Below are 144,179 nucleotides of genomic sequence, written 5' to 3' on the forward strand. Positions count from 1 at the left end.
TCCTCATTAAAAAGCACAGCAGGGGCACCGGAGGAGGACCAGCCTGTTCTGTGCGACTCAATCCGGAGGAGGAGGTCATCTCTCAGAGTCTAGCGCTGGAGCAGGTGGAGGGACTGCCAGGCTATGACTCCACTGTTGGGGACTGGTAAGTTTTTTGTTTCTCATATCTGCTGTGTATCATGGGAGGGGGTAGAAGTGAACATATGAGGGGGTAGAAGGGAACATGTAACAAGTTTTTGTTTCTCATATCTGCTGTGTATCATGGGAGGGGGTAGAAGTGAACATATGAGGGGGTAGAAGGGAACATGTAACAAGTTTTTGTTTCTCATATCTGCTGTGTATCATGGGAGGGGGTAGAAGTGAACATATGAGGGGGTAGAAGGGAACATGTAACAAGTTTTTGTTTCTCATATCTGCTGTGTATCATGGGAGGGGGTAGAAGTGAACATATGAGGGGGTAGAAGGGAACATGTAACAAGTTTTTATTTCTCATATTCGCTGTGTATCATGGGAGGGGGTAGAAGTGAACATATGATAAGTGTGTTGCTCCAGCAACATTTTTGTTTTGTGTCATCCACAGATGTTGATGATGAGGCTGGGCCGTCGTCGGCTGTAGGGCGACCCACGCCATCCCCAGAACATCATGGGGTGCAGTCAGGCCCTCTGCAGATCCTGGGCATGTTGGTGGAGGAGGATTTCGGCCAGAGTCCATCTAGGGAGGAGGAAGTGGTGGAGGAGGCCGTTATCCTCAATCTGGAGGAAGCAGTGTCCCTCCAGGAGGATCCCACCATCCCTGACCGACCCACCACCCCCCCGACCATAACATCATCCCCCTCCAGGGCAAGCCCCTCCAGTGTCCCTCCCTCCAGTGTCCCTCCCTCCAGTGTCCCCCCCTCCAGTGTCACTCCCTCCTGTGTGACCCCCTCCCCTTCTGCTCCCTCAGTTCGTGCCCCAGCCTCTCCTCCAAGGAAGGCTCTTTCTAAAACTAGGGGTGTACCCTCCAGCCTCCGTGAGGGTCTGCAGGAGGAGCAGGTAGGGTTGCCACCTCATCCCTTTAAAACAGAACACATATGAATTACACAGGTTCTGTGGCTGATTTAATTTAGATAAGGCTCCACTTGAGTTCAATTACCACCTTAATCAGCCACAGAACCTGTGTAATTCATATGTGTTCTGTTTTAAAGGGATGAGGTGGCAACCCTAGGAGCAGGCCCGGCAGACCCACCATATAGGGGAGATGGTGGGAGACCTGAGGCGGGTGGCGGACAGCCTGCATCCTCCTTCTCCTCTGTCCAGTAGGCCCTCACCCACCATGCTGACCGGGGGGACCGACAGAATGAGACCCTGGAGGATGTTAGTGGCAACTGCGCAGCCATTGTGACCTGTCTGGTTGAACAGCAGGATGCCACTGCATTATTAACTTCGGAGGTGAGCAGGTTGGCAGGTGCGGTGGAGGCCAACACTGCTGCTGTGCGGGAGGAGGGGAGACTTACCCGACGGCAGTTGAGGATCACCACCACATGGCAGATGAGGATGTTGGGACAGACCAACACCGTCCTCAACCGCCTGGCCAATGCCATGGAGGGCTTGCAGGCACCACCTGCCAGGAGAGATGAAGTAGGGGTTGATGCTCCCCCCCCTCCATCCCCACCCCATGCTCCACCGCGGCGTCTGAGGAGCCAGAGCCGGGGCACCCTTGGCCAAAAGAAAAAAAAAAATTATGACCATTTTTTTTTTGTGGCTCAGATTATGAGCTTGTTTTTTGGTTATGCTCAGATTTTGAGTTTTTTTTTATATTGATGCTCAGATTATGAGCTTTTTTTTTATTTTGTAGCTGCCCCTGGCATGTTGGCACACAGATGTGAGATCCAGAAAGTGTGGGTGCTCTGCATGTTTAGCTCGTCCGTCTTGGTGCTGCTGTAGTTGCTCTCCAGCTGACCTGTGGCCATCTGTTGCTAACTTGCCCCTGCTTTTATAAAGTGCAAATTTGCCCCGGCCAAACAGCTTGCGCGCTTTGGGAGCAAAATGCTCCTCACACGCGCAAATTTATGAATCAGTGGCAGTTCCTCATTTGCATATTTGCTGAGGGAAAACCATGAGAGCGCAAGTTGCTCCCTGAGCAAAATTGCCCCTTAATTGCGCCGGGGCAGAGAAACTGCCTCCGTGCAAAAATGGCACATTTCAGGCTTAGCTTGCTTTCTGGGTCACCCGCAAATTTGCCTAGGAGCAAATCCGTACTTGCGCGGCGCAAATCACACTTGCTCCCGCGCAAGTCGTACCTGAATCTGGGCCAATGTGAACCAAAAATCAATATAAATGGTTACAAGTGATAACATAGCTGTAAGATACCAAACACATATGGTGCAAAAATCAAACGTATATAGAAACTAATAAATGAATAAAATAAAACAAAATCACATGAAAATTATAAAGTCTTATATACAACGTTGCTCCCAAAAAAATCCAAACATCCGTGCTGAGGAAACAACTTCAATGCAAACACCTCTTGTGGTTCCTAAATGCTCACCTCACAGCTATAGCACGGACAGCCAAAAGTTTTTTGTCTCATGAAAGAAAACAAAGTTTTTCAAACTTCATTTTAAAAAATGACGTTGCCTACAGACCATCGTTTTTTCAAAATGCTCTAGCAAAACGCGGTTACGTACAACACTTACGACGGCACTCTGTTCCATTCAAGCTCGCGTCATAACTTGCTTCTGAGCATGCGCGGGTTTAAAAACATTGTTTTAAATGTCGTTTTAGCCCACACACGATCATTTTTTATGACACAAAAAACAATGTTTTGAAAAACGACATAAAAAATTGAAGCATGTTCGATTTTTTTTTTGTCATTTTTCAGAAGACATAAAATGGAGTTTGGCCCACACACAATCATTTTAAATGACGTTTTTAAAAATGTTGTTTTTTTTCATCACAAAAAACGACCGTGTGTACGCGGCATAAGACTTTAAAATTTTAATGTGATTTTGTTTTATTTTATTCATTTATTAGTTTCTATATACTTTTGATTTTTGCACCATATGTGTTTGGTATGTCACGGCTATGTGTTATCAATTGTAACCATTTATATTGATTTTTGGTTCACATTGTGTTTATTTGATTATTTGCTTGTTCGATCATCTTCCAAGTTTGCACCAATAGTTTATGCTGTTCTGTTGTTTATTTGTTCACCATTCACCTTATTATAGGATATACACCATACCTTGTGGTCAACTCACCCACTTAGTGAGTTCTTGCACCACATCCCCCTTTTTGGTTAATTTCCACAGCGCAGACACCACCCCCCTTTTACATTTTTCACTTTTTTCTGGCAAGGACAGACTACCAGGTGTTTTCAGCAGTGCCCCCTAGCTGTAGTCCCCGATAGCGCAGGAGCTTTCTCTATACTATTTATAAAAGTACTGCACAGGACTCCCTCCCCTCGACTGAGCCGAATCCTCCTTGATTTGAATCTTGCGCGCTGTCTCTGAGCACCGCCGCCAACATATACCTAGCGCAGTACACTCAGGTACACTTGGCTAGGCTCGGCTCCTCTCGCATAAAGGCTAGGAGGCGGCACAGGGTGTGACCGCGAGTGTGGTCGAGCCTAGCCGACTGTACCCGAGTGTACTGCGCTCGGTATATGTCAGCGGCAGCGCTCAAACAGCGTGGATTGGCGTATAACGCGCACCCACGATTTTCCCCTGATTTTAATGGGAAAAAAGTGCGCGTTATATGCCGATAAATACGGTAGTTAAAATTCTGTTTTATGCTTTAAAAATAATAGCTTAATTTAGTTCAGCCAGTTGTATGGTAATTAAAAGTTGTACATCCTTTTATCTATATGAATGGATAGTGTATTTAAAAAAGGCTACATTTACGTTTATATATTGTAAAAACAAATGATTTGATTAAAACTTGTATCCATATATTTGTAACCATGTTAGATGTCTTACAATTACTACAATAACATTCCATAAATTAATATCTAGTAACCAGTTAAATATGAGGGCCTACAGAAAGCTGACAAAGGTTCTAACCTTTCTTACTTGTAGACAGTGGTGTATTTAGGTTTTGTGTTGCCCTAAGCCTGACTAAACTAGTGCACCCCCTAATTTAAATATGAACCACCCCTTCCTGCCAATGCCACACCTCTTACTGTTTAAGACCCACCATGAAATTTTCCAGTGGGGACACTAGTTCTAAGGGCCTTGGGGGAGGGGGGCCAACATCATCCCTTCATTTGTAAAGATTTCCTCTCACTGTTTGGTCATGGGGCAAGAAATGAGGAGAAATCTCCACAATAGGTGTAATCAGGGCTTGGCGCCGTACTGGAACGCAGCACGGCGACCGCGCGATGACTTCATCGCCCGGCACCGCGTACGTTCCAGCCTGGAACGTGGAAGTGCCGAATGCAATTACCTCTGCATTCGGCACACATGCCGCTCAACTATAAACAGAATGGCGTGTATTACACACGCCATTCTATTATTGTCAGCCGTAGCTCGGCCACGCTACAAAGACCGGTGCCATGGCTCTCCATGCTGCATATCAACCCAGGCTGGAATTCTATGGCTATCTAGCCACTACCTTAATCACATCCGGGCTATCTTTGCTGGGGACACCCTTAGGATATCTCCCACCCTGAGTCCCTATATTGCGGAATCCCATTGCTGCTAAACTACAAGACTGATCCTCTACAAACAGATAAGTAGCCATTGTTTCACTTGTAGTGCATAAGAATCATCTGCTACATAAATTGCATCTAATCAGCTGCTGTAATAATCTCTGGCTTACTAAGTATTAATATACTACTTGAGATTGTCTGTTGTGTTCTTGGCTGCTTACTGTGGAGTATCTTAAAAGGACATACACTCTCAAATTACCTGAGCTATATTTGCCTCTCTTACACAACTATCCGTTGTTTACGTTTCCCTCAACTACTATATGCTTGACATAAGTTGTTACTTGTTTAGGGCCTATGCCCTAAAGTTACTGAACATGTTCACCTCAACTTTTCTATGCTAAGGGTTGAAGATATATTATACCTACTTCCTAAGTGGCCTAATGCACATCTTTATGTTAAAGTGATATGATGTAGAGAACCTCCAAACTCCTTGTTATCTGATTGGAGTGACGCCTGGGGTCCGGTACTGATAATCACTTGCATACAGAAGTACATTGGAATCTTCACGAGTATCGTATTCTTTTAATGCTAGGGTTTGATCGCATGTTGTAATACGTCCTCCCCTAGTAGCTCAACACATTCCTTTATGTGAGAGAGAGATGATGTAGAGAACCCCCAAACTCATGTTGTGTTTGGAGTGACACCTGGGGTCCAATACTGAATTTTCACATAGAGAAGTGCATTGAAATCCTTGCTAACCGCAGTTGTGGTTCACTCCCATTCACCAGAGCTGTTACAGAATAATAGAACCTTATCATGAACTTGCAAACCATATTGTCACCCTTACTCAAAAGGTAGACGCTCTTGCTCAAACTGTACAAAATCTACAAACAGAAAATCAGGCTCTGCAAGATTTAGTTGCTCAGGCTCCAAATGTGCCTTGTTTCCCCCCTGAACCTAAGGTCAATCCACCTGCTCCTTTTTCTGGTGACCGAAAGACATATAGAGAATTCATTAATGCATGTAAATTAATGTTTGAACTTCGACCTCACACCTTCCCCAATGATAGAATTAAGGTGCTTACCCTTATATCCTATTTAACTGGAGAACCTCATGCTTGGGCAAATACTTACCTAGAAAAAGAAGATCCAATCCTAAATTCTTGCCCACAATTTTTAGCAACTATGTCTTTGATATATGATGACTTCAATAAGCAACTCACTGCTGAAAATGCCATTTTGGAATCTCAAACAAGGTAGACGACCAGTTGAGGACTTCATAGCGGAATTCTAGAGGTGGGCCATGGAGAGTGGAATGATGTCACACTGCGTAACCAATTTCGCCTCGGCCTTTCTGAACCACTCAAGGATGAGTTGGCTAGAGCAGATCTCCCTCGTACTCTTAATGACATCATACAATGTTCTATCACTATAGATCGTAGGTTAAAGCGGAGGTTCACCGCTAAAATGCTGTTTTTACCCTTAGAGTGATGCTTGTTGTGTCTAGGGGAATCGGCTAGTTGTTTTAAAATCGAACCTGTACTTACCTTTTTAGAGAGCGATCTTCTCCGCCACTTCCGGGTATGGGCTGCGGGACTGGGCGTTCCTTCTTGATTGACAGTCTTCCGACAGGCTTCCGACGGTCGCATCCATCGCGTCGCGATTTTCCGAAAGTAGCCGAACGTCGGTGCGCAGGCGCAGTATAGAGCCGCACCAATGTTCGGCTTCTTTCGGCTACTCGTGACGCGATGGATGCGACCGTAGGAAGCCTGTCGGAAGACTGTCAATCAAGAAGGAACGCCCAGTCCCGAAGACCCATACCCGGAAGTGGCGGAGAAGATCACCCTCTACAACAGTAAGTACTGCTCGGGTTTTAAAACAACTAGCCGATTCCCCTAGACACAATGAGCATCAATCTAAGGGAATCGAAGTTAAAAAAAAACATTTATGGGAGAACTCCCGCTTTAAGAGACAGAAGAGCTCAACGTCAATCAAGTCCAACAACACTTGTCCTTATACCTCAAAAATTGAATTTGATTCCTTTTGATGAAAAAATGGACATTGGGAATATGCATGCTCCACTTAGCTCATCCGAGAGGGTTCGTCGCTCATTAAATCTTTGCCTTTACTGTGCCTCATCGGACCATGCCATCTCGTCTTGTCCTCTTGTAAAAAAGAAAAAGGACGAATGTAAGCCGATCCACCTTTGCAAATTATCTTGTTTTGTTTCCAAACATACCCCTTATATTTTTTTACTTCTTATTTTACAGTGGGATCAAGTTAGAATTCCTGTTAAGGCTATGTTGGATACAGGCGCATGTGGTAATTTCATTGATTCAGGCCTTGTTACCTCAGAAAAAAATTCCACACCTGAAAAAATCATCTCCCCTTTCTGTGAGTTTTATCAATGGAACAACTTCTGCATCTGGGCCTATCTTATATCAAACTCAGCCTCTATTGACAACTTGTGGAGATAACCACAGTGAATTTTTGTCCTATGATGTTATTTTGTCTCCACTCTTCCCTGTTGTATTGGGGCTACCATGGCTTAAGCTGCATATGCCTACCTTTCTTTGGGATCAGGGAACTGTACTTCTGCATTCATCTTACTGTAAAAAGACTTGTTATCAAGTTGCTTCACTGCTTCATCTTGCTCCGCAAGAGATACCATCCCAGTATCTTGAATTTACTGATGTATTCAGTGAAAAGAATGCACAGACATTGCCTCCTCATAGGATATATGACTGTCCCATTGAACTATTGCCAGGTACCCCTATACCTACGGGTAGGATTTACTCTCTTTCCCAACCTGAACTTCAACATTTAAAGAAATATTTACAGGACAACCTAAAAAAGGGTTTTATTAAACCCTCCACTTCTCCTGCCAGTGCTGGTATGTTTTTTGTTACGAGTAAAGGGCTAGATTCAACATTGAAATTCAAAGCTGTGCCGGCGTATCTTCTTTCTGTATTCAGAAAGCAAGATACGCCGACATTAGCCTAAGATGCGACTGGCGTAAGTCTCTTACACCGTCGTATCTTAGGGTGCATATTTACGCTGGCCGCTAGGTGGCGCTTCCGTCGTTTTTGACGTAGAATATGCAAATGACCTAGATACGCCGATTCACAAATTTACGTACGCCGGCGCTATTTTTTTACGGCGTTTACGTTAGGCTTTTTTGGCGTAAGGTTGCTCCTGCTAATATGAGGCATACGCAATGTTAAGTATGGACGTCGTTCCCGCGTCGAATTTTGAATTTTTTCATCGTTTGCATAAGTCCTTCGCGAATAGGGCTGGACACAATTTACGTTCACGTCGAAACCAATGACGTCCTTGCGGCGTACTTTGGAGCAATGCACACTGGGAAATTCCACGGACAGCGCATGCGCCGTTCGGGAAAAACGTCAATCACGTCGGGTCACCACCCATTTACATAAAACACGCCCCCCCTCATACTCATTTTAATTAGGCGCGCTTACGCCGGCCCCATTTACGCTATGCTGCCGCAACTTACGGAGCAAGTGCTTTGTGAATACTGCACTTGCCCCTGTAAGTTGCGGCAGCGTAGCGTAAATAACATACGCTACGCCCGCACAATTGTACGTCCCCCTATCTGAATCTAGCCCAAAGATGGTAGTCTTATGCCGCGTACACACAGTCGTTTTTTTAATCATGAAAAAAAATGACGTTTTTCCAACTAACAGCGTGATGAATGTGCTTACTCCATTATGAATGGTAGTTTTACCAGAACGAGCGCTCCCATCTCATTGTACGTTGTTTTTGCCCACACACGATCATTTTTTACATCACGAAAAATGACATTTTGAAAAACGACATTAAAAAATGCAGCATGCTCGAATTTTTTTTTTTTGTCGTATTTCAGAAGATGGAAAACGATGTGGAGTCCACACACGATCATTTTAAATGACGTTTTTAAAAACATCGTTTTTTTCATGACGAAAAATGATCGTGTGTACGTGGCATTAGACCTATAATAGACTATCATGCCTTGAATAAAGTCACAGTGAAGAATCGCTATCCTCTTCCACTCATTCCCGAATTGATTGAAAGATTGTAGGCTTCTACCATATTTACTAAACTCAATCTCAGAGGTGCTTACAATTTGATTCGTATTAAGTCAGGTAATGAATGGAAGACCACCTTCTGCACCCGTTATGGACTCTTCGAATATACTGTTATGCCCTTTGGCTTGTGTAACGCTCTAGCAACCTTCCAAAGCTTTGTGAATGATATTTTCAGAGATATTTTCGATATATGCATTGTTGTGTATCTGGATGACATACTTATTTACTCAGATGACTTCATGCAACATCGGAAACATGTCAGATGGGTGCTTGCAAGACTCAGAGCTCATTCATTATACGCCAAACTCAAGAAATGTGTCTTTGAACAAACTACTATTTCCTTCCTCGGCTTTGTTATCTCTCCAAAAGGTATACAGATGGATCAGTCCAAAGTGACTTGCATTTTGAATTGGCCTACACCTACTTGCAGAAAGGCCATACAGAGCTTATTGGGCTTCGCTAACTTCTATAGAAAGTTTATGAAAAAAAAAATCCTTACTAGTGAAGCCCCTTACCCAACTTACCAGCTCCTTGGTAAAATGTACCTGGTCAAAAGCTGCCCAGATGGCCTTTCAACAATTAAAACCTTGTTTTAGTACTGCTCCAATCCTGCAACTTCCCAATTCAAATTATCATTTTGTATTGGAAGTTGATGCTTCACAAAGTGCTCTAGGCGCAATACTTTCTCAGCGTTCTGCTCCTGATTCACCACTTCATCCTATTGCATTTTTCTCAAAGACTTTAAATCCTGTTGAATGTAAAAGAATTGCTTGCAATTAAATGTGCCTTAGAGAACTGGTGTCACTTACTAGAAGGATCAACACATCCCATAATGATTTGTTTTTCCTTTTTTTTTTTTTTTTTTTTTTTACCATAAATAATTTTATTGAAAAGATTTGCATATAACATAAAATGGAACGGCTCCATGAGCCCAAACAAAAAGTCGTACAGGTAGATTTCGGCAAAACATAGATACAATATGTCTGAACAAGTCTACACAATAAATAGCTTCCTGGGTGAAATGATTTGTTTGGGTGAGCATATCTTAGAAGAGTTGAGACATAGAGAGAAAGAAAGAGAGGAAGGTAAGGGGAGAGAAAGAGGGAAGAGAGAGAGAAAAAAAAAAAGGGGTAGGACGGACAATGGGGGGGAGGTACGTAAGGGAGATGAGAGTGGTAGGTGGAGAGGGAGGGGATGGATGGGTAGGAAGGGGGGAGAAGATGAGGGGGAATGAGGCTTAATGAGGAGAGGGGGTACAAAAGTCACCAACTACCCTCTCCAGCATCCAGTGATCAGAGTGCTACTGTGCGTCAGGCCAGTAGTGTGCGTCTGAATCTGCGTCCTAGATCAAGGGCAGTAATGTCACAGTGCGATACTAATCTGCATAATTAAGGAGATCTTTGTATGATTGAGAGTTTTTAAAGGTTGTCCATGTTTCCCATATAGCAGTAAATTTAGAGATATTATCTGAGGCCGTGTTCCGTGTTCCTCCATCTCAGCGACACGGTTTATTCGAGATGCCCATTCAGCCATGGAGGGCGGGGATGGCGACCGCTACTGTACTGGTATACACATCCTAGCAGCATTAATCATGTGCATTGCCACCGACTTAAAGTACCCCCCCCTTGGAGCTTTTAGAGAAATGTAAAAGGTATTGTGCTGGGCAAAATTACAGAGGGAGTAAAGACACCATTTTTGTCACATTATGTACTTTGTGCCAGAAGGGTTGGAGCGTTGGGCACTCCCACCAGATGTGGGGAAATGTGCCGCGCTCCTTGCCACATTGCCAGCATTGGTCAGAGACTGATGGGGAGAACTTATGGAGCAGGTCTGGGGTTTTATACCAGCAGGTTTTCAACTTGAACCCATTTTCCTGGATAGAGACGTTCAGGGATCCTTTGTGAATGTACAAGTGTATACGGTCCCAGCTCTCCTTGTCTATCCCTGAGCCCAAGGCAGAATTCCAATAGGAGCGTTCTGAGTTTAAGAGTGTGGAGGACTCCCCAAATAAAGAGGTGTAAAGCATGGATATGATATGATTTTGGGGTGCCGAACGAGAACATAGAGACTCTAGAACTGTAGGGGTCCTTGGGAAGTCCTTTCTTCGGGACGGGTCATCTAAAAAGTGTTTAAGCTGGAGGTAGGACCAGAATGGAAATGAGCGAGTGTCAGAGCATTTAGCAAGTTCAGTTTGCCGCAAAAAGCGACCCCTTTGAAATAAGTGTTTGGCCAACATTTCAGCTTGCGACCATTCAGATCGCAAAAAAGTACCGGAAAGGCCTGGGGGAAAGTCTGGGTTGTTTCTTACCAGAGTGATTGGGCAAAATTTAGCCAAGACTGCGTGAACAGCACAAGCTCTATCAAATTCCTGAAGGGTAGTACCAACTAGAGGGTGGGTTAAGGCAACTGGAGATATGTGTGACTTAGGGAGCCAAGGGGCATATCGTAAGTCCGAGTTCATTGTCATATATTCAACAGTCACCCAGTCCTTATATCGACTATGTACCTTCCAGTCCACAATTCGCGCTAAATGTACTGCCTGGTAATAGCATTGTAGGTCAGGTAAGCCTATTCCTCCGCGCACCTTCGAAAGCACCAGCTTCTTCCAACTAATCCGAGGGGATTTGTTGGACCACAGGAAGGTTCTACATATGGACCTATAAAGTTCAAAAAAGGAAGGTGGCAGACAAATAGGTAGTGTTTTTGTAAAGCAGCCTGGGGAGGATTGTCCCATGTCCCAGGAAATGGTGGATTTATCCTATTTTTGGAGATCACAACGTATGCTCTGTAATTCCATTTGGAAGTTCCTGCTGTAAAGCTCTGCTAAGTCGGCAGGCAGTTAGATGCCCAGATAGGGTATGGCATCCGTTTTCCATTGGAAAGGGAAATTAAGCTGGCATTGCTTCGCCAGTGCAGCGGGTAGAGACACATTTAACGCAAACGATTTAGAGAAATTGACTTTTAAATTTGAAAGCAATTTGAAATGTTCCAGGATTTGCTAGAGATTTGGTAGGGACGTGAGTGGCGAGGAAAGAAACAGTAGGACGTCATCTGCGAATGCCGCAATCTTAAATTCAAGCTCTTTTGTTTCTTTATGCCTTTCACGTCTGGATTGGCTCGGATGCAACGGAGAAGGGGTTCTAGCGTAAGTATATAAAGCAGGGGGGAAAGGGGGCATCCCGGTCTAGTTCCATTGTGGATGGAGAAGACGTCCGACAGATGGCCATTGACTTTTACCTAGGCCGTTGGGTTAGCGTATAACGAGAAAATTAATCACTGCATACGGGTCCCCAGTCCCAGCATGGTTAGGACTTCTGCTGTGTAGTCCCAGGCCACCCTGTCGAACGCCTTCTCCGCGTCCATTGCCAGGAAAAAAAACCTTTGTCCAGAGGTAGTTAGCCAGTTGTGAAGGTTCAGGGCCTTAATGGTGTTGTCCCTGGCTTCTCTTCCATGGATGAACCCCACCTGGTCCAGGCCCACCCAGGCTGGTACGTGGTGAGACAGGCGAGTCGCCAAGATTTTGGCAAAGAGCTTGACGTCCACGTTGAGCAGGGATATTGGACGATAATTGGCGACATTAGTAGGATCCTTCCCTTCTTTGGGAATAACAGAAATATAGGCTTCAAGCAATCTGTCTGATCTGTAAGAGGAGTCAGTAGGGAGAGAATTAAATGCTTTAAGGAAGTTTGGTGCTATGACGTCAGCAAAGGTTTTGTAGTATATGGCCGTAAAGCCATCTGGGCCTGGACTCTTACCAGGTTTTGTGGCTTTAAGTGCCGCTAAAAATTCGCCTAGGGTCAAGGGGCTTCTAAAGCCAGGGAATCCTATGTTGACAGAGCTACTGGGCTGTGTTTACTTAGGAAGTTCCTAATTAACTTCCGGCATTTCTCCAGCGTCGCAGGATTTGCATCTCCTGGGCGTAGATTGTAAAGGTTATTGTAAAAGCAGTGGAACTGTTGTGCTATGTCCTCGGTTTTGGAGTGTGTCCTACCCATAGCATCTACGATATGATGGATTATAGAGGCCAATTTACGCTGCTGGGTGGCTCTGGCCAGTAACCTGCCTGGTTTGTTACCTTGTTCGAAGAAAAGTTTCTGGGATAATACATTACGTTGGCGTGCTTTTTTAAATAGTTCCTCCCGTAATAGCGTTCGTGTTTCTGCCAATTCTTGTGATGTTTTAAGGGCTAATGTATGTTTGTGTTGAGCTTCTAAAGTGCGTATTTTGGTGGACAGCGCTAGCACCAGGGCTTGTCGTTCCTTTTTTTTCCGGGCCAAGATCGAGAGCAACTGGCCTCTAATGACACATTTGTGGGTCTCCCATTGTGTCATGGAAGATGTATCTGGTGTGTCGTTTTGGATAACGAGCGCTTCTATTTCATGTGTGAGCGTCGCTAGGTCTCCAGGGTCCGCAAGAAGGGACGCATTTAGTTTCCAGAACTTGGTGGAAGGGACCATGTCAGGGAATTGCAGGGTGATCGTTATAGGGTGATAGTCAGATAGCGTCATAGGTTCGATCGATGCAGAGTGTAGGAAGGATAAGTCTGATTGTGTTACACATAGGTAATCCAATCTTGAATATCGGTTGTGCGGGGCTGAAAAAAGGTATAGTCTTTGTCTTTAGGGTAGAGAGTCCTCCATGTGTCGTGTAACGTCAGGGACGCAAGCTGAAGTTTGATTTGGCGAAGGGCAGAGTAGGGGAGGGAGGAAGTACTGGTAGAGGTGTCCAGTAGGGGGTCAAGAGGGACATTAAGGTCACCTCCCATAATCAAAAGCCCTGTTTGAAAGAGTGTGAGTTTTGCGAGAGCTTCCCGCATAAATGTGACCTGTCCAGAGTTGGGGCAGTATACATTAGCTAGCGTTACTGGTCTATTTTTCCATGAGCCCTTCAAAAAAACGTATCTACCCTCCAGGTCTAGTAGTTGGTCTTCAATGTCTAAAGATAGCCCCTTAAAGAGCAAAATGGACACTCCTTTAGTCTTAGGCCTCGTACACACGGACGGACTGTCCGCTGAAAACGGTCCGCTCGGAGATTTCTGTCTGATGGTTGTACACACCATCAGACAGAAATCCGCGTGGACACGATACGCGGTGACGTGGCCGCGCCGTCGCTGCGACAATGACGCAGCGACGTGTGCGGCCCTGGAAGGTAAATGCTTCCACGCATGCGTCGAATCACTTTGACGCATGCGAGGGCTTTCGGCCGAGCGGACATGTACGGTGAGTCTGTACAGACGACCGAACATGTCCGACAGACAGGCTTCCAGCGGACATGTTTCTTAGCATGCTAAGAAACATGTGTCCGCTGGAAACCTGTCCGATCCGCCGAAAAATTGTCCGGTTGGATGTACAGACGACCGAACATGTCCGCTGAAACTGGTCTGTGGACCAGTTTCAGCAGACATGTTCGGTCGTGTGTATGGGGCTTTAGAGTTAGGGAAGGTGGCATGATAGACCGTGGGGTAGTAATCGTTGCAGAAGCGCGGGACCGAGCCCGATTTAAAGTGCGTTTCTTCAATAAAAAGGATTTGTGCTCCAAGTCGGTGTGCTTCTGCTAAGACACTGCTGCGTTTTTCAGGGACATTTAGTCCCTTGGCGTTCAGCGAATATACTTTGAGAGAGAGGGGAACTGAGCGTGTCGGATTGGACGGCATGGTATATTTTGAGGCGTGCACACACGGGGGTGAGCTTATAAATGGACAACCAGGGCCGTAATGTGCTGGAGAGGGTAGAGGGGGTTGGGATAGGGAGGGGCGAGGGAGGGGGGAGGGAGGGGGGAGAAAGGAGAAGAAGAAAATAAGAAATAAAAAGAAAGGAAGAGAAGAAAAAGAAAAAGGAAAACAAAGGAAAAAAAAAACAAAAAAAACAAAGGGAGAAAGAGAAAGGGGGGTGAAAGAGATGGGGAGGAGTCCCCTAGTAAGGCGAGGAGTGGAACCTCACAGAATAACTACCAGAGGTGGAGACATGCCTGCTCTTCCACCTAAAAAGGTCAGGGAAGGGTTATAGTAGGTGTAACAGAAGTGACTTTTGGGCACAGATTTAGCCCAGGAGATGGGGTACACATGTTGGGTGTTTTGGCGTGGACAGTGATTTACAGTATATTCCTTAATGCCTGCAAAGAATATTCTATGACTCATTTCTATGCTTAGCCCTGCCAAGTGACATGCTAATTGAGTCAGGGTCTGGAAGACACCCCATTGTTCTTGTGTAAAGGTGTTAATTGCATAGACTCCTAAGAGATTCCATTAACCAATGTGTGATAACACTGTCTACAGCCTAGTGATGCTCAGAGGTGTGAATAGGTGTCAAGCTGTATGCGGAGACGAAACGTCTGCCTAGGGAACTCATTGTGTGATGGGGTTTTGTTGTTATGCTATTAATTAAGGAATGTTTAGTAATTAGCCTTAGTGTGTGATTAGGGGGGTGGAGATCTCATTGTTGCTTTAATGCCTGTTACTGTATATAAGACTGAGAAGAAACCATTAAAATTGTCTTCATTTGGAACAAGCACAGAGCTGTGTCTCGTCTTGATTCTGGGCAAATGAAATGGGATCAGTTCCTGTCGGTTGGAGTGTCAATAAGCTGTGATGGATGTGATGGAAGGTCGTAAACGGTGTTGACCGTTACAGTAGGGTAAAGGAAGAAGAAGCCGGTTATTTTCAGAGAGGAACTAGCCACTCTAAAGCGGGGTAGTAGTCTAACACCGGGTAATAGGTAGTGTCGACAAACCAGGGCTAACACACTTTGAGAAAAAACATAACATATAGAACAGCCACAATAGGCAGGAGCAGTGCGGGCCGGGAGGAGCCCCCTCAAGGAAGCATATATTTCTTTTCCAGGTCCCCTTGAGCCCAGTCAAGAAATATAAAGTCTGTGCCGCATTATCGAAAGTTCGGAGGTCAATACTGTACACATATAAAGCGCTGTATAAACTGCTGGCGCCAAACAAATCCTGTATAACAATAAGAATATCAATATAAGTACTGCTAACAAACAGTGCATATAACTTAACAGTCTAAGCTGGTCTACCCATCCGCCCGCCTCTATATTGGGGTCATAAAACAGGGATGCCAATGCCCATCAGAATGTGGAAGTTCGTTTACCCCTCTGGCCATCCTACTCCTCTGGAAGTCAAGCCTTGGGCAGGGCAGCTACATCCCCACCACCAACATATGTTGTATCCTCTGTTAGTCCTGAGAGCCTCTCAGCTATTATCTCACACGGCCCACTGTTTGCCCTGGACCATACTAAACAGGCTAAGCTATCTAAGTTATCTAACCGACACATGTGCATTGTTACCTCGCTTTGTGCTATCAGACCGAACTGAAGCTAACATTATGCAAGGTTTCAAATGGCAGTCATTCTGTGGAAGTAATGGTGTAGCTTAGGCGTAAAGCAGGGCCACAGCCAAAGAAATCCCAAATTCCCCTTTGGGAGAACCCGCAATCTCTTCGGGCATGGCCCAACTGAGGCAGGAATTTTGAAAAGGCAGTTAGTTACCTGAGTCCGGTCCATTGAGCTCTAGAGCATGAGAGTGGTGTTACCCCATAAGGGGGGAAAAAATAGTAAAGAAATAAATTAAAAAGGGTAATGAAGGTGGAAAAATTATTAAATGCAACTTCTGAACCAAAAATGCAAAAATAAGCTATGGCAGTAGAGTCTCTCGAGTGTGTAGAAGTTCTGGTCTCTGACACGAAGGGGATGATCTTCAAGAGGCATCAGCAGGTTGAGGACCAATCTGGATTATGTTAGAAAGTCTGACTTACATCAGTCGCTTATTTAGTGCCAGCGAGGAAGACGTCATTAACATTCAAGTGTCTGCAGCAGTTTCAGTCCGGATAGGTGCCAGAACATTGGCTGGTGAGTGGGAGTCAAACCTGGCGGCAAACATGCCAACAAGAATGCGGGAGTTGGGGAGCGTATCATCACTTACTCAGCCCGCTGACTCTGGTTCAGTGATCTGTTTTTCGGCGAGCCGATGAGGGTGAGGATCTCGGGTCACGGTCAGTGATGTCATCAGGGCCTCTTCTCGGTGAAATGGAGGCAGATCTGCGGCGCCTTTGGCGGTTGCGTTGCGAGCGTGGGGTCATTTCCTGCTGTGTGTTGATCCAGGGATCAGGTTGCATGAAGGCGCTATACCACTCCGGAACAGCAATCACAGGGATGCCCAGGGTGTCGCAGAATGTCTGCAAATCTGCTGGCGTACGTAGAAAGGCTGTGCAGTTTCCAGCGGTCACGGATAAGCAAAATGGAAATTTCCAGCGGTACACAATACGTCTGTCCCGCAAGGCATTGAGAAGGGGACGGAGCTCCCTTCTATGCTGGAGCGTAATGTCAGAGAGATCCTGGTAGATTTGTATAGGAGAGCCTTCATGTTGTAATTGCCCCTGATTGCGTGCTAATCTCAGTATTTCTTCCTTTTGTGTGAAGCTCACTAAGCAGCAGACTGCGTCTCTAGGTGGCTCACCTTCTCGGCCCCTCAGTCTCAGAGCTCTGTGGCATCTTTCCATTTCTATGGGAGCATCTGGAGGTCTGCCCAGGAGCGTGTTGCATATTGCCCATACTGCTGGTTGTAACTGGGGGCCTTCTATGTTTTCAGGGATCTCCCTAATCCGTAGGTTCCGTCTCCTGCCTCTATTATAGAAGTCCTCCATGTGTCGGTGGATCTCAATGAGGTGCCTGGCATGTGTGTCAGTGACTCGCTGTACCTGCTGTATGAAAGCTCCATGCGTCATGGCCGCCGACTCCACTATCTCCACACGTGCTGCCACGGCCCTGATGTCAGTTTTCAGGTCCGATATTGCTGCGGACAGCGTGGTCTTAATGTCCATTGCCGCCAGCTGCAGATCTGCCATGCTGAGGAAGGAGGGTGTCGGCAGAGCGTGTCTGGCGGTGTTAGGGTGTACCCCATGTTCCGATGCGCTGGGCAGGCTGATCTGGCTGGCGGCATCATGGCTGGAGGCGTGTGTAGAGGCCCGTGCGTCTGCCTGCTGAGAGAGGAATAGCGCCAGGATGGTCAGGCTGAGCTGCGTCGGAGGATCTGTCTGGGAGCGGGTGACTGAGCTGCTACTCCCGGCCATCTCTGCGTGATCGCGGCACGGCTGTCTGGCTTATGAAGGCTTGTGTGTCAGTTATGGGTGCCGGAGCTCGGAGTTCAAGCGGCCATCTCAGTCTAGTGCCAGGCCACGCCCCTCCATCCCATAATGATTTATACTGATCATCGTCAATACTTAAAGTCTAACAAAACTCTTTCCTCTAGACAGGTACGTTGAAGCCTCTTTTTTGATAGGTTTGATTTTTTGATCACCTACAGGCCAGGTGCAAAAAATGGCGGATTCTCTTTCTAGACTGTCAGAACCAGTTGAAGAACTTCCCCCTCCATCGCTTCTTATTCCTTCTCATAAATTTATGCTTGCTAATCTCAATCTAAAACAGTTACTTAAACAAAGTTTAAAAACGCAAGTTACTACCATTCCTCAAGGCTTAACGCAAGATGAAGACGTTTTTTTTACAAGCATACTCAACTTTATATTCCTCCTTCTATGGTTATCCATATATTAAAAGTTCTACATGATGCTCCCCTAGCTGGCCATCCTGGAATAGAAAAAAAACACTGATCTCATCCAACGTCATTTTTGGTGGCCTAATATGATTGGCTCCATAAAAGATTATGTTTCGACCTGTGAGGTCTATATAAGATCCAAGCGTAAGAGAAGACCACCTTATAGGTTGCTGATGTCTTTACCTATTTCTACAAAACCTTGGGAAGCATTGTCTTTGGATTTCATTGTTGAACTACCTCCTTCCAATGGATATAATAACACCATCATGGTAACAGTTGATATGCTTACAAAAATGGCTCACTTTGTTCCACTTAAGAAATTACCTTCTTCTAAAGAAACAGCGCAAACCTTACTTGATCATGTTATTAAATTACACAGTGTTCCTTCACATCTGGTTTCTGATAGAGGTTCCCAATTTGTTTCGAAATTCTGGAAGGCTCTATGTCATATTCTTAAAATAGACCATAGATACTTTGGTGCATATCATCCACAAACAAATGGACAAACAGAATGTGTAAACCAATGTCTTGAACAATATCTCAGTTGTTACTGTACTCATCTTCAGGATAACTGGACTAGCCGTCTGCCACTCGCTGAATTCTCTTACAATAATTCAACTAGTTCTTCGACTCGTTATTCTCCTTTTTATGCCAATTATGGGTTTCATCCTAATATACTACCCCATTACTTATGAATGTACCCTCATCAACAAATGATTATTGGTCTACCCTTTCTTCTGTCTTGCAAGTTTTGAAACAAAATCTCAGACGTGCACAAGATCGTCAAAAAACCTATTATGATCTTAGACATAGACCTTCACCATCTTATAAAGTTGGGGATCAAGTATGGCTCTCCAAAAAAAACATATGTTTACAATTACCTGCTAGGAAACTAGCCAAGCAATTTTGTGGTCCATTTCCTATTTACAAGATTATTAATCAAAATACTATGCAGCTTTCCCTCCCTCCGGAACTGAGGATTCATCCATCATTTCATGTTTCTCTTCTCAAACCCTACCTACCTAATCAATTTTCTGGTAGAAATCCTCCGCCCGCACCCCCTATCTCGGTTCAGGGTGAAGAACATTATGAGGTTGAACGTATTCTAGACTCTAAAAGAAGAAGAAGAGGACGTCTACAATACTTGATTGGATGGAAAGATTATGGTATACAAGATGACTCTTGGGAAGATTCAACTGAAGTACAGGCACCCAAGTTGTGTAATCAATTCCATTCTAGATACCCTCATAATCCTTCACCTATTGAGATCCCCAGGAGGGTACTGTAATCGGCGCCTGGTGCGGTAATGCGTTCCACGCTGAAACGCAGCACGGCGATCGATGACATCATCGCCCGGTGCCGCGTGCGTTCCAGCCTGGAACGCGGAAGTGCCGAATGCAATCACCTCTGCATTCGGCACACATGCCTCTCAACTATAAACAGAACGGCGTGTATTACACACGCCATTCTATTATTGTCAGCCGTAGCTCGGACACGCTACAAAGACCGGTGCCATGGCTCCCCACGCTGCACAGGCTGGAATTCTATGGCTATCTAGCCACTACCTTAACCACATCCAGGCTGCCTTTGCTGGCGACACCCTTAGGATATCTCCCACCCTGAGTCCCTATATTGCGGAATCCCATTGCTGCTAAACTACAACAAGACTGATCCTCTACAAACGGATACAGTAAGTAGTCATTGTTCCACTTGTAGTGCATGAGAATCATCTGCTACATAAATTGCATCTAAACAGCTGCTGTAATCATCTCTGGCTTACTAAGTATTAATATACTACTTGAGATTGTCTGTTGTGTTCTTGGCTGCTTACTGTGAAATATCTTAAAGGGACATTCACTCTCAAATTACCTAAGCTATATTTGCCTCTCCTACGCAACTATCGGTTGATTACGTTTCCCTCAACTACTGTGTGCTTGACATAAGTTGTTACTTGTTTAAGGGCTTATGCCCTAAAGTTACTGAACATGTTCGCCTCAACTTTTCTATGCTAAGGGTTGAAGGTATATTATACCTACTCCCTTAGTGGCATAATGCACACCTTTATGTTAAAGTGATATGATGTAGAGAACCCCCAAACTCCTGTTCTCTGATTGGAGTGATGCCTGGGGTCCGGTACTGATAATCACTTGCATACAGAAGTACATTGGAGTCTTCACGAGTATCGTATTCTTTTAACGCTAGGGTTTGGTCGTATGTTGTAATACATCCTCCCCTAGCAGCTCAATGCATTCCTTTATGTGAGAGATAGATGATGTAGAGAACCCCCAAACTCCTGTTGTGTTTGGAGTGACGCCTGGGGTCCAATACTGAATTCTCACATAGAGACGTGCATTGAAATCCTTGCTAACCGCTGTTCTGGTTCACTCCCGTTTACCAGAGCTGTTACAATAGGACAGGGAAGGCAAAAAAAGTAACTGACAGGAGCTATAAACCTCCCTTACTCTTAAAAAAAAATGTTATGTGTAAAATAATTAGCAAGCTTCGAGTAGTGGCTGCTGGTTAAATAGTAAAGGTGCCTGGCCATTAAAGGGTTAACTGATCCTCCCAATCAGCTGCCTCTCCAGCAGTTGTGGGGTTAAATCTGCATCTGTCTGACACATCCACTGCTCTACTGACACCCTCCACTGCTCTACTGACACCGTCCACTCCCCTACTGACACCATCCTCTGCTCTACTGACACCGTCCTCTGCTCTAGTGACACCATCCACTGCTCTACTGACACCATCCACTGCTCCACTGACACCGTCTACTGCTCTACTGAAACCAATCCCTGCTCTACTGATACCGTCTTCTGCTCTACTGACACCGTCTACTGCTCTACTGACACCAATCTCTGCTCTACTGACACTGTCCACTGCTCTACTGACACCATCCACTGCCCTACTGACACCAACCTCTGCCCCACTGACACGTCCACTGCCCTACTGACACCGTCCACTGCCCTACTGACACCAATCTCTGCTCTACTGACACCGTCCCCTGCTCTACTGTAACCATCAACTGTCTTACTGACACCATCCTCTGCCCTACTGACACCAATCTCTGCCCTACTGACACCATCCTCTGCCCTTCTGACACCATCCACTGCCCTCCTGACACCATTCACTGCTCTACTGACACATACACTGCTCTACTGACACATACACTGCTCTACTGACACCGTTCTCTTCCCTACTGACACCATCCTCTGCTCTACTGACACCGTCCTCTGCTCTACTGACACATCCACTGCTCTACTGACACCGTCCTCTGCAATACTGACACTGTCCACTGCCCTACTGAAACCGTCCACTGCCCTACTGACAGCATCATCTTCTCTACTGACACCGTCCGCTGCTCTACTGACACCGTCCACTGCCCTACTGACACCAATCTCTGCTCTACTGACACCGTCCCCTGCTCTACTGACACCATCAACTGCCTTACTGACACCATCCTCTGCCCTACTGACACCAATCTCTGCCCTTCTGACACCATCCACTGCCCTCCTGACACCCTCCACTGCTCTACTGACACATCCACTGCTCTACTGACACATCCACTGCTCTACTGACACCGTCCTCTGCTCTACTGACACATCCACTGCTCTACTGACACCGTCCTCTGCAATACTGACACTGTCCACTGCCCTACTGAAACCGTCCACTACCCTACTGACAGCGTCATCTTCTCTACTGACACCGTCCTCTGCTCTACTGACACCGTCCATTGCCTCCAAGTCAACCTTTGCATCGGGACCCACAAGCTTCAAGCAACACCTCTGCTGCTGGCCGGACACATATATGTAAATTAAATTACTGTGCTCCCTGTACACACCCGACACAGTAACCAGTGGGTATCGGAAAGCTCTCTATGCATACTTGCGATCAGAAGCCTTGCGATCGTGTGACGTCCATGACTGTCAGGCCGGGTACACACGAACAAACATGTATGGTGAAAGCGGTCCGTCGGACCGTTTTCACCATACATGTCTGCCAGAGGGCTTCTGTACGATGGTTGTACACACCATCGTACAGAAGTCCGCGCGTAAACAATACGCGGGGCGTGTCCGCGGTGTCGCCGCGTCGATGACGCGGTGTCGCCGCGACAATGACGCAGCGACGTGGGCGGCCCGCCTTTAAAATGCTTCCACGCATGCGTCGAAGTCATTCGACGCATGCGAGGGACGGCGGGCGCCTGGACATGTACGGTAGGTCTGTACTGACGACCGTACATGTCCGAGCGGGCAGGATTCCAGCGGACTGTTTTAAAACAAGTCCAGGAATATTTGTCTGCTGGGAAAAGGCCCGGCGGGCAAATGTTTGCTGGAATTCGGCCCGCTCGCGCCCACACACGACCGAACATGTCTGCTGAAACTGGCCCGCGGACCAGTTTCAGCAGACATGTTTGGTCGTGAGTATGGGGCCTCAATCACAGCAGTCATATGATCGGTGTAACGGTCACCACCGTTTACGACCTTCCATCAACTACGACAGCTCATCTGACACACAGACAAACCAGCAGGCATCCCATTTCCCAGAATAACGAGACTTGCTCCGTGTTCTCTGGTTTCAAATGTAAGACAACTTTAATGGTTCACTCTCAGATATTATACAGTTTTCAAGGCACAGGAACAATCAAACTCTCCACCCACACCCTGGGAGGGCTTCAATACACCTTCAGATGGATAATTGCTAAACAATCTAGACATGTCGGTGCCGGCCTATAATTATCATGATCTAATCACTGCACATTCCTTCATTAACAGAACTCAAACAAAACACCATCACACAATGATCTCTTCTTAATCCACATCCCTAGACAGACGTTCTGTCTCCGCATACAGCTTGGCAAGTTCCATTCCACATCTTATATCAATAGAATTCACACAAAGCAGCATCACACAATGAGAGGTCTTTCAGAAGCAGACTTTCCTTTAGCCCTGTCACTAGCCAGGGCTAATCATAGAAATGAGTCACTATTGACTGGTTGGGTCACAATTAACCAACAACTTGCAATATCTCAAGATCCTGCAATATGAACTATCAGTGATGTCCCCTGTCCTGTAATTTAGGATATAATTTCTCAGTCACCCTATGGCCCTATCGGACATAAGGTGACCCTAGACATAAGACTCCTTGGTGACGCCGGTACAGGAGTACCCCTCATCCTTACAAAGTCTCTGTTTGTCCCGGGTCATTCCGTTACAATCGGAATGCCCGACACTGCCTCTCGGTATTTAGAACCCCTTAAAGGTCTTGGAGGCGGCAGTGGGAATGATAGCCAGGCGACTAGTATTTTCAGAAGGAGATCAGCAATAGAAGCCACTATATTTCTTTTATGGTGTAACACCAACATGTCAGAAAAAATGTTCGACTCCAACATCGTATGTTCACTCGTTCGTCAAATTACGAACGTTATGGGCCGTTCGCGCCAAATTCAAGTGGTGTGTCACGGCCCATAATTCACTGCGGCATCGCAGAGCATTGCTGGCTGATGATTGGCCAAGCATGCACTATGACCCGCATGCTTTAACCAATCACAGCACGCAAAAAACGGAGAGCCATAATTGGCCAAAGCCAGGGTGGCTTTGGCCAATTATGGCTCAGGGGGTTTAGTACATGCCCCACACTATATAAGGCTATATAAGGCTGCCTGGAAGTCGGCCTTGTGTAGTGTGTTGCGGTGGTTAAGACAGAGAGAGAGTTTTTTTTAGTTAGATAGAGCAGGCAGGCAGGCAGGCAGGCAGGCTAGTCAGTTACAGTTACTGGGCCGGATTCAGATACATTGGCGCATATTTATGCCGGCGTAGCGTATCTTATTTACACTACGCCGGCCCAGCGCGGAGAGGCATGTACTGTATTCAGAAAGATATTACTCACCAAGATGTGCCAGCGTAACATATTTTCAACGGCGTAAGTCGGCGTAAGTGTAAGTGGCCGTCACCCCATGCAAATGATGGTCCGACGTGTTGCAGAGAGATACGTCGGGCGTATCTTAAACGGCGCATGCGCTGTGATGAGGATGGATTTTCTGCCCCCATCTGCGCATGCGCACAACTACGCCCGGCGTAACCCACTGCCTAAGTCCAGTGCATAAATACGCCCAGAGATGCGCCCGTCAAGTGCAAAAGTACACAAGCATTTTTTACTACTGCTAGTACTTTTGCATTTTGTTGGAGGCATGTCTGCACCAGGTGCTAAGAGAAGGAGGAAGCTAAATTTCTCCCCTGCTGAGAAGAGTGTGATTATTGAGGGCCTCGATAAATATGGGGCATGCCTCTATGGGGCACAGGCTGGCACTACCAGCAAGGTGGAGAGGAATCGTATTGTACTGGAAATAACAACCCAGGTGAATGCCCTTAGCGTTACGGCTCGGAGCACCAGGGATATCAGCAAAAAAATAAACGATCTGCGGCGTCTTGTCAAAGACAAGCTGGGCAACATCCGCAGGCATGCCAGTGGCACAGGAGGAGGACCAGCCACCAACCTAACCCTCACTGCTGATGAGATGATCATTGCCAGGTGCCTGGATAGGGAGCTGGTGGAGGGCCTGGAGGGCTTTGATTCTGTTAATCAGCCCTTAAGGACAGGTAAGTGTGTTTTATCTTCTCTCTGGTGTGTAACATGTGTGGGGGGGCAAGGGATCATGTGACAAGTGTGTGGGTCCACCAACATGTGAATGTTTTGTGTTATCCACAAATGTCCAGAAAGTAGCTGGGCCGTCGTCGGCTGCTGGGTGACCCACCCCATCCCTGGAGGAGAGTGACCCCTCCTCACCTGTTGAGGAAGTGGAGGAGGAGCAGGTCAATATTGAGGATGGGTTTTTTATCGTGGAGGAGACCCCCATACCTGTTCCCTCCCCAACCTCCTCCCCCATCAGGGATAGCCCATCAAGGGCCACCATCCCCATCAGGGATAGCCCTCAAGGGCCACCATCCCCATCAGGGATAGCCCCTCAAGGGCCATCCCCTCCATCAGGGATAGCCCCTCAAGGGCCACCCCATCCAGCCTGCCCCAAGCCTCCTCTGCCCCAAGGAAGGCTACCCGGAAAACAAGGGGTGTTCCAGAGGCATTGGAGGAGAATTTGGCTAGGGACCAGGCCCGCCAAACCCACCACATGTCAGCATTAGTGGGGGACCTGCACAAGATGGCAGAGAGCCTGGCCTCCTCGGCTCAGACCCAGGCTGCCTGTGCGCTATCAGTGCAGCAGGCCCTCACCCAGCAGGAGGGACATAATGTGGCATTCCTTGAGAGCCTGCAGGACGTGAGTGCCAATTGCACTGGCATTCTGACATGTATGGGGGATCTTCAGGCCAAAACATCAGGCCTAGTGACAGAGGTGCAGAGCCTGGCAGAGGCAGTCCAGGCCAATACGGCTGCCATGCAGGTGGAGGGGAGGAGCCTGGCAGCTGCTGTACATGAGGAGGGGAGGCAGGCACGGCGCCACCAGCGCAATAACACCACCCGCCAGCTGCGGATGCAGGTGGTGACTAACACCTACCTCCGCCGCATTGCCCTGGCATTGGAGGGCAGCCAGGCAGCCAGGGACAGACCGGGGGATGTCCCTCCACCAGATAACCCCCCCACCTGAGGCTCCCCCCAGGCGACTGCAGACCAGGAGCCTAGGCACTAGGCACAGCCCACGCCAGGGCAGATGATTTTTTTTGTTGTTTTTCTGTTCGGCTCAAATGTTGAGTTTTTGTTTTGATTTTGTATACTCAGGTGATGAGTTTTGTTATTATTTGCACTCAGGTTATGAGTTTTATTTTAGTTATAACCCCTGCACACGGTCAGTAGTGCAGGCTACAGTGTGACTGGTGTGTGAATGTGGGGGGTGAAACTCCTGCCAGTAAGGGGTGTCACCCTGGCTCGTTGGGGAGATTTTATCCCCACGGCCGTGTGAATGTGGTATGAATGGTCAGCAACATAAATGGAGACTTGCCGTGGCGTTGCTGCTCCCAAGTCCTACTTGGTGGACTTGGGCTAATCCAATGTGATGAGGATGTGGGGTGTGTGAGCTAGGGACCACAGTGGTGTGCATGCGTGCATTCTCCTTGTGCCATGATGAATGTGTGTATTTAACGTGCAAAGAAGCCTACTACAAGGCATCTCCTGACTGCTGATCCCTCAGCAGACGGGGTACCCTCGGGCAGGGGGGACTGTGTGGTTGGGGGGTCAGGTCATCACGTAGGTCAATCTCCAGGCCCTTTCTCATGGCGTAGCATACAAAGTTTGGGGAATACAACAGGGTACCCCTGGACTTATCCAGGCATCGGAAACAGGACTTCAGGAGGCCAAAGGTGCGTTCCACCACTGCACGGGTACGTGTGTGTGCATCATTGTATCTTCTCTCTCCTGTGGTTTGGGGATTCCGGAATGGAGTCATAAAATGGGGCCCAAGTGCATATGCCGCGTCACCTGGAAGGGAAAAGACAGGAGGATGTTAGCCGTGCATGTGCCCCTCGTGATGTCTGCATCATGGAGGCGGACAGTCATGCCACTCCCATGTCACTCACCAACCAGCCAGCTGTCTCCATACATGTTCTGTTCAAATTCTATTGGGATGGTGCTTTGACGGTATATGTAGCTGTTGTGGCTGGCCCCTGGGTGTTTGGCACGAACGTGCCATATGAGGCATTGGGCATCGGCTATCACCTGTACGTTGATGGAATGCCAATGCTTATGATTGCAGTATATGTGCTCTGTGTCACGGGGGGGGGGGGCCGTAGTGCCACATGTGTGCAATCAATGGCCCTCACGGTGCGTGGGAATCCTGCAATTCTGAAGAAATCCGCCATTGCCTTCTGCCGCAGGTGCTCCTGGGTGGGTCTGATGAAGTGGTGGGACATGCATCTAAGGATTGCGGGGACAACCTGGTGCACACATCTGCTCATGGTGGATTGTGCCATCCCAGCCACTACTCTACTTGTTCTTTGAAAAGATCCACTTGCAAGGAAATGCAGTGTTCCCAGTACCTTGACCAGTGGCTGCACTGCATGTACGTGGTGTGTCTTGCTGGTGATGTCATCATGCAGGGTTCTGGCTAATTCCAGGATGGCATCAGGGCTGAATCTGAAGATGCGATACACCTCTGATTGACCCATGCCAAAGACGTCTATGCGCGTTCAGTATATCCTCTCCCGTGCCCTCCTACGTGCCCGTAGACGCAGTAGTGCTATGTCCACGGCTGCCCCTGGCATGTTGGCATACAGATGTGTTGTCCTGCAAGTGTGGTTGCTCAGCTCGTCTGAAATGGTGCTGCTGTAGCTGCTCTCCAGCTGCCTTGAGCAAGTCTGGTGCAAAGTTACCCCTGCTTTATGAGGGGTAACTTTACACCAGATATTCCACTTACGCGCACCGCGCGCAGCCTGCGCCGGCCAAACGTTCGTTTCTGAATCGGCGGATCTCCCTAATTTGCATATTTGAATACGAAAACAATGGGAGCGGCAGATGCGCCCAGCGTAAATATGCACCTACGATATGACGGCGTAAAAAAAGGTACGTCGGTCGGAGGAAGCCTATTTTGCGGCGTATCTAGTTTTCTGGGTACGGCGCATAGATACGACGGCGCAAAGTTACACTTACACCGTGCATCTCGAGATACGCCGGCGTAAGTGCTATCTGAATCCAGGCCACTGTGTAGAGGACATATATACGCATCACAGGTGTTGTATATATATTTATACACTGTATTGAGTTTAGCTAGATCCGATCTTCCTAATATTCTGACAGGCAGGCAGGTGATTGTGCTAGCTTCAGTATTTTCACTTGATGTACTGTGTCCTCTGCACAGTGTGCACCTAAAGCTACGTCAATACATTTGCTGGTGTTCTCATATTAATACCATAGGCAGTGACTGATCAGCAAGTATTTTAACTTGTTGTACTGTGTCCTCTGCACATTGTGCACCTAAAGCTATATGAATACAATTGCTGTTATTCTCATATTAATACCACAGGCAGTGGCTGATCAGCAAGTATTTTCACTTGGTGTACTGTGTCCTCTGCACAGTGTGCACCTAAATCCACGTGAATACAATTGCTGTTGTTGTCATACTGATCAGTAAGTATTTTCACTTGGTGTACTGTGTCCTCTGCACAGTGTGCACCTAAAGCTATGTGAATACATTTGCTGGTGTTCTCATATTAATACCACAGGCAGTGACTGATCAGAAAGTATTTTCACTTGTTGTACCGTGTCCTCTGCAAAGTGTGCACCTAAAGCTATGTCAATACATTTGCTGGTATTCTTATATTAATACCACAGGCAGGGATCTGCAAGTATTTTCACTTGGTGTACTGTGTCCTCTGCACAGTGTGCACCTAAAGCTATGTCAATACCTTTGCTGGTATTCTTATATTAATACCACAGGCAGGGATCTGCAAGTATTTTCACTTGATGTACTGTGTCCTCTGCACATTGTGCACCTAAAGCCATGTGAATACAATTGCTGTTGTTGTCATATTAATATCACAGGCAGTGACTGATCAGCAAGTATTTTGAATTGTTGTACTGTGTCCTCTGCACAGTGTGCACCTAAAGCTATGTCAATACATTTGCTGGTGTTCTCATATTAATACCACAGGCAGAGATCTGCGAGTATTTTCACTTGGTGTACTGTGTCCTCTGCACAGTGTGCACCTAAAGCTATGTGAATACAATTGCTGTTATTCTCATATTAATAACACAGGCAGTGGCTGATCAGCAAGTATTTTCACTAGGTGTACTGTGTCCTCTGCACATTGTGCACCTAAAGCCATGTGAATACAATTGCTGTTGTTGTCATATTAATACCACAGGCAGTGACTGATCAGCAAGTATTTTGAATTGTTGTACTGTGTCCTCTGCACAGTGTGCACCTAAAGCTACGTCAATACATTTGCTGGTGTTCTCATATTAATACCACAGGCAGAGATCTGCGAGTATTTTCACTTGGTGTACTGTGTCCTCTGCACAGTGTGCACCTAAAGCTATGTGAATACAATTGCTGTTATTCTCATATTAATAACACAGGCAGTGGCTGATCAGCAAGTATTTTCACTAGGTGTACTGTGTCCTCTGCACAGTGTGCAACTAAAGCCACGTGAATACAATTCCTGTTGTTGTCATATTAATACCACAGGCAGTGACTGATCAGTAAGTATTTTCACTTGTTGTACTGTGTCCTCTGCATAGTGTGCACCTAAAGCTATGTCAATACATTTGCTGGTGTTCTCATATTAATACCACAGGCAGGCATCTGCAAGTATTTTCACTTCGTGTACTGTGTCCTCTGCACAGTGTGCACCTAAAGCCACATAAATACAATTGCTGTTGTTGTCATATTAATACCACAGGCAGTGACTGATCAGCAAGTATGTTCAACTGTTGTACTGTGTCCTCTGCACAGTGTGCACCTAAAGCTATGTCAATACATTTTCTGGTGTTCTCATATTAATACCACAGGCAGAGATCTGCAAGTATTTTCACTTGGTGTACTGTGTCCTCTGCACAGTGTGCACCTAAAGCCACATGAATACAATTGCTGTTGTTCTCATATAAATACCACAGGCAGTGACTGATCAGCAAGTCTTGTCAGGATTTGTGCAGCTACATCTCCCTGCAAGCCATTAGTATGTCTGGAAGACAACAAGGAGAGGCAGAGAGTCACGAGCCGATAAAAGAGGGCAAGCAGGCTCTGCGTCTAGAGGCAACAGTGCTGCTGGTCATGGACACAGTGCATCCTCATCAGCACGTGGCCGTGGGACATGCTCCACACTTTTTTCGGCAGCTGGCCACGTTGAGCCATAACATGCCGAACACTTGGTAGAGTGGATGACCAAGCCGTCCTCATCCTCCTCATCCTCTCTCACCCAGGCTCAGGGTACTTTGTCTGGCAAAGCAGCTGCCAACGCGGCCTCCTCCCTCTGCTCAATGGCATCAGTCACTCCTTCCCTAGCCCCACCATGTCCTCCTGAGGAGTCCCCCGAACTGTTTGACCACAGTGTTGGGTACATGCTGCATGAGGATGCACAGCGTTTTGAAGGCTCCGATGATGGTACACAGCTAGAGAAAGGCAGTAACGTGAGCCCAGAGAGAGGGAGTGCCCAAAAAGGACAGCAATCTGGCAGTCATGTTCCCCCAGCTGCAGCATAATGCCAGGTTTTCTACAGTGATGAGGAGGAAGGGGATGATGAGATCACTGACTCCACGTGGGTGCCTGATTGGAGAGAGGAGGAGGAGGAGGCACATCTCCAACGAGGCAGGATGCCCTCTAGGGGCCAGCTTAAGGGCAGCACACTGACTGCATCACAACGCAGAGTTCCGCATGTGCAGGGCGCTGCTGTCTCTCCACGTTATTCCAAAAGTTCTTTGGTGTGGGCCTTTTTTGAGACGAGTGCATCAGATCACACTGCTGCTATTTGCAACAAATATTGCAAGCGTATCTCGCGTGGCCAAAACATCACCCGCTTGGGCACCACATGCTTGACCAGACATATGTCGACCTGCCATGCAGTTCGTTGGCAAGCTTACCTCAAAGACCCACACCAAAGAACAAAGCGGACCTCTCCTTGCTCCTCATCTGCTGGGATCTCCAACCCCACTATACCTTCAGTCCTCTCTGAAGCCTGCACTGATAGGACTGAAGGTGTAGAATTAGGTGTGTCACAGCCAAGTACTTGCCGGCAATCTACTATCGGTACACCAACGTCAGATTGTATCAGGCAAATTTCCCTGCCCCAGCTGCTGCAGCGCTGAAAGAAGTTCTCTCCCAGCCATCCACATGCCCAGCGGTTGAATGCTAGCTTAGCTAAATTGCTAGCACTTCAACTGCTGCCTTTTCAGTCGGTAGATTCTGCCCCCTTCCATGAGTTTGTGGAATGTGAGGTACCTCAGTGGCGGGTTCCCAAACACCACTTTTTCTCACGGAAGGCGATTCCGGCTCTCTACCGGTATTTGGAAGGCAATGTCCATGCCTCGCTGGACAGGGCAGTCAGTGGTAAGGTGCATATTACCGCTGACTCATGGTCCAGCAGGCATGGACAGGGACGTTACCTATCTTTCACGGCGCATTGGGTGACTCTGCTGGCAGCTGGGAAGGATGCAGGACAAGGTACAAGGTAGTGTTGGAGGTTGTTCCACCACCACGCCTTCAAAATGCTACTACTGGTAATTGTGACACACCTCTCTTCTCCACCCTATCCTCTTCTTCTTCCTCTGTGGCCTCTTCCTGTGATTATGTGTCCTCGGAACCAGCGGTGCTCCGTAGGCGTTCAGGGGGCGGCAAAAAGGCAAAGAGATGCCATGCGGTGCTTGAGCTGGTGTTCTTGGGGGACAGGAGCCACACTGGGGCAGAGGTTCTGTCAGCTCTGCAGGGGCAGGCTCAGAGGAAGTTGACGCCACGCCAGCTTAAGCCAGGAATGTTGGTTTGCGACAATGGCACCATCCTCCCTGTCCGCCCGGTGATAGGGACAACTGACCCATGTGCCCTGTTTTGCTCATGTCTTTAACTTGGTGTTGCAGCGGTTCTTGGGCAGGTACCTGGGCTCACAGGATGTTCTGAAGCAGGCCAGGAAACTCTGTGTGCATTTTCGACAGTCATATAATGCCGTAGCAATAGGAGGAAGGAGATGGACAGCCGCACTCCAAAGTAACTTTTCAAAAAAGTTGTCTTTTATTTTTCAAGCAGGAACATGCATAATCACCACAACCATAAACCAGGACAGCCGACTAGTTTTGCACTCTTGCTAGTGCTTAATCATGGCTTAAGCAGGAACCCACCTATCACACAGGAAGAGGACAAGGAGGAGGAGGAGGATTGTGTCAGCATGGAGATGGAGCCTAGCACTCAGCATCAGCAGCAGTCTTCAAGGGATCAATTACAGTCCCAAGAAACCCATGGACTGGTACATGGCTGGAACGAGGTGGCTGCGGATCATATCGTCCTCAGTGACCCAGAGGACTCTGCACCGAGTGCCTCAGCAAACCTACGCTGTATGGCCTCCCTGATCCTGCAAAGCCTGCAGAAGGATCCTCGTATTTGTGCTATCAAGGAGAGGGGTCATTACTGGCTGGCAACCCTCCTTAATCCACTATACAAGGGGAAGGTTGTGGACCTTATCTTGCTGGCGCAGAGGGAGCAGAAGATGAAACATCTTCGGGAAGCCTTGCAGAAAGGTCTGTGCAACACGTTCCCTGAGACTGGGAGGTTACATAATCCTGGTCCTGGACAACGTGTTGCTGAGGCTTCGGTCAGTCACAGAAGGAGCGGTGGAGAAGGTGGCTGTCTGACCGATGCGTTCAGACAATTTTTTAGTCCGCAGCCCCATGGTATGATCGGTTCCTGCAACCATCGCCAGCGTCTGTTTTACATGGTGCGGAAATACCTAGGGGCAAGATCAGACTTGGACACCTTACCCACCATAAATCCTCTGGCTTACTGGGTCTTGAGGATGGATCACTGGCCAGAGCTTGCACAGTATGCAATTGAGGTACTGACCTGTCCTGCATCCAGCATTCTTTTGGAACGCACTGTCAGGGAAGACAGGCTTTCCATGTAAGCGCCCGGCATGCACCCATGCGTACTAGCACTTTAAGACACACACCTGTCACTAATACTGAAGTCAGGCAGGCTATTTAAGCAAGGCTCCTGCAGAGGTTCCTTGCTGTTTGTTCTGCAGCTTCTGTGTCATTTCCTGTTCCTGTGTGACCTCTGATCCTGATCCAGCTTGTTGTTACCTGTGAGTACTTGCTGCCTGTTCTGATGCCGGCTTCCCTTAGACTCTGATCCTGCCTGCTGATTTTGTCTGATGATCTTCCAGTACTACTCGGCTTGTGACCTGACCTCTCTTCTGCCTAACGTCTATGCCTGATCTGCCTCATTATTACTGACCCGGCCCCGTCTGACCCTGCACCTCGCTCATCCAGCCTGCTACAGCTCCCAGCCCTGCAAGCCTGCATCTGGTTCTTCTCCGTGGTTCATCTCAGCCTGCCACCAGTCAAGCATCGTGTCCGCTCATCTACTATCTGCCTGCTGACCACAGCTACAACAGGGACTATTAAACTGTTTACAGGTACTCATACCCCACCGTGCTACTGTGGCTGCTGTATCACTGCCAGTAGTCCGCGAGCTGTAGTTGTATGAGAGGCCTTCCTCTGCACGTCAGGCTCACATCCCAGGTACGTAACAGTACCAAACAGCCATGTCTGAGCCTGCAAGAGGACCCTCTCCAGTGGATAAAATATGTCAGCACCTTGCTGCTCTTACAAAGGCAGTTAAGTCGCTGAAGGAAGGATATGTGCATCTGGAAGAGCGGGTACAGTCCCTGTCCACTCCAGCAACCACAGATCCTGCATTTGATCCTGCCTCCTCCACCACCAAAACTGGGGCTTCAGCCAACCATACAGTAATGATGTTACCCCCTGAGCCCCGAGTACCTACGTCTGAGAGGTTTTCCGGTGATCGGAGTAAATTTAGAGCCTTCCGCAATACCTGTCAGCTCTACTTTGCTCTTCAGTCACGGACATTTTCCCTGGAAGCCACCAAGGTGGGATTTATTATTTCTCTCCTTCAAGAGGAACCGCAGTCCTGAGCCCACTGGCTGTTAGAATATAACAGCGCACAACTAAACACCATGCAAATGTTCTTTGGCACCATGGCACTGATTTATAATGACCCACTTTGAACCACCACTGCTGAAGCTGCTCTTCATGCACTCCAGCAAGGCCATAGAGCGGCCGAGCACTATGTCACTGACTTCAGACGCTGGAGTGCAGACACCAGTTGGAATGACGCAGCCCTGCGTCATCCATTTCGTTTGGGTCTCTCTGAAAGTCTGAAAGATAAGCTCGCTCGGGTCGGAGTGCCAAGCTCTCTGGAAGCCCTAATCACTCTGTCCATTCAGATTCACCGCGGCCTACGAGAACGCAGGTCTGGATGTTACCCAAGATCCCTGCTCCTCCTAACCCTGCTCATGGAAACTCTGCTTTCCCTACTCCAGAGACGCCTGAACCTATGCAATTGGGCCTGATTCATTCTTCATTGACTCCAGAAGAACGCCAACGAGTAAATAGCCTATGCCTGTACTGTGGAGGTGCCGGTCACTTTGTACGTACCTGTCCTGCCAAGCTGCGTAAGTGTCTTTCCCTTTCTTCACTCAACCGGTCACCCCGGCCTGCCTTGTCTGCCAGCTCAGCACATATCACTCTGCCTGTTTCCTTCCAGCTGCCGGGAAGAACTGTATCAGTGACTGCTATTATCGATTATGGAGCGTGCAGCTGTTTCATTGACCAGTCCTTTGCAGCTCAGCAACACATTCCTCTACAAACCAGGGAATAGGGACTCACTGTACTCTTGGCCGACAAGTCTCACATTAAATCTGGACTGGTAACCAAGGAGACCCCACCAATGTTGACCATCTCCTCCACCAACCACCGAGAGCTGCTGCGTTTAGACACAATCTCTTCGCCCTTATTTCCCGTCATCCTGGGCCTACCCTGGCTTCAGGCCCACAACCCACAGATAGACTGGGAATCTGGAAGTGTCAAGTTCCAGTCACCATATTGCCAGAGACACTGTTTGGAAACTTCACCACCCTCACCTGCTACCCTGCTGTGTATGGACACAGACCCTAAATTATGTCAAGTAGTTCCAGATTCTTACCACGAATACCTGGATGTTTTCAGCAAACGAGAGACAAACACCCTTTCTCCACACAGACCTTATGACTGCCCCATTGAGCTCCTTCCCAGGGCCGAGATTCCATTTGGGCGCATCTTTCCTTTATCTAAATGGGAATCAGGGGTTTTGAAGGATTATATTGATGAGAACCTGCAGAAAGGATTCATCCGTCCCTCTACCTTACCGGCCGGAGCTGGTATATTTTTTGTAGGAAAAGAAGGATCATTCCCTAAGACCATGTGTGGACTATCATGACCTAAATAAAATAACAGTGAAGAATCGCTATCCCCTTCCTCTAGTCCCTGAACTGTTCCAAAGACTCAAATCAGCAAGCATCTTTACCAAGCTGGATTTAAAAAGGGGCCTATAACCTGGTTCGCATACGAGAAGGGGATGAATGGAAAACTGCCTTCCTTACCTGATTTGGGCACTTTGAATATCTGGTTATGCCCTTTGGCCTTTGTAACGCCCCTGCCACCTTCCAGTACTTTATTAACAACATTTTCAAAGACTTTCTGGATATTTTCGTGGTTGTCTACCTTGATGACATCTTGATATTCTCTGTTTCATTAGAGGTGCACGAGGGCATGTTAAAAGCGTATTGTGCCAGCTCCGCAAATATGGACTTTATGCTAAAGCCGAAAAATGCGTCTTTGAGCAACAGAGCATTCAGTTCTTAGGTCTGATCATTTCAACCGAAGGGATCGAGATGGACCCACAGAAAGTCTCAGCGATACTAGATTGGCCAGCCCCCACAGACAAGAAACAAATACAACGCTTTTTAGGCTTTGACAATTTTTATCGCAAATTTATCAATAACTTTTCCGCTATCATTCACCCTATTACACAGCTGACCAAACAAGGTATCCGTTTCTGTTGGACTTCTGAGGCTCAAGCCGCTTTTGAAACGTTGAAGAGATGGTTTACCATTGCTCCTGTCCTAAGTCACCCAGACTCTAACTTGCCCTATATTGTGGAGGTGGATGCTTCAGAAAGTTCGGTTGGGGCCATTCTATCACAACGTCAAGGCCACAAGGAAGTGACCCATCCAGTGGCATTCTTTTCACACAAACTCACATCAGCTGAAAGAAACTATGATGTAGGGGATCGGGAACTTTTGGCGATCAAAGGCACATTTGAGGAATGGAGATACTTGCTGGAGGGAGAGGCCCATCCAATTCTGATCTACACGGATCATAAGAATCTTGAGTATCTGCGATCCACTAAAGGCCTCAAACCACGCCAAGCTCGCTGGGCTCTCTTTTTCTCAAGATTCTCATTCCATATTACATACAGGCCCGGATCAAAGAACACTAAGCCTGATGCATTGTCGCGCATGTTCGAAGATCCAAAAGACATCCTAATACCAGATAACATTTTCTACACACTGACCTTTTGTCTCAGTTACAGCAAGCTTCTGCAGAAACACCCAGTCCTCCAAGGTTCACACTACAAGAAAAGAATGGACTATTATGGAGGGGTAAGCAGATTTTTGTACCTAAAGAGGTTCGAGCAATGATTTTGGGGGTTTGTCATGACCATCCTTTGGCAGGCCATTTTGGGTTGGAGAAATACTGCAGATCCTATGTAAATGCATGCACCACCTGCATCTGGAGTAAAAGCTCCCGTAACAAAGCTTGGGGATTACTCAGACCTCTGCCTATACCTGACAGACAGTGGCAGATGATTGCTATGGATTTTATAATTGATCTTACACCATCTGAAGAATGTACCGCTATCTTTGTGGTAGTAGATCGCTTATCAAAGATGGCTCATTTCATTCCCCTAAAGAGTAGTGTTGCTCACGAATATTCGCATTGCGAATATTCGACTCGAATATAGCATATTCGAGAAATCGCGCTATATTTCGAAATTCGCGGTGAATATTCGCAATTCCGAATATTCGATTTTTTACAATTTTTTTTTTGAATCAGATCACATCCTAGATATCTCCATCGACGTCTAAAAGCATTGCTGGTATAATTAGAGACCCTGGGCCGAGTAGCTGAAGCGTTCATTGAATTTTCCAGAAAGATCGCAATGCGATTATTCGGCAAACGCAATATCGCGCGATTATTTTCCTCGCCCCGATCTTCCGCATCAGAGCGATTTTTACAGTTTCATTTTTAAAACAGATCACATCCTAGTGATCTCCATAGACGTCTGAAAGCATTGCTGGTATGATTAGAGCCATTGGGCCGAGTAGCTGAAGCGATCATTTTATATTGCCGAATAATCGCAATGCGAATATTCGGCAATAGGAATATTGCGCGATTATTTGCTCCGCCCTTTTGCATCAGAGCCAATCAGAGTTCTCCTTCCACACTCGTCACAGGTTAGCAACCAATAGGAACCTGCCTGCATGGACATTATATAAGCTCACTCCCAGCACCATTTCATTGCAGATTCAGAAGCTTGCTATAGAGTGTGGAGGCTGTTTCTGTGTTCCTGGTTTCCTGGTTTCCTGTGTCTTTGTTCTTGATTGATTTAGATCATCACCAGCATTGCTATTTAGTGATTCCAGTGGATCTTTTCCAGTATATCAACTGCTTTTTTCAAAGCAATAGACCCAAGAGCTTTTTTCAAAGCTACGTTTTGTGCTGTTTTGTGCTGTTTTTTTCATTTGTGTTACTGTTTGATCCTGCAATCCTCCCTGTTCAGTTATATTTGCAAGAGATTTCAGAACACATATTGATCTGAGCTTTATAAAAGAGCTTTTCTAAAAGCTAAGTTTTGTTCATCTTGTGTTACTGTCAGATCTTGCAGGTTCACTGTTCAGTGATATTTGATAGGCATCTCAGTTCAAATTTTGTTTAGTTTTCCCTAAAGAGCTTTTATAAAAGCTAAGTTTTGTGTTCAGTTTAGTTAAATTTTGTGTAGTAAGTGTACACACTGTTAGTGTACATTTATTTCATCTAGCTTAGCTTAGTGTGTGTTTAGTGTCTGTGTTTTGTGTTTAAAAAAAAAAAAAAAAAAAAAGTTAGTGTTTGTTTAGTGCTTTTTTTTTTTTTCTTTAATTTTGTAGTCCTTGTCTGGTGTACTACTTTTCTTATAGTTTAGTAGCTGTCTGTGTACGTCTGTCTGCGTGCCTGTCTTGTAAAAAAAACACAAAAACACATTTTGTTCACATTTTCCCCCCCAATAAAGTTTAACCCCCCCACACACATATCAGCAATTATGAGCGGCATCCGTGGCCGTGGCAGTAGGGGTAGGGGAGTTACTCCCAGTGCTGGATCGCTGCCAGCACGGGGTACCTCTCGTGCCCCTACTAGTGGTAGAGGATCGGGTGCAAGGGGAGTACGCCTGATCCGGGAGTTCTTCCCATCGGGCAGCCGCCCGATATTGCCATCTCAGGCTCAAGTAGTGGTGGACTACATGGGGCACAGCAGTGCCACTGAGTCGTCGGTCCCGACTCACAGTAGTACCACCATTACACCGTTGCCTGTACTACCCCCCCCCAGCCCCCAAGAGTCCAGCATCTTACTGTTCGACAGCGACAGTGATAGGGATCTCTTGGGGGAGGCCATGCATCAGGCAGACCTCCAGCTCTGTCCTGATGGTCAGGACCTTTTTGAAGGGATGGATGAGGAGGATGGGATACCTGCTGGCAGTATCCCAGAGACATCCCTTCAAACTGGTGCTGCTGTTTTGGTGCAGGAAACAGCAGCACCTAGTCAGACCCAGGCGTGGGTGAGGGGACAGCGGAGCCAGGCTAGAGGCTCCATGTCACGTGGTTCCCTCAGACCAACACATCTCAGCCCTTGGTCTGACATCTCTGGGGGCGAAGAGGGTGACCCATCATGGTTGCCATCTGACGCGTCGGCTCACTACGTCAGTGACGACGGGGAAGGTAGGCACCCTGGTGAAACGGTGCGCCAGGTCACCACCAGGGAGACCATCGTCAGGGTCTCCACTGGTGATGGCAGCAGGAGGTGTCAGGAGGAGGAGCAGCAGCAGCAGCAGCAGCAGCAGGCAGCTCCACCTGTGCGCACCGAATCCCAGCAGGTGCAAGTAAGCGTCACCCCATCTGACAGGAGGGCGGTGCTGAAGTCACCTGTCTGGAATTTCTTTACCCTGGTGGCAGACAACCCTACCGTGGCCATCTGCCGGATTTGTAAAGTGAGGGTGAAGAGAGGGAAGTGTTTGGCTCGGGTGGGTACCACAGCCCTGAACCAGCACCTCAGGATAAACCACTGGGCGTTGTATGAGGAGATGAAGCGTGGTGGTGGTAGCAGCGCCACCACCACAAGTGAGCAGGGTACAGCAGCCCCTGCCACATCTTCATCTGTTTCCAGCAGGTCATGCCCCCCCGCTCCCTCTAGTAGAGGTACTGGTACCGGCAGCCAGACCTCTACTTCCACAGCACCCTCCACGTCTGTGTCCCGCACTGCCGTCCGGCGCCAGGCGTCGATTTCAGACGCCTTTGACCGCACCACTCCCTTCCCCCCTGGAGACCGACGTGTGCGTTCCCTCAATGGGCTCCTGGCAAGGGTTATTGCCCAACATCTGCTGCCCTTCAACATAGTTGACAGCAACCCCTTCAGGCAGATGTTGGAGCAGGCCCAACCCCAATGGCGTGTCCCCAGCCGCCATTTCTTTGCCAGGACTGGTGTCCCTGCCCTACACCAGCACATTGTTCAGAATGTAACCCTGTCGCTGGATCACGCTGTCAGCGACAGGGTTCATCTGACAATGGATGGCTGGACCAGCAGGCATGGGCAGGGACGCTACATCAGCTTCACGGCCCATTGGGTTTCCCTCCGAGGCGTCGGTGAGGGATCGTCGGCAACCGATCTTGTGGTGCCGCCCCGGGGTGTCCAGGGGAGAACTGCTGGTCTCCCTCAAGCCACTGTCTCCGCAGCTGCTGAGCCTCCCAGCAAGCGCCCCCGTAGCTACTCAAGTGTGGGGCACGTGCGCTGTCAGGCCGTGCTCCAGCTTGTTAGTTTAGGGGACCGGAGACACACTGCAGAAGAAGTGCTGAAAGCACTTCAAGCTCAGGTCCAGAAGTGGCTGACACCCCGAAGGCTCCAGCCAGGTATGGTTGTCTGCGATAACGGCAGCAACCTACTCGCCGCCCTCCATGCTGGCAGTCTGACGCACGTGCCCTGTCTGGCACATGTCCTCAACCTGGTGGTGCAGAAGTTCCTGCGCACTTATCCAGGGTTGAGTGACATTGTGGCAAAGGCGCGTAGGATTGCCAGCCACTTCAGGCGCTCCCCAACCGCTACCGCGTCCCTGTCCAAATTGCAGCGGAAGTACAATCTGCCCCTTCACAGGCTGATTGTGGACAGTGTGACGCGGTGGAACTCCACCCTCCACATGCTGAAGAGGTTGTGGGAGCAGCAAAGGGCGGTGAGGGAGTACCTGATGGAACTAGGCACTCAGAGGGCTTCACCACAACTCCCTTTCATCGCCTGTGCGCAGTGGGGGCAGATAAACCAGGTCTGCCAAGTGTTGTCCTCCTTCGAGCAGGCGACCAAGATGGTCAGCAGTGAGCAAATTGGCCTCAATAGCGTGCTGCCAATACTGTTCATGCTGGAGAGGACACTAGATCGCCTGCTCGAGGCTGGGGAGAGTGCCTTGGTGGAGCAGGAGGAGTCAGCAATGCTCCACCGAGACCAGGGCCAGGACCAGGAGGAGGAGGAGGAGGATGATGATGAAGAGGAGGAGGAGGTGGTTGCTGGTGTCGTCCCGGAGTCAGGGCCTGGTCAGGAGGGAGAGCCGGTGTTGGGGGCACCGATAGTCCGGGGGTTGGGCATGTCTGAGTTTGACCAGCAGCGCCTCAGGGAAGAAGAGTCGCACCTCATTCACCTGGCCAGCATTGAGGAGTCACAGCGGGCTGTGCTCTTCCCCATGGCTGCCCACATGCTCAGATGCCTCAGGAGGGACCCCCGGGTTAAGACCATCAAGACGAGGGATGATTTCTGGATGGCCACCCTTTTGGATCCCAGGTGCAAGGGGAAACTGGAGCAGTTCATCCCAGCCAGCCGGAGGCAGCACCGGATGGAGGAACTGCAGGCAGCCATTGTCAGACGGTTGGAGCAGGCAACTCCCCGGCCTCCAGTTGTCCCCCCTCATCTCACCCAGCAGGTGGCTGCACCCAGCTGCAGCCGAGCAGGGGACCTAATGGAAGAGATGAGGATGTTCTTCCAAACCGAGCGACCCAGTACCACCACCAGCAGCAGCAGCAGCAGTCACCACCAGCGGCTGGCCCACATGGTGGCAGACTACATGGCGTCCGTCGGTGCTTCTGACAGTATGAGCACCGACGACCCCATGGAGTACTGGGTTGCCAGATTGGACACCTGCCGCGAGCTCGCTCAGTATGCGCTGGAGTTATTGTCTTGCCCCCCCTCCAGCGTACTATCTGAGCGGACATTCAGCGCGGCAGGTGGGGTGGTCACGGACAAGAGGACCCGTCTGTCCACAGACTCTGTGGACAGACTCACATTCATAAAGATGAATGAGTCCTGGATCGGCGGTGACTTTCTGGCACCCGTCGTCGGTTCAGGGCGCTGAAGGGTCCCTTGCCATGCATTCCCTGATGAAGCCCCGGACCTGATGTATTTACAGTGCTGAATATAACTATTTCAACATCAGAGAAAATCAATGTTAATATTTGGTACAGTAGGCTTTCTTTGCAATTACAGCGGTCAAAAATTTCTTTTATTTTTACACCAGCTTTGCACACACTGGAGGAGGGATTTTGGCCCACTCCTCCACACAGATCTTCTCTACATCAGTCATGTTTCTGGGCTATCGCTGAGAAACACGGAGTTTGAGCTCCCTCCAAAGATTCTCTATTGGGTTTAGGTCTGGAGACTGGCTAGGCCACGCCAGAACCTTGATATGCTCCTTACAGAGCCAATCCTTGGTTATCCTGGCTGTGTGCTTTGGGTCATTCTCATGTTGGAAGACCCAGCCTCGACCCATCTTCAAAGCTCTAACTCAGGGAAGGAGGTTGTTGCCCAAAATCTTGCAATACATGGCCCCGGTCATCCTCTCCTTAATACAGTGCAGTCACCCTGTCCCATGTGCAGAAAAACACCACCAAAGCATGATGCTACCACCCCCATGCTTCACATTAGGGATGGCGTTCTTGGCATGGTACTCATCATTATTCTTCCTCCGAACACGGTTAGTGAAATTATGATCAAAAAATTATATTATAGTCTCATCTGACCACATGATTTTCTCCCATGACTCCTTTGGATCAGTCAAGACAATTATGTCAGCAGTTATTTCACACCCTATATACTCTTATTAAGACTGCTGTACATCATGGCAACTCCTGCCCATGTGATATGACTCTGTATCAACTACTACTGTTAATACTACTACTGCTGCTTCTGCTGCTGCTGCTGCCCAGTCAAGACACCTATGTCAGCAGTTATTTGACACTCTATATACTCCTATTCCTACTGCTGTTCATCATGGCACCTCCTGCCCATGTGATATGACTCTGTATCAACTACTACTGTTAATACTACTGCTGCTTCTGCTGCTGCTGCCCAGTCAAGACACCTATGTCAGCAGTTATTTGACACTCTATATACTCCTATTCCTACTGCTGTTCATCATGGCACCTCCTGCCCATGTGATATGACTCTGTATCAACTACTACTGTTAATACTACTGCTGCTGCTTCTGCTGCTGCTGCTGCCCAGTCAAGACACCTATGTCAGCAGTTATTTGACACTCTATATACTCCTATTCCTACTGCTGTTCATGATGGCACCTCCTGCCCATGTGATATGACTCTGTATCAACTACTACTGTTAATACTACTGCTGCTTCTGCTGCTGCTGCCCAGTCAATACACCTATGTCAGCAGTTATTTGACACTCTATATACTCCTATTCCTACTGCTGTTCATCATGGCACCTCCTGCCCATGTGATATGACTCTGTATCAACTACTACTGTTAATACTACTGCTGCTGCTTCTGCTGCTGCTGCTGCCCAGTCAAGACACCTATGTCAGCAGTTATTTGACACTCTATATACTCCTATTCCTACTGCTGTTCATGATGGCACCTCCTGCCCATGTGATATGACTCTGTATCAACTACTACTGTTAATACTACTGCTGCTTCTGCTGCTGCTGCCCAGTCAAGACACCTATGTCAGCAGTTATTTGACACTCTATATACTCCTATTCCTACTGCTGTTCATCATGGCACCTCCTGCCCATGTGATATGACTCTGTATCAACTACTACTGTTAATACTACTGCTGCTGCTTCTGCTGCTGCTGCTGCCCAGTCAAGACACCTATGTCAGCAGTTATTTGACACTCTATATACTCCTATTCCTACTGCTGTTCATGATGGCACCTCCTGCCCATGTGATATGACTCTGTATCAACTACTACTGTTAATACTACTGCTGCTTCTGCTGCTGCTGCCCAGTCAATACACCTATGTCAGCAGTTATTTGACACTCTATATACTCCTATTCCTACTGCTGTTCATCATGGCACCTCCTGCCCATGTGATATGACTCTGTATCAACTACTACTGTTAATACTACTGCTGCTGCTTCTGCTGCTGCTGCTGCCCAGTCAAGACACCTATGTCAGCAGTTATTTGACACTCTATATACTCCTATTCCTACTGCTGTTCATGATGGCACCTCCTGCCCATGTGATATGACTCTGTATCAACTACTACTGTTAATACTACTGCTGCTTCTGCTGCTGCTGCCCAGTCAAGACACCTATGTCAGCAGTTATTTGACACTCTATATACTCCTATTCCTACTGCTGTTCATCATGGCACCTCCTGCCCATGTGATATGACTCTGTATCAACTACTACTGTTAATACTACTGCTGCTGCTTCTGCTGCTGCTGCTGCCCAGTCAAGACACCTATGTCAGCAGTTATTTGACACTCTATATACTCCTATTCCTACTGCTGTTCATGATGGCACCTCCTGCCCATGTGATATGACTCTGTATCAACTACTACTGTTAATACTACTGCTGCTTCTGCTGCTGCTGCCCAGTCAATACACCTATGTCAGCAGTTATTTGACACTCTATATACTCCTATTCCTACTGCTGTTCATCATGGCACCTCCTGCCCATGTGATATGACTCTGTATCAACTACTACTGTTAATACTACTGCTGCTGCTTCTGCTGCTGCTGCTGCCCAGTCAAGACACCTATGTCAGCAGTTATTTGACACTCTATATACTCCTATTCCTACTGCTGTTCATGATGGCACCTCCTGCCCATGTGATATGACTCTGTATCAACTACTACTGTTAATACTACTGCTGCTTCTGCTGCTGCTGCCCAGTCAATACACCTATGTCAGCAGTTATTTGACACTCTATATACTCCTATTCCTACTGCTGTTCATCATGGCACCTCCTGCCCATGTGATATGACTCTGTATCAACTACTACTGTTAATACTACTGCTGCTGCTTCTGCTGCTGCTGCTGCCCAGTCAAGACACCTATGTCAGCAGTTATTTGACACTCTATATACTCCTATTCCTACTGCTGTTCATGATGGCACCTCCTGCCCATGTGATATGACTCTGTATCAACTACTACTGTTAATACTACTGCTGCTTCTGCTGCTGCTGCCCAGTCAATACACCTATGTCAGCAGTTATTTGACACTCTATATACTCCTATTCCTACTGCTGTTCATCATGGCACCTCCTGCCCATGTGATATGACTCTGTATCAACTACTACTGTTAATACTACTGCTGCTGCTTCTGCTGCTGCTGCTGCCCAGTCAAGACACCTATGTCAGCAGTTATTTGACACTCTATATACTCCTATTCCTACTGCTGTTCATGATGGCACCTCCTGCCCATGTGATATGACTCTGTATCAACTACTACTGTTAATACTACTGCTGCTTCTGCTGCTGCTGCCCAGTCAAGACACCTATGTCAGCAGTTATTTGACACTCTATATACTCCTATTCCTACTGCTGTTCATCATGGCACCTCCTGCCCATGTGATATGACTCTGTATCAACTACTACTGTTAATACTACTGCTGCTGCTTCTGCTGCTGCTGCTGCCCAGTCAAGACACCTATGTCAGCAGTTATTTGACACTCTATATACTCCTATTCCTACTGCTGTTCATGATGGCACCTCCTGCCCATGTGATATGACTCTGTATCAACTACTACTGTTAATACTACTGCTGCTTCTGCTGCTGCTGCCCAGTCAATACACCTATGTCAGCAGTTATTTGACACTCTATATACTCCTATTCCTACTGCTGTTCATCATGGCACCTCCTGCCCATGTGATATGACTCTGTATCAACTACTACTGTTAATACTACTGCTGCTGCTTCTGCTGCTGCTGCTGCCCAGTCAAGACACCTATGTCAGCAGTTATTTGACACTCTATATACTCCTATTCCTACTGCTGTACATCATGGCAACTCCTGCCCATGTGATATGACTCTGTATCAACTACTACTGTTAATACTACTACTGCTGCTTCTGCTGCTGCTGCTGCCGCCCAGTCAATACACCTATGTCAGCAGTTATTTCACACTCTATATACTCTTATTAAGACTGCTGTACATCATGGCAACTCCTGCCCATGTGATATGACTCTGTATCAACTACTACTGTTAATACTACTACTGCTGCTTCTGCTGCTGCTGCTGCCGCCCAGTCAATACACCTATGTCAGCAGTTATTTCACACTCTATATACTCTTATTAAGACTGCTGTACATCATGGCAACTCCTGCCCATGTGATATGACTCTGTATCAACTACTACTGTTAATACTACTACTGCTGCTTCTGCTGCTGCTGCCGCCCAGTCAATACACCTATGTCAGCAGTTATTTCACACTCTATATACTCTTATTAAGACTGCTGTACATCATGGCAACTCCTGCCCATGTGATATGACTCTGTATCAACTACTACTGTTAATACTACTACTGATGCTTCTGCTGCTGCTGCCGCCCAGTCAATACACCTATGTCAGCAGTTATTTCACACTCTATATACTCTTATTAAGACTGCTGTACATCATGGCAACTCCTGCCCATGTGATATGACTCTGTATCAACTACTACTGTTAATACTACTACTGCTGCTTCTGCTGCTGCTGCTGCCGCCCAGTCAATACACCTATGTCAGCAGTTATTTCACACTCTATATACTCTTATTAAGACTGCTGTACATCATGGCAACTCCTGCCCATGTGATATGACTCTGTATCAACTACTACTGTTAATACTACTACTGCTGCTTCTGCTGCTGCTGCTGCCGCCCAGTCAATACACCTATGTCAGCAGTTATTTCACACTCTATATACTCTTATTAAGACTGCTGTACATCATGGCAACTCCTGCCCATGTGATATGACTCTGTATCAACTACTACTGTTAATACTACTACTGCTGCTTCTGCTGCTGCTGCCGCCCAGTCAATACACCTATGTCAGCAGTTATTTCACACTCTATATACTCTTATTAAGACTGCTGTACATCATGGCAACTCCTGCCCATGTGATATGACTCTGTATCAACTACTACTGTTAATACTACTACTGATGCTTCTGCTGCTGCTGCCGCCCAGTCAATACACCTATGTCAGCAGTTATTTCACACTCTATATACTCTTATTAAGACTGCTGTACATCATGGCAACTCCTGCCCATGTGATATGACTCTGTATCAACTACTACTGTTAATACTACTACTGCTGCTTCTGCTGCTGCTGCTGCCGCCCAGTCAATACACCTATGTCAGCAGTTATTTCACACTCTATATACTCTTATTAAGACTGCTGTACATCATGGCAACTCCTGCCCATGTGATATGACTCTGTATCAACTACTACTGTTAATACTACTACTGCTGCTTCTGCTGCTGCTGCCGCCCAGTCAATACACCTATGTCAGCAGTTATTTCACACTCTATATACTCTTATTAAGACTGCTGTACATCATGGCAACTCCTGCCCATGTGATATGACTCTGTATCAACTACTACTGTTAATACTACTACTGCTGCTTCTGCTGTTGCTGCTGCCGCCCAGTCAATACACCTATGTCAGCAGTTGTTTCACACTCTATATACTCTTATTCCTACTGCTGTTCATCATGGCAACTCCTGCCCAAGTGATATGACTCTGTATCAACTACTACTGCTAATACTACTACTGCTGCTGCTGCTGCTGCTGCTGCTCAGTCAAGACAACTATGTCAAAAGTAATTTCCCACTCTATATACTCCTATTACCACTGCTGTTCATCATGGCACCTCCTGCCCAAGTGATATGACTCTGTATCTACTACTACTACTACTACTGCTGCTGCTGCTGCTCTGTCAAGACACCTATGTAAAAAGTTAATTCCCACTCTATATATACTCCTATTACCACTGCTGTTCACTGATACCACTGATAGTTAATTTATCCCTTAACTACCCCCATTTGTGAGGGTCGGGGTTTTCCTTTAAAGTCCCATGCAAATCAATGGAAAATGTATGTTCCCACATAACTTCTGTACGCCTGGAGATATTTCAATAATACCCGCTATACATATTACTTATATGCCAAATAAAAATATATAACAGTTAAATTAACCCTTACCAACACCCTTATATAAAAGATGGGTATATTTATATTACTATGATTTTCCTCCCCAAAAGGTTAAGATAGGAAGACCGGGCAACGCCGGGTATTCAGCTAGTAATAGTATAAAATGTTTTCGGTTATTATTAAGCTAGATGTGTTGATGTTGATGTTGATGTGTTAGATGTGAAGTTAGATGTGAAGTTAGATGTGTTTAAAAAACTAACAATTTCAATAAGAAATGAAACCTTTGCAAAATATAACATTTTTTATTAAAAAAAAAAAAAAAAAATTAGGACATTAACTTCTGAAGCTCTGTCACCTCATCCATGTTTTTCGCCAGTTGTTGCACCAGTTGTTGATTTTGGCGCATCAAAAACAGTATCTGCTGCTCATTTGCCATTACTCTCTTCGTGAGGTTTTTCATGGCAGCTTGCTTCACCTCTAGCTTTTTTAGAACTGTTAGGATATAAGAAAAAAACATTTGGATTTCAAAGACCGTTACGAAAGATTATTTTCAGCCATAAAAATAATAAAGTCTGACTTAAGAGACTCTATGAAAGAGGATCTGGCAGAGGCAATTCTCTTCCTTAGAACTCTACATTGCATTTATTTGCATTTGCTAAGCCTAGAACTACATTTCAAGATTAATATAAACCATTTCTAGGTTTTTCATATTTTTTTTTTTGGGTTCATTATAGATAAGCTTTGTTTTGGTTCTAAAACAGCCAAATAATGTGGTCTGTATTTTTGAACTGTTAAAGATCATGTTCCTGATGTTTAAGCCTGCTGCTACTATCCAGTCACTTGATTGTTTTCATTGTGTTTGTCTTTTGCTTAAACTGTGCAATACAGTAGACTGTTGGCTTCCCAGCCAGTAGTCCTGTGGTAGTTTGCGTTTCTTTCCCTCAAGGAATCTATAAAATACATTCGCATATTAATACAGAGGAGTCGGAGTCGGGGAGTCGGGGAGTCGGAGTCTGAAGTACATAAAACTGAGGAGTCGGAGTCGAAAAATTTATCTACCGACTCCACAGCCCTGCTTTAAATGCTGTCCATTTTTAGAGCTACATTTTATTGTTGAAATTTTATTAATATATGTGCACATATTTACCCTCCTGATTGACGGTATAATTAACCGTCTCATCCTGCTCCTCTTCCTCGTCACCCACTACTCCACCAGAAGTTTCGGGGGGGGGGTGCAGCTCCTCCTCTTGCTCCTCCACAGGAACTGGGGGTGGTGATGTGGATGGCCCTGGCTGCTCCTCCTCATCCCTCTCCTCCTCTTCCACATCCTCCTCCTGCTCCTCCTCTGCGGCCTGTCGCCTTGTGCGCTTGGGGCGCACAGTTGGTAGCGGAGCTCCTATAATAACACAATGTTCATATATTATAAAAATGTTTTCTAATGACGTATGCAAATTCTGTGTACTCTACTGTATTGTATATGAATACAAATTAATTTATATAGACAGTTAACCAATGGGACAATGTTATATTAAAGGGTCTTGTGGGCACTACAGGGGACTGAGCGTGAGCTGGGCTGCCACCATGGTAAAATGAGCTGTTTTTGTCTCCTTTGTTTTGTTCAGACGATCTCATGTTAAAAAAAAGTACTTGATGGAGTACACAGGATTACTATAACAACCCCACGCCTAACACAGGAATTTAGTGGGAATCTATATATATAAAACTCAACGTGTGTGTGCATGTATGTATGTATGTTCCACCATCACGTCCAAACGGCTAAAGATATTTACATGAAACTTGGCACACAGGTTACTTATATGTCAGCCACAAATATAGGATTGGTGGTTTAACCCATACCCACCCCCATTTGCCTTGGTCAGGGTTTTTCTTTAAAGTCCCATTCAACTCTATGGGAAATACATGTTATTTCATAACAGCTGTAGATATTTCGATAACACTTGGTCACATGTTATCTATACGTCCACTTAAAGTATAGGATCGTTAATTTATCCCTTAACTAACCCCATTGGTGAGGGTCGGGCTTTTTGTTTAAAGTCCCATGCAAAGCAATGGGAAAAGTATGTTCCCACATAACTTCTGTGTTCCTGTCTGCTGTCCCATGTTTTTTTCCAACAGTACTATGAATACCTTGGCTGGTGGTGATATATGTTACAACAACATGGCGTCTTGGTTAACAACATCTGACCTTACATTAATTACATATGACCTTCCATAACTGTCCCCAAGGGACCCGGGCTGGCTCAACGCGATTGCCACTGCGCTGACAAGCCATTCACCTCTGCAGCTAGGGGTTCGGATCCCGCTCTCGGCTACATGTGAATTGAGTTTGGTGGTCTCAGCTCGGCCCCCGGTGGGTGTGCTATGCGAGGTAAGCCTGCGCTTAGTATGCCCACCTCCCTCCCACAAAAACCACCACACTTACACACGCACTCGCAATTGGGTTAACATGCACGCACTCTGACCATGCGGTCTCTAAAAAGAGAGGCGAAGGACTAACGGGGCTGGTTGAGCGGGCAAATCCTCTCACTCCCTTATAGGGAGTCCCTCTGCCCCGTGGGGCTTCGAAGCGGAGCAGGTAGGACGGTCTGTGTGGGAGGACCCCCTCACACCCGCCATTGCCACCCGGGGCATGGAGAAAGGTGGCAGATTACCTCTGGGGGAGGCCTGCCTACTCCCAACTCCTGCAGTCCGGCTCCTCTCTCGAGTACACGCACAAAATACACTTTAGGGAAAAAAAAACATAACTGTGACCAATAACTTACCAGGATGATATTTATTCCGGATACGCCTGACCCGGTTCATCTGGCGCCTCTTCAGGTCGGACCACTTTTTGAGGATCGCCATGCGAGTGTGTTCTTCGCCTAGTTCCTCAATCAGGGAGCTTATAACTCCCTGTTTTTCTTGCTGCCTCCGCAGCTCATCGTATCCTGTTTCCAGGAACTTCTGCAAGATGAAGAACAAAGTATATTGTAATACTTTTGTTGACAGCCTTATGGATATATGACATAAATGTATGCTATTCAACAATTGGAAGCATTCTCGCCTTATTAATCAATGACAGGGGTAACATGACAGATTTTATATACTGCCATTTCCGTCGCCACCTTTTTTACATAAATATAGCAGCCATTATCATTTGCATAATTATGAATATATACTAACTTTTAAACTAGACTAAAATGCAGTTGAAGATAATGAAATAACAGTGGTCAAAATACTTACACAAATCAGCAACTTTTCCTCAGATACAGTGAAATTACTTCCAACCATCTTGCTCTGCGATTGCGTTGCGATCATAAAGTTGGAAACTGGCAAGGGTCCAGGAAATGGTCGCGTGTTGTTCGCGTGTTGATTGCGCTGCTTGGACCGAGATGGGTCCATATGGCTTCGGCTGTATGGACCACAGTAACTCTTTTCCCTGTCAGGAGCCTAACGCCCCGGGGGGTCAGAGACGGGACCTTTTCGGAGGACCACTGACGTATGCAACCGTCGCAGTTTTTTGTGATGTCACTCTTTAGGTGTGTGCAAATTTTTCCTTGCACCGGGTGGAGTTTTTGGGTTGTGTTTTGCACGCCACAGGCTTTTCAACAGAAAATAACCAGCTGGAGGCAGAATGGTTGCAAAACACTACGGGTTTGTTACCTAACTCTGGGTTTCAAGACCAGTCCACCTCCAGCTGTTGCAAAACTACTACTCCCATCAGCCACGGTCTGTCAGTGCATGCTAAGAATTTTACTTTTGCTGCATCTAGGGTGCCACAGTTTAGAGACCCGTGCATAAAGGCCTGAAAAATGTGGGCCTGCAGAACTTACAATACTAGAAGTGCCAGCATTCCCAGGCATGCTGGAAGTTGTAGTTCTGCAACATCTAAAGGGCAATATGTATTCGAACGTCCTTGGGCCTTGAGGACACTGAAGTCAGGACGTTCGCATACGTCCTATGTCCAAAAAAATTTTAAATTCATTATGCTAAATAACAAGGAAAAGTGCCTAAATACACATTTGCCAACCAGGGTGTCTGCAGCTGTCCAGGCATGCTGGGACTTGTAGTTTTGTAAAAGCAGGAGACACATTTTTGGTTAAATACTAATATCTGATCATATATACTAACTTTTAAACTAGACTTAAATGCAGTTGAAGATGATGAAATAACAGTGGTCAAAATACTTACACAAATCAGCAACTTTTCCTCAGACTTTGAGAAATTGCTTCCCACCATGTTGCTGTAATATTGGGAAACTGGCAAGGCTCCAGGAAATGGTCGCGTGTTGTTCGCGCAATTGCGCATGCGCGATCGAAAAATCGCAATCGCAATATGTATTTTGGTTAAAATATCATACATATTCGATTTCAGAGTGCTGCTACAGCAGTTTTCGAAATATCTGCAATAAATTTCGCATTCGCATGTTGCGATATTTCGATAAAATATCAGGAATATTCTGAGCCAATCAGAGCGCTCCTCCAGCATATCTCGAAATTGCGCAATAAATATCGCATTCGCATGTTGCGATATTTCGATAAAATATCAGGAATATTCTGAGCCAATCAGAGCGCTCCTCCAGCATATCTCGAAATTGCGCAATAAATATCGCAATCGCATGTTGCGATATTTCGATAAAATATCACGAATATTCTGAGCCAATCAGAGCGCTCCTCCAGCATATCTCGAAATTGCGCAATAAATATCGCATTCGCATGTTGCGATATTTCGATAAAATATCACGAATATTCTGAGCCAATCAGAGCGCTCCTCCAGCATATCTCGAAATTGCGCAATAAATATCGCATTCGCATGTTGCGATATTTCGATAAAATATCACGAATATTCTAAGCCAATCAGAGCGCTCCTACCGCAGTTATTAAAAAATCGCAATTATTTTCGCATTCGCAATAGCGAAAAATCGCATTCAATTAATTTCGATAAAATATCACGAATATTCGAATTTAGCGAATATATCTCGAATATTCGAATATATATTCGAGATATATCGCGAAATCGAATATGGCATATTCTGCTCAACACTACTAAAGAGTACACCATCGGCTGCAGAAACTGCTTGGGTGTTTATAAAAGGAATTGTCAGACTCCATGGAATCCCTGCAAATATCGTGTCTGATCGCGGTGTCCAGTTCACATCTAGATTTTGGAAGGCCTTGTGCGAGACCCTACAGATTGAACTCTCATTTTCTTCTGCTTACCACCCACAAACTAATGGGCAGACGGAGAGAACTAATCCGACCCTAGAACAATACATCCGTTGTTTTACTTCTTTTGTCCAGGATGATTGGGTATCATTATTACCCCTGGCGGAATTTGCCTATAATAATGCCAACCATTCTGCCACCAAGCAATCTCCGTTCTTTGCTAATTATGGATTCCATCCACCTTTTTACCTAATCTTGTCACAGAATCTTCCGTTCCAGCCATCCAGGATACTCTGGACTTTTTCTCTCGCAATAATATGTTGTTGCAGGAAACCATCGCGAAAGCGCAGGAGGACAGCAAGAAATCATTTGACAAGAAAAGAAGAGGGGAACCGATCCTGCAACCAGGAGATCAAGTATGGCTTTCAACAACGAATTTGAAGATGCTATGTCCTTCTTAGATGCTGGCACCAAGGTTCGTAGGACCATTTCCGGTAAGGAGAAAAATGTATGATGTTTCTTTTGAATGAACCTTACCTGAGTCTTTTAAGATCCACCCAGTGTTTCATGTTTCCTTGCTGAAGCCTGTTGTGCTAGATCAATTTCCATATCATAGACCCGGTCCTCCCACACCTATTATTATTGATGGGGATGAGGAATTTGAGGTTGAGCCTGTTTAAGACTGCAGGAAAGAAGGGCTCAGACACAATATTTAATCAAGTGGAAGTGTTATGGTCCAGAGGAGAATTCCTGGGAACCCGCACAAAATGTACATGCCACAGACTTGATCCGTGCCTTCTTCCGCAGGAACCTGCAAAAGAAGAACCAGTTGGGCACCCAGAGGTTGCCCGTAAGGAGGGGGCAATCTCAGCCAATGTCAGCCATTTCCATGTAAGCCCCCGGCATGCACGCATGCGTACTAGCACTTTAAGACACACACCTGTCTCTAATACTGAAGTCAGGCAGGCTATTTAAGCAAGGCTCCTACAGAGGTTCCTTGCTGTTTGGTCTGCAGCTTCTGTGTCATTTCCTGTTTCCTGTGTGACCTGTGAGTACTTGCTGCCTGTTCTAATGCCGGCTTCCCTTAGACTCTGATCCTGCCTGCTGATTCTGTCTGATGATCTTCCAGTACTACTCGGCTTGTGACCTGACCTCTCTTCTGCCTAATGTCTATGCCTGATCTGCCTGATTATTACCGACCCGGTCCGTCTGACCCTGCACCTCGCTCATCCAGCCTGCTACAGCTCCCAGCCCTGAAAGCCTGCATCTGATACTGCTCCACGGTTCATCTCAGCCTGCCACCAGTCAAGCATCGTGTCCGCTCATCTACTATCTGCCTGCTGACCACAGCTACTACAGGAACTATTGAACTGTTTACAGGCACTCATACCCCACCGTGCTCCTGTGGCTGCTGTATCACTGCCAGTAGTCTGCCAGCCGGAGTTGTACGAGAGGCCTTTCTCAAACGGAGTTTGCTTTCCTTGTTCATGATTTTTATAAAACACCATATTTCTATCACCTTCCCAAAATTCACAAGAATTCTGAGATTCCTCCAGGTAGACCAATAGTCGCCGCCATGGAAAGTGTCACGAGCTACTTCTCCATATACATCGATCATCTTCTCCAACCCCTTGTCGCCATTCTTCCATCCTATATAAAAGATGGAATCCAACTTTTGGATACGTTGAAAAAATATCGATGGGAAGACACCTATGGCTTTCACTTGATGTGGTATCTTTGTACACATCAATTCCACATGATGTAGGGCTCCGGGCAACACAACATTACCTCAACGAAGACTCCATGTTTAATTCCCGACAAGCACATTTCCTCTTGGATCTCTTAAAGTTTTGTCAAACTCACAATTACTTTGAAGTAGATAATGAATATTATATTCAAACACAAGGCATGGCTATGGGGGCTAACTTTGCTCCTAGTTATGCTAACCTGACGATGGGCTATTGGGAAAAGTTTACTATTTGGCTCAATAACCCTTTTGCTGCACATCTCATTTTTGTTGGTTGTTCTATTGACGACATCATTATTATTTGGGACGGTCCTGATAGTTTCATCCCACCTTTTGTAGAGTACTGTAACTCTAATAATATGGGTCTATCTTTCACCTTTGTCACAGATGAAAAATCCCAAGTTTTTTTGGACTTAGAACTGTTTCATGACAATGACAATGTCATTCATTCCCAAAATCACACCAAGCCTACAGCGGGAAATTCCTATTTACATTATGACAGTTGTCATCATCCTAGTTGGGTTAACAACATTCCCAAAAGCCAGTTTTGCCGGCTCAAACATAACTGTACTCGTCCAGATGACTATATTACACATGGGCGTATACTAAAAAATAAATTTGCTGATAAAGACTACCCTGAACCATTGGTGGAAGGTGCTTTTCAAAAATACCTTCACACTGATGTTGAACAAATTGTCGTCAAAAAGCCTGACAATCATCAACAACCAGTCAGGTTTACAACCCAATTCCACAACCAGTTCCGTAGAATGGAGCAGATCTTACGAAAACATTGACCTATTTTAATGGAGGATCCACATCTGAAGTCTGCTATTTCTGATCATCCATTGGTTAGCTACCGTCGAGCTAGAAACATAAACACTTTGATAGCCCCTAGTACAATTAAGAATACTAGGCCTCAAGCCAGTGCTTCCCTTACGTTCTTCCATATTAAGGAAATGTACCAATGCAGGAAACCACGGTGTCTTACCTGCAAATTTGTTAATCACAGACAAAAACATTTCACATGTAAGGGTAAACAATACATTATACCCAAGTTTTTTTACATGTGGATCAGAATATGTAGTGTATTGCCTCACTTGTCCCTGTGGACTCCTTTACGTAGGCCGTACCATACGTGCGCTCCGAAAAAGGTTTGGCGAGCATAGAAATACTGTGGAACAGGGATTAGAGAAGTATAGTGTAGCTCGCCACTTTAAAGAACATCATGAGCAGTCTTCTGAAGGGCTCCGTGTATGGGTCCTAGAGGCTATCTCCAGACATCTCCCCCCAGCAGAACGCTATGCGCTTATGCGAAAGGGAGAACTACTGGATCTATACCCTTGATAGCCTCTCGCCTGGTGGCCTAAATGAAGGCATAGTTAATATTTTATTATAGTACTTATGTCTACCAGCTTTTACATTGTGACACTTTTTAATATTTTTAAAATAGATTTTATATAATTTTTTTATATATAAAAATTTATTTTTATATATAAATATATATATTTTTTTATACATTTTTAATACGTAATACATTCTTTACACTATCGTATATCATTAATCCATGTTCGTTTTTGATGATGTTATCATTATAGAATTTAAAAAAAAGTTTTTCCCTTATTTTACCCTATATATATGGATTAGCCTTATTAGATAACACTGGGTGGTAATAACATGAGTATATGTCCTTTCTCATGTACTACCCTAGTTAGTTATGAATGCTAACAATACTATCCGTATCATGCCATAATTATGTATGTGGTTTGTGTTCTAGATTTGTAACAATATGACATCTTTAGAGGCGCTGTAGCTTTGTCTATGTGCGCCTCATATTGAGCAATATTGTGTGTTCTTATTTGTTTTCGCCAGGTTAATCTCTACCTCTTACCATGGGTTTATGTACAAATTAGTTTTTTCCTTATTAGTTGTCTGGCCGCTTATGGGATCTTATTATTTTGTGTAATTACTTTATGTAGTTGTTGTGGGTGGCATTCGTTTTCCATTACAATGGTCCTGCCAATAGGAGTGCAATGGGCGGGCCGATCAGTGGCTATATTGCCCTTCACCAAAATGGCCACAACAATGCCTGATGAAGAGGAAGAGACACACATGTCTCGAACGCGCGCATCCTCCCGCGCCCGGAAGTGACGTCAGAACTGCAGCACACCGTGGAAACCAGCTCCCTTCTCCTAGGTTCCGAGAGTGTTTGGTCCCCACCGCCGCTGCCGCTTGTGGCAAGGATACAGCTACGTTTATGCACGAGTGATGACTGCTCCCCACCGGGATTCACGTGGATGACAACCTATATGTGTTCATGCCTGACTTAATACTCGTTTTGTGAGTATGTTTTTTATACAACATTGCTATTTAAAATAAATTTGCATCTGCTACGCTTAGAAGGCGCTGCTTTTTCTTCTTTTGTTGCTTCACAGACCACTTCATCTGTTAGCTGGCTGCCACTCAGCGAAGTTGTTTTTATCATTACAGTGTTATTATGGACATTGATATGGACTAATGTATATCCATTAACCCTTTTTCTGGACTCTAGCCATTTCATTTCCACCCCCCCCCCCCCCCAGTATTTATTACGTATAGGTACACACTGGGAGTGCGCTCAATAATTTTGTTTTTGTATATTTCCAAACATACCACACAAGGTGAAACATGAAAACCTCCCATATCCTACTACTAGGGATGAGCCGAACAACCCCCCGTTCGGTTCGCACCAGAACCTTCGAAACGGACCGAACGTTCGCGCAAACTTTTAGAACCCCATTGAAGTCTATGGGACTCGAAACGTTCAATTTCAAAAGAGCTAATTTTAAAGGCTAATATGCAAGTTATTGTTGTAAAACGGGTTTGAGAACCTGGGTCTTGCCCCAGGGAACATGTATCAATGGAAAAAAAAGTTTTAAAAATGGTTGTTTTTTCTGGAGAAGTGATTTTAATGATGCTTAAAGTAAAAAAAAAAATTGAAAAATTCCTTTAACCACTAGCCGACCAGCCACCGTCATTATACGGCGGCAGGTCGGCTCTCCTGGGCGAAAGCCCGTAGCTATACGTCCTATCGTATAGCCGCCACTAGGGGGCGCGTGCGCGCCGCCGGAGGCGCGCGCGCGCGCCCCCCGCTCGCCCCCGACTCCCGTGCGTGTGCCCGTCGGGCGCGATCGCCGCCGGGCACACGCGATCGCTCGTTACAGAGCGGGGACCGGGAGCTGTGTGTGTAAACACACAGCTCTCAGTCCTGTCAGCGGGGGAAATGCTGATTTTCTGTTCATACACTGTATGAACAGAAGATCAGTGTTTCCCCTAGTGAGGCCACCCCCCCCCCACAGTAAGAACACACCCAGGCATACTTAACCCCTTCCCCGCCCCCTAGTGTTAACCCCTTCATTGCCAGTGGCATTTTTATAGTAATCTAATGCATTTTTATAGCACTGATCGCTATAAAAATGCCAATGGTCCCAAAAATTTGTCAAAAGTGTCCGAAGTGTCCGCCATAATGTCGCAGTAACGAAAAAAAATCGCTGATCGCCGCCATTACTAGTAAAAAAAATATATTAATAAAAATGCCATAAAAATACCCCCTATTTTGTAAACGCTATAACTTTTGCGCAAACCAATCAATAAACGCTTATTGCGATTTTTTTTACGAAAAATATGTAGAAGAATACGTATCGGCCTAAACTAAGGAAAACATTTTTTTTATATATATTTTTGGGGGATATTTATTACAGCAAAATGTAAAAAATATTATTTTTTTTCAAAATTGTCGCTCTATTTTTGTTTATGGCGCAAAAAATAAAAACCGCAGAGGTGATCAAATACCACCAAAAGAAAGCTCTATTTGTGGGAAAAAAAGGACGCCAATTTTGTTTGGGAGCCACGTCGCACGACCGCGCAATTGTCAGTTAAAGCGTCGCAGTCCCGAATCGCAAAAAGTGCTCTGGTCTTTGACCAGCAATATGGTCCGGGGGGTAAGTAGTTAAATATCGTACCTGCTGGGTGTTACAATATGAAAAAAGTCATTTAAAACTGCTTGCGGCTTTAACTACTTGCCGACCGCCCACCGTCGTTATACGTCCTCACTTTAGAGATGAATATCTCGGTAACGGTAGCAGCTGCTGCCACAATCGAGATATTCATCTCTTCTGTGGGCGGCCGTGTTAACGATAATGGCGGTCTCCGCGGCGAATTCGCCGCAAGATCGCCGTTATCGGTGGCGGGAGAGGGCTCCCGCCGCTGTTCCACGCCCTCCGACGCTTACTGTAGCCGTCGGTAGCGGCGGAGGAGATCGCGACCATCCGGCAGCTGAGCGGGGACGAGACTGAAGGAAAAATCTCCCTCGCCCGTCCCCATAGCTCCGCTGGGTGGAAGTGACGTCAAAACGTCAGTCCCGCCCAGCGTCTTAAAGAAACATTTTTTTTTTTTGTCATTTGAAAAAATGACATTTCCAAATTTTTTTTTTTTTTTGCATTTAAGCCCAAATATGAGATCTGAGGTCTTTTTGACCCCAGATCTCATATTTAAGAGGACCTGTCATGCTTTTTTCTATTACAAGGGATGTTTACATTCCTTGTAATAGGAATAAAAGTGATAATTTTTTTTTTTTTTTTTCAGTGTTAAAAATTCTAAAATAAATAAAAATAAATGCGAAAAGCAAAAAAAAAATTTTTTAAAGCGCCCCGTCCCGACGAGCTCGCGCGTAGAAGCGAACGTATACGCGAGTAGCGCCGACATATGAAAACGGTATTTAAACCACACAAGTGAGGTATCGCCGCGATCGTTAGAGCGAGAGCATTAATTTTAGCCTTAGGCCTACTCTGTAACTCAAAAAATGCAACCTGTAGAATTTTTTAAACGTCGCCTATCAAGATTTTTAAGGGTAAAAGTTTGACGCCATGCCACGAGTGGGCGCAATTTTTAAGCGTGACATGTTGGGTATCATTTTACTCGGCGTAATATATAAAAAAATTGGGCCAAATTTATTGTTGTCTTATTTTTTCATTTAAAAAAGTGAATTTTTTCCAAAAATGTGCGCTTGTAAGACCGCTGCGCAAATACGGTGTGACAAAAAGTATTGCAATGACTTCCATTTTATTCTCTAGGGTGTTAGAAAAAAAAATATATATAATGTTTGGGGGTTTTAAGTAATTTTCTAGCAAACACCGACTCTGAAAAACAGGCCCGGGGCTAAAGTGGTTAATGTAATGTCTGCAATATGGATGAAAATCATTGAGAAAAATAGCATGGGTTTTCCTGCCCCCTCCCCCCAGGTCATTACCAGCCCCTTTGGCTCTATATACTTTGAACAGCGGTATACAGGCAGTGCAAACAAGACAGGGACTGTAGGTTTGTTGTTAAGTATAATCTGTTTGTAATTTTGAAAATTTTTTAAGTTTAGCTCCAGCCAAAAAATCTATTTTTTAAGCTTTTTAGAATACATAGAGAAGGGTTATCACCCCTGTAACATTTGTTTTACTGTCTGTGCGCATCTGTTCAGAAGATTGCACCTCACTTTCTGTCCCAATGACAAATTATTTTTTGAAAGTTAGTTTTTTTTGGTGCCCCTCGGCCTCCTGACTGTGTTTTAAAGGTTTAACTTCACATCTATGCGATGCATCAGAGTATGTGCCTTGCTGCAGAACAGCCTATTAATTTGAGAATGAACTGCCTGCCACCCCTCAATAGCACCAAAGTGCATGGACCCTTTTTTTATTTTACCTTTTAATGCCGCTGCACGAAAATGCATGGTGCTTTTGTTAGCATACATTTTTATTTTTGTGATTTTTCTTTATTTACACACATTATGCATTATTTACACACCATGCATTTTTTTGAGAATTGTGAGAGAATCGTGATCTTCATTCTAAGCAAAAGAATCGTGATTCTCATTTTTCCCAGAATCGTGCAGCTCTACTGCCTTTAGGAATTAATATGAGAAACACCAGCAAATCTATTGACGTAGCTTTAGGTGCACACTGTACAGAGGACACAGATAGTACACCATGTGAAAATACTGCAGCTAGCACAATCACCTGCCTGCCTGTCAGTAAATTAGGAAGAGCGGATCTAGCTAAACTCAATACAGTGTATAAATATATATACAACACCTGGGATTCATATATATCCTCTACACACTGTAACTCTAACTGACTAGCCTGCCTGCCTGCCTGCTCTATCTAACTCCAAAAAATGACATTCTCTCTCTCTCTGTCTCTTTCTGTAAACCACCAACACACTACACAAGGCCGACTTCCAGGCAGTATTATATAGTGTGGGGCATGTACTAAACCCTCTGAGCCATAATTGGCCAAAGCCACCCTGGCTTTGGCCAATTATGGCTCTCCGTTTTTTGCAAGCTGTGATTGGCCAAGCATGCGGGTCATAGTGCATGCTTGGCCAATCATCAGCCAGCAATGCATTGCAATGCTGCAGTGAATTATGGGCCGTGACACGCAACTCGAATTTGTCGCGAACGGCCCAAAACATTCGTAATTCGACGAACGATCGAACATACGATGTTCGAGTTGAACATGAGTTTGACTCGAATATGAAGCTCATCCCTACCTACTACACCAGGGATAAGCAATTAGCGGACCTCCAGATGTTGCCAAACTACAAGTCCCATGAGGCATAGCGAGACTCTGACAGCATCAAGCATGACACCCAGAGGCAGAGGCATGATGGGACTTGTAGTTTGGCAACAGCTGGAGGTCCGCTAATTGCTTATCACTGTACTACACCTTTCATTCATCTGCAAATAGATTTCACCCACATGCCAAAGAAAGGGACAGAGCAAGAATACCTTCTTGTCATCATGGATGTATTCTCACGATGGGTGGAAGCATTCAAAACCACAAGAGAAGACACACAGACAGTAGTGTGCATATTCACGCAGGGAATCTTCCCTAGGTGAGGATGTCAATTGCAAATAGGAAAGCCACGCAAGGAACTTTAAAAGATTGGCTAGTACACTAACCCATGATACTATACAAAATCAGAAACACCCATAGTTCAAGAAAAGACTTTCTCCTTATGAAATTTTTATGGGTAGGCCAGTACAAAAGAGGAAATGGTTTATGGAAAATGAAGATCCCCAAGTGGATCCTACAGGAAGAGTACGTGAGAAATATGGTAAGTACACTTAGCGAAAATTATGAAGCAACGGCTGTCACCTTTCCTCCTCTTTCCACAGATCGGATCCACCGGGTCAGACTGGGAGACAAAGTCCTAATAAAACAACTCGCAGTGAGAAAACATATAGGACCCTTTTACACCAGCCCACACAAAGTAGAAAAAGGTCTCCAGAACAGCTGTATTTACTTCCCAGGGACCACAATGGATCTGTGCATCCGGGATAAAGAAGACCCCCCCTTCTTCACCTCCAACTCCGGAGGCACCGACAGAAGAGCAGAAAAGGAGGGATCAACAAGCCGCACAACTGGAGGACTTAATCCAAGGATTGGAACAGGTCACTGTGCAACTACCTTGAACATTGTCAAAGACTGGCCCACAATTTGCGCCCCCGTTTCGGTCCCAGACCACTTACCAACTCCACATTGGCTCAAGTTGCAAGATATTTTTCTTTGTCACCGATTGTTACATGTTGTGTTCTACTTATTGCAATCCCAGGAAAATGACTAACCCCCATGTGAAAAGGGGTGAGAAGGTCAGCATGGCAATGTTGACCATAGAGCAGAAATGGTATAATCAGTGATCGCGTAGGCTAGGGCCTACACGATAAAAGGAGGGATTGAAAGGCTAGAGTTTCCCCATAATATCAATGCATTATAAGGCTTGCTAGAGTTCCCCCATAGTAATTAATGCTTGTATGAAGATGTATACTTGAGCTAAGAACAAACTTGCCAAATGTTATTATGTACTGATCAAAGAACAATAACATTAGATATAGAAACAAGGTTTAGTCGGACACACAGAGAATAGATTGCTATATTTTACACACGATGTATAATTGTGACGAACATTACTTGTATAACCTAATTACTTAAATATGATTGGCTGAGACAAGGGCATTCCTTTATTGTATGATTTGATTAGGTACAAGTACGCACGAGAAATAAAGTCTTGTTTTTACACACCATATGTCCGTGTGGGTGTTTTTGACTTGCTGATGCATGAGAGAGCCTCCATACATCCAGATAGTCTTAAAAGCCTGGGTCCAGTAAAACCACCAACCTTACAGGGACTTCTTCAATGTCAACACAGACAAAAATCTAAATGTTTTGGGTTGCAATCTAACATGGTGAATGTGCTTTGAATTAGAGCCACACTTCCAGTTGTTTCCAGCAGAAATTACTTAAAGGGTAACTCCACGTTCGTGTGAATAGAAAAACACATGTAAGAGAGTTGGAAGGGCTGCACACCCCAGAAAATTGCAAAATGGGATAATTCCCCCAAGGGTTTTTTTTTTTTAGTAGCTAGAAATTACAATCAAGAAGAATAAATTTAATAGCATCTTAATTTAAACAAAATAAGTTTAAAAATTGCAATAGAGTTAAAATATGAGTTCTGGCTACAAGTATACACAAAACATGTTTCATTTTAGCGAACAAAGATCACACAATGCAACCGTCCGTAGACAATAAATTACAAAATTGATATCCACATGAACACTCCAACGCGTTTTGATGTATTCAGCCGTAGTCTTCTTCAGGGGGATTTTTCTAGAAAAATATGTCAAGGTACCCATGAATTTAATTTTACGTGACCTATAAGTATTTATACATGTATTATAGTGAAATGAGGTTAAAGTTATCGCTCAAGGATTGGAACTATATCCTATAGCCAGAATTTGTTTAAAAGAAATCCCAGTGATCCAATGGTCTCCACACGCCATTCCCACCTCCTCAAGATGAAATCCAGCTCCAGAATGCTTACAAGGAGCCACACACTTGGACCTCCGTGGGATGAGGGGATGGATAGCACCTGTGATATTTGTATATGTGAAAATAATGTCAGAATGTAATAAAAATCACCATTTTGTCCACTTTGCAGTACTGTTGAAAAATACCAGGTCAGGTAATGTCTGTCTATATTAATTCCTTTGAGGTTATATGTTGTTTATTTATGTTTAATTAAATATTATTGAGCTCTTAGTAAGTGTTTTTTTTAATTTGTAATGAAGGATTGAATATATTTATTATTGACAAAATATTATTGAATTTTTATTTAATGTTATATTTATGATGAAGGAGGAATTAAATGTTAGGATGTCTCCTGATACAGTATATAATGTGAAATGCATAGTGATGAATATCTGAAAAAATATATTATAAAATGACTTGAGACTGTGAAAAGTGATATGAGTGCATAAAAATGGTGTGTGGAGAGGGGAGGGGGGAGGAGAGGAGAAGGGATATTGTGCCATGATGAGTGACAATGTGTAACATTTGTGTGTGGGGGGGGGGGGGGTGGAATAGCAAATGAAGAAAAAACAATATAGCAAATATAATTGCGACTCATATTGTAATTGAATGTTATTAAACATTACCTTTCCTTTTCTTTGTCAAAAGATTTTTATTAATGAGTACAAATAGAATGCCAACAAACATGTTGTAGAATATATCATTAACCACTTCCATACAGGGCACGTATACACCTTCCCGCCCAAGCCAATTTTCAGCTTTCAGCACTGTCGCACTTTGAATGACAATTGCGCGGTCATGCTACACTGTACCCAAACAAAATTGGCATCCTTTTTTTACCACAAATAGAGCTTTCTTTTGGTGGTATTTGATCACCTCTGCAATTTTTTTTTTTGCGCAACAACTAAAAAAAGACTGAAAATTTTGAAAACAAATACGTTTTTATTTTTTTCTGTTAAATTTTTTGTAAATAAGTACGTTTTCTCTTTCAATTACGGGCACTGATATGGCGGCACTGATGGGCACCGATGAGATGGCACTGATGGACATCAATGAGGTAGTACTGATGGGCACAGATGAGGTGGCACTGATTGGCGGCGCTTGTATGCGGCACTGATGGGCACACATAGGCGGCACTGATGGGCACACATAGGCGGCACAGATGGGCACACATAGGCGGCACTGATGGGCACACACAGGCGGCACTGGGCACTCATAGGCGGCACAGATGGGCACTCATGGGCGGCACTTATGGGTGGCACTGATGGCTACTTATGGGTGGCACAGATGGGCACTGATAGGTGGGCACTGGGCATGGATGGGCACTGTGGGGTGGCACTGATGGACACTGTAGGGTGGCACTGATGGACACTGGGGCGGCACTGATTAACCTATGTTGCCAGTCAGTGCCCATTTGTGGGCACTGATTGGCATCATTTTTTTTTTAATGCTTTTTTTTTTACAGCCTTTTTTTTTAGCCTTTTTTTTTTTTGATCTGCCCTTTTTTTTTTTTTTTTTTTTTTTTTTTTTTTGATCTGCCCTTCCCGTCCAGGGTGGGCTTCCCTGGTGGTCCATGTGGCAATCCGAGGGGGGGCTGCGCTGATCAACAATCAGCGCGAACCCCCCCTGTCAGGAGAGCAGCCGCTCGGCTCTCCTCTACTCGCGTCTGTCAGACGCGAGTGAGGAAGAGCCGTCAACGGCTCTTCCTGTTTACATCATGATCAGCCGTGATTCGACACGGCTGATCACGTGGTAAAGAGTCTCCGTGAGAGACTCTTTACCGAGATCGGTGTTGCGGGGTGTCAGACTGACACCCCGCAACAATGATCGCCGCGATGCGAGCCCCCGGGGGCGCGCAGTGGCTCAGAATCCTGAGGACGTCATATGACGTCCAGTCAGGATTCTACAACCACTTTGCCGCCGTCAATCTGTCATTGGCGGGCGGCAAGTGGTTAATAAATAAAGCGTTGCAGCTTTTATCAAATATAAATACATATTATAAATTACAGTATGGGAGTTTAAAGCAAGGTGAAGGGATTTTAAAATTATTACAATAGGACACAACATTTTTCACCAAATATTTTTTTTTTTTTAATTCTATATTTTATTGTTTTTTAATCGATTTTATACAAACAAGCATACTTCAATTGCATACGTATCACATATATAACATATCTCAAATCGATTCTGCAATAGAAGGAATTTACAGAGCATTTCAGTTCCAAAATTTTTCCTTTTCTAGATATACTGACAGTATAGATAATCTTCATCGTCCTTCCTATTTATCAAGCCGGCACAACAAAAAACAAAAACAGAACAAAAACAAACCAACCAAAAAGAAAAAGAAAAAAAAAACGTGAAAATAAATAAATAAATAATATTCCTCTATTCTGCCAGTGCACAGCCATATTCTCTAGAGCAGACATACACTTACCATGTTGACCGTTTTTTATTAAACTTCTTGTAACGGAATGACCCATGACACCCAAAGACTTTGTGAGGATGGAGGATACTCCTGTGTCAGCGTCACTGATAACTCTTGGGTCTGAGTCCACTCTGTGCCCTTTGGGCATGGAGTGGCAAGGGAATCATAATTCATGTATTACATGAGATAGGACCTCAATAATAGTTCGTATTGCAGGATTTTGAGATACTGCAAGATGTTGGATTGTTTTGGCGTGGATAGTGATTTACAGTATATTACTTAATGCCTGCAAAGAATATTCTATGACTCATTTCTAGTGACATGCTAATTGCATCAGGGCTTGGAAGACATTCCATTGTCCTTGTGTAAAGGTGTTGTAACGGACAGGTGTTAATCCCAGGTCTGCTCCCAGAACTCTAATTATGCATACTAAATACTGCTTACGTGTGATAACCCTGTCTACAACTTATTGATGCTCAGAGGTGTCAAGTTGTATGCGGAGACAAAATGTCTGCCTAGGAGACGGAGTGGGTGAAGGTGTTTTGTTGTTGATTAAGGAATGTTAAGTAATTACCCTTATTGTGTGATTAGGGGGGTGGAGATCTCATTGTCCCTTTGAATACTGTCACATGGTTGTACTGTATATAAGACTGAGAAGAAACCATTAAAGTCATTACATTTGGAACAAGTACAGAGCTGCGTGTCATGTCTTGATTCTGGGCAAATGAAATGGGATCGGGTCCTGTCGGTTGGAGTGTCGATAAGCTGTCGTGACTGGGATGGAAGGTCGTAAACGGTGGTGACCGTTACAGTGGTGGCACAGCAGTGGGATAATTCCATCCCTTAAAGGACGGCTACAAGGACACAGGACGATGGAGACGCTGTATGAACGGCTGAAGCTCTCTTCCCTCAAGGACTTACTGGAGAGCCGGGGCAGATCGGCCAGCAACCGTAAGAGAAGGGATATTATCGCACAACTTGTCGAAATGGATAGAGCTGAGAGGCCCAGCGTAACAGACAGGACACCCGATGAAGAGTTTTGGGACCGGGCTGTTAGACATGGACTGGCACAGTATGGACCTAATCCTCCACCGGAGATCATAGACCGGGTTATAGTGGCTGTGGATGCCACTTGGCTAGAGCAAAGTGGTCCTGCAGCAGCAGAAGTCACAGCAGCACCAACTGAAGAGAGGGGAGAGGTACAGATGCCAGTCACCATGGAAGTGGAGTTCCAGGGAGCCGAGGCAATTGGCCCCTCTCCCCAGCAACAAGCTGTGGTGGTAAAGCATTTACTCCCAGCTGAATCTCTGGTGGCAGGGCAGGATGCTACTGGCTGCGGCACACAACTGCAGCTTGAGCTGACATCGGGGGATGGGACTGTGGTCTCCCCCCAAAGCGACCCAGCAGAAGAGCTGGCAACAGAGCAGAGCGCCACAAGCCTCTGCTCTCACCTAGCAGGAGAGGGAGTTCCTGTGGGAGTGGATGGGACTGTGGTCTCCACTCAAAGCGACCCAGCAGAAGAGCTGGCAACAGAGCAGAGTGCCACAAGCCTCTGCTCTCAACTAGCAGGAGAGGGAGTTCCTGGACCAGTGGATGGGACTTCAGTCTCCACTGGTATACCACAGGGATGGGGGCCAGTTGGCCCAGATCCCCAACCACATGATGGACTGAGCCCAGTCACCCTGTCACCCTGTCACCCAGGCCTCTCCCCAGCGGCAGGCAGGTTCTCTGAGAGAGACAGAGGTTGGCGGGGTGAGTAAGGCTCTGTTTGGAGCAATTTATTTGGGGTACGGTATGGATACCAGCATTGGAGGACTAGATCTACTGACTGACTTCGGAGTCAACCCGTTCGGGGTCTCCTCCTGTGTCAGTCTCCCACCGAAAGGGGAGAGATGTAACGGAATGACCCATGACACCCAAAGACTTTGTGAGGATGGAGGATACTCCTGTGTCAGCGTCACTGATAACTCTTGGGTCTGAGTCCACTCTGTGCCCTTTGGGCATGGAGTGGCAAGGGAATCATAATTCATGTATTACATGAGATAGGACCTCAATAATAGTTCGTATTGCAGGATTTTGAGATACTGCAAGATGTTGGATTGTTTTGGCGTGGATAGTGATTTACAGTATATTCCTTAATGCCTGCAAAGAATATTCTATGACTCATTTCTAGTGACATGCTAATTGCATCAGGGCTTGGAAGACATTCCATTGTCCTTGTGTAAAGGTGTTGTAACGGACAGGTGTTAATCCCAGGTCTGCTCCCAGAACTCTAATTATGCATACTAAATACTGCTTACGTGTGATAACCCTGTCTACAACTTATTGATGCTCAGAGGTGTCAAGTTGTATGCGGAGACAAAATGTCTGCCTAGGAGACGGAGTGGGTGAAGGTGTTTTGTTGTTGATTAAGGAATGTTAAGTAATTACCCTTATTGTGTGATTAGGGGGGTGGAGATCTCATTGTCCCTTTAAATACTGTCACATGGTTGTACTGTATATAAGACTGAGAAGAAACCATTAAAGTCATTACATTTGGAACAAGTACAGAGCTGCGTGTCTCGTCTTGATTCTGGGCAAATGAAATGGGATCGGGTCCTGTCGGTTGGAGTGTCGATAAGCTGTCGTGACTGGGATGGAAGGTCGTAAACTGTGGTGACCGTTACACTTCTCTTCTCTGCCTTGAGTAGTAGCACTATCTCTTTCCATAGTATATATTTCAGCTATTTTTTTATGCTACTGCGAGACAGGGGAGATGGGAGATGATTCCCGCTTCCAGAGAGCTGATACACATGACTTGGCTGCATTCAGAAGGTGAACGGTCATTGAATTACTATATTTACGCCTAGAAAGCTCTGAAAGATGGAGCAAGTATCTGGCTGGTTCAGAACCCAGGTCCTGACCTGTCAGCTGTCTTATCATATCTCGGACCTTGGCCCAGAATGCCTGCAGTTTTTGACACGACATTGCCCTCTGCCACACCACAATGCCAGCACTAGGGATGAGCTTCGAGTTCGAGTCAAACTCATGTTCGACTCGAACATTGCCTGTTCGCCTATTCGGCGAACAACGAACAATTAGAGGTGTTCGCGTCAAATTCGAAAAGCCGCGGAACACCCTGTTAAAGTCTATGGGAGAAATCTAAAGTGCTAATTTTAAAGGCTAATATGCAAGTTATTGTCCTAAAACGTGTTTGGGGACCTGGGTCCTGTCCCAGGGGACATGTATCAATGCAAAAAAATGTTTTAAAAACGTCAGTTTTTTCGGGAGCAGTGAATTTAATAATGCTAAAAGTGAAACAATAAAAGTGAAATATTCCTTTAAATTTCGTACCTAGGGGGGTGTAAAGTTAGCATGTGAAATAGCGCATGTTTCCAGTACTTAGAACTGTCCCTGCACAAAGTGTAATTTCTGAAAGGAAAAAGTATTTTAAAACCGGCTTTGCAGCTATAATGAATTGTCGGCTCTGGCAATTCTGAGCGAATTCATTCATAAAAAAAAAAAAATAGCGTGGAGGTTCCCCCAAATTCCATTACCAGGCCCTTCAGGTCTGGTGTGGATTTTAAGGGGAACTCCACCCCAAATGTAAAAAAAAAATGGCGTGGAGTTCCCCCAAAAATTCACACCAGACCCCTTATCCGAGCACGTTAACCTGGCCGGCTGCAGAAAATAGGGGGGGACAGAGTGCGGCCCCCCCTCTCCTGAACCGTACCAGGCCACATGCCCTCAACATGGGGAGGATGTCCCTATGTTGATGGGGACAAGGGCCTCATCCCCATAACCCTTGCCCGGTGGTTGTGGGGGTCTGCGGGTGGGGAGCTTATCAGAATCTGGAAGACCCCTTTAACAAAGGGGACCCCCAGATCCTGCCCCCCTATGTGAATTGTTAATGGGGTACATTGTACCCCTACCATTTCACGAAGCAAGTGTAAATAGTTAAAAAAAAACACACACACACACACACACCGTAGAAAAAGGTCCTTTATTAATAAAAAAAAAAAAAAATCCAGCGGTGACACTCGTTCCCGGCTTCCTGCTCCAACGTTGTCTGTATCCAGCGATGGATGCGGGTGATCTCCGGTCCAGCGATGAGAAGATCCATCCATCCAGAGCGCAGCATCGCCGACCTCCTCTCACCGCTGGACACAGCCCAGCGAATGAGCGGCTGAAGCTGTGACATTTCTTATATAGGGGAGGCGGGTCACCCGTCACGTGACCCGCACCCTCTGACGCACCCTCTGCTACGTCACTGGGGAAGCTCAGTCTTCCCCCTTGCTGGGCTTCCCCAGTGACGTAGCAGAGGGTGCGGGGTCATGTGACGGGTGGCCCCGCCTCCCCTATATAAGAAATGTCACAGCTTCAGCCGGTCATTCGCTGGGCTGTGTCCAGCGGTGAGAGGAGGTCGGCGATGCTGTGCTCTGGATGGATGGATCTTCTCATCGCTGGACCGGAGAGGAGATCACCCGTCGCTGGATACAGACAACGTTGGAGCAGGAAGCCGGGAACGAGTGTCACTGCTGGATTTTTTTTCTTTCTTTTTTATTAATAAAGGACTTTTTTCTACGGTGTGTGTGTTTTTTTTAAACTATTTACACTTGCTTCGTGAAAATGGTACCCCATTACCAATTCACATAGGGGGGGGGCCAGGATCTGGGGGTCCACTTTGTTAAAGGGGTCTTCCAGATTCTGATAAGCCCCCCGACCGCAGACCCCCACAACCACCAGGCAAGGGTTGTGGGGATGAGGCCCTTGTCCCCATCAACATAGGGACATCCTCCCCATGTTGAGGGCATGTGGCCTGGTACGGTTCAGGAGAGGGGGGCCGCACTCTGTCCCCCCTCTTTTCTGCGGCCGGCCAGGTTAACGTGCTCGGATAAGGGGTCTGGTGTGAATTTTTGGGGGAACTCCACGCCATTTTTTTTTTAATTTGGGGTGGAGTTCCCCTTAAAATCCACACCAGACCTGAAGGGTCTGGAATGGATATTTGGGGGGAACCCCACATAATTTTTTTTAAATTGACGGCGGGGTTCCCCTTAATATCCATTCCAGACCTGAAGGGCCTGGTAATGGAATTTGGGGGGACCCCCACGCTATTTTTTTTTATATGAATGAATTCGCTCTAAATTGCTGGAGCCAACAGTTCATTATAGCTGGTTTTAAAAGACTTTTTTTCCGTTCAGAAATGACACTTTGTGCAGGGACAGTTCTATGTACCGGAAACATGCACTATTTCACATGCTAACTTTACACCCCCCAGTAGGTACGAAATTTAAAGGAATATTTCACTTTTATTGTTTCACTTTTAGCATTATTAAATTCACTGCTCCCGAAAAAACTACCGTTTTTAAAACTTTTTTGTGCATTGATACATGTCCCCTGGGACAGGACCCAGGTCCCCAAACACTTTTTAGGACATCAAATTGCATATTAGCCTTTAAAATGAGCACTTTAGATTTCAAATGTTCGAGTCCTATAGACTTTAATAGGGTTCTAAAGTTCACACGAACATTTGGTTTTTATCGAAAGTTCTGGTGCGAACCGAACAGGGGGGTGTTCGGCTCATCCCTAGCCAGCACATATTCGTCCTTTTACGGATACATTTTATGCAACAATGATGGGACTCTATACCAACGTGTGATAATTTTATAACACAGCTCTTGGTACTTAGTAGCCGTTGAGGAGTGATGAGTAAAATGTAAAATATATCTCAGCTGCTTTTCAGACAATGTAATGTTTAAATCTCTTTCCCATTTCTGAAGGAATCCCGGGGCATAACCCTCTGACGATTGTACTAACAGTTTATACATCTCAGATACCCCATGTGCTGAGGGAGCATTTACCAAGCATATATTTTCCACGGGCGTATTCGGACGATTTGACCACTCCTTACGAAGATGGGAACTGAGAAAGTGAGTAAATTGCTGCATCCGCCATGGATCCAGTGGTGGATTAAACATCAATTGTATTTTCACCAAATATTAACCATTCTGAATTAGCAATGGAATGGAATGAAACTAAGTAGAACAATTAGTTACAACATTTATAACATTTACATGAGAAATGGAAAAGAGAAAAGAGGTGAGAGAAGGGAGCGAAAGAAATTTTTTTTTATTAAAAAGGAAGAGAAGAGAAGAAAGATATAAAGATGTTCACCAGATTGGGTCGAGGAGACTTATGAGAATTAGCGAGGACCAAAAGAAACAGCTACCATGGCATTAGAACCGATTTGTCACTAGGAATTTGTGAAGAATATTGGATTCATGGATTCCAAGTGTTTTCAAATTTAGGAATAAGATTATTATCAATAGCATCCATTTTTTTTCTTTTTTCTAAATATTTTATTGAGTTTACAGAATATACAAGGAATAAAGAAAAGCAGAGACATATTATCCAATCCACTGGCAATTAACAACATTACAATGGTGGACATTGCTATCTTATAAAGACAGGTAATTTAGAGCATGTTAAAAAATGCAGGAATGTCAGCTGTTTTACAACTGTTTTGTAACCAGAGGTTGGTTTTCCTTAAAAAGGTGTAGATAGAGCTAAGTAGAGGTAGAGAAAGAGAAAAAGAGGGAGAAATAAAGAGAGGGTACAGAAGGAGAGGAGGTCATTGAGTGTAATTGTAACAATGCAGCTGAGTCAATATCACAGTTTACAGGATATATACGTATCTAGCTAGACAGTGGTAAGGTAATGCGGGGGGGGGGGAGGGAGGGGAGGTCATATGATTAAGCTATTAACCCTTGGGTAGGGGGTTTAGACGTGGTGTCTGGGTTCAGGAAGACAAAAGAACCGGAAGACAAGGCATTTTGTTCTGGAGTAGATAGGTAGCGCGTAATGAAAGCCGACCATCTTTGTTCAAACTTGACTTTGGAGTATGAGGGGGTAGAGAACATGTCCAAGCTTTCCTTGAGTAGCATCCATTTTAGAGTGAATCATAAAGTTATTAATTCTATGGTTAGTCTCAGTTACCACTACAGCGTTTTCCAAGCTCTCGCTAGTGTTTGTTTAGCAGCTGTAAGGAGCTGGATAAAAAGCTTGAACTGTATACAAGTTAAATTTACCGGTTTTAAATTAAGTATTGCAGTGTCAGGGTTTGGTAGTAATGGTAATTTGAAAATTTTGGTGGCAATTGTAAATATTTCCTTCCAGAAAGTTTGGGCAATTGGACAGTATGACCATATATGCATTTGGGTGCCTAACTCAAATGTACAGCCGTGAAAGCAATGTGCTGAAGAGTCAGGGGTGTATTTGGCAGTTCTGACAGGTACAAGGTACCAGCGTCTCAGCACCTTATAGTTTGTTTCAACTGCTAAAATATTAGGAGAGGAAGTTTTAGTTGAGAGCCAAATATTGGACCATTCTGAATCACTAAATGTTCATCCCAAATCCTCTTCCCATTTTAGAGTGGTAAGTTGGTCTATCCAAATATGGGTTAACAAGTAGTTGGGAACAAAGAGAGGAAATGTAACCTTTAGCAAGGGGGTCCTTTAAACAGAAGCCTCAAACTTCGTGATCTGCTTAAGAGATGTATCTGTGTCAATGTAGGGTGTGAAAAAGGTTTTTATTTGGAGATAACGGAAAATTTTGGATTGGGGTATTCCAAATCTCTCTCGTAGATCTTGGAATGGAATAAAATCAGAGAATGTGATAAATGAGTATAGCCTCAAAACATTCAGAGAATTCCATATTTTGAAAGACTTGGGAGAGACCCATGCTGGGTAAAAGGCAGGATTTTTAAAGAAAGAAAGAAGAGGGTTGTGAAGGGATTGAAGGTGATGTTTATATTTAGTTCTATCACAAAGGGTAATAATGTGTTTAGTTATGGGGTTACGTAGACCGGGACGTTCTTTGGGATGAAGCCATAGTAGGTTTGAGACCGATAGGGGATCACAATCAATTGCTTCTAGCATTACCCACAAAGGAGTTTCCTGTGATACTTTATAACACCTGCCAATTGAGCTGATTTATAATACATTGCAAAGTTTGGGAGGCCAAGGCCACCTAAAGATTTGGGGATAAATAGAGTATGGGGGGATGCAAGATTTAGAGGTGCCCCATATAAATTTGGAAACCCTGTTTTGAATTAATCGAAGAAAGTACCGTATTTATCACGGTATAACGCACTCCCGTGTATACCGCGCACCCCTAATGTTGCCCCGAATCCTGTGGAAAAAAGTTTTTTTTGTACTTACAGTTTTGGTGTCTTGCGCGGCGTCCATCGGCGGCCTCGTCGGGTACGGCGTCCGTCTGCGGCTTCGGGTGTCCTCTTCGTCGGGTACAGGTCCTTCTGCGGCTTCCGGGGGTCCTCTTCGTCGGGTCCGGGGTCCGTCTACGGCTTCGGGTGTCCTCTTCGTCGGGTCCGGCGTCCTTCTGCGGCATCCTCGCGGCGTCCTCGCGTCCTCCCCGCTCGTTTCCCGCGCCGAGTTTGAATACTGCGCCGACATATACCGAGCGCAGTACACTCGTGTATCGTCGGGCAGGCTCGGCAACTCTCGTGCTGACGTCCTGTACGCTCAGGATGTCAGCGTGAGAAGTGCCAAGACTGCTCGAAGATACACGAGTGTACTGCGCTCAGTATATGCCGGCGCAGTATTCAAACTCGTGGCGGGAAAGCGGGTATCGGCGTATACCGCGCACCCACGATTTTGCCCTGATTTTCAGGGCAAAATAGTGCGTGGTATACGCCGATAAATACGGTATGTGGGAATTGGGATCGGGAGGACTCTAAATAAATATAATAATTTGGGGAGAATTGACATTTTAACAATAGTGATCTTTTTTTTTTTTTGTTTCATAAAGTTTTATTAGGAGCTTATATAAGATAATGACAGAATAACAAAGTGAATCAATCACCATAACAAAGATACGACATAAGGTTACAATGTCGAGAAATAACAATACTAATGGTGTCTTATATTACAATCCTTTGATAGCGTGTAATCATTAAGCAGAGAGATCCGTAAAAAAGAAAGGGAAAACAAAGCCAAGAAGGTATGAACATTGTAAACCGTAGATTTCACCATAAAGAAGATTCATTTTTTGTTAGATTTTTAACTAACTCAACCAGTAGTTAAGATGTTGGAATGGGTATTACCTTAGGGGTTGAAAGGAGGTAGTAGAGGGGTGGGGGAAGGAAAGGGGAATGGGAGAAAGAGAAAAAAAAAAAAGGGAGGGGGGGGGAGGAAGCATATTATGGTATTTCTGAATTAGGATAGTTTATTACTGAATTTATTCTACTTTTTCAGGATAATCAATAGCCTTGCCAGGGGAGTCATTATCACTTACTGCATAATTATTTTATATGTCTGAGATTCTTTGAAAACCATCCAGTTATGCCATGTTGTTGAACTCATAAGTATATCTCAAGAGAAAATACTGACATTTTCAACAACATAGTGATCTTACCTAGCCAGGATATTGGAAGATGGGACCATTGATTCATTAAGTTTGACACATATTTTAGGGTGGACGGATAATAAGCAGAAAAGAGGTCTGAAATAGATACTGATAAATTTATGCCAAGGTAGGGGGGGGTTTTCTCTGCCCATGCAAAAGGAAGGGCTGTCTTAATAATATCGTTTTCTCTTGCTGATAGAGATATGTTCAAAACGTGAGATTTTTTGGGATTTATAATCAATCCTGAAATGTTGGCAAATCTGCTAAGAATGGGTAATAGATTGGGACCAGATATCAAGGGAATGATCGAAATAATACAATGTCATCTGCAAACAAGCAAAGTTTATGATGATGATATCCACCTAGGTCTATACCAGTTATTTTGGGTTCGAGTCTGATATATTGGGCCAGAGATTCAATTAAGAAAGCAAATAGGAGAGGGGAAAGTGGACAACCTTGGCGCATGCCCCTTTCAATTGGAAAGGTGTCAGATTTGTTACTTGCATATTTTATGACTGCCTGAGGCTTGTTATAAAGTGCTGAAACCCACTTGATGTAATGGGGACCAAACCCCCATTTACATAGTTAGTCAGGTTGAAAAAAGTCCATCCAGTTCAACCACAAAAAAAATAAACAAACAAAATAAAAAACACAGTACAATCCCATACACCCAACTCCATACCCACAGTTGATCCAGAGGAAGGCAAAAAAAACAGCAGAGCATGAGATCCAATTTGCTACAGCAGGGGAAAAATATTCCTTCCTGATCCCCCCATTTCTGAAGGGTAAAATACAAATAAGGCCATGAGACAGAGTCAAAAGCTTTCTTGATGTCTAATGAAAGGAAACAAGAGGGAATGTGCCTAATTTTAGCGATGTGTGCCAAAAGAGCTGCTCTTCTTACTTTATCACCCGCCTGGCAGGTGGGAATAAATTCCACTTGGTCTCGATGAATTTGATTTCCTATTATTTTATTAAGACAAGTTGCCATCATTTTGGCAACATTTTTTATATCGAGATTCAAGAGGGAAATTGGGCAACAATTTAAGCAAGATGTGTTATCTGAATTAGGTTTAGGGATCATACATATGGTTGCCATTAAGGATTCTTGCCTAAAGGAGTACCCGTCTAATATTAAATTATACACTTTAACAAGGAGTGGGGAAAGTACATCTTGTGAATGTATGATAATATATAGCCGAAAAGCCATCTGGGCGTGGACTTTAATTTAACTTTAAGTTTTTCATTGCGTCCATTACATCTTCTAATGAGATTCTTCAAGGAGAAGTTTTTGGTTTTTAGTAAGTTCAGGTAATTTTAGTTGAGAGAAAAAATCTGCTTCGGAAGAATTAAAGCCTTTTGTTGTAGAGTATAAAGAGGCTAAATGAGATCTGAATTCATGGACAATTTTGACAGGATTACTGGTATATATATATTTTGATAATTTAAGTCTGATTGGATTTGTGCATTTATCCAGGGATTTTAGGGCTTGTGTTAATAAAGTATTGGGTTTATTGGATTTCATAAAGAAGGTGTGCCTATAACGGCGTAAAGATTTATCAGTGTTTTCAGTAAGAAATAAGTCGTATTCAAGTCTGGCCTTTATAGGCCAGACTTATAAAAGGACCGTTCTCATCAGTTAACCGATGAAGCTGACTGATAGTCTGATGTGCCTACACACCATAGGTTAACTAACCGATCGTGTCAGGAAAGCGGACACGTAAACCATGTACGACGTCACTATAAAGGGGAAGGCCAAAGCCTTTGGCGCCACCCTTGCCTCTGCTTTTGCTGATTCCGTGTTACCGCGTGTTAGTGCAAGTTTGGTTAGAGCCGGTTTGCGCTTTTCAGTCTCTGTGCTTTGCAGATCGTATTCTCGGGTTCAGTTTGTTCGTGTGAGTTCGTATTTGGCATTCAGTGCTTGTGGTCAGGTCGTTTCTGTTTTGCAGAGCCTTCCTGTCCGCTCGTATCTGTTATTTTAAGTGCGTTCTTTACAGTTTTTTTTGTGTTTGGGGTGCTTTCTGTTTCAAGTGCGTTCTGACCAGAAGACCGGTTTGAAGCCATGTTGGAGGCGCGTTCTCATGCTCGAGTTCGTGCTGCGTATGGGCTGTCTTCTGCAGTTCATAATGTTGCTCGATCTGTGGCTGGGAACAGGGTGAGGAGGAGTTCATGGTCCAAGAATTGGTTGCGCCAGCGTGACCAATTCTCTCATATGTCTCTGCTTAGGGAAATCCAGGAGAATAATCCTGAGGACTTCAGGAACTTTCTCCGTATGACGGACCCGTTTTCCAACCGTCTATTGGATCTTCTGTCCCCTTATATAATGAGGCAGGACACTGTGATGCGCCAAGCCATCACGGCCGAGCAGAGGCTTATTGCCACGTTATGGTACCTGGCGACTGGGAGGAGCCTGCAGGACCTCAAGTTCTCGACAGGCATCTCCCCCCAGGCGCTTGGGATCATCATACCGGAGACGTGTTCTGCCATCATACAAGTGATGCAGGAGGAGTATATTAAGGTAAGTTTCCTCCTTTCACATCACAATCTATGTTTTTAATGTATGCTAATGTCTTGTATTTCTTGCATTATTCCCTAATTACCATGATTGTAATTTGCTGTGAATGTCCCCTTTGTCCCCATGCATGTTGTAAGATTTGAACGCTCCTTTTTTGGCCTACATGCATCTTTTTACCTTCACTAACCTGTTCAGCATGCTATCCTAGGCCCAAACACACCTAGCCTAGTCTTTTTCCAACCTGATTTTTGTCTGCTCCATTGTAGTTCTGCCCCCCCCTCCTTAAAATGTGTGCCAAAGTATTTTTTCTCATTCAATTTAGGCAGAGTGCTACCTGTTTTATTTTTCTGGGCCTAAACTCAGATAGAACCCCCCCCCCCTAAAAAGGTTTGATGGCCCATCAGAGGGGTGAGGAGTCTGATAAGTGGGCCTATATTTTTTGCCATGAAATACTCACTCCAATAATAAATGTTATACTGATGTTGGACAAGGATGTGTTTTGTATTGTGATTGCAATGTTTATGTGCCAAAGTACTAATTTTTTGTTTTTGTTTGTCCCCACAGTTTCCCTCCACGCCACAGGAATGGTAGACTGTGGCTTCCCAATTTGCCCAGCGGTGTGACTTCCTGAACTGCAGAGGGGCAATAGACGGGAAACTAGTCCGCATAGTGCCGCCACCCCGTTTGGGGTCGTACTATTACAACTACAAAGGATTTCATAGTATCGTGTTGATAGCGGTGGTGTCGGCACAGTACGAATTTTTGTATGTGGACGTGGGGAAGAACGGCCGGCTGTCTGATGGGGGAGTGTTCACACAGACTGAGTTTGCCAAGCGTCTACAGACTGGTGGTCTTGCACTGCCACAGGATGAAGTCAATTTGGAGGGACTTTCGTTTGTTTTTCTCGTGGATGAAGCTTTCAGGCTTCGACCTCACCTCATGCGGCCGTTTCCCCAGAGAGCCCTAACCCAGGGCTTTGACCTCACCTCATGCGGCCGTTTCCCCAGAGAGCCCTAACCCAGGAGAGGAGGGTTTTAAATTTTTGGCTGGCCAGAGCCCGGAGGGTAGTCGATAATGCCTTCGGGATACTCGCCAGCCGGTTACGCCTGTTCCAGACAGCCATACACCTGGCGAGATATAAACTGAACACTGTTGTTTTTGCCTGTTGCATTTTGCACAATTTTTTATGCAGGCACTCCCAGACATACCTAACCATCATTGGTCCTGAGGCAGGACTACCCTCAGATACCTTTCTTGGCTTGGACACTGGGCTTAGCCCCCCAATCTGCTCGTGAGGCACGCGACAAATATGTTGAGTACTTCGTGGGTAGGGGGGCCATTGCTATGCCAGACTTTCTAATTTCTTTCTAATTCGGCCCACAAAAGAAAGAAATATTTAATTAATAAATAATTTGGCCATTGGAATTACAGATGTTTGTCATTCTTGCTTTGGTTTCTTTTATCTGTATCCCTGGTTCTCCAACCAGTGCACCTGTAGTGCCAAATGTATTTCTCTGTTTTAGTAAATAACCACAATTGCACAGTAATCACTCCCTTCTTTAACCACTTAACGACCGCCCACTGTATATATACAGTATATACGTCCTGTTTTTAAAGATGGATATCTCAGTAACGGCAGCAGCTTCTGCCACAACCGAGATATCCATCTTTAGTGTGAGCGGTCCTGTAAACGATAATGGTGGTCTCCGCAGCGGATTCACCGTGAGATCACCGTTATCGGTGGCGGGAGAGGGCCCCCCTCCCGCCGCTCTTCCGCGCCCTCCGTCGCTTACCGGAGCCGTTGGTAGCGGCGGAGGCGATCGGGTCCTGCTGCCTGCTGTGTGGGGATGAGAGTGAGGGCAAGATGGCCCCCACCCGTCCCCATAGCATTTCTGGGCGGAAGTGATGTCAAAACGTCAATCCCACCCATGCGTCTTAAAGAGACATTTTGTTGTTGTCATTTTAAGTCTAAATATGAGATCTGGGGTCTTTTTGACCCCAGTTCTCATATTTAAGAGGACCTGTCGTGCTTTTGTCTATTACAAGGGATGTTTACATTCCTTGTAATAGGAATAAAAGTGATAATTTTTTTTTTATTTCAGTGTAAAAAATTATAAAATAACTAAAAATAAATAAGAAAACAAAAAAATATTTTTTTAAAGCGCCCCGTACCGACGAGCTCGCGCGCAGAAGCGAACGCATATGTGAGTAGCGCCCGCATATGAAAACGGTGTTCAAACCACACAAGTGAGGTATCGCTGCGATCGTTAGAGCGAGAGCAATAATTCTAGCCCTAGACCTCCTCTGTAGCTCAAAAAATGCAACCTATAGAATTTTTTAAAGGGTAAAAGTTTGACGCCATGCCACGAGCGGGCGCAATTTTTAAGCGTGACATGTTGGGTATCATTTTACTCGGCGTAACATTATCTTTCACAATATATGAAAAAATTAGGCCAAATTTATTGTTGTCTTAATTTTTTAATAAAAAAAAGTGAATTTTTTCCAAAAAAAGTGTGCTTGTAAGACCGCTGCGCAAATACGGTGTGACAAAAAGTATTGCAATGACTGCCATTTTATTCTCTAGGTTGTTAGAAAAAAATATATAATGTTTGGGGGTTTTAAGTAATTTTCTAGCAAAAAAAATGTTTTAGTCTTGTAAACACCAAATCTTAAATGGTTAAATGAAAGAAGAAGCCACACAAATGCTTTTTTTTTGGTGTTTTATTCTGTGCACAACTTGTGCGTTTTTTTAAATTTCAGGTATCCCCCAATTTTTTTTTTCTGTGCACAACTTGTGCGTTTTTGAATTTTTCTGGTAAAAAAAATAATTTTTTTTTTTTTGGTTGTACGAAAACCAGGCTTTTTTCAAACAAGCAAACATCTACAAACAATGGAACTTACAAAGTTCAACCTTATTAGAAACACATGTGATGGGGTGATGTCACCCCTGAACAAGCCAAAATTTGAGGACGCACACATTTTGAGCGGAAAAATGGGGATTTATATCCTGATCCCATACCAAATGTCAACATGTGCTATCTGTCATCATGGGTGATCAATGGATGTGTTTTTGGGGTGCAAACCCTTCCTCTCACCTACTTGAGTAGCGAGGAAGGGGTTGCACCCACAAAGCACAGACATAGATATCCTGTGATGGCAGATAGCACATGTTGACACAATGGCCCAGATTCACAAAGCACTTATGCCGACGCATCTCGAGATACGCCGCATAAGTGTAAATATGCGCCGTCATATCTGTGCGCCGTGCCCACAGAATTAGATACGCCTGAAAATAGGCTTCATCCGACCGACGTAACTTTCCTACGCCGGCGTATCGTGGGCGCATATTTACGCTGGACGTATTTGGCGCTCCCATTGATTTTCTATTCACATATGCAAATGAGAGATATACGCCGATTCACGAACGTACTTGCGCCCGGCGCATTATATATGCAGCATGCGCACTGGGATGCATCCACGGTACAGCGCATGCGCCGTTCATTTTAAGTACTTGTCAGGCACTCGGCACATCATTAGCATGGGGTCACGCCTCATTAGCATGTCTCACGCCCACTTCTACCTACCCCGGCTTACACCGAGGAAACCCAGCCTGGTTCGGCGTAGCGTAAAAAAGATACGCTACGCCGGCATAAATATGCGCCAATGTATGTGAATGTGGGCCACTGTGTGCATCTTCAAATTTTGGCTTGTGGATTACCCAAATCCAAACTTGGCGCAACACACAACCTCCAAAACGTTTGATGGGGGGGGGTCAGTCTACTATACGGCCCATCATGTCAATGATGTTTTTATATTTTTGTTCTATGACATTCATCCTCTTCCTCATAATGTCCATTTCACTACTGCATTCCATGATTTCTTGGATCATGATTTTAGCACTAGCACTGGTGTCCTAGCAGATGCTCTGATACCACCATGTTCATCCCCAGGGCCGGATTAACATAGTTGCTATTGGAGCTGCAGCTCCAGGCCCTTTCCTCAAGATAGGCCCATTTCCCCAAACTTCGAGGATAGTAGCTTGGCTACCAGGGGTCACAGAGACCCCACATTTGGGAAGTATGTAGCTAAAGACCCACCCCACCACTGGTCAATATGGGGCACCTATCATTTACGGTTCCAGAGATACGGGGCTGCTTGCGCAGCCTGTCAGAAGTTACATACAGAGCGGCCAGATTAAATACAAGCTGACACTCTCTGCAGCAGCAGACTGAGAGGATGAGATCACAGTGCTTATAATAATTATTTGTATATTACTTATGGTAATTAACCCCTCGCCACCCAGGCCAATTCTGACACTTCTCTCCTACATGTAAAAATCATCATTTGTTTTTTGCTAGAAAATTACTCAGAACCCCCAAACATTATGGTCCGGATTCACATACATTGGCGCATATTTATGCTATGCTATATTGTGTTCTGCCTGTGAATACAATCATCAGTGTTGCTAACTATAGCTGGCAGCACTGATTGTTTTGGGAAAAACCTGACAGGCTGGTTGTACTCAAGTCAGATAATAGATTGACTTGTGTAAAACCAGCTAGCCCATAGATAAGATCGACTATGGCGTAATTTCAATCCATGTATGTACCGCTTAACCACTACGCATTTCCTAAACATCCTTCCACAAACGATTTCCTTCCCAGATTCCTTCATTCTCCTTAACTGTACATACTCTCCACACTTCTCTCCTGTACATACTGCTCACTGTCATACCCTACACACTCCTCTCCTGTACATAGTGCCCGCTGTCATACACTTCTTTCCTATACATAGTGCCCACTGTCATACTCTCCACACTCCTCTCCTGTACATACTGCTCACTGTCATACCATCCACACTTCTCTCCTATACATAGTGCCCACTGTCATACCCTCCACATTCCTCTCCTATACATAGTGCCCACTGTCATACCCTCCACACTTCTCTCCTATACATAGTGCCTACTGTCATACCCTCCATGCTCCTCTCCTATACATAGTGCCCACTGTCATACCCTCCACACTTCTCTCCTATACATAGTGCCCACCGTCATACTCTCCACAATCCTCTCCTGTGCATACTGCTCACTGTCATACCCTCCACACTCCTCTCCTGTACATACTGCTAAAAGTCATACCCTCCACACTTCTCTCCTATACATAGTGCCCACTTTCATACCCTCCACACTTCTCTCCTATACATAGTGCCCACCATCATACCCTCCACACTCCTCTTGTGTACATACTGTTCACTGCCATACCCTCCAAACTTCTCTCCTATACATAGGGCCCACTGTCATACCCTCCACACATCTCTCCTGTACATACTGCCCACTGTCATATCCTCTCCACTCTTTTTCTGTACATACTACTCACTGTCTTACCCTCCACACTCATCTGATGTACATACTGCTCAGTATCATACCATCCACTCTCCTCTCCTGTACATACTGCCCACTGTCATACCCTCCACACTCTTCTCCTGTATATACTGTTCACTGTCTTACCCCCCACACTCATTTAATGTACATACTTCTCAGTATCAATTGGTCAAGCATGCACCATGACCCTGCATGCTTGGCCAATCACAGCGCGCAAAAAGCAAAGAACCATAATTGGCCAAAGCCAGGGTGGCTTTGGCCAATTATGGTTCAGGGGGTTTAGTACACGCCCCACACTATATAAGGCCACCTGTAAGGCGGCCGCGTGTAGTGTGTTCCGGCTTTGTTAAAGAGAAGTCAGTGAGACAGTTAGAGAGAGAGAGATAGAGACACAGGGCCAGATTCACAAAAGGGATACGACGGCGTATCTGCTGATACGCCGCCGTATCCCTGTTTCTATCTATGCGACTGATTCATAGAATCAGTTACGCATAGATATCCCTAAGATCCGACAGGTGTAATAGTTTTACACTGTCGGATCTTAGGATGCAGTACAGCGGCCGCCGCTGGGGGGAGTTTGCGTCGTAAACCAGCGTCGGGTATACAAATTAGCAGTTACGGCGATCCACGAAACATTTTCCCGTCGTTACGTCGCCGCAAGTGTTAGTTTGCCGTCGCAAAGATAGGGCACCTTTTACAAAGTGTAAAATTGCTACACCATGTAAAAGTATACCCGTCTTTTCCGCATCGCTTTTGAATTTTTAAAAAAAAAAAAATAATTCCCGGCGCAAGTCTTTTTTTCACGTCGCGATTCACAAAACGTCGGCGCGTCGTAATTTTGCGCAAAGCACGTCGGGAGATTTGCGTCGGGAGCATGTGCAGTACGTCCGGCGCGGGAGTGTGCCTAATTTAAATGGTACCCGCCCCATTTCAATTGGCCCGCCTTGCGCCGGACGGATTTAGGATACACCACCGCAAATTTCCAGGTAAGTACTTTGTGGATCGGGCACTTAGACAGAAAATTTACGGCGGTGTAACCTAAATCGGTTACGTTACGCTGCGCCCGGGCTACGTGAATCTGGCCCACAGTGTCTTTTCTACCAGATAGATAGATAGATAGATAGAGCAGGCAGGCTAGTCAGTTTAGTTAAATTTACAGTGTGTAGAGGATATATATACATCCTAGCGTTGTACATATATTTATACACTGTATAGCTTAGCTAGATCAGCTATTCCTATTGTTAGGCAGTAGATTGTGCTAGATGCAGTGTTCTAACGTGTTGTATTGCCTGCATAGTGTTTAGTTTACACCTAAACATAGTACTCAGTGTTAGTGGACGTGTGCTATTTAATTGCACATACACGCAGTTGCTGTTACTGCACGTGTGCTATATAATTGCACATAAACGCATTAGCTGTTACTGCACGTGTGTAGAGTTGAGCAGACACCTGGATGTTCGGGTTCGGGTCCGAACCCGAACTTAAAAAAAAAAGTTCGGGTTCGGGAACCCGAACTCCGAACCCCATTGTAGTCAATGGGACACAGACTTTTAGAAAAAAAAAATGCGCGGAGGTCCCCGCAAATTCAATAACCAGACCCTTTAGGTCTGGTATGGATATTAAGGGGAACCCCACCGTCAATTTAAAACAAAAATGACATGCGGTTCCCCCTAAATATCCATAACCAGACCCGTTATCTGAGCACGTTGACCTGTCCGGCCGCAGAAAAGAGGGGGGACAGAGTGTGCCCCCCCCTCTCCTGAACCGCACCAGGCCACATGCCCTCAACATGGGGAGGATGTCCCCATGTTGATGGGGACAAGGGTCTCATCCCCACAACCCTTGCCCGGTGGTTGTGGGGGTATGCGGGCGGGAGGCTTATCAGAATCTGGAAGACCCCTTTAACAAAGGGGACCCCCAGATCCTGACCCCCCCCTGTGTGAAATGGTAATGGGGTACTGTACCCCTACCATTTCACGAAGGAAGTGTAAAGTCTTGTAAAAAAACACACACACACCGTAGAATAAAGTCCTTTATTAATAATAAAAAAAAAAACTCCAGCGGTGATAATCCACTCGTCCCGGCTTCCTGCTCCAACGTTGTCCCGATCCTGCGACGGCTGCGGGTGATCTCCAGCGATGAGAAGATCGAGCGACGGCCGGGTGATCTCCGCTGCAGCGATGAGAAGATCCATCCGGAGCGCAGCATCCCCGACCTCCTCTCAGCGCTGGACACAGCCCAGCGAATGACGTGCTGGAGCTGTGACATTACTTATATAGAGGAGGCAGGGCCACCCGTCACGTGACCCCGCACCCTCTGACGTACCCTCTGCTACGTCACTGGGGAAGCCCAGGAAGAGGGAAGCCGGGCTTCACCAGTGACGTAGCAGAGGGTACGTCAGAGGGTGCGGGGTCACGTGACGGGTGGCCCTGCCTCCTCTATATAAGTAATGTCACAGCTTCAGCGCGCCATTCGCTGGGCTGTGTCCAGCGCTGAGAGGAGGTCGGGGATGCTGTGCTGCGGATGGATCTTCTCATCGCTGGAGCGGAGATCACCCGGCCGTCGCTCGATCTTCTCATCGCTGGAGATCACCCGCAGCCGTCGCAGGATCAGGACAACGTTGGAGCAGGAAGCCGGGAACGAGTGGGTTATCACAGCTGGAGTTTTTTTTTTATTATTAATAAAGGACTTTATTCTACGGTGTGTGTTTTTTTACAAGACTTTACACTTCCTTCGTGAAATGGTAGGGGTACAGTGTACCCCATTACCATTTCACACAGGGGGGGGGGTCAGGATCTGGGGGTCCCTTTGTTAAAGGGGTCTTCCAGATTCTGATAAGCCTCCCGCCCGCATACCCCCACAACCACCGGGCAAGGGTTGTGGGGATGAGACCCTTGTCCCCATCAACATGGGGACATCCTCCCCATGTTGAGGGCATGTGGCCTGGTGCGGTTCAGGGGAGGGGGGGGCCGCACTCTGTCCCCCCCTCTTTTCTGCGGCCAGGTCAACGTGCTCGGATAACGGGTCTGGTTATGGATATTTAGGGGGAACCGCACGTCATTTTTGTTTTAAATTGACGGCGGGGTTCCCCTTAATATCCATACCAGACCTGAAGGGTCTGGTTATGGATATTTAGGGGGAACCGCACGTAATTTTTGGTTTAAATTGACGGCGGGGTTCCCCTTAATATCCATACCAGACCTAAAGGGTCTGGTTATTGAATTTGCGGGGACCTCCGCGCATTTTTTTTCCCGAACTCCGATCCCGGACCCAAACTTTTTCCAATTATTCGGGTTTGGGAAAAACCCAAAGTCCGTACCGAACCCAAACTTTACAGTTCGGGTTCGCTCAACCCTACACGTGTGCCATTTATTTGCACATAAACGCAGTCGCTGTTAATGCACGTGGGCTATTTAATTGCACATAAAGTCGCTCTTACTGCACGTTTGCTGTGTTTTTGCCCATAAACGCAGTTGCTGTTAGTGCACGTTTGCTGTGTTTTTGGCCATAAACACAGTCGCTCTTACTGCACATTTGCTGTGTTTTTGCCCATAAACGCAGTTGCTGTTAGTGCACGTTTGCTGTGTTTTTAGCCATTAACGCAGTTGCTCTTACTGCACGTTTGCTGTGTTTTTGCCCATAAATGCAGTTGCTGTTTGTGCAAGTTTGCTGTGTTTTTGCCCATAAACGCAGTCGCTCTTACTGCACGTTTGCTGTGTTTTTGCCCATAAACGCAGTCACTGTTAGTGCACATTTGCTATTTTCTTAGCCATAAACGCAGTTGCTCTTACTGCACATTTGCTGTGTTTTTACAAATAAATGCAGTTGCTGTTAGTGCATGTTTGCTGTGTTTTTGGCCATAAACGCAGTCGCTCTTACTGCACGTTTGCTGTGTTTTTGCCCATAAACGCAGTTGCTGTTAGTGCATGTTTGCTGTGTTTTTGCCAATAAACGCAGTTGCTGTTAGTGCGCGTTTGCTGTGTTTTTGCCCATAAACGCAGTCGCTATTACTGCGCGTTTGCAAGGGGTGCTGACTTCTTGCCTCTTCTCCCATGCAGCCAGCGAGTTGAGAAGCGGGGTGAGGGGGAGAAAATGACTTCTTACCAGGCGGGGCCTCTAGTTATTTGGGGGGCCCTTCGCAGCTTTGCGGGGCCCTAAGCGGCTTGCATAGTGAGTCTATAGGGCGGATCGGCCATGCCAACCATTGTGCTTCTGAGTCCATATGTGTAATCAACTGCTGTGCTGAGCATACTCTCCTTTTACTGTATATTGACTTAAGTTGAATTATTTAAATCTAGTTAATAACACATCTACATTAAATAAAAAATTGGTCTCACATAAAATGATCATAAATAGAATGAACAACCGATTATTATGCCCACAAACATGAACCTTGAGACATCTATTCTTGAACTGTATATATACACAACCTGAAAGAAAAAGCACATGCTGCAAAATAATAAAAAAAAATACTCAGAGTACACATGAAAATTACTTACGTCTTATGAGGACTCTTCGAATTCTCTCCATCTGCTCCGGGTCTCTTCTTTTCAAGTCTGACCACCTCTTCCTTAATTGCTGCCTTGACCTCTGCACCTTGAATTTCTCATGAAGAGTCATCTAAACCTTCTCCATTATCTGGGCCTTTACCTTCTTGGGCTTCTTGTAAGGCCATTTTAGACAATCATAGTAATCCTTTTCAACAATGGCAACCATCTCCACCATCTCATCGAAGGTCATGTTGGTGGCTTTGTTCATGCTCCTGCTCCTGGTGTGTACCTGGCCTCTCTCCTTACTTGAGGTTAAGGCTTCCTGTCTCTCCTGAGTGTCCTCCATCATGTCTTCAGTGAAGTGCATTGACCGACCGAAAAGGGGCGTGGCAATTACTAGCACGATCGTCATGGGCGGGAAGACGTGCAGAGCTTCTTGCATACGTAGTTTATAAGGGATATTGCGTGAGTGGGAACATCGTTCGCAGTCGGTAGAAAACGTCGGGAAAACGATCGTGCAGTACGACGATACGAAACCTGATTTTTGGACTTCATGATCAGTGGATGAATTTGTGGGTTAGATATGGGGAGAAAGCTAAGGCTTGACTGACATTAGCTTTTTGTGCTTAATTTTGACTTGCAGAAATAATGGAGGCCTTCAGAGAACAGGAGTTCTTCACAGAATTTGTTCAAAGGGGGCCCCGAATGGCAACCCCCCTTTTTTCTAGAATTTTTCTTTCCCAAAAAAAAAAAAATTATTGAGCCAAGATCTGGCATTGTAATGGCCCCCCCCACACCTAAAATAATCGACATATTGTTGCCACACAGCATGTGCGTGTGCGCCAAGCCTGCATGGACAATCTCACGGGCCACCACCACTGGAACATCAGTGGCCTCATCAGGCACAAGTGTCATATAGTTTGTTGAGGGTCTCTTTAGGAGATTGTGCAATATGTAGCAGCAAAGTCTGACATGGTTCAGATTCTTCTTAACAACCCTACAGTCATTATCTTGTTTGCACCGCCTGTATACTGCTGTTCAAAGTATATAGAGCCAAAGGGTCCGTCTTGTAATGACCTGGGGGTAGTGGTGGCGGGGAAACTCATGCTATTTTTTTCCATGATTTTTATGCATATTACAGGGACCAAGCATTACATTAAAGCCGCAAGCAGTATTAAATTACTTTTTCTGAGAGTAATCTCATGTTGTGCAGGGACATTTCTAAACACGTGCCACTACTATAGACACCCAGCAGGTACGTTATTTAAAGGAATTTTTGATTTTTTTTTCACTTTAAGCATCATTAAAATCGCTGCTCCAGAAAAAACTAGTTTTTGAAACTTTTTTTTCCATTGATACATGTTCCCTGGGGCAAGACCCGGGTTCTCAAAGACGTTTTCCAACAATAACTTGAATATTGGGCTTTAAAATTAGCACTTTTGAATTCGAACGTTCGAGTCCCATAGACTTCAATGGGGTTCTAAATGTTCGCGCGAACGGTCCGTCTGTTCAAAAGTTCTGGTGCGAACCAAACGTGGGTATGTTCGGCTCATCCCTACTGTCTATTTACTCAAATAGAAAATGATTGACAATCCAGACCAGATCGTTGATTGGTAAAGGTGAAGTGATCTACCAAAGACGCAACGATCGCATGGATGATGTAAATCCTTGGCATCCCGTTCCGGAGGGAACCGTAACCAAACCACACTCCAGACCCAATCGTTGATTGGTAAAGACGAAGTTAACCACCAAAAAACACTGCGATCATTGGGATGATGTTAATCGGTTATGCCCAATTCCGGATGGAATCTGCCACCACATTGAGTCCTTCATCAGGAGTTATGAAACAAGATGCTCCAGGATTCATTTTGTCGGAAAGAAAGATTTGTTGCAGAAGTCCCTTGTTTATTTGAATCCAAGAGTATCCATTGAAAGAAGGGATATTAAATCCCATTTACAGCTTGTAACACTACAAGAGCGGATTCACCGAAGAGTTTTTTTCAATTGCTGGTTTACCAGTTTTGTTTTATTACATTTGAAATGGGGGGGGTGACGCCACCACTACAACAGTTCATTTTGTTTTTGTAAAGACTTGAACTTATCAAGGAAGATCCAAGACATACAAGAACATTCTTTATCATATGGATGAAGAGAGGAACGTTCTTCAAGTATAAAGAAAAATAATAATGTGGCCATATCTTTTAAACAACTGTGATACTTCTTCGGACACGGTTCTTAATATGTCTTTGGCTATTCGTCAGAATATGAAGGAACGTGGGGGGGGGGGGGGTTGTCAGAACATTTGGGGTTAAAAGAACATACATACGGGCCTTTATATTACGCATATTACATATTTTTCATGTTTTCCATATCCATATATATTTGGCAGAAAAGACACCATTTTGTGTCTTAGGTAGAGTCACAGTTCAAAACCTGTGAAAAAAGCCTTGTTACCAGAATGACTTATGTCTTTACAAGAGATTGGAAGGCAGAGATTGAGCACAAAGATGTAGGGGGTTCAAAGAAGTCCTTCATTAGGACTTTCCTTTCTCAAACAGAAAGAACTCTTAATTACTGGTAATGTATAATTTTGATTATTTACCTTTTGGTAATTATAAGGTTTTCACATACACACAACTAAGACCATTTAAATATACTTGGCAAACATAATTTGTGAGTTGGTTATTTCTAACTGCAGTATGAGATAATTGTACTCCAAATATTAAAGACATACACATTACGTTTGTCTTTGAAAAGCTAAGTGCCAACGGTTAAATTGGTTTTAGAGTGAGTGTGTCTGTGAAAATATAATGGCCCGGATTCACATACATCGGCGCATATTTATGCCGCTATAGCGTATCTCCTTTACTCTACACCGACGCATCGCAGAGAGGCAAGCACTGGATTCATAAAGCCAGTGCTGCCAAATCTGCGCTGGGTTTCCTAGGCGTAAGCCGGCATATGTGGAAGTGGGCGTGAGCCATGCAAATGAGGCATGACCCCATGCAAATGATGGGCTGAGTCTCAGACAGATACGTATAATGAACGGCGCATGCACCATCCCGTGGATGCATCCCAGTGCGCATGCTCAGAATCACGTCGGAACTACTCCCTAAGATACGCCGAATTACTGCCTACGGCGTGAACGTAACCTACGCCTAGTTATATTCACGTCCTACGTCAACTACCTAAAATACGTCGGCTTGTGTTCCCTGGTGCAGCCATTTGCATGGATGCTGCTGAGTTACACCTGCTTTATGGGGCATAACTTTACGCCGGATCGTATGACTTTACGCGCACTGCGTCGGACGGACGTACGTTCGTGAATCGGACTCAGAAACCAAGATCATAGACCAAGATCTATGCGCCGGACTCAGAAACCAAGATACGCATGAAAATAGGCTTCATCCGACCGACCAATGTAACTTGCCTACGCTGGCGTAGAGTGGGCGCATATTTACGCTGGACGTATTTGGCGCTCCTATTGATTTTCTATTCACGTATCTCCCTCATTCGTGAATGAGGGAGATACGTGAATAGAAAATCAATAGGAGCGCCAAATACGTCCAGCGTAAATATGCGCCCACTCTACGCCAGCGTAGGCAAGTTACATTGGTCGGCTGGATGAAGCCTATTTTCATGCGTATCTTGGTTTCTGAGTCCGGCGCATAGATACGACGGTGCATATTTGCACTTACGCGGCGTATCTGGAGATACGTCGGCGCAAGTGCTTTGTGAATCCAGGCCAATCTCTCTAAATTTAAAATAATCTTGTGTACAATATGACATTTGTTCTGTACACATATATAATGAGTAGTAGCAAGAGATCTGTTTGGTATTGAGAAGAAATAACACAGTGTCAAGGTAAACACCGCTAATTACTACAGTCCGTGGGAAGCACAGGAAGGTTTATTACAAGTCACCAGGTCTTAAATACACCAGGATGATTTAAATAAGAGCTATGAATATACCTTGTCATATAATGTAAATATCATCTCAACATTCAAACATCGTTTATCTCTGATTGTAGAAGCATACCAATTATTTGTTTTAACATGAATTGTACCTGATTTTAATTGTGCACTATATCTTTAGTTAATAAATAAATATATTTTAAATATCCATTTGTGTTGCTTGTCCTCAAAATAGCACGGATAAAATAATTTTGATATCTTGTATTGTAGGAAAATTGTATATCTCCCAAAGCACAGATTTACATATTTCCATAAATACAATAATATTTTATAGTTCAGTATAAACATTCTGACGGTATATGTAGGCTCTATGCCGAGATATGTCAATGGTTCTGACACCCCCTTGCATCAGAGTCCACAGAGCACCCCTTAGCTTAGTTTATACACTGGGAGGCAGGAGCAAGGGTGAGCTTACTCACCTCAGAATGGAGGCTCGGGCATAGGCGGTCACCAGCTTTCCTCTGGGTTCAAACATCCTGCTCACACATCCCCGGGAGTGTGGGCAGGGTAGACAAAAGAGGAGAGGGGCAGGAGGAGGAGGATAAGTGAATATGTGAAATGACAGCCTCAGTCCAGGCAAGCTCTCCCAACATGTTTCACTCCGCCCCTGGAGCTTAATGATGGGGATATCCCTATGATTAAGCTCCAGGGCAGAGTGAAACGTGTTGATGGGCATGACTTGGATGGAGCTCAGGCTGAAGCTGTCATTTCAGAAATGCACAGGGTCTTGCAGTAATGTGCAGTGCATAGGACCTTTTTTATCTTTTGCTACAATAACATGTTACATATTACACCCTTAATATGGGTGTAACATGTAACATGTTACGAAAGGTGAACTTATCCTTTAAATTTAAAATCAGAACAGGGAAACGGTGAGAATGGTAAACCAGATCAACAGATTCAAGCAATATTATTTTTTTATTTTTTAATCAACTAACAGTATCATACTAACCAACTAGTGGAACAAATATCTCTGCAGATAATCATTGTAAGATGAATTTGTATGCCAAACCTGGATATGAGTATGGGAGTATGGGAAAAGGAGTTTGTTTAGGATTTATATACTCCAAATCTTGGAAATTTTGATTTATGCACTGCAAATTTTGATATAGTGGTACATAATGAAGCAAAGTTTTACAAACAAATACTAGTATACTAAATTGATTTAATTAGTGCATATATGTTTAGGATGAGTATGTATGTTTCGTTGCTAGTAGATGCCACTGGAAAATTGAGACCTAGTTATTGCAAAGGCAAGAACATTTTTACTAAAGTGGGTTAAATTCTCTTTCAAGCTAATGAATGGTTTCAAAGTCTTTCCAAGCCATTTGACAGAATTTAAATATACGTAAAACGTATTTGTATACAGCTTCAGTTTTAACTGAATAGATATTGTTAATGCTTATATCCTCTCTGTATGGCACTGATTACATTTATTTTAAAGAGCTTAACAACAATAAAAATAAAGCTGTGAGTATAAATTAAGCCTAAAAACTCACTGGGAATCAAAGAAAAAAATATGCTTATGTGCGGATGATTGAATTGAAAAATTTCTACAACAAAAGCTTAGCAACTGTAAATGTATTCAAGCTTATTTCAATGGCATCCCATGATTTTCTAAACACATTATATGAGTGTTTTTTTTTTACTATTTCTGTGTAAAGCCTACAATCCTTAAAGAGAAAGAATTTATTTTTTCACACAAATTATAACTCTTATTTAACCATTTATAACTACTGTATAACTGTAATTGAGTCTTAATTATATATATATATATATATATATATATATATATATATATATATATATATATATATATATTGTGACAGGGTACACGATTTTATGTACACCAGTGAGAGACTGGAAAGGTCAGCTTTCCCTGCCCTGGAAGGGGTTAAACCTGGCCAACAGGTAAACCTCCTCTCTTCCCCCTACTAATTAACAGTCACCTGGTAGGGAAGTGGAGAAGGGAGAGCTCAGTGTGAGAGGTATGCTGAGCTGAACGGACAGGTTGGAGACTGTCTGCATTGGAGGAACAAGGTCTGTCACAGATAATCTTTTTTTTGGATTGTTATTGTGTTTGTTTTTACTGGAGGCTGGAATAGCCCCTCCAGGGACACTACTGTTAGTTAGCCTCCTAAATTGGAGTAGGCCATTTTGTTTTGTATTATTTCTTTTTGAGTGCAATAAAGCCGTATTTATTGCTTAAGACCAGCGACTTTGCTGCATTACATTATCGCTATTTCTGTGACTTTGTCACAATATATATATATATTGTGAGGGGTTAGCCCGGCAGCGGGTGTGTGTGACCCCCTGGAAGGGTTCAGCACACAAAAAAATACTAGGCACAGCAGACAGCGGTAGGAGGAAAACAAAAGGTGCGGTTTTATTTGAACTATATATAAACAAAAATGTGACAGAAAACAAAAGAAATACAAAATAAATCCTGGTCAACTTGACCTGCTCGCTATACACGTTGATGACCCTAACTAACAACTGGGTACAGCCTTGTGCTGCCCCAGTCCCTGACTCCGTTTGTCTAAATCTCTTAGCATTAGCCACACAGGCTTGGTCTCACCGCACAGAGATCACACTCCCCAGACTAATCACACCAATCTGGTTCCAGGATGGAGCATCTCTCTGTGCATGCTGGGAGCTTTTGTAGAGGACCTAATGAGCTCACCTTAACCAGCTGGGCCCGTCAAGTCCTCCAGCAGGACTTCCAGCACTCCCCCTAGAGGTATGAATTGGCATAAAGCCTGAACCTAGGGGAAATATAGACTGCATCCAGGATGCAACCAGGGAACTTAACCTGTTTGCTGCCACATACCCCCCCCTCTTGTTTCAACCTTGGGGTTGGAACACCAGCATTTAAGCATGCATGTTCCCGCGACAAGGCATCTACAGTCCCCATTTGGATGCCAGGGCAAGGTTTCACCGTAAAGTTATATTCCTGTAGGACCAGAAACCACCTGTTTACCCTTCTATTTGTCTCCTTGTTGTGGGCCATCCATTTTAGGGGTGCGTGGTCTGTCACTGGGTCAAAGTGTCGACCTAACAGGTAGTATCTAAGGGAGTCTAGAGCCCATTTCACGGCTAAATACTCATTCTCAACGGTGGCATAATTTATCTCATGGGCCTTTAACTTTCTACTGAGGTACAAAACCGGGTGTTCTTCCCCATCCCAGACTTGGGACAACACTGCCCCTAACCCACACGTCTGACGCATCTGTTTGTACCACAAAGTCCCTGGAGAAATCTGGTGAGTATAAGACCGGTTGGCTACATAAGGCTTTTTTTTAAGGCCTGGAAGGCTGCTTCTGTGTCTGGGGTCCACTTAACCATGACCGAGTCCTTACCCTTGGTCAGGTTGGTTAAAGGGACAGCCTGAGAAGCAAAGTGGGGAATAAATCGCCGATAATAACCAGCAATTCCCAGAAAGGCTCATACCTGCTTCTTGCTATTAGGACGTGGCCAATTCTGTATGGCCTCGATTTTATTGACTGGGGTTTTTATCACTCCCCTCCCAATGGTGTACCCGAGATACCTGGCCTCTTTCTGTCCAATGGTACACTAGTTTGGGTTGGCCGTAAACCCAGCTTCCCGGATAGAGTCTAGGACTGCTTGTACCTTTGGCAGGTAAGGCCCAATCTGGACTATGGATAACTACATCATCCAGGTAGGCTGCAGCATACTTCTGATGAGGCCTCAGAATCTGGTCCATTTTCCGTTGAAAGGTTTCCGGGGCATTCTGTAACCCAAACAGCATTCTTTTATACTGGAATGCCCCGTCTGGGGTTACAAACGCGGTTTTCTCCTTGGCCGATTTGGCCAGGGGAATTTGCCAATACCCTTTTGTGAGATCGAGAGTTGTCATGTACCGGGCTGTTCCCAGCCGGTCAATTAACTCATCGATATGGGGCATGGGGTAGGTGTCAAATTTCGTAACTTTGTTCAGTTGTCGAAAATCATTACAAAAACGCCAACTCCCATCCGGTTTAGGCACTAAGACTATAGGACTGGACCAATCACTTTGGGACTCCTCTATCACCCCCAACTTAAGCATTTTCTGTACTTCCTCCCGTATTGCCTCCCTTCGGTCCTCTGGGATGTGATAGGGTTTTAGCTTCACCCTTTCACCGGGCGGGGTAATAATATCATGCTCTCGCTCACGCTTTGTCCCGGCAGCTCAGAGAAAACCTCTTTGTTGCGATGCACAAACTCCTTAACCTCCTGTTGGGGCTTTGACAAGGTGACTGCTATTCCAACCTCAGGAATCACGCAACCAGACTGAGCTGGTGACAATGTTTCTGCGACTAGGGATTCCCTATCCCTCCAGGCTTTCAACAGATTGATGTGATAGATCTGTTCGGGCTTTCGCCTTCCTGGTTGTCTGACCTTGTAATTCACTTCGCTCACTTTTTCCAATATCTCGTAGGGGCCTTGCCACTTGGCGAGGAACTTGCTCTCAACGGTAGGGATAAGTACCAATACCCTATTCCCCGGGGAGAAGGTACGGTTCTTGGCCCCACGGTTATACACTCTTTGTTGTGCCAACTGTGCTTGGGCCAAATGTTCCTTTAAAATTGGCATTACCTGTGCAATTCTATCTTGCATCAGGGCGACATGCTCAATCACACTCCTGTGGGGAGAACTCTCACTTTCCCTGGCGATATCCAACAGCCCTCTTGGGTGTCTCCCATAGAGCAACTTGAAGGGTGAAAAACCCGTAGAGGATTGGGGTACCTCCCTAATGGCAAACATTAAATAGGGAATAAGATAGTCCCAATCCCTTCCATCTCTATCCACCACCTTCTTTAACATGTGTTTAAGGGTTTTGTTGAACTTTTCAACCAACCCATCTGTTTGGGGGTGATACACAGATGTACGCAATTGTGTCACTTTGAACAACTTGCATAGTTCTTTCATAACCCGGGACATAAAGGGTGTACCTTGGTCCGTAAGCAGTTCCTTACAAATACCCACGCGGCTAAAAACAAGAGAGCTCTTTGGCTATGGTTTTGGCCGAGGTATTACGGAGAGGAATCGCCTCCGGATAATGGGTGGCATAGTCCAATATAACCAAAATGTACTGATGCCCCCTAGCGGACTTGACTATTGGACCTACCAAATCCATGGCGATCCTCTCAAAGGGAACCTCAATGATGGGAAGGGGTACTAGCAGGTTACGGAAATGTGGCATAGGTGCTGACATCTGACACACAGGGCAGGAGGAACAATAGTTTTCTGTTTCCTTCATGACCCCAGGCCAAAAAAATCTCTGCAACACTCTCTCTGGTTTTCTCTGTCCCCAGATGACCTCCAAGAATGTGCCCATGGGCCAACTCTAACACCAACTTCCTGTAAGGTTTGGGCACCACAAGTTGCTCAATGGTTTCTTCTGCCCTTTGAGCCTCCCGATAAAGTAGATCCCTTTCCATGATGAAGTATGGGTAAGTGCAGATTGTACCTGGGTTCACTAACTCGCCATCTATTTTCACTACGTTTTCCCGTGCCTTTATTAGGGTGAGATCTTTTACCTGTTCGGTGTCAAAGTTTTCCCGGTGAACCTCGAGATCATAAAACTCCACAGACGGCACGTTTTCGTCTGAGGATGTTGGCTCCTCCCCAATTTCTTAAGTCTCCCCCGCCAACCGACAAGGGGAACCCTAGAGAGTCCTTACCATTCTCAGAGGAATTCTGGTTATCCGATTCCTGGTATGTAGAGGCACCAGTGGGGGGGCTCAGGATAGTCCCATAGGGGCATATCCACAAAAACCTGGCGCAACTTAAAAAATCCCATTTAAGTTACACTGCCTTAAAATTTCTACCTAAGTGCCCGATCCACAAAGCACTTACCTAGAAATTTCAGGCTGTGTAACTTAAATCCGGCCGGCGCAAGGCGTTCCTATTCAAATGGGGCGAGTCCCATTTAAATGAGGCGCGCTCCCGCGCCGACCGTACTGCGCATGCGCGAAGTTACGTTACGCCGAGTTTTGTGGATCGCGCCGGGTAAAAAAAGTTGCGGCGGGGAAAAAAAAAATTTAAAAAAATTTGACAGCGTCGCTCGGCATGCATTCCTGAGAGGGAGAACTCCATGCCAATTTTCAAATAAAAAACCGGCATGGGTTCCCCCCCAGGAGCATACCAGGCCCTTAGGTCTGGTATGGGTTGTAAGGAGACCCCCCCTACGCCGAAAAATCGACGTAGGGGGTCCCCCTACAATCCATACCAGACCTGTATCCAAAGCACGCTACCCGGCCGGCCAGGAATGGGAGTGGGGACGAGCGAGCGCCCCCCCTCCTGAGCCGTACCAGGCCGCATGCCCTCAACATGGGGGGGTTGGGTGCTCTGGGGCAGGGGGGCGCACTGCGGGCCCCCCCACCCCAGAGCACCCTGTCCCCATGTTGATGAGGACAGGACCTCTTCCCGACAACCCTGGCCGTTGGTTGTCGGGGTCTGCGGGCGGGGGGCTTATCGGAATCTGGGAGTCCCCTCAAATAAGGGGGCCCCCAGATACCGGCCCCCACCCTAAGTGAATGGATATGGGGTACATCCTACCCCTACCCATTCACCTGGAGGCAAAGTGATAGTTATTAAACACACAACACAAGAGTTTTTAAAATCATTTATTATTCTGCTCCGGAGCCCCCCCTGTCTTCTTTAGCTCTAATACCAGGGGGGTCTTCTCCGCTCTCCGGGGGGGCTTCTTCTTCCGCTCTCCGGGGGTCTTCTCCGCTCTCCGGGGGGGGGCTTCTTCTATCTTCGCCGCTCTCCGCTGTTGACTCGGCGCACCCCGGGTTCTTCTCCAGCTGTCCGGTGCCTTCTCCTTCAGCGCTGGCTGCCTGCTATCTTCGTGTGTTAGCTCAATTACTAGCAGGCAGCCAGCGCGTCCTTCTGTGACGTCATCTTCTTCTCTTCTCTTGTCCTCCCTTCTTCCGATGTTGACCCGACGCCTCTTCTCGCTGCAATGATGGAAGCGCGCCTTGCATCCCATTTATATAGGCCTCACCGTCCCATCATGCTCTGGTAGGTACCCACGTGGTGGGTGCCTACCCACGTGGGTACCTACCGGAGCATGATGGGACGGTGAGGCCTATATAAATGGGATGCAAGGCGCGCTTACAGAGGCGTCGGGTCAACATCGGAAGAAGGGAGGAGAAGAGAAGAGAAGAAGATGACGTCACAGAAGACCGCGCTGGCTGCCTGCTAGTAATTGAGCTAACACACGAAGATAGCAGGCAGCCAGTGCTGAAGGAGAAGGCACCGGACAGCTGGAGAAGAACCGGGGTGCGCCGAGTCAACAGCGGAGAGCGGTGAAGATAGAAGAAGCCCCCCCCGGAGAGCGGAGAAGACCCCCGGAGAGCGGAAGAAGAAGCCCCCCCCCGGAGAGCGGAGAAGACCCCCGGAGAGCGGAAGAAGAAGCCCCCCCTGGTATTAGAGCTAAAGAAGACAGGGGGGGCCTCCGGAGCAGAATAATAAATGATTTTAAAAACCCTTGTGTTGTGTGTTTAATAACTATCACTTTGCCTCCAGGTGAATGGGTAGGGGTACGATGTACCCCATATCCATTCAATTAGGGTGGTGGGCCGGTATCTGGGGGCCCCCTTATTTGAAGGGACTCCCAGATTCCGATAACCCCCCCGCCCGCAGACCCCGACAACCAACGGCCAGGGTTGTCGGGAAGAGGTCCTGTCCTCATCAACATGGGGACAGGGTGCTCTGGGGTGGGGGGGCCCGCAGTGCGCCCCCCTGCCCCAGAGCACCCAACCCCCCCATGTTGAGGGCATGCGGCCTGGTACGGCTCAGGAGGGGGGGCGCTCGCTCGTCCCCACTCCCATTCCTGGCCGGCCGGGTAGCGTGCTTTGGATACGGGTCTGGTATGGATTGTAGGGGGACCCCTTACGTCGATTTTTCGGCGTAGGGGGGGTCTCCTTACAACCCATACCAGACCTAAGGGCCTGGTATGCTCCTGGGGGGGAACCCATGCCGGTTTAGAATTTACAAATTGCCGTGGAGTTCTCCCTCAGGAATGCATACCAAATGCCGTCGCTTGAATGTGCTTTTACAAGGTGTTACTAACTTTACACTTTGTAAAAGCAGCCCTAATTTTACACTTGCAAACTAAAACTTACGGCGAAAAAACGAAGCTGAAAAGCTTTGTGGATCGCCCTAAGTGCTAATTTGCATACCAGAAGCGGCATTTCGACTCGAAATGCCCCCAGCGGCGGATGCGGTACTGCATCCTAAGATCCGGCAGTGTAAGTGTCTTACAGATGTCGGATCTTCTGCCTAACTTTGGAAAACTGATTCTGTGGATCAGTTCCAAAGTTAGAACCAGGTATACGACGGCTTACGCCGGCGTATCCCTTTTGAGGATCTGGCCCATAGTTCCCAGAACTTTGGAAAATCCCTTCCCACAATGGCATCATGGGGTAAGTGAGACACTAACCCTACCGGATGAGAGAGGGTACCTTTTGGAGGTCTCAAAACACACTGGGGCAGATTCAGGTAGATCAGCGGATCTTAAGATCCGCTGGATCTAAGTTTTTTTACGTTCCGCCGGTGCAATTTAGCGAGGCTAGTGCATGATTCAGCAAGCACTTACCTCGCAAACTGCACCGTTGGATCGTAACTCCCCCCGGCGGAATGCAAATTCCGCGGCTAGGGGGAGTGTACAATTTAAATCAGGCGCGTTCCCGCGCCGATTTAACTGCGCATGCGCCGCCGCGAAAAAGTCCAGTGCGCATGCTCCAAATGACGTCGCTAGGACGTCATTGTTTGCGGCGGGTACGTCGATTGCGGCCATTGGGATTCCTGATCGCGTTACGCAAACGACGTAAAAAATTTAAAACTCGGCGCGGGAACGTCAGCCATACTTAACATTAGCTACCCCTCATATAGCAGGAGTAGCTATCCGCCGGAAAAACCCGAACGCAAACGACGTAGAAAACGAGCGACGGGCGGGCGTACGAACGTGAATCGGCGGTTTTCCTCATTTGCATATGCGACGGGTAAAAAAAAACGACGACACCTAGCGGCCGGCGGGAGTTTACAGCCTAAGATTCGACTGGTGTAAGTCACTTACACCAGTCGGAACTAAGGGAGATCTATGCGGAACTGATACTTATGAATCAGTCGCATAGCTCCGACCGTCGGATCTCACAGATCCGACCGTCGGGTCTCACAGATACGACGGCGGATCAGGAGATCCGCCGTCGTTTCTATTGCTGAATCTGGCCCACTGTAGTCACGGGGTACTCTCGGGTGTCCCCATGCACACAAATAACAGCTACCTTGTTATTCCCAGAGAGCTCTGTAGTAACTAATTCAGCCTTTATCAGTGTCACTAGGCTACCTGAATCTAGCAACTCAACAACATTTTTACCATTAATACACATTTTGCATAAATGTTTCTCAGTTCCCCAAATAGCAGTGCATATATACACACCAGTTCTGGGTTTGCTTTTCACAAGAAGCATTGCCTGATGTGAATGATGCCTTGCACAAAAGAGCTCTCGGGCAAGGGTTGTGGGGATAAGGCCCTTGTTGAGGGCATGTGACCTGGTAAGGTTCAGGAGGGTGCCCCCCCCCTCTTTTCTGCAGCCAGCCAGGTTACGTGCTCGGATAAGGGGTCTGGTGTGGATTTTTGGGGGAACTCCACGCTATTTTTTTTATTTGGGGTGGAGTTCCCCTTAAGATCCACATCAAACCTGAAGGGTCTGGAATGAACACTTGGGGGGAACCCACACGTAATTGTTTTTAATTGACAGTGGGGCTCCCCTTAATATCCATACCAGACCTAAAGGGCCTGGTAATTGAATTTGGGGGGACCCCACGCTTTTTTTTTATGAATGAATTCTCTCTGAATTGCTGGGAGCCGACAATTCATTATAGCCGAGAGTCAGTATTAAATGACTTTTTTTCTTTCAGAAATTACACTTTGTACAGAGACAGTTCAAAGTACGGGAAACATGCGCTATTTCACATGCATATGTAGCGCTAACCCCCGAAGCATGGGTATGACGCTGATAAATTGCATATCAACAAGTCGCTGATAAATTGCACATCAGGTCATATCATATCCTTTCACAAAAACAGATAAAGAGGAAAGAAATTATATAATGTAGCTCAAAGCATCTTAGAACACCAGTAATGACATAAATGACTGGCTTATTTTTATCTTTCCAAAAAGGGCTGGAAGCTGCACTCAACATTCAAGCCTAGGGGTGTATTCATTCAAATAGCTATCTAAAAGGTCCACAAAAGTCCTTTTAAGGACTGGTATAGGTGTGCTACTTGCTCTAGTATATAGGTGTCTAATACATTCATATACTTTTTCAGTTTAGGGATAGTGTTGAGCAGAATATGCCATATTCGATTTCGCGATATATCTCGAATATATATTCGAATATTCGAGATATATTCGCTAAATTCGAATATTCGTGATATTTTATCGAAATTAAATGATTGCGATTTTTCGCTATTGCGAATGTGAAAATAATTGCGATTTTTTGATAACTGCGGTAGGAGCACTCTGATTGGCTCAGAATATTCGTGATATTTTATCGAAATATCGCAACATGCGAATGCGATATTTATTGCGCAATTTCGACAAATGCTGTAGGAGCACTCTGATTGGCTCAGAATATTCGTGATATTTTATCGAAATATCGCAACATGCGAATGCGATATTTATTGCGCAATTTCGACAAATGCTGTAGGAGCACTCTGATTGGCTCAGAATATTCGTGATATTTTACAATACAAAATAATTGCGAATATTCGGCAAATGCGGAAGGAGCACTCTGATTGGCTCAGAATATTCTTGATATTTTACAATACAAAATAATTGCGAATATTCGGCAAATGCGGAAGGAGCACTCTGATTGGCTCAGAATATTCGTGATATTTTACAATAGAAAATAAGTGTTTTGCATTGGTGGTGATTCTTTACTCTATCCATCTGTCACAGCCATTTGTCAATCAAACACCTTGAAGATTGAACACGTTCATGCTGCATGCTTTGGACTTTTTTTCACTTCACATATCAAAGACATTTTTATGAAAGATTATTTTTCTATTATTGGGACTATATTTCTTTATATATTTGTTTCACTGTGTATTTCACAAGTTATTTGCGCTTGCTTATTTTATAATTTGCCCACATGTCTTGTCACTAGACATATTTTTTATTCTTGTAGAGCGACTCCATTTTCTGTCTTGTATTAATTTATGTTGTATAACATTTTTGAGTTGCTGCTGTATTCTCCCCTTTTTAAGGTATGCGCAATTTTTTCCTTCTTACAAAAAATAATAATATCAAACATACAAATATTCATAACATACACATACACAAAGCCCCCCCCTTTTGCATCAGAGACAATCAGAATTCTCCTACCACAGTTATCGAAAATTCGCAATCATTTTCGCATTCGCAATAGCGAAAAATCGCAATTTTTTTTTTTTCAATTTGGCAACATAAAAGGATCGCCTCAGCTTAGCTACTCGGCCCAGGGTCTCTAATCATACCAGCAATGCTTTTAGACGTCGATAGGATGTGATCTGTTTTAAAAATAAAATTGAAAAAATTCGAATATTCGGAATTGCGAATATTCACCGCGAAATTCGAAATATAGCGCGATTTCTCGAATATGCTATATTCGAGTCGAATATTCGCAATGCGAATATTCGTGAGCAACACTATTTAGGGAGAGGGTGCTGTTTGGAGCAGGGACAGAGTTTAGCCACACAAATCGCTACCTAACAGGTCCACAAAAGTCCTTTCAAGCACTGGTATAGGTGTGCTACTTGCTGTGCACTGCAGTATATCGGTGTAGTATATACTTATAATATACTTTCGAATATAGAAAGCATATTATAGTGGATTTGTATTGTGCAGTATTGTGACTGGCGGTGTATTTGATTACTGCTGGATCTTTGCCTCTTTCGCTGCGTTTTCTCTGCTACACACATAAAAAAAAATTCCTGAAAAAAAAACTGGTGAAATAAACCAGTGCCCCCCCCAAAACGACAGATTTTGTTATATACCTTCTTCCACATATACTGCGCTTCTCTAGAGACTTTTGTCACAGGGTCATTTAAAAATGACAGGCAGAGGACAAGGCAGGCCCGTCCACAGGGGTGGTAGGGGTAGGGCAGGAGCACCAGGCCAAAGCCAAAGTGGGAAGTGGCACAATGTTCGTTTGATTACGTCAAAGGACACACCAGACTTGGTTGAGTAGCTCGCCACCAACACAACCACCACCATATACCCTCCGCTTGAGTCACAGGAATTATTTTCCGATCCATCAGAAGACGTTTCGGATGTGCAGCCATTCTGATGACAGTACTCAGATCAGCCCAAAGAGGTTGGTGCCCGCTGTTGCTGCCTACTCCGAGATCCCTACTGTTAGTGATGGGGAAGGTGACGTCGATGATGACGTGTCTACAGACGTCACGTGGGTGCCCACAAGAGAGGAAGAGAAGGGGAGTTCAGAGGGAGTGATGGACCAGCAGATAGGGAGGAGAAGCAGGCCGAACTTAAATTGCACAGGAGGGACAAAGCAGACTCCTAATGTATCAGGAGTGAGACATCAACCATGTACGGTCACATCTGGTGCTCCCAGTACGCCGGCCCACGGCTCCGCAGTGTGGGCTTTTTTTAACGTGTCCGCTGCAGACAATAGTGTTGCCATCTGCAGCCTTTGCAGTCAACGCATAAGTCGCGGTAAGCCCAACACTCACCTAGGGACGACCGCCTTAAGAAGGCATCTGGCCTCCCATCACCGAGCCCAGTGGGAGCAACACCATCAGAACCCACAAAGTCACACTCCAGGCTCTCACCATCCAGCCTCTTCTTCTTCTCCTTCTCTTTCCCCTCTATGCTCACAATTGTTCTCCATTCCACCTTCCAACTGGTGGAGTCGGAGGCCTTTCGAAAATTTGTGGACATTGGATCACCACAATGGAAGGTCCCAGGAAGGACATTTCTTTCACAGAAAGGTATCCCAGGGCTATATGGCCATGTCCAGCGGCAAGTGAATGTATCTCTGGCACACAGTGTCGGTGCCAAGATACATCTGACCACAGACACGTGGACTAGCAAACACAGGCAGGGAAGGTATATAACCTTCATGGCCCACTGGGTGAACCTTCTGACGGCCGTCAAGCATGTAACTTGTGGCACCCATGTAGATTTGGTTTTACCGCCATGGATTACATGCAGGCCTGCCTCTTCTTCTCCTCCTCCTCCTCCTACTCTATCTCCACCCTCCCTCTCCTCCTCGGCTGACTCCTCATTTTCCGACACTACCGTCTCTTCCGCTGTGCTGCCCAAGATCCCCAGAACCTATTCGACATGCCAGGTGAGACATTGCCATGCTGTGCTGCGTCTGTTGTGCCTGGAAGACAAGAGCCACACTGGTCCTGCACTCCTTTTAGCTTTGCGTTCACAGGCAGATCAGTGGCTAACACTGCTCAATTTGACAGTCGGTAAAGTGGTGTGCGACAACGGTGCCAATCTGCTGAGCGCGCTGAAACAGGGCAAAATTACACACGTGCCATGCATGGCACACATCTTGAACTTGGTCGTGCAGCGATTCGTTGCCAAATACCCTGGGGTCCAGGACATCTTGCGGCAGGCCAGGAAAATCTCGGCCCATTTCAGAAGATCATACACGGCCATGGCTTGCCTTGCTGACATTCAGCGGCGACACAACCTGCCCATCAGACATCTTATTTGTGACTGCCCGACGCGATGGAACTCAACATTGTATATGCTTGATAGGCTGCTCCAGCAGAAACGTGCAGTTAACGACTACCTGTACGAACTCTGCGGCAGGACAGGTTCTGGGAGCTTGTTTTTTTTCCACCGTGCCAGTAGCTGCTCATGCGTGACTCATGCAGACTTCTGCGGCCATTTGATGAGATCACCAAACTGGTCAGTCGCAGCCAGGGTGCAATCAGTGACATCGTACCTTACGCCTTCTTTCTGGATCGTGCATTGCGTCGTGTCATTGATCAAGCCGTCGAGGAGCAGGAACATGAGGAAGTCGCAATGCTGGATGAATTCCCAGGGGGGGTCTACTCCACCTGAGACAATTCAACAACGGGAGTCTGAGGAGGAGTCAGAGGAGGATGGTGCCAGGGCAGAGGAGAAGGAGCAAGAAGAGCATGCTTTAAACCTTTCTGGGATCCCTGGTGTTATCCATGGATGGGGGGAGGAGAACGAGGTCGACACTATCCTGGATGATGAGCAGGAGCCAGGCCACTACACCGCTTTCAGTTTAGTGCTTCATGCTCCATTGTGTTGCATTGTGTTTTAAAAGGGACCCACTTATAAAAAGCATAAAGGGCAAGGACCAGTACTGGGTGGCAACGTACTTGGACCCCCGGTACAAAAAAAACATGGCAGAAATGTTACCACCATCACAGAGGGCTATCAGAATGCAGAACTTCCAGGCCTTGCTTCGAGAAATGCTGCATTCTGCTTTTGCGTGTGCTGGCAGAGGAATTTCCACTTACAGAGAAACAGTTGCGGGTACCAATCCAATAGCGCCTGCAAGAAGAGGGCGGTTTGAAGATGTGTTGGTCACTAATGATATGAGATCATTCTTTCAGCCGACCCATCGACAGCTGTCCTCCGGGTTCCAGCATCAGACTGACAGGTGTCCGAGTACATCGGGTAAACGGTTAAATGTCCTAATTTCTTCTGAGAAACCCTCACTTCCTGTTCTTTTGTCTGTAACTACACACAGTAATGCAAGGCTTTCTCCCTGGTGTGGAGAGAGCCTCTTGAGGGGGGAGGGGGCGAGCAGGAGTGTCAGGACGCCCACTAACACACAGCTCCTTTTTCTATCTGCAAAGTAGAGAGCGTCCTGACCCTCCTGCTCGCCCCCTCCCCCCTCAAGAGGTTTTGTCCACACCAGGGAGTAAGCCTTGCATTACTGTGTGCAGTTACAGACAGAAGAACAGGAAGTGAGGATTTCTCAGAAGAAATAAGGACATTTGAAAGCAAAATTGAAGGATAAGGTACGTGAAGGACTGCACTAAGGTAAAAGAAGCTAATTAGGGAAAACATTTTTTTCCATTACAACCCCTTTAATACTTCTGGTAGGTCAGTGTCCATGTTGTGGCACTATTTGTGCACAGCTATTAAGTATTTTGTGGCTGCAAATATGACCTGCAGGTTTTTAATGTTCACTTGCCATTAAAGTCAATGGGGCCCGCCGTGAACTTGCGGTTTGCGAACATTTAAGAAAGTTTGCGGTTAGCGTTCGCGAACCACTCCATCAGATGTTCGTCCATCACTAGCTGTTGGCGGAAAAAAAATGACTGTATGCTCCCTCAGACAATTGTTGTCGGATTTTCCACGGACAAATGTTGGATGGCAGGCTTTAAAATTTTCCGTGGACAATTGTCTGTTGTGGGATTTTCCGAGTGTACACAAGTCTCTCGGACAAAAGTCCAAAGTACGAACACGCATGCTCAGAAGCAAAGATGCGCTGGAAGCGTCTGGTCTTGTAAAACTAGCATTCGTAATGTAGATATCACATTCGTGGCACGGCAAATTATGTAATCTCAAAATGCAGCACATTTTCTCTTCTTCTTTATAATGAGATAATAATGAATCTGCTTTGCTGGTGATACTGATGGAGTTCTGCCAATTGTATTTAAAAAGGCTTTTTTTTTCTAGTGATATCAAGAATAATAATATATATTTTTTTGGGGGGGTCAAGTTTCCATAACACTATTATGTTGTGTTTTTTTAAGATCAAAGATGTTGATGTCCCTTGTTAAATTTACATTGTATTTTTGAAATGTACCTGCCTACTCCCAAACTGTCATTTTTGAAGTAAAACACATAGCCAGGTATTTTTCTAATTATTATTATTTTTTGTTTAATAGGGAGCACAAGAAGGTCATATAAATATGAAGAGGAAGGCAGCGATGGAGAAACTGTTGGAATTGGTGAAGCCTCTGTACCCCAGGGCAGACATCAATTATGTGATGATCAAAATTGGGAACCTGAGGAGTACATTTAATAGGTAGCACAATACGGTCTTGAAATCAGTCCAAGCTGGGTAAAATTCAGAAAAAAATAAATAAAAAAACAATGAATTACAATATTTAATCACACTTGTGGATTCAGACAATACTTCCAGGCATTGATACATTTTGCAAGAGTATTGTTTTTTAAAGCAGAGGTTATTCATATTCTTTGAAATGTTTGGGATCATAGAGCTTCTCCATTTGCGCAAAATAAGGAACCTAGCTGCAAATAGAATATGCATTGTTATGGTTCTGAATTTGTGTGGAAGGGAATTTAGATCAATACTAAGAATGGCTAGGGATGAAGTAGGTTTAGTTGTAACACGAGTGATGTCTGAGATTAAGGAGAATACTCTTCTCCAGAAGGTGTGAATGTGCGGACATCCTCAAAGAATGTGAATTAGGAAACCCTTGTAGGAGCAACCTCTCCAACAGGAGTCGTCGTTGAGGTTTGCAAATTGGTGCAGTTGTACGGGAGTAAGATACCATCTATGATGAATTTTGTGTGACAGTTCCCAATAGTTAATACAGTTGGAAGCTTTGTGGTTGTATTGTATGGCTGAACGCCATTGGGACTTTGAGAAAGTGGCCTGATGATCCCTCTACCATCACTTGTATGTAGATGTCATAAAAAATAAGTCTTTGTTTTGTAATAGGTTGTACATAAGAGTTATTCCTTTTACTTTGGGGGAGTTGGAAGTCCATAAGGACCAGGCCTTGGAGGGAATAGTGACTGTTGGGGTAGGATTTTTTTTGCAAGTACTGTAGGAGGCTATACACCTGTATGTGTATGCACATACAATTAGGTGTCTAGATCGTATGGTTTGGAATGGAAGAAGTAGGTTGTTATGTGTTATTTCTGTCAGTGGGAGACTTTTTATGTTTGACCAGTGCTTGAGTGACAGGTCTGGGAGTATGAATTTGAATACTTCCACAGGGGGGTGTGTTCTGTTTGGGTGTGTTCTGACAGAGCCGTGTTTCGGAATAGGAAGTGCCATGCCTCAACTGTGGCTGATATCATTGGGTGATCTGTTTGTTTGTTTTTGGGTCTCAAGAGATTATTCTGGGCTAGCAAAAGAGAGCTTAAATTGCCTTCAGGTACAAATGATTGGATGATTAATTGCCATTGTTTATTGAGCAAAGACCTAAACCAAAGTCAGATTTGGTCCAGTAACATTGCCATATAATAATCTTTTGTGTCCGGGAAGCTCATGCATCCTGCAAGTTTGTGTTTTACAATAGTGGTATAGGAACAACTAGGTTTCCGACCCAGCCATACGTAAGAACACAGTAATCTTTTGAGGGTGCTGAAAAAAGATTTGGGGATCTGTATTGGTAAGGCTCTGTATAGGTACAGGAGTTTCGGTGGGGTGATCATTTTGAAAGCTGCTGTTCTACCAGCCCATGAAAGGTAGTGTTTGCTTATTTCTTGGAGTTTTTTCCTGCAAGTTTGGAGAAATGGTAGGTAGTTGCAAATATATAAGTTTGAAGATGGAGATGTCAGAGATATGCCTAGATAGGACATTGAGGAAGATACCCAATGGAAGGGCACTTTGGTTTGTATAGTAGATTTGGTAGGTTTAGTAATGTGAACGCCAATGACATTAGATTTGGACTTGTTTACCTTGTAAACGGAACATGCATTAAAGGTATTTAATATTTCCCATACCTTTACCAGGGAAGAAGCTGGATAAGTCAAAGTGAGAATTATGTCATCCGCAAATAAGATGAGTTTAAATTCTTGACCTTTAATTTTGATTCCTGATATGGAATTTGAGGAACAAATTTTTTGAGCTAGGGGTTCCATCATTAGCATAAAAATCAAGGGAGACAGGGGACATTCTTGCCTTGTTCTATTAGTAATAGTAAGAGAGAGGACTCGAGTGGTGGGATTGGAATATAGTGCTAGAATGGCTGAAATTAAGTTGCCTTGGAATCCAAATTTGGCGAGAGTACCGTATTTGCCGGTGAATAAGGCAACCAGGCGTATAAGACGACCCCCTAATTTTATATTTTTTTAAGATTTTTTGCCTGCACTCACCATATAAGGCGACACCCCTTTCCGAGGCTTCCGACGCTTCATATTTCTTCCTTCTGGAGCCATATGCTTCTTCATTCTTGCTTGGGCCAATCACGCCAAGTAATGTATTCTATTAATGAATACAAAGCCTGCTTGGATTGGCAGAGGCTGTAACATCATCAGCCCACGCCTCTCTGACTCTTAAAGCCAATCCGAGCAGACTACTGTATGTAGCCTGCTCAGATTGGCAGAGGTTGTTACTCCAATCCGAGCAGGCTCTGTATACATTTCTCACCGGGATTGGCTAAGCGGTATATACTGTATGTAGCCAAAGCTACATACAGTATTACTGCACATCCAACAGACATCCATGCAGCTGACCCGGCGTATAAGACGACCCCTGCTTTTTGGACATTTTTTTTAAGTGTAAAAGGTAGTCTTATATGCCAGCTAATACAATGTGTTTCAAATAACCCCAGTGAATCCTGTCAAATGCCTTTTTGGTGTCTAAGGTAATGAATAGAGTTGGTATCTTATGTTTTTTGGTATGATGTAGGAGGTTTATTATTTTTCGGGTGGCATTTGGGGTGGGTATGAGGTGGGGCATAATGGGTGCTAATCTCTGGGCCACAAGTCTAGCATATAATTTAGGGTCAGTGTTTCACAAAGAGATGGGGCAGAAATTTGGAGGTGTACCTGGCTCCTTCCCTGGTTTGGGCAAAGTCGCAACATTGGCTGAAAGCATTTCATTTGGGAATAGACCAGAGGACACAACAGCGCTTAAGGTTTCACATATATGGGGAGCTAATGTGTTGTTGAATAATTTGTAATATTCGGCAGAGAAGCCGTCCAGTCCAGGGGCTTTACCTTTAGGGGGTGTAGATATGGCATGGGAGACTTCTTGGACAGAGAAAGGAGCGTTGAGGGATGTCAGTTGTTCTAAGGAGTGTTTGGGAAGATTCATTGGTTCTAGAAAGTTCAATATGTTGAAATCAGTGGGTTGTGTTATGCAGGGGTAATCCTTCAAGTTGTAAAGCATGTGGTAATATGCCCCAAACACATTAGCTGTCTTTGGGGTTATACACTTTGTCTCGCGTAAAGGGGTGTATGATATGTGGAATTTTTTATTTCTCTTTTGTTTTATTTGGTTTGCTAACAATTTACCAGCTTTATTGCCAGCTGATCAAAAATTTGAGCGTAATTTTAATAATGTCTTGGCCTGTTTGGCATTAAGGAAGGCTCTGAGATCGTTTTTGGCCAGAAAGATTTTATCGCTAGTATTGTGTGCTCTAATTTATCTGCTCTAATTGTTGAATTTTGTCTCATAGTTCTGTCAGCTGCTGTGTCTTTTGACGCTTTGTTTGTGCATTCAATTAAATTAGTACACTACGGATAAACGCCTTGTGGGCTGTCCATAAAGTAGCTGGACTGCTAACTGTAGACATATTAATGTCAAAGAATTCTGTCAGACGGTTTTGAATGATGGTTGTGTTAATGGGTATTGATATTAGGTATGGATCGCTTCACCAGTTGGTGGCGTAGGAGTTAGATGCCCTGTCTCCTATGCTTATGGAGATGGGCGCATGGTCTGACCATGTTATGGTATGAATTTTTGTCTCAATTGTGTCTTGCAGGAGCTGTTTGTCCCCAATAAACAGGTTGATTCTCGAGTAAGTTCAGTGGTTTTGAAAAGAAAGTAAAGTCCTTTTCCATGGAGTGTTGGTATCTCCATATGTTGAATAAGCCGTTGGCTTGGAATTAAGGGTTCAGTGTAGATTGTTGGTGAGAGGGTACCTTGACATATATGAAAGGGTCTGGAGCTAAGTTAAAGTCCCCACACAAAAGCTTATGGCCTTGTTGGTTTCTGTTCACTTTTTTCAAGATATTCCGCAAAAAGCATAATTGGCCCATGTGTGGGGCCTAGATGTTTACAATAGTAAATGTTGCATTGTTTATTTTGCATATTAGGCCTCGTACAGACGGGCAAACATGTACGATGAAAACGGTCCGCCGGACCGTTTTCAGCGTACATGTCCGCCCGGAGATTTCTGTATGATGGCTGTACACACCATCATACAGAAATCCGCGCGTACACGATACGCGGCGACGAGGCCGCGCCGTCGCCGCGAAGATGACGCGGCAACGTGCGCAGCCCTGGCAGTTTAATGCTTCCACGCATGCGTCAGTCATTCGATGCATGCGAGGGATGGCGGCCGCTCGGACATGTACGGTAAGTCTGTACAGACGACCGAACATGTCCGATGGACAGGATTCCAGCGGGCATGTTTCTAAACAAGTTTAGAAACATTTGCCCACTCGAAAAAAGCCCGGCGGGTAAATGTACGCTGGAATCCTGTCCGCTCGGCTGTACAGATGACCGAACATGTCTGCTGAAACTGGTCCGCGGACCAGTTTCAGCAAACATGTTCGGTCGTGTGTACGGGGCCTTAGGATGAGATATCTTCCCTGTGGATCCGCAATAGTAGATATCAATTTAAATGCTACTGTGTCTCTTATCGCTATCAAAACTCCTTTTGTTTTGAGAGTTAGCGTAGAAAATATGTGCAAAGTTTTTGTGAGACATTGATGGCACCATATCTTGACAAAAATTAGTTGGTGGCGTAGGAGTTAGATGCCCTGTCTCCTATGCTTATGGAGATGGGCGCATGGTCTGACCATGTTATGGTATGAATTTTTGTCTCAATTGTGTCTTGCAGGAGCTGTTTGTCCCCAATAAACAGGTTGATTCTCGAGTAAGTTCAGTGGTTTTGAAAAGAAAGTAAAGTCCTTTTCCATGGAGTGTTGGTATCTCCATATGTTGAATAAGCCGTTGGCTTGGAATTAAGGGTTCAGTGTAGATTGTTGGTGAGAGGGTACCTTGACATATATGAAAGGGTCTGGAGCTAAGTTAAAGTCCCCACACAAAAGCTTATGGCCTTGTTGGTTTCTGTTCACTTTTTTCAAGATATTCCGCAAAAAGCATAATTGGCCCATGTGTGGGGCCTAGATGTTTACAATAGTAAATGTTGCATTGTTTATTTTGCATATTAGGCCTCGTACAGACGGGCAAACATGTACGATGAAAACGGTCCGCCGGACCGTTTTCAGCGTACATGTCCGCCCGGAGATTTCTGTATGATGGCTGTACACACCATCATACAGAAATCCGCGCGTACACGATACGCGGCGACGAGGCCGCGCCGCGAAGATGACGCGGCAACGTGCGCAGCCCTGGCAGTTTAATGCTTCCACGCATGCGTCAGTCATTCGATGCATGCGAGGGATGGCGGCCGCTCGGACATGTACGGTAAGTCTGTACAGACGACCGAACCTGTCCGACGGACAGGATTCCAGCGGGCATGTTTCTAAACAGGTTTAGAAACATTTGCCCACTCGAAAAAGGCCCGGCGGGTAAATGTACGCTGGAATCCTGTCCGCTCGGCTGTACAGACGACCGAACATGTCTGCTGAAACTGGTCCGCGGACCAGTTTCAGCAAACATGTTCGGTCGTGTGTACAGGGCCTTAGGATGAGATATCTTCCCTGTGGATCCGCAATAGTAGATATCAATTTAAATGCTACTGTGTCTCTTATCGCTATCAAAACTCCTTTTGTTTTGAGAGTTAGCGTAGAAAATATGTGCAAAGTTTTTGTGAGACAATGATGGCACCATATCTTGACAAAAAATAGTCTCTTGGAGACACAATGGGCTAGATTCAGGTAGGGGCGCGCATTGTTACGGTGGCGCAGCGTACCCTATTTACGCTACGCCGCCGTAAGTTAGAGAGGCAAGTGCTGTATTCACAAAGCACTTGCCTTCTAAGTTATGGCGACTTAGCGTAAATGGGGCCGGCGTAAGCGCGCGTAATTCAAATATGGATGAGGGGGCGTGTTTTATGTTAATTCTTGGTGACCTGACGTGATTGACATTTTTCCCGAACGGCGCATGCGCCGTCCGTGGAATTTCCCAGTGTGCATTACTCCAAAGTACGCCACAAGGACGTCATTGGTTTCGACGTGAACGTAAATTACGTCCAGCCCTATTCGCGAACGACATAAAAAATTCAAATTTCGACGCGGGAACGATGGCCATACTTAACATTGCAGCACCTCCAAATAGCAGGAGTAACCTTACACCGAAAAAGCCTAACGTAAACGACGTAAAAAAATAGCGCCGGGCGTACGTAAATTTGTGAATCGGCGTATCTAGGTCATTTGCATATTCTACGCTGAAATCTATGGAAGTGCCCCTAGTGGCCAGCGTAAAATTGCACACAATTATACGCCGGCGTATTCAAGTTATGTCGGCGGAGGAAGCCTACTTTTTAAACGTATCTGCCTTTGAGAATCCGCGTAAAGATACGACGGCGCAGATTTGAAATTACGGCGGCGTATCTGGAGATACGCCGACGTATGTTGTTGCTGAATCTAGCCCACTACTTGTTGTGAAGTTTGTCAATTTAGTCAATTTAACAAAAGTACAGTGTTTCCAGGGGGAAAGTGAAATCTAAAAAAGAAGCAGAACTGCTTGAGCAGTCTGTGCCACGACTTAAACTGGGGTTTAAGGCTGACAAGCTGGGCTCCGGAAGGCAATCTAGGACTTATGTGTAAGCCAGAAATAACTCAGGTGGTCATGGTGTCCGATGGGTGAAAATCATCCCTGTCTCTAGTGTTGTGATTGCTTTGACTGCAATTATGCTGCCTTTGTTCCAGTGGTTTCAGGATGTGCCATTGTCGCAGCAAGGCTGCCAAGGCTATCAATAGCGCCCTAAACCGCCCCCCGTGAACTCTTCAAGATGGTCACTTAGACCATGAATCCCGTCTGTCTTGCTGTCTTGAACCCCCCAATTCAGATACCCAGGAGTTTTGCAATGAATTGTTGGATTACTTCATTAATAAAATTGAGGGAATCCGGGAAAGCATTCAGCAGAACAATAGCCCCCGAAACCCCCCCCCCCGCAATTATTCACATAATACCCATAGAAATTCACCACAATCAGGAAAGTTCACTCTAGAACCCATCTCCATCGATGCCACTAAAAATATCATCGGTTCTCTGCGAAACAGCACAGCGCCAACTGATATCATCCCCACCAAACTGTTGATGGAATGCACCGACATCCTGGCACCGCCTATCACGCAGCTCATAAACCAGTCTTTCAAGGAAGGCTCAGTGCCCTCCCAGTTGAAAGAAGGCATAATCCAACCCATCTTGAAGAAACCCTAGACCCCAAGGACCCACTTCACCGCCGTCCCATAACAGGCCTAAACGTCCTCTCCAAGGTAATGGAGAAAGTAGTGGTACAACAGCTGCAACAGCATCTAGATACCCATAATCTACTTGATCCATTTCAATCGGGTTTTCGTCCCGGATACGGGATGGAAACAGCATTGCTCAAAATATGGGACGACGTTCTCGAGGCCGCAGACGAAGGAGAATCTTGTCTTCTGGTTCTGTTGGACCTAAGCGCAGCCTTCGACACGGTAGACCACAAACTGTTACTAACTCGGCTAGCTGAAGTAGCCAGAGTCGCAGAAGGTGATTTATCTTGGTTCTCCTCTTTTTTTGGAAACAAATAGTGAAATTCGGACCTTTCACTTCTGAGAAACGCATGGTATCGTACGGAGTCCCTCAAGGATCGCCTCTGTCGTCAGTGCTGTTTAACATCTATCTTCGCCCTCTTTTTGAAATCATTAGTAGCCAAAAACTACTGTATCACTCTTATGCAGACGACACGCAACTGTATTTCCGCATTTGCAACAAAAAGGATCACCATCTCAATCTAGAGACATGCCTCTCTTTGATAGAGAACTGGATGACGAAGAGTTATCTTAAACTTAACGGAGCGAAAACAGAACTTCTCCTGTTTCACGCCAAGCGTATGAATCAACCTACAACAACTTGGATACCCCTGCCCATTCTGGGCAAAATCATCTCCCCTAGCGCCAAAGTCAAAAGTCTTGGGGTCATCTTTGACTCTCACATGACATTGGACGCACAAATAGGGTCAGTAGTCAGCGGATCTCACCATCTGCTGCGCCTACTTCGCAAACGTACTCCTTTTATTCCCAAAGAAGACTTAGCGGCCGTGGTGGGAGCGATTGTAAACTCCAGATTGGATTATGCAAACGCCCTTTACCTCGGACTCCCAAAGTACCAAATCGCTCGTCTGCAAGTCGTTCAAAATACGGCCGCCAGACTAGTGACTGGGAAAAAACCATGGGAATCAATCTCACCTTCACTGAGAACCCTTCATTGGTTGCCAGTAAAATACAGAATTGCTTTTAAAGCACTCTGTCTAACGCATAGATGTATCCATGGGAATGCTCCCCATTATCTATGCGAAAAAATAAAAGCTCACAACTCCAATCGCGTTCTGCGATCCACCAACCAAAATCTGCTTCAGATACCGAAAACCAATTACAAGTCCAAAGGAGAAAAAAGATTTGCGGTCCAAGGTCCCAGACTATGGAATGCTTTATCAACCAGCATTCGGTTGGAGGAAAACCACTTAGCATTCAGGAGAAAGATCAAGACACATCTCTTTTGATATCAAAGGAGACAGGAACAACAAGAGCCCAGAGGCGATTTAGTTTGCATGTGCCGCGCTATATAAGTTTTTCATTCATTCATTCATTCATTCAGCAAGGAAATGCCTTTTTCCAGGGTATGGACATAGTGTTTTTTTATCCTTTGTGATGATCAGCTTGACTGGATGACCCCTAATGTATTGTATCTGGTGGTTTTGTAATAGTGACTAGGTTTTTGCGTTGTAGCATAGTATATTTACACAGATCTGCGTAGAAATCCATGAATTCTGACAATAGTGTCTCTTGGAACATTATCTGGCAGGTATGACGGTTTTGGCAGCCGGTGTATGCGATCGATTATTAGTTCCCCTGGGGCAGTGTCAGGGAGAAAAGCTGCCATCAACTGTGTGAAGTAATCTTTCAGTGCAGATGGTTGGATTGACTCAGGTATGCATCTTGACTCAGGAGACGAGAGACATAGTGGTGAAACCACACTATTACTTTATTAAGGAAAAAGTGATGAAACGTTCAGGACCATCTACAGTACCAGGGTCAGTATATCCAGATTTTCGCAGATATTTACCCCTTCACCATTCAAAAGAGGAGATCATTAAAACCCCTCCTTGTTGCTCTCACCAAGAAGGATATTAAATACCACTGGGCATTCCCATTTGCTCTGAAATTCCCCTACAAGGGTAAACAGTATGCAATACACAGCTTCCTTGAGGGGCTACTTCTGGACCTTAAGCTCATCTCACAGGATTCGGCCATGGATACGTCCAATATTCAACAGGGGTCTGCCAAACTCCCTACACCTCAGAGCCCCACTTCACCACTGTGGGGAACGGCCAAGCCCAAGATAGTCAAGGATAATTTGCCCCCTGATGTGATTACACCTAACTTTTATGTCTGTTTTGTTCTTCTCACACCTCTTTTTTTTGTCCAGGCTAGAAGCACCGCCTGAGAACTCTTTCCGAATCTGTATTGGACTTGTCCCCCACTTCCTTGACTGTTGCTGATGTGTTTTTTTGGAGCCTGGAGCCCCTTACCCCCACCGACATCTAATTTCTTACTTTACGTCCCAACTAGTACATACCACCCCCCCACCCTCCCGGAAGTGTTCTCCCTAGTTGGACATTTTAGCCTATATCACCAAATAGGGAGCCTGTTAGCTGTTTCCGCATTAATATATGTTTACAAGTTATCTCAATGCTGTATAGGGCCGGGGCTGATGCCTTGTGCCTCATTCTACTACCCAGACAGAAGGGTTTCCTCTGGGTGGTGGGATTGTAGCCCTACATACGGGCTATACAAAGGTTTTTGTTGTGATTGAGGGGAGGGATACCTTCTCTTCCCCTCAATACGGGCCTGTTACAGGCTTTACGCTCTTCAAGATGTTGCTGATATATTTCTTCTTTTTCTTTTTTTTTCTTGGCTAATCTCTTTTCTTTTTCAGCCTGCCTACTTATGTTTTTCCTCTGCAAGGTGACCTTGGATATCCTACAAGTTTCATGTTTGACCTATTTTCCCCTGTCTCCTGCTCGGAATGTGGTAAGTGACCGTAGGTTGAATGGCATTCTTCTCCTTAGGCTCCATGGCTAATAACAATACTACACCGCCTCCTTTACGTATAATCTCTCACAGCACTCAGGAACTTAACTCTATTATAAAGAGACGGGAAAGCCTTTCAGGTATACCGATCTCGCCACATTGATGTGGTCCTTCTGCAGGAGACTCATTTTCTGGTGCGGTACTTGGCTAATGCCGAAGATAAGAGGAGAGGGGTGGCGATTTTATTTTCTAAACATTGCAAATTCTCAGTTTATCAAAAAATAGTGAGAACTATAAAGTCCCAAGGAGAAAAGAAAAATCTTCTTTAATCAAATATAAACTCTGTGGGAGTTCTGTGTATAATTGAATTTTCATTAAGAATCACAACGAGTGGAAAGATCTGGATCCCTGTTCCCTGAACATACTGACCCTTACCAGATTTTCAGATCCAAAGGATCAAGCCAAGCAGATTAGCCAAACACCTGGGCTGCACAGGAGATCAGGATCTTGATAAAATCTTCCCAGCAGTGGATCAGTGGAACATCCAGAAAGCAAACAAAGAAAATAAAACTAGATAGTGTGATATTGTCAGGTAATCACACAACAACAACTCCCCTGGTGACTGGCAAACGGACATTGTGACATGCAAACCACCACCAATATACACACTGACCCTTACCAGAGTTCTAAATCTAGATAGATCGAAAACACAGGGGGGATGTAGGCAGCCACTGCAAAGAACTTCTCCCAAATACAGTCCTCGGATTCACCAGGATTCACCAGACAATCAGCAGTCATGGAGGAGAAACTCACAATGGTGTGATAACGTTTAAGGCATTTATTGAGCAAAAACGTAGTACACTTACATCAAATGACTTTAAAAACAGCAAAAAGGATCCGGCCGGTAGTAGAACGTGTAGTCCTCAAATTTCGGTGACGTCAGTACGTCTCCTCCCGACGTTTCGTCTGCTAAGACTTGTTCACGGGTAGTGAGGAGGCGTCCTGCGTCACCGTTTAAATACATGTAAAGAGGCGGAGCCGGCTAGGCCAGTAATGGGCGCACGTCTCAGGTGATCCCCCGTCCGCCATCTTAACTCAGGGAAAAGAAAAGGGCAAATGTAAAAACTTATAGAAAACAGCCTGGAGATGTTCGGTGATATGGGTAACAAGCTGGGAGGCCACACAAGCCAATCAGGCAGCCCCCCAAGTATCCCAAAATCCGGGAACAATATCCAAGTACACAAAAGATTTTATTAAGGGTTACAAATTAGTAATCATGCAACCCAAACGGGGGAAGTGAAAAAACATAAAAAATGGTGACAACATGATACGCTCTTAATTGCTGAGCCTTAAATCTTGGTAAAGCACAAAGAAAAACCAACAATGTGAGCTGTGGTGTATGTAATTATCACACCACTCTACCGCAGAAAAGATGTTATTACAAAATGTCTCAGCATTTCACATTTTCAAACTGTTGGCAAATAGATCCAGCAAAAATCACCATGTCACCCACTTGGATAAAAGAATATACATGCAAAAATACCAATTCAGCATATATAATCAAAAATCGCGTTTAAAAATAATTTAAAAATAATGTGCCTAATTAAATCTAGTAATAAGACTCATAAGTACATGATGGCTTATCGGGGCACCTGAGACCTATGTCCACAGTACAATAAATTACGTGCGGGCAGTAATCAATGCCTACGCGAAATACATAAACAGTGTACAAAATATAAAAATTAAAATATAAAATATATAAATACGGAATATAAAAATATATACAGTATATTATACAGAATATATAAAAATAAATAAAAAATACATAAACACAAAGACTATATGTATTATATTATAGACCCCAGTGACAATTAAATTAGACCTGCTGTATAGGAAGGGCCGCCTATGCTATCGCCAACAGCAACTAGTCAGGGCTCACATGATTTGACACTATGAGTTTAAACTAAGGAAGGGTCAGAATGTCAAACTGAGGCATATTGCACCAAGGATTTAAGTTCAAACTAGGAATTGTCGATGAAGCAGTTCACATCCACTTCGATGTTTAAACCATGCGGTTCATAACATTTTAGTGTGTGAACCCACAACATTTCAGTTCTTGAGATGCTCCTTACAAGGTCACTGCCTCTCCAGTGCGCCTGAAACTTATCTATCCCAATGCATATAATGCCCTTGGGATCTTGATTGTGGGCCACCAAAAAATGTTTGGACACTGAATGGTCAAGGTAGCCATTCATAATGTTGGTTATATGTTCATTCAGGCGTATTTGGAGTGAACGCTTTGTCCTGCCCACGTATTGAAGGCCGCAGGGACATTGTAGTAAATAAATAGCACCTGTACTAGAGCAAGTAATGAATGACTCAATGGGAAAGGTCTTAGATGAATGTCTAGAGGAAAAACTTGTGGTTCTCTTAGGAACTACTGTATTAACAGCACAGACCTGACATCTCCCACATTTAAAGAAACCCACAAGACCCGACAAAAACATTGATTGGATTTTGGGAGGATCCAAGACATTTGGTGACAATTTGTCTTTAAGGGATGTGGACCCCCTGAATACCACTCTCGGCTTGTCAGGGAGAATGGCATTCAGAGTCTTGTCACTTCTAAGTACATGCCAGTGCCTAGACACAATGTGTCTGACACTGGCATGTTGGCAAGAGAAGTCTGTAATAAAGGGAGCTTTGTAGTTGGCCAATTGGTCAGCTTTGGGCTTAGTCTGGAGAAGGTCCTCTCGCCTGATGCCTGTGACGAAATCCAGAGTCTCCACAAGAGAATCCCGGCCATATCCCTTTTCCAAAAAGCGCTGTGTAAGAACACCAGCTTGTTCAGAAAAAGTGCTCTGCTCACTACAATTACGTTTTAATCTAAGGAATTGTCCCTTGGGGACTGCTCCAAGCCATGAGGCGTGGTGGCAGCTGTCATGTGGGATAAAAGAATTTCTATCTGTGGTTTTAAAATGAGTGGAAGTAATGAACCTTCCTTCCTTCACAGAGATGGACAGATCTAGAAAGTTAATGCTGTCTCTACTGGCCTCATACTTAAGGACTATGCCTCTGTTGTTAACATTGAGGAAAGACATAAACTCAGATAACTCCTCTTCAGAGCCTCTCCATAGGAGGAGGATGTCGTCGATGTATCTGGCCCACAACATAATGTGGGGCCTAGAGACAACATCGACGACATCCTCCTCCCACTTGGCCATAAATAAATTGGCCAAGCTGGGGGCATATTTAGCCCCCATAGCAACTCCCCTATCCTGCCGGTAGAATTGGCCGTCATGCCAGAAAAAGTTATGGGAAGCTGCAAATTGCAGTAGTTCCATAATGAATGCAATCTGGACTTCTGGGAGTTCCGAATCCCTGTCCAAATAGTAACCCACTGCCTCGAGACCCAGGTCATGCGGAATCACTGTATAAAGTGACGTGACGTCAGCTGTCACAAGAAAAAGACCTGGGGGTGGTAGCAATTCAGTCAGGATGTTGATGACCTGTCTGGTGTCTTTCAAAAAGGACGGCATGTTTCTTACCAAGGGTTGTAAGAAAAAATCAATGTATTTGCCCACCCGGGATGTCACGGAATCTATACCGCTGACTATCGGGCGTCCCGGGGGGCAAATGGGGTCTTTGTGCACCTTGGGCAAATAATACATGATAGGCACCCGTGGAGCCTTGGGTACCAAAAAGGCCTTCTCTTTATTATTTAAAATATTCAGACGAAAACCTTTGTTAACCAATTTGACAAGAGATTTTTTGTACTTGTCACCCGGGTTGAGCGGGAGGCGAGTATATGTATCCTCATCGCTGAGGATACGCTGCATTTCTGTCAAATAATCTACTTTATTTAAAACCACTATACCCCCCCCCCCCTTGTCGGCGGGGCGTATCACAATATTCCTATTGTCACACAATGACTTAATGCCTTCCTCCAATAGTTTTTTACATCTCACTTTTTTCACATTAAGATTCTCCAGGTCTTTAAGAACCAAATCTTTAAACACCCTCAAGGAGGCGGGCATGTGACCAGGAGGGTTGTAGGTGGATGCATTACTCAAACCTGAATGAACATAGTTAGAGGCTAATGTGTTGGAGGGGTTGAAAGGGTTAGAAGACATATAGCGCTGGATGTTGAGTTTGCGCACAAACTTATGAACGTCCATGTATGTTTTGAATTTGCTAATATTTTTGGGTGGAGCAAATTTCAAACCCTTGTCAAGCACACATAATTCGGAATGGGTTAGCGTATGAGAACTGAGTTTAAAAATGCCCGTCCCTATTACGTTTTGGGCCTTTTTGGACTGAGTATGTCGTCCCCCTCTAGTCCCTCTTTTAATTCTGCCAGTCTTTTGGTTCCCTGTCCGGCCCTGGGAAAACCCCAATTGGACTGGGACTGAATGATTGGCTGATTCGGGTAGCCCAACTCGTAAATTCCTGAGGTTTGGGCCTGACTGGTGGTAGGGATGGGGAAGAACTTATCTCCCTCAAAATTCTCAAAGTCCCCCAAAGGGAGAAAACTGTTTTGGGTAGAGACATTATAATCGGGTTCAAAGGTCCCTGTATAATGTGTAATACCCATATCTCTCTGTCTCTGTGTCACATTAGGATGTGACCCAATGTTGTATTGGGGAGTGTGATTCATATTGGGTGGTTGGGCCTGATTCACACTATAATTTGGAAGATAACCAGGAGGTGGAACACTGTACAAACCTCGATTATGAGGAGCAGGTGCAGCGAGTGGTACCACCGTGTTATGTCCCCATGGATGAGAATAGTAACTAAGCGGTGGGCCAGTTTGGCCACGCTGATTGATCCCTCTCACAGGATTGGAACCATAAGTGACCACAGGTTTCTTAGACCTAAGTTGGCCCTTGGGAGTATTGTTAGTTTTAGTGCGAGCAGCACCGACTCTCCCAGGGTGCCCTTTAGGGATAACAATAGGGTGGGCAATAGGGTTTGGAATGGTTACATCCATGGCTGGAGCCGCCATACCACTGGCCTCAGCCAGTAATTTTCTTTGCCATTCGAACACAGTGTTATTTTGGTAATCAACTAAATCTCTGTTAAATTTTTTCTTTTTTTTTGATTTTTTGTTCCTTTTCTTCCTTGTCCAGGAATTACTGGCTGAGGCCAGTGGTATGGCGGCTCCAGCCATGGATGTAACCATTCCAAACCCTATTGCCCACCCTATTGTTATCCCTAAAGGGCACCCTGGGAGAGTCGGTGCTGCTCGCACTAAAACTAACAATATTCCCAAGGGCCAACTTAGGTCTAAGAAACCTGTGGTCACTTATGGTTCCAATCCTGTGAGAGGGATCAATCAGCGTGGCCAAACTGGCCCACCGCTTAGTTACTATTCTCATCCATGGGGACATAACACGGTGGTACCACTCGCTGCACCTGCTCCTCATAATCGAGGTTTGTACAGTGTTCCACCTCCTGGTTATCTTCCAAATTATAGTGTGAATCAGGCCCAACCACCCAATATGAATCACACTCCCCAATACAACATTGGGTCACATCCTAATGTGACACAGAGACAGAGAGATATGGGTATTACACATTATACAGGGACCTTTGAACCCGATTATAATGTCTCTACCCAAAACAGTTTTCTCCCTTTGGGGGACTTTGAGAATTTTGAGGGAGATAAGTTCTTCCCCATCCCTACCACCAGTCAGGCCCAAACCTCAGGAATTTACGAGTTGGGCTACCCGAATCAGCCAATCATTCAGTCCCAGTCCAATTGGGGTTTTCCCAGGGCCGGACAGGGAACCAAAAGACTGGCAGAATTAAAAGAGGGACTAGAGGGGGACGACATACTCAGTCCAAAAAGGCCCAAAACGTAATAGGGACGGGCATTTTTAACCTCAGTTCTCATACGCTAACCCATTCTGAATTATGTGTGCTTGACAAGGGTTTGAAATTTGCTCCACCCAAAAATATTAGCAAATTCAAAACATACATGGACGTTCATAAGTTTGTGCGCAAACTCAACATCCAGCGCTATATGTCTTCTAACCCTTTCAACCCCTCCAACACATTAGCCTCTAACTATGTTCATTCAGGTTTGAGTAATGCATCCACCTACAACCCTCCTGGTCACATGCCCGCCTCCTTGAGGGTGTTTAAAGATTTGGTTCTTAAAGACCTGGAGAATCTTAATGTGAAAAAAGTGAGATGTAAAAAACTATTGGAGGAAGGCATTAAGTCATTGTGTGACAATAGGAATATTGTGATACGCCCCACCGACAAGGGGGGGGGGTATAGTGGTTTTAAATAAAGTAGATTATTTGACAGAAATGCAGCGTATCCTCAGCGATGAGGATACATATACTCGCCTCCCGCTCAACCCGGGTGACAAGTACAAAAAATCTCTTGTCAAATTGGTTAACAAAGGTTTTCGTCTGAATATTTTAAATAATAAAGAGAAGGCCTTTTTGGTACCCAAGGCTCCACGGGTGCCTATCATGTATTATTTGCCCAAGGTGCACAAAGACCCCATTTGCCCCCCGGGACGCCCGATAGTCAGCGGTATAGATTCCGTGACATCCCGGGTGGGCAAATACATTGATTTTTTCTTACAACCCTTGGTAAGAAACATGCCGTCCTTTTTGAAAGACACCAGACAGGTCATCAACATCCTGACTGAATTGCTACCACCCCCAGGTCTTTTTCTTGTGACAGCTGACGTCACGTCACTTTATACAGTGATTCCGCATGACCTGGGTCTCGAGGCAGTGGGTTACTATTTGGACAGGGATTCGGAACTCCCAGAAGTCCAGATTGCATTCATTATGGAACTACTGCAATTTGCAGCTTCCCATAACTTTTTCTGGCATGACGGCCAATTCTACCGGCAGGATAGGGGAGTTGCTATGGGGGCTAAATATGCCCCCAGCTTGGCCAATTTATTTATGGCCAAGTGGGAGGAGGATGTCGTCGATGTTGTCTCTAGGCCCCACATTATGTTGTGGGCCAGATACATCGACGACATCCTCCTCCTATGGAGAGGCTCTGAAGAGGAGTTATCTGAGTTTATGTCTTTCCTCAATGTTAACAACAGAGGCATAGTCCTTAAGTATGAGGCCAGTAGAGACAGCATTAACTTTCTAGATCTGTCCATCTCTGTGAAGGAAGGAAGGTTCATTACTTCCACTCATTTTAAAACCACAGATAGAAATTCTTTTATCCCACATGACAGCTGCCACCACGCCTCATGGCTTGGAGCAGTCCCCAAGGGACAATTCCTTAGATTAAAACGTAATTGTAGTGAGCAGAGCACTTTTTCTGAACAAGCTGGTGTTCTTACACAGCGCTTTTTGGAAAAGGGATATGGCCGGGATTCTCTTGTGGAGACTCTGGATTTCGTCACAGGCATCAGGCGAGAGGACCTTCTCCAGACTAAGCCCAAAGCTGACCAATTGGCCAACTACAAAGCTCCCTTTATTACAGACTTCTCTTGCCAACATGCCAGTGTCAGACACATTGTGTCTAGGCACTGGCATGTACTTAGAAGTGACAAGACTCTGAATGCCATTCTCCCTGACAAGCCGAGAGTGGTATTCAGGGGGTCCACATCCCTTAAAGACAAATTGTCACCAAATGTCTTGGATCCTCCCAAAATCCAATCAATGTTTTTGTCGGGTCTTGTGGGTTTCTTTAAATGTGGGAGATGTCAGGTCTGTGCTGTTAATACAGTAGTTCCTAAGAGAACCACGAGTTTTTCCTCTAGACATTCATCTAAGACCTTTCCCATTGAGTCATTCATTACTTGCTCTAGTACAGGTGCTATTTATTTACTACAATGTCCCTGCGGCCTTCAATACGTGGGCAGGACAAAGCGTTCACTCCAAATACGCCTGAATGAACATATAACCAACATTATGAATGGCTACCTTGACCATTCAGTGTCCAAACATTTTTTGGTGGCCCACAATCAAGATCCCAAGGGCATTATATGCATTGGGATAGATAAGTTTCAGGCGCACTGGAGAGGCAGTGACCTTGTAAGGAGCATCTCAAGAACTGAAATGTTGTGGGTTCACACACTAAAATGTTATGAACCGCATGGTTTAAACATCGAAGTGGATGTGAACTGCTTCATCGACAATTCCTAGTTTGAACTTAAATCCTTGGTGCAATATGCCTCAGTTTGACATTCTGACCCTTCCTTAGTTTAAACTCATAGTGTCAAATCATGTGAGCCCTGACTAGTTGCTGTTGGCGATAGCATAGGCGGCCCTTCCTATACAGCAGGTCTAATTTAATTGTCACTGGGGTCTATAATATAATACATATAGTCTTTGTGTTTTTTATGTATTTTTTATTTATTTTTATATATTCTGTATAATATACTGTATATATTTTTATATTCCGTATTTATATATTTTATATTTTAATTTTTATATTTTGTACACTGTTTATGTATTTCGCGTAGGCATTGATTACTGCCCGCACGTAATTTATTGTACTGTGGACATAGGTCTCAGGTGCCCCGATAAGCCATCATGTACTTATGAGTCTTATTACTAGATTTAATTAGGCACATTATTTTTAAATTATTTTTAAACGCGATTTTTGATTATATATGCTGAATTGGTATTTTTGCATGTATATTCTTTTATCCAAGTGGGTGACATGGTGATTTTTGCTGGATCTATTTGCCAACAGTTTGAAAATGTGAAATGCTGAGACATTTTGTAATAACATCTGTTCTGCGGTAGAGTGGTGTGATAATTACATACACCACAGCTCACATTGTTGGTTTTTCTTTGTGCTTTACCAAGATTTAAGGCTCAGCAATTAAGAGCGTATCATGTTGTCACCATTTTTTATGTTTTTTCACTTCCCCCGTTTGGGTTGCATGATTACTAATTTGTAACCCTTAATAAAATCTTTTGTGTACTTGGATATTGTTCCCGGATTTTGGGATACTTGGGGGGCTGCCTGATTGGCTTGTGTGGCCTCCCAGCTTGTTACCCATATCACCGAACATCTCCAGGCTGTTTTCTATAAGTTTTTACATTTGCCCTTTTCTTTTCCCTGAGTTAAGATGGCGGACGGTGGATCACCTGAGACGTGCGCCCATTACTGGCCTAGCCGGCTCCGCCTCTTTACATGTATTTAAACGGTGACGCAGGACGCCTCCTCACTACCCGTGAACAAGTCTTAGCAGACGAAACGTCGGGAGGAGACGTACTGACGTCACCGAAATTTGAGGACTACACGTTCTACTACCGGCCGGATCCTTTTTGCTGTTTTTAAAGTCATTTGATGTAAGTGTACTACGTTTTTGCTCAATAAATGCCTTAAACGTTATCACACCATTGTGAGTTTCTCCTCCATGACTGCTGATTGTCTGGTGCATCCTGGTGAATCCGAGGACTGTATTTGGGATAAGTTCTTTGCAGTGGCTGCCTACATCCCCCCTGTGTTTTCGATCTATCTAGATTTAGAACTCTGGTAAGGGTCAGTGTGTATATTGGTGGTGGTTTGCATGTCACAATGTCCGTTTGCCAGTCACCAGGGGAGTTGTTGTTGTGTGATTACCTGACAATATCACACTATCTAGTTTTATTTTCTTTGTTTGCTTTCTGGATGTTCCACTGATCCACTGCTGGGAAGATTTTATCAAGATCCTGATCTCCTGTGCAGCCCAGGTGTTTGGCTAATCTGCTTGGCTTGATCCTTTGGATCTGAAAATCTGGTAAGGGTCAGTATGTTCAGGGAACAGGGATCCAGATCTTTCCACTCGTTGTGATTCTTAATGAAAATTCAATCATACACAGAACTCCCACAGAGTTTATATTTGATTAAAGAAGATTTTTCTTTTCTCCTTGGGACTTTATAGTTCTCACTATTTTTTGATAAGTCACTTTTTTAGCGCAACTCATTCCTTCTTTTCATAGCATTTTTTGTTTGTATAAACATTTTGAGTTTGCAGCTGTTTTGTATTGTTATAGATAAGCGCACTTTTTTTCACTTTTTGCAAATTCTCAGTTTAGTTAGAATACAGGGACCCGGAGGGAAGATTTCTCCTAGTAAAAGGTACTATTGATGACCATCTATATTCATTCATGTCTTAACATGCCCCCAATAGAGGATAGACAAGGTTTTTTCAACAAATGTTCCACACCCTAGGCCCACTGATATCACAATTATGGGGGGTGACTCTAATACGGCTTTTGACTCGGACCTTGACAAGTCCAAACCCATTTATTCGCGACTAATTAGACCTAGTAAAGCTAGTGTCCAAATAGCGCAACTGATTTTCCAGTCTCACTTAGCTGATATTTGGAGGGAATTGAACCTGTCCACCTGGGACTTTACCAATTTCTCAAATCCACACCAATCTTACTCACGCATTAATCACATCCTGCTCTCCACTTGCCACATTTTGTCAGCCCTTTCGTCCTAAACCTTGGATGTGACTTTTCTAGACAACATAGCTCCCATTGGACTCTCAACCAATCCATTCTGAATGATCCCATCAGGGTTACCGAAATACAGGGGGCTCTGCAGGAATATTTCCGCTTAAATGATGTGGGGGATATTTTTGCTGAGACTCTCTGGGCAGCACACAAAGTGACTATTGGGGGCAAACTAATGATAATTTTGGCACAACAGAAGAGGGGCAGGTTGGGAGACATAGAGAGACTTGAGAGGGAGTTCTACGACCTGCACAAGCAACATAAAAAAACCCTACTAAAGTCCCTGGACATACTCTAGATGCTGCTCAAGCAGCCCTGAACTTGGCCCTCACAGCACAGGCTGAGAAATCCATTAGATGGACTGGGGCTAAATTTTACCAGAGAAGGGACAAAATGGGACCCATGCTTGCCTCCAAGTTATCCCCCAGATTTTATTCCCATTTATTACCCAAAATCAGACAGACTGACAGCACCCTTACCCTGAACCCACAGCGCATTATGAAGGCCTTTCAGGACTCTTACAGAGATCTTTATAGAGCAGACAAACACACAAACCTCACTCGAGTAGATGAGTTTCTAGATCTAAACCTACCAAACTTAACAGATGATCACAGAGCAAAAATGGAAGCTCCCTTTTCTGTTGCCGAGGTCTCGGAGGTTATTAAAACTTTAAAGGGGAGAACAGCACCAGGGGCCTGATGGGTTCTCAACGCCCTATTACAAAACATTCACTGAAACCTTGACCCCATATCTTACTAAATTCTTCAACTCAATGATTAAGGGCACTCCTATTGGAAACCAACTCAACATGGCATATATTTCTGTAATTCCCAAGCCCGGCAAAGATGCGAGTCTTATAGGGAACTATAGACCTATCCCTTGATTAATAACGACCTTAAAATCTTTGGCAAATCGTCTAGCGTTGTTTGTAGTTCTCTACGTCCACAAAGACCAGGTTGATTTTATTCCTGGTCGACAGGAACCCTACCAAGTGAGAAGGGCCTTATATGAGTATATCAGTATTACAATCAAACTGGGCGGGGGGGCACACACAAGAGGGCATGTTACTTTCACTGGACCTTCAATTCAGTTTCTTGGCCATATCTGTTTACGGTTCTGAGACCTTGGGGGTTTGGCCCAAACTTTATAGGGATTCTGAGGGCTTGTATTTGACGCCTGATGCCAAAGTTAGACTTCAGGGACTCTACTCTGACCCGATCTTGATAGCCAGGGGTACACATCAGGGTTGCCCGTTATCCCCCTTGATATTCGCCATGATGATTGAGTCTCTGGCAATCCCAATTCGCAATCACCCATATATCAGGGGTGTTCAGTGTGGCCAAACAACACATAAATGCACCCTATTTGCTGATGATCTGCTGCTATTTATAACCTCCGCAACCTCCTCTCTACCCCTGATCTGCGTGTTATTAAACAAGTTTGCCGTGATTTCAGGCCTACAGGTTAATATGTCTAAGTCTCAAGCTCTTTTTTTTTTGAAAATTTCTGTTTATTAAAGGTTTTTGCATAAGACATACAAAAAGAACAAAACATACCTTGACAAAGTACCAAGGTGAACTGTCGGTCAACATGACCGGGAACATACAAAAAACTGTGCCATCGCAGATGGCATACTGAAAAAAAAAAAAAAATACAGCAACAATACCCCCCCCGCCCCCCCTCCCTCCCTCTACTCAGTTCCCTTCCCCCACCGGCCTTAGCCTCAGATCATGTCAGTAATCATATTCTCCTCCGTCTCGGCATGCCGCAAACCAAGTCACCAACCCAGCTGATGTAGGTTTCCTCCCCAGTTTACATAACACATCGACCAGAATTATACATCCTACCCCCTACCCCACCGTGTGTTCTGATTCATACCAGGCCCTCCACACCTTCTCGAATTTCCCCACACATCCTCGGGACAGATATGTTGCTTTGTAATATGGTAGCATGGCGTTCACCAATCCCTTCCAAAACGCAATCTCAGGGGCCTTTGGGTTTCTCCATTTGAGTAGGATGGCTGTTTTCCCATAAAACAGTAAGGCCCCGTACTCACGACCAAACATGTCTGCTGAAACTGGTCCGCAGACCAGTTTCAGCAGACATGTTTGGCCGTCTGTTGGCCCGAGCGGACCATTTTTCGGGCGGATCGGACAGGTTTCCAGCGGACAACTGTTTCCTGGACTTGCTTTAAAACAGTCCGCTGGAAACCTGTACAGACCTACCGTACATGTCCTGCCGCCCGCCATCCCTCGCATGCGTCGAATGACTTCGACGCATGCGTGGAAGCATTTTAAAGGCGGGCCGCCCACGTCGCTGCGTCATTGTCGCGGCGACATCGCGTCATCGACGCGGCGACACCGCGGACGCGCCCCGCGTATTGTTTACGTGCGGACTTCTGTTCGATGGTGTGTATAGCCATCGAACAGAAGTCCCCGGGCAGTCTCTGGCCAGACATGTCCGATGGAAACGGTCTGCAGACCGTTTTCATCGGACATGTCCTGCCGTGAGTACAAGGCCTAAGATACTCAATAGTGTTCTGTGTGCCCTAGATGGGACCACTTCCTCGACCAGACCCAGTAGGCAGACACTAATGTCCCGCGGGACCGGGACTCCCAGCACCTCCTTAATACATTCCGTGACCTCCGTCCAGAACTGTTGGATTAGGGGACAGCTCCAGAATACATGTTGCGCGTCAGCAGGGGAGAACGTACACCTCCAACATTCAGCAGGGACAGATGGATATATTGACGCCAACCTGGCCGGGGTATAATAGACCCTATGCAAAAACTTGAATTGAATTAGGCGGTCTCTCGCTGCCACTAAGTATTTAAATAGACGATCCCACATTTCATCCCACTCCTCTCCCTGTATGCCCGGGACCTCCACCCCCCATCTCTCTCTGCACTTAAGTAACCCTTTGGGACTAGCCTTAAATAACTCCTTGTAGGACACTGACAGTGTTTTGGGCAGTTCCTCCGTCGCAAGCAGGTCCTCCAATCTAGAGGGAAAAGATTCAACCTTCCGCGACTCAAACTGGGACTGATATGCATGCCTTAAGCTAAGATACCGAAAAAATTGCGAGTTCGGAAGGTCGTGTTTGGCTTTCAGTTGATCAAATGTTAGCAGGTCACCATCCCGAGTAACATCTCCGAGCAATTTAACCCCCTTGGAAGCCCACCCGGGTGCATCATCTAATTTATAAAAGTGTTGAAGTTTGGGGTTCATCCACAGAGGTGTAGAAGGGGAAAGCCCCTGGTAGCTCGGAGAGGCCAGCTTCTCTACCTCTTCCCAAGCCTTGATCGTAGCTTTCATGGTAAGCGTTAGAGGGAGGTCCCTTCCCGTACCCCTGTGAATGGCCAAACGGAGAGACTCATACGATCCGAGATGAGCAGCCTCGAGCACCGTGGCTGAATCACCCGCGTCAGAGATTAGCCATCTATGGATAAACACCAACTGACCAGCCAAGTAATACTTACACCAGTCCGGAAGTGCCAACCCTCCTTGACCCCATGGTTCTTGTAGGACCTTCAACCCAACCCTAGGCATTTTAGGAGCCCAGAGAAAAGAGCTAGTGAGACTGTCTAGTTTCTTAAAGAATGACTTTGGTATCCATACCGGAGCATTCCTCAGAAAATATAATATAACCGGGAGGATTTTCATTTTTAGAAGGTTAATCCTGCCAATCAGTGATAAGGTAAGTCTTTGCCAAGCCAGTGCTTTTTGCTTAAAGAACGTCAAGAGTGGCAATAAGTTGAGAGTCATGTAATCCATCACGTTTGCTGTGACCTTCACCCCCAAGTATGTTATTTGTGTGACCCACTGAAGTGGGAGATCTGGGTTTGCTTTTACCCTGGCTCCTTCATCTATAGGCAGGATAGACGATTTCCCCCAGTTAACTTTCAGGCCGGAATATGTGGTGAACTTATCCATAATGTCCAAAGCAGTATTTAAAGACTCTACGGGATCCCTCAGGAACAGAAGAAGGTCATCGGCATATAGTGCCAAGCCCTCATCAATAGACCCCACCCTGATGGCCTTCACTTCCTCCGATGCCCTTAGGGCCACTGCCAGGGGCTCCATCATAAGAGCAAACAGAAAGGGTGATAGTGGGCACCCCTGTCTGGTCCCCCTCCCGATCGTGAAAAATTCAGAGATAGACCCACCCATACGAATGGCCGTCCTAGGGGCACTGTAAAGTAACTTGATCCACTGCCTGTACAATGGTCCAAAACCCATATGCTCCAGGACTGCGTGCATGAAATGCCAGTCCACCGAGTCGAAAGCTTTTTCTATATCAATAGAAACTATTATCCTACAGGACGCATCCAGATTGGGGAGCTGTAGATGCGTAAACAGTCTCCTCAGGTTTGTATCCGTAGACTTACCCGGCATAAAACCTGTCTGGTCCACATCCACTAAAGAAGATATAACCGGGGCAAGTCTTTTAGCTAATATTTTTGTCAGAATTTTGAGATCCATATTAAGAAGGGCAATGGGCCTGTAGGACGAACATTCCAGTAGGTCTTTACCGGGCTTGGGCAACAGGATAATATATGCATCAAGCATAGATGCAGGCAGTATCTTTTGCTCCAAGCAATAGGTAAACAAGGTCGTAAGTCTAGGGGCTAGTTGTTCCGCATACAGTTTATAAAAATCCGCCGGGAAGCCGTCCGGCCCCGGCGCTTTGTTAGGTGGGAAATCAAAAATTGCTGCCTCTACCTCCTTCTTAGTAATGTTGGCATCCAATGACAAGCAGTCTTCTGCAGTAAGTCTGGGAAGAGTCAGGGTACCAAGTAGATCTGTCAGTGCCTCATGGTTATAGGGAGGGATGGGGGCATAAAGGGCGGAGAAGTATTTCTGGAACTCAGTCAACACATCAGTCGGGTCTCTCACCAGGTCCCCAGCTGACCCCCTTACAACCGATATATGCTCAATATGATTTTGGTCTTCTACCAATCTGGCAAGCAATTTGCCGTCTTTATCTCCCTCTGAAAATAAGGAATTTGCCCTATGCTTAGCTTCAGTGTGTGCCAGGTCATTGAAGTGTAAGGAAAGTCTGCGTCTAGCCTCCAACAGTGCAGTAAACGTGATATTAGACTTGTCCGTGGCATGAGCGGAATCACACTCACGCTCTTTGTCCTGTAGCTTTAGAACTTCAGCGTTTTGGTCTACTCTGACTCCTTTGATAGCCTTAATAGCTTCGCCCCGAATTACCGACTTAAATGCATCCCAAACCACTGGTGGATCGGCCGATTCAACATTAAGGGTCCAGTAGTTGTCTAATGATTCTAGCAACTGCGTGGAAACCTGCTCTTCTTGCAACCAACCCGGGGACAACCTCCAGCTCCTCGCCCCCCCAGCTGCTGGCAGCAGCAAGGAAACAGCAAGTGGATTGTGATCTGATATCCCACCAGCCAAATATTCTGTCCCCCTCACATAAGACATCATAGCCTGGTTCCCAAACGCTAAATCAATCCTAGCCGAGGAGCGATGAGTCTGGGAAAGATGAGAATAACATACCGTGTTCGGATAATTAGCACGCCATATCTCCGTCAACCCCGCCATGGTTACCCATGCCAACAGGTCCTGGGACCCAAATAATCCCCCGGTACATCTGACACATACCCCAACGATTAATAAGAAGCAGCATGCCATAAGCCGAGCAGTGGCCCACATTGGTAGAGGACAGAGAACTGAGTAGTAAACAACAAGCCCCGAGAACAGCCCCCCACCCCCCCCCAATCCAACCCCCCTACCCCCCCTGCTATTATACCAGAGCCAGACAAAAAAATTGAAAATAAAAACAAAAAATGAACCAAGAAGCAAAACGGCTTAAAAAAAAAACCCTTCATCTGGTATGCAGCTTCAACCCAAAAACAATTGAACACCTGAAAGAAAATGTTCAGATGTTTCAGAGAGGTCCTCTGAACGGTCACTTGTCCAGCATCAAAAATTCCAAAGAAAACTAAAAAGAAAAAAAACTACTTTAGTTCCAGAGAGCTCCGCCAGAGCAAGGTAAGTGTGGAGCCACAAACTCAGTACTTGAGACTTCAGGAGGAAAGGAACAGTGTCACAGCTCCATCTAGTGGCGTCAGGTTGATATGTCCTCAAAAACATAAGCTCTCAGAATTATTTAACCTTGCAGTCACCTTGAGCGATTTGTCACCTTAGTGCAAATTTCAGGGATAGCGTATGAAAAACTAAAATAAAATAATCTAAAATAGTAAGGGCTTCAGTGATGGCAAAAATCAAGCATAGGGTGAAGAATGTCAAATATGCCCACTAGCTTCAGGCAGCAAGGGAATAAAAAAATAAAAGAAAACTGCACTGCATGGCAATATAGGCATAGTGGGAAACGAACCACTGCAAAAAAAACCTGAAGCCAAACGCAATTACAACTAGGCCCATCTTCCATCAAAAAGGAAAAATAATATATACGGTGACTAGAAATCTTTCAGCTAGCCATGACTCCAGCTAGCTTATGAACAAAAGCAATACTCATCTTGCATCGAATCTTCCTCATGGGTTCCTATCCAGCCATTCACAAGCAGCACGTGGATGATCGAAAAACTTCACTGTTCCTTGATGTTGAACCCGCAGTTTGCTAGGATAAAGCATGCTGTACTGAATATTCTTTTCTCTCAATCTTTTCCTAACATCATTAAAGGAACGTCGTCTTCTCTGTGTCTCAGCCGAAAAGTCAGGGAAAAGCATTACCTTGGCATTTTCATACTTCAGGTCTTGGGCCTTCCTGGAGGCAGTCAGGATCATATCCCTATCTCTGTAGTTCAGAAATCTCACCAGGAAGGGACGTGGGTATTCCCCCGGGGGCCTCCTCCCCTTTGGCACCCTGTGCGCCCGTTCAACCACGTACGTTGGTGGTCTCTCACCCAGGTTCAGGAGTTGCTTAAAAAAAATTTCAGCAAATGTGGTAGATTGCGGTCCTTCTGCCCCCTCCGGCAGTCCCACCACGCGAACATTATTGCGCCTTTGCCTGTCCTCAGCGTCATCTGCGCGGTCCTGTAGGAGTCTCACCACGGCCTGCAGCTCAGCTAGCTGATTCCCCTGGGATTGTGTCTCATCCTCCACAGTGGAGATTCTCCCTTCAGCCTCCGTCAGCCTCCCCCTGATTTTATCCAGGTCGTGCCTGATTAAAGTTCATTCTGTGGCAAGGTGGTCAATGCTCACCATGACCGCGGCCTTTCTGGCGTTAATAGCCTCCAGGATCGGTCTAGTAATCGCCTCCTGGGCTGGGTCCTCGACCGGAGGAGTAGGCTGTGGGTCATCCGGCCGGATGATCAGTTCAGGAGCTTCCATCGGGGCCTTTTTACACCCAGGCTTCTTGGCGCTTCCAGCAGCAGCAGGTGGATGCAAGATGGCGGCGGCCGAGGCCTCGTCCGCGCCACGTGCGGAGCGGGTCTGACGCTGGCTCTTAGGGGTCTGATGGCCGTGTTTCGCCGCTCCCCTTCTCATGTCCGGATGCTCCCCCACTAGGATCAGGGGTATAGTCCCCGAAATCGCTGCTCAAAACGCTCCTAAAATCGGATGAAAAGGCAGGAGTATTGCGGAGCTCTCTCAGAGCACGTCTTGCCTTGCTCACATCCGGACACGCCCCCCTAAGTCTCAAGCTCTTAATGTATCTCTTCCTAGCTCGCTGGTTTCCCTTCTACAGAACACTTACTAATTTGAATGGAGTGACGGCTCCATTAAATATTTGGGGCTTAATATTATGTTGAAGATAGAAAGCCTTTATCAAGCAAATTACCCCCCAATGTATCTGTAACGGTCACCACCGTTTGCGACCTTCCATCAACCCACGACAGCTAATCTGACACTCCAACGGTCCAACAGACATCAGACATCCCATTTCCCAGAATAACAAGACTTTCTCTGTGTTCTGGTTTCAAATGCAAGACCACTTTAATGGCTAGCTCTCAAGTTTATATACAGTTTTCAAGGCATGCTTCAGTGATCACAGGAACAATCAAACTCTCCACCCACACCCTGGGGGGCTTCAATACACCTTCAGATGGCTAATTGCAAAACATTCCAGACATCTCGGCGCCAGGCTATAATTATCACTGCACCTGAGAAGTCTCATTCCTTCATTAACAGAATTCAAACAAAACACCATCACACAATGAATCCCCCTCAATCCACATCTTTAGACAGACGTTCTGTCTCTGCATACAGCTTGACAAGTTCCATTCCACACACACAACAGTATTTAGTATGCATAATGAGAGATCCTGGACCAGACTCAATTAGCATGTCAACAGTCTACACAGAGAGATGAGTCATAGAATAAACCAACACTTTGCAATATCTCCTGCAATATGAGCTATCAGTAATGTCCCCTGTCCTGTAATTTTAGGATATCATTTCTCAGTCACCCTATGGCCCTATCGGACATAAGGTGACCCTAGACATAAGAGTTAATAATGACGCTGGCACAGGAGTACCCCTCATCCTTCCAAAGTATCTGTTTGTCCCGGGTCATTCCGTTGCATCTCTCCCCTTTTGGTGGGAGACTGACACAGGAGGGAACCCCAAACGGGTTGACTCCGAAGTTAGTCAGTAGCACCAGTCCTTCAATGCTGGTATCCATACCGTACCCCAAATAAATTGCTCCAAACAGAGCATTACTCACCCCGCCAACCTCTGCCTCTCTCAGAGAACCTGCCTAGCGCTGGGGAGAGGCCTGGATTGGCCCTTCTCCCTGGAGTCCTTTCAGCCGCTGGAGAGAAGACAGAGTGACTGGGCCCAGTCCATCATGTTGTTGGGGATCTGGGCCAACTGGCCCCCATCCCTGGGGTATACCAGTGGAGACTAAAGTCCCATCCACTGGTGGTAGAAAATCCCCTGATGCTTGCAAAGCAAAGCCGACATCCTCCTGTCTCGGGGACGCACCATTTTCTGGGGTTGTGTCAGTGAAGACTGACGTCCCATCCTCTGCCCCAGGAACTCCCTCTTCCGTTAGTTTAGAGCAGAGGCTTGTGGCACTCTGCTCTGTTGCCAGCTCTTCTGCTGGGTCGCTTTGAGTGGAGATCACAGTCCCATCCACTCCCACAGGAACTCCCTCTACTGCTAGGTGAGAGCAGAGGCTTGTGGCACTCTGCTCTGTTGCCAGCTATTCCGCTGTGTTGCAGTGAGGGGAGACCACAGTCCCATCCCCCGATGTAAGCTCAAGCTGCAGTTGTGTACAGCAGCCAGTAGCATCCTGCCCTGCTGCCAGTGATTCAGCTGGGAGTAAAAGCTTTACCACCACAGCTTGTTGCTGGAGAGAGGGGCCAACTGCCCCGGCTCCCTGGAACTCCACTTCCATGGTGACTGGCATCTGTACCTCTCCCCTCTCTTCAGTTGGTGCTGCTGTGACTTCTGCTGCTCTAGCACCTCTTTGCTGTAGCCAAGTGGCATCCACAGCCGCTATAACCGGTCTATGATCTCCGGTGGAGGATTAGGTCCATACTGTGCCAGTCCACGTCTAACAGCCCGATCAAAAAATTCTTCCTCGGGTGTCCTGTCTGTTATGCTGGGCCTTTCTGTTACGCTGGGCCTTTCAGCTCTATCCATTTGGACAAGCTCTGCAATAATGTCCCTTCTCTTACGAATGCAGGCTGATCTGCCCCGGCTCTCCAGTAAGTCCTTGAGGGAAGAGAGCTTCAGCCATTCATACAGCGTCTCCATTGTCCTGTGTCCTTGTAGCCGTCCTTCTGATGATGGAAACATCCCACCGCTGCCACCACTTGTAACGGTCACCACCGTTTGCGACCTTCCATCAACCCACGACAGCTCATTTGACACTCCAACCGTCCAACAGACATCAGACATCCCATTTCCCAGAATAACAAGACTTTCTCTGTGTTCTGGTTTCAAATGCAAGACCACTTTAATGGCTAGCTCTCAAGTTTATATACAGTTTTCAAGGCATGCTTCAGTGATCACAGAAACAATCAAACTCTCCACCCACACCCTGGGGGGCTTCAATACACCTTCAGATGGCTAATTGCTAAACATTCCAGACATCTCGGCGCCGAATCCCCCTCAATCCACATCTTTAGACAGACGTTCTGTCTCTGCATACAGCTTGACAAGTTCCATTCCACACACACAACAGTATTTAGTATACATAATGGGAGATCCTGGACCAGACTCAATTAGCATGTCAACAGTCTACACAGAGAGATGAGTCATAGAATAAACCAACACTTTGCAATATCTCCTGCAATATGAGCTATCAGTAATGTCCCCTGTCCTGTAATTTTAGGATATAATTTCTCAGTCACTCTATGGCCCTATCGGACATAAGGTGACCCTAGACATAAGAGTTATTAATGACGCTGGCACAGGAGTACCCCTCATCCTTCCAAAGTCTCTGTTTGTCCCGGGTCATTCCGTTACAGTATCAGAAACTCAGGAGCTAGGAATCTCATGACATAGCTTGGACAGATAGAGTCATCTTGACTGAGTTAATTCTATTACCCAGGTTGTTATATCTATTTCTCTCCCTCCTTATCTTGATTAGGAAGGACCATCTGAAAGCTTTTCAGGGAAAAGTCACTAAATTTCTTTTGGAACGAGAAAGTATCTCGTCTTTCCCACCGCAATCTTTTTAATCTTCTCTCAAAAGGGGGGCTGGGTCTTCCAACTCTTCTATTGTACTATCAGGCTGCACGGTTAGATCAATTGTCTACCATTTACCTCAAGGTGGAAAAACCTGACTGGATAGCCATTGAACGACAGGCAGCACATAGGTTCACACTAGATTTTTTGCTATGGTGCCCATCCAAAAGAAGACCTCCCATTCTTTCTCCGACCTTCTCGCTAAGGAAGCTTCCCTCCCTGGTCTCCGAGTATCAATCATTAGCTCATTTATTTCACAACCCTCTATTCCAACCTGGGATGGGACTTCAAATGGTGGCTGGACAAGGGGGTGTATTGGCAATTTCTTCTCTTGCACAGACCCCTTAACCCTTAAACATTTTTAAAAGGTTAGGTTCCACCAAATCTCTTGCTTAATTCATTCCTTATAATAAATGATAAATAAACCTAACCCCCCGGGGTTCACAAAATACGAATGCTGGTGCAGTCAAGCCATGGATCAGACGGGAGGTATCTCTGTAATCTATGAATCACTTGCTACAAATACTAACAAATTACCCTATATTGGAAAAGGACCTCCAGACAACCTGAGAAGTGGAGAACTGGTATAAGTGCTATTCTAGATTAATCAAAGGCATCTATAATGCCTCACTCCCAGAGGCCAACATCAAACTTCTTACAAGATGGTACCTAGTCCCGACTAGATTGGCCCATATTTTAATAAATTTAAGTGGTTGGTAAGGCACTTGGAGAAAGCCAAGGCCTGGTAAGACCAAGTATTTCCATCCATAATCATTCTAGGAAGGAGCAAAAGGGACAGGACTTTGAATGAAGCACGTGTATGCAAGAGCATACATGGGTAAAACATATGGAATTTATTGCGTACAAATGTAAACAAGCATAAAAGGTTGGTTTCACAAATATCAAAATAGTCATAAAGTTTACATAAGTCATATTGCAATGCAAACAAACATATGAGGTTGATTTTACAGACATCAATATGTCATAAAGTTTATATTGAGTAAAATTAGTAACAAAGTTATTCCATGATTTATCATAGTAAAATTCCATAGTTCACCAAGACAAAAATAGAGTAAAAACATAAGAGAGAATAAAGCCTGCAGGGCCTACGGCCTCACTGATCCTATAAAGGTAGTTTTGGTTGACACTTAAAGTTCTGAATAATTGGTTAAAAAGAAACGACTTCTGGTAGCTTGACGTGTTTCGCAGCCTCAACACCGCTCATCAGGAGCAAGCCAATTATCTAAAACAAAAATAATGTAGATGAGTACATAATCAAAAAAAGGGGGGCATGGACAAGAATGGGTTATTGGAAACCCCAAATCGAGTGCATGCTGCATTACTGGGGTCCGTATACTGATGATATGGTGGTTGGGTACCGCAGGCCAACCAGGGGTGCCCCCACCCGGGAGCCACATTGGACAACCCCACGGGGATGGCCAACAGGCCACAACCAGGGCAGGCATGGACAGACGAGGCATCCCTGTGTGAAAAATGGGTGGAAGGTAAGAACTCAGAGTGAATGGAAAAAGTGCACCAAGATAAGGTCGGGAAGTGTAGGAAAGTGCACTTATACCCTATCAATCATTTTACTATCCTTTATTAACAGCTCTACGTCATTACTTCTGCGGTTCGTTGTTCCTATTGATGCTGTGAGTGTGTCTGGGCGATGCCTATATCTGCCTTTTCCACTCCGGGAGCTGTAACATGTTTTGTGGACCCCCCTTCCCTTGTTGATTGATTGAATAAATGATTTAAACATTAATGGATGCGTGTTGAGTTATTTTGAGGGGACTGCAAAGTTACACTGTTATACAAGCTGTACACTCACTACTTGTGTAGTGTAATTTCTTTAGTGTTGTCACATGAAAAGATATAATAAAATGGGGTATACTCACTTTTGTGAGATACTGTATATGTAAAACCTACAGACCGAAACCAACTTTTGTATTACAAAAGTGTCCACCCCCCTGGAGTAATCAAATCAATCCCAAAAAGCCAACTAACAAGAGTCAATAGAATTGTCAGTGACCAAGCAGACAGAGAGAAGCGTCTTGATGAAATGGAGAGTAAATTAGGTCAGCAAGGTTATCCATTGCAGCTTATAAGGAATAAAAGAAAGGAACTAGATAAAAAAAAATAAGCAGGGATAGGATAGATAGAAGATCACCCTTTGTTTCTCAATATCATTTACATTCATTCAGAATACAAAATATTAAAAAAAACATTGGCATAAATTGAAAGAAAATGTTTCTCAAATTCCTGAATTTTTTAATCCCCCCTTTCCCTTATATTATAAGGGTAGGACCATACACAATAGATAGTTAGATCAGACCAATTCCAACAAAAAAATTATAAGACTTTAACATTTTTAGGTCCACAGAATCATGGATCATATCCATGTTTGAGCTGCATGCATTGCAATTCCATGATAAAAGGAAAGTATTTTACACATCCTCACTGAGTTTATAGCATAGATATTAAAGGGTATTATACATGTCAATCATCATATGTCATTTATATAATAACATGTCCATGCATTGTTATATATGTGGGTGAAACTACCCAAAAAGTAAAAGAGAGAATAGATAGACATAAATACTCAATAAGGGATAAACTAAAAAAATTGCCCCTTGCAAGACATTTTGTTGAAATGGGTCACACTGTTTCACAACTCCGGTATATGGTAATTGACATGGTTCCCATAAATAGAGGGGGAAATTAAAACTTGGAAAATTAGAAGTTCAATGGATGAATAATATGGATACATTACAACCAAGGGGTTTGAACTCTGACTTTGATTTGCATTTATTATTATAGCATATATATATTTTTTGAATCTGCTCCCCAGGGATACAGTAGAATATCTATATATATGATCCAGAGGGGACACTTGTTGGTGGCATATTTAGGTTCCGTTTATAGGTAAAGGATGTACATATTATGGATATTTACATTTAAATTGATGGGATGTTCTCATTGGTGGTAAGGAAAAAAATTGTAATATATATATATATATATATATATATATATTAAACATTTTATATACAGGTATATATTGTTATATGTGCATATTTATCTTACATGTGTTTTCCAAATTAGGTTAATGTTGGAGTGCTTCCTATGTGATTTTGTAGAGTGATTACACCTTGTCAGACTGTCTCTCTAAGAATAGGATGAAGTTATGCAAATTTATTTTTCTGACCTAATTGTTCAATGATTACCTAATTGATTCCTGATGTGTGAAAATGTGATATAAAAGGAGATGTGAGCTTACTTTATAATTATAATTTTGCTCTATCCTGAAGAAGTGTGCAAGCTTAACAGCCCAAAACTGTTGAATATTTGAACTGGAATATTGGAACTGGTATGGTATGCCATTGACTTGTATGTGATAATTTCTGAATAAATGATTTTAAGTGCAGAAATCCCTTATTTATATATATATATATATATATATATATATATATATATATATATATATATATATATATATAATTACAGAAAGCAATATTTTGGAGGTGTGGGACTTTAACCACTTCAGTCCTGGACCTTTTGGCTGCAAGAGGACCAGGCCACTTTTTGCGATTTGGCACTGTGTCACTTTAACTGACAATTGAGCCGTGGCTCCCAAACAAAATTGTCGTCCTTTTTTCCCCACAAATAGAGCTTTCTTTTGGTGGTATTCGATCACCTCTGCGGTTTTTATTTGTTGCGCTATAAACAAAAATAGAGCAACAATTTTGAAAAAAAAACAAACACAATATTTTATACTTTTTGCTATAATAAATATCCCCAAAAAATGTATATTTTTTTTATTTTTTTCCTCAGTTTACGTTGATACATGTTCTTCTACATATTTTTGGTAAAAGAAAATCTCAATAAGCATTTATTGATTGGTTTGCGCAAAAGTTATAGCGTCTACAAAATAGGGGATAGTTTTATGGCATTTTTATTAATATTTTTTTTTTATACTAGTAATGGTGGCGATCAGCGATTTTTTTTTTTTTTTTTTTTTTTTTTATCGTGACTGAGACATTATGGTGGACACATTGGACACTTTTGGCACTATTTTGGGACCTTTCACTTTTATACAGCGATCAGTGCTAAAAAATGCACTGGTTACTGTGTAAATGTGACTGGCAGTGAAGGGGTTAACCACTAGGGGGCTATGAAGGGGTTAAGTGTGTCCTAGGGAGTTATTCTAACTGTTAGGAGGCGTGGCTACGAGTGACATGTCACTGATCACTGCTCCCAATGAGAGGGAGCAGACGATCAGTGACATGTCACTTGGCAGAGCGGGGAGATGCTGTGTTTACACTGGCATCTCCTCGTTCTTCAGCTCTGTGACCCGATCGCGGGACACCGATGGACATCGGGTCCTGCGGGTACAGTCACGGAGCTTGTGCCAGGTGCGTGCGCGCATGGCCGCAAATTCAAACTGACGTAAATATACATTGATTTGCCTGTCGGTGCCATTCTTCCGATGTATATCAACGCGAGCCGGTCCTTAAGTGTATAACACAATGAATCTATAAAAAAATATATTTTTATTACATGAAAAAACATTATTAAAAGTCACCATTTACGTTACATCCACGACCGAGTAAGAGAAGGGATATATTGTAAGATGTTACATTTGTCAATTTCCACGCTATTATTCTACATGTTTCGCCTTGCAGCTGCCTCAGGAAAAGTGTGGACTCTTATCAACGGAATAGATAAACAGATAGATCAGCAAAACGCAGTTACAACATTCAAAAATAAATCTTACATATGGACAATAACGTAATGTATATAAATATATATTTGTACATACATGGATGCATCCGCATAATGGGCAAGGATCCCCAACCAATGATTCCTGCCTCAATGCTTTGAGGACTTAGAGCCTGGGTTATGATCAAAACATGAGGAAGGAGTAAGGTCTGGTGGCCCCTTGCATCCTGCCAACTCAAGACCACCCAGATAAGCCAGATCACCTGCAGACAGGGATATAGATCAGTGACGTACATATATTTAAAACAGTATACCCTGTAAATCAATCAAAATATAACATGTCTGCATCAGTACATGTTAATGTGTATAATCTCTTTAAACAGTTTGTTGCTCAAACAGATATCAATGCTTACTTAAAAATGTCCTTTAAATGGGTATCTGGGAGCCTATGATTTATTTCAAATGGCAGTGGTTGCCTGACTCAAAAATAGGTCAGTCTCAATTTTCTGAAAATACAAGATAAGGTCAAAATGTAGTAAATAAGTAAAATGATTTTGGCCATAGCACACCTCCAACACATCACCATTTTCTATTCACATAAAGCTATGACTCCGTATGGTGTACAATCCATGGGTTCTTTGACTCCAAAGGAATGGGGGGCATACATTTATCCAGAGATGGTGGTGACCAAAGAGCCTAAAATTGTAAAGGGGGAAGAAAGACCGTGGGAACACTGAAGCTTACTACATTAGTGGTGCACTATAAAGA

This window comes from Rana temporaria, chromosome 4 (genome assembly GCF_905171775.1).
Source record: "Rana temporaria chromosome 4, aRanTem1.1, whole genome shotgun sequence".
Taxonomy (NCBI): Eukaryota; Metazoa; Chordata; class Amphibia; order Anura; family Ranidae; genus Rana; species Rana temporaria.